This window comes from Xiphophorus maculatus, chromosome 5, assembly GCF_002775205.1.
Source record: "Xiphophorus maculatus strain JP 163 A chromosome 5, X_maculatus-5.0-male, whole genome shotgun sequence".
Taxonomy (NCBI): Eukaryota; Metazoa; Chordata; class Actinopteri; order Cyprinodontiformes; family Poeciliidae; genus Xiphophorus; species Xiphophorus maculatus.
Genome location: NC_036447.1, coordinates 20,879,093 through 20,985,755, shown reverse-complemented (window position 1 = coordinate 20,985,755; position 106,663 = coordinate 20,879,093). Strand labels below are relative to the sequence as shown.

The following is a 106,663-nucleotide window of genomic DNA, read 5'->3' as shown; positions in this document are numbered from 1 at the left end:
CCAATAGTCACTGATGTTTGATTGCATTGGAAACACAGTCACTGTCGAGGCTTATAGATGGATCCTAATGTGGTTTGCCCTCTGGACGCCCCCGGACCCCTGAAGTGAACGTGACCCTGGGATCGTTCACACAGGGGTCACGGGGATCGTTTGCTGTGTTTGAGTGGTGTGAAAGTGGTGATTTCCTAAACATCCACAGTGCTACTTAGCCGTGCAGCAAGACTGCAAATGTGTGCCAAATACAATGCTGCATAATGATTACGACAAGCTTGGTTATCGTGATTGAGACATGGTTGTATACAGTACATTCTTGTGTGTGTATGTCTGTACGCGTGTGGACGTTCTACACTTCTGATGTCTTTATTGCTGTTGAATTATTGATGCAGGCTGACATGGTAAATCCCTTAAAACTGGCCTTTCAGTCTGCCAGCCCAAGGCCTCATTTCAGCCACAGGGGGATGCTACAGCACAAAATCTGCTGACTTCTGCAAATGATTGTGCAAAGAGGACTTGGGAACACAGGCCCATCAGCATGCTGTGCATGAGTGATTTTCCAACTGATGCAATGAAACTGCATTGACGCCTACTTATGAATGATCGTCATTTGTTTTGCTCGACACTGCAGGAGACCTGCAGTACTAATAGATTACAACGAGGCTTGCATTTTTGCATGTCTTTTGAACTGTGCAGAGATATAAACACTTGCTCTATGAGTGCGTTTAGGATTTTTACTCAGAGTGCCTGAAAGATGATTGCGTTATCGAAAAAAATCACCAATAAGTGACCTATTGTTGGATGAGTGTGTTTGTCATGACTCATCTTAATCTCCTCACTTACATAAGGATAGTAATGATGTTGAAACCCCAAACCAGAGGAAAAAAAATGGAAGTGGATGCATATGGGAACTACAAAATAATGTACCTACACTTTGTTCGCTCGTCTTAATCCGTAGGCTTCATACCATTCATACATGGACGTAGCTTGTTCTAATGAATGCTGTAATAACCCTTACAAAATTATTTTAATTGGCAATTGTAATGGAATATAATATTTATCCCTAATTGAGAAATTCCCAAAAGCTAAGTTTATGTAAGCAGCAAAAAAAGTAATAGAAATATATCAGATTTTTTTTTGTTTATCAAATACTTTAAAAGGACACTGGAAAAAGCTGAAAAAAAAAGATTAAATGGAGCAATGAATTGGATAAGTTGAACCCAAAATACTCAAGTGAAATAAGTTGTACCTGTTTGAACAAATTTTCAAACTGTATACTGTATGCCGGTGTATTTTGTTGTGCTACCTTCTTGTGCTGTTCTGACACCTTGTCTGTGAAAACGTGCTAAATAAACAAACTGTACTTGATGCACATTTTAGAGTAGAATTGTTGGCACACACTAACTTTTATATATTCAAATTTTTTTGATACGCTCCTGTTTTAATGATACTCTTCTGCAAGTAGCTTGTGAAAATAATTTGTTTTTTAATTTCTAACTGAATTATAGTTTTGCTTTACCTTAAGTACACTTACAGAAACTTTATTATTATTTTTGTTTTTGCTAGAAACAGTCTGATGCTGACCCATGTGGCTTATCTTTTTATTAAATCAGCCAGGAGTCGTGCCCTCGAGTGCAGGGTGCATAAAGAAGCCTGCTTTGACTTCTCTCTGCCTCCAAAGATGAGCTGCACTTGTTCCGGAATCTGATTCGCCAAGAAGGCTGCGGACGCCCCGCCCCCCGGCTCGGCCGCCGCCCCCGATTGGTCCTTCCCGTCGCCCGTCTTGAGGACACAGTGAGAGGCACGAGTTGGCCTGTAAGCCTGCGCTGGCTGCTTCTCAGTGTCGGACACGTAGTGGGAAAGAGCAGGTCCCGATGCACAAGTCACGGCAGCCCTGGGCGGAGATGAAGGCGGACTCCGACTGGCTCTGATTTTTCAAAGCCCTTTTCATTCAGGAGCTTGCTTGCCCAGACGGTCATCGATATGGCAGATCCATTATCCCCGGGACCCAACATTGCAAAAATGGCGTCACTTAGCCGGGTCCGAGCTTTGGCGATGATTTTCTTAACTGTCACTGGCTGCTGTGTCACCCCGACAAGTGGCAAGGAGGGCTCCGAGGAGACCGTCATCATCGGGCTCCGGCTGGAGGACACGGACGACATTTCCTTCATGGATAAAGGCTACCTGCGGGTGAGCGAGCGGTCTCGGGTGAAACTGAGGGTCTACGGGCAGAACATCAACAACGAGACCTGGTCCAAGATTGCCTTCACGGAACACGAGCGGAGCCGGGCGGTGGGGGGCTTTGACAGCTCCTCGGGGGATAACCAGAGCCGGGAGGACTCGTCCGGCTCGCATCCCTGCGGAATTAGGACTTCGGATATAATTATATTACCCAACATCATATTGAGTCGGAAAACATCCGGAGTAGTCGAGATTGAGGTCAAACCCCTGCGGAAGACCGAGAGGAGTAAAGCGTACTACCTTTGCATCGCCACCTCCACGCCGGCGGTGGCCGGGTTGCACGACCCGTGGACGGAGAACACCTGGATCTACCACGACGGGGACGACACCAAAGTGATAGTGGTGGAGGAGAAAAAGTTCCTGCTGCCTTTCTGGCTCCAGGTCATCTTCATCTCCATGCTGCTGTGCCTGTCCGGCATGTTCAGCGGCTTGAACCTGGGGCTCATGGCTCTGGATCCCATGGAGCTCCAGATCGTCCAGAACTGCGGCACGGAGAGGGAGAAGACCTACGCCAAGAAGATCGAGCCGGTCCGGAGCCAGGGCAACTACCTGCTCTGCTCGCTCCTGCTCGGGAACGTGTTGGTGAACACCACGCTGACCATCCTCCTGGACGACATCGCCGGCTCCGGGCTCATCGCGGTGGTCATGTCCACCATCGGGATCGTTATCTTTGGTGAAATCGTGCCGCAGGCCATCTGCTCCAGACACGGCCTGGCCGTGGGGGCAAACACCATCTTCCTCACCAAGTTCTTCATGCTGCTCACCTTCCCCGCGTCCTACCCGGTGAGCAAGCTGCTGGATTACCTGCTCGGACAGGAGATCGGCACCGTGTACAACAGGGAGAAGCTGCTGGAGATGCTGCGCGTCACGGACCCCTACAACGACCTGGTGAAGGAGGAGCTGAACATCATCCAGGGCGCGCTGGAGCTCCGGACTAAAACCGTGGAGGACGTCATGACGCCGCTGAGAGATTGCTTCATGATGCCGGGGGACACGATCCTGGACTTCAACACCATGGCCGAGATCATGAGGAGCGGCTACACGCGCATCCCGGTGTTCGAGGGCGAGAGGTCCAATATAGTGGATCTGCTGTTTGTCAAGGACCTGGCCTTCGTTGACCCGGATGATTGCACGCCGCTCAAAACCATCACAAAGTTTTACAGCCACTCGCTGCATTTTGTGTTTAATGACACCAAGCTGGATGCGATGCTGGAGGAGTTTAAAAAAGGTGAGAAAAGCACGATTTTTTTGTTGTCTCTGTATGGAAAGCCAAAAGTGACACAATCCAATACATTATTATTTTTTTTTTTAGTTAAGTTATCTTTTATGTATGACTTACAATAATTAATTGGGAAATAGTTTTAAATATTAATTGTGTCAAAGTCAGGGTAGTTACAAAGCTATTAATCCACTGCTTTTCATCCACAATGTATGTCTGATCACATTTCTGTAATATATATTTTCAACCATTTTGATCATCTTCACTCATGTTTATTCACTTTCAGAATAAACATTAATACTAATTCTTAGTATTCATTTCTTCATTCTTATATTTTTATTCATATTTCTGATCGCTTCATTTTGTAATATACTTGCTTTTCACTTTTCTTTTTGTGTTTGCCTCTGGAACTCTTCTTTAGCGAAACAATACTTGTCAGAAATAGTTAGTTGTATGCTCTGTAGAAATGTAGAATACACAGCTGTCTAACATTCAAGATGTCTAATTGTAACAAGGTACGCAATGTTTGAGATGTTATAGCCTAAGCATGAATCATTCAAATTGGTGCTATCAGAAGATATTCCACAGTTGTTTATTGTCATTGTAATTTTGATTCCTAGACTTAAGGAAAAAATGTAGAATAAACATGCTAAGTTCTGCAGTACTTACTGTAGTTTTTGTCTGAAAAATTATACCTGCCAAAGGTTTTTCTCTGTAAAGGCTGACTCGAGTCTAACAAATAGATGTGAACTGGTTAGTTAGTTAGTTAGGCTATCTGCTCAGGTAGCCTGTAGTCAGCAGTTTTAACAGATGAACGGATGGTAGCCAATCCTATGGCACTACTTTTGCTTTCAAACCATAACTGTCCCTGTTTTCTGAAACGCTAAACTGTAATTGAGGGAAAAATATAGGAACTTTATTTTAATGGTGCCCCCAAGACGGGGTAGTTAAGCTAGCCCTTTATACGATTCGGTTATGCTTTTCAAGTGTGTTCTTGTCTTTACGCAATTAAATAGTTAGCATAAGACTGAATTCAGTGGATCCAACATACATCACGGTATTGAAATCAAACCTGCAAAGCAATAAAAAGAAGAACACGTGCTCTGCTGAAACACTTGTTTGCAAATCTGCATAAAATTAAGCGTGAACTGTCTGGAGATTTGCTGGCAGATTAAAAAAATAATTACATGATTTATTTTTTTATTAAATAAATATTTGCATTTAAAATGTAAATATAACATAAATTGAATAAAGAGATTAAAAAATTATAAATACGTAGTTGCAGGTAAGTAGCTTTTTCATTGATTGAATTGTGGCACTTTTGGTTCTCCGTAGAGCCCGTATTGTCTGCACATGTGAAATGTTTCAGGACTCTCACATCTTCACTCATTTTTAAACTGGTGTTTCACCTGTCTGCCCTTCCTCTTGAGTCAGGTAAGGTATTGAGATGAGTTGTGTCATAATTTATGAACCAACGCTGACCTTTCATTCTGTTCTGGATGCCTTTGTTGCAGCTGCAGGCCAGGTTGTTTCAAATGACCTCAAATAGTCTAAACCTGACTTTCAGGAGCAGAGTGAGGAGAACGTATTGCTGCCCTCCTTTTGACAAGATATTCCTTGCAGTGAAAGCAAAGGAAACAAAACAAAACAAAAAAAAATCACAGGAGCACCACGTTGGGTTTGTTTCAGCCTCATCAGCCACATTTTTAGCCGCTAGCTTCCTGTAAACGGGGAAGCAGGAGGTGCCCTTATCACTCTCCATCACTTCCACTCAGCGTTAATGTTCACACTCTCCCACTCTCCTCCAGCTTTCCACAGCTTCTTACCTTGCCTCTGAAGCTTCCCCTGCCTGCCTCCCCCCTCTCTCTCTCTCTGATTTCTAAAGCAGTGGGACATGTGGGAATGGTGCAACGTCGGTGCCGGGGTTATCAGGCGAGGGCATCTCGTTCGAGAACCTGCTTAAATCCATCTCTGCCTCTCTCGTGCTCGCATCCGAGCGATGGTGGCGATAACAGCTTTTGTCCAGCGCTGGAATGCGGTTGAGTGGATAATGAATAACAGCCTCTAACACCTCTGAGCCCCCGAGTGTTTGTCCGCGCATGTCGTTTGACAAAGATGCTTACCTCACCTGTGGTTTATTTGGCGGAGGGGGCGGTTTGATTTCCACCCTCGCTCCGTGGGTTGTGTCTGACTAAAACAAGTGCTGCTGGATTTAATGCAAGTTCCTCCTAAAAATACAGAGCTGCCGGAGGGACAGCGAGGCGCGGCCGTCCGCGGCTCATTTACCAATACTCTAAATGTTGGAAAAAGCATGATTGGTAGCCTCGCATGCTCATTAGAATAATCACTTTACTTTTAAGAGGATTAATTAGGAGGTAAAACAGAACAAATCATTCAGCTCCATTACCAGAAATTAGGTGAAGTTCTCCATGCCAAATTAGCATTACATAACGTACTATTTGTTTTCATCACAGTTGACTGGTTGCAGACAGGCAATGTTATTGAGAGGAAAGAAACGTCCGTCTTTCGGGGTTATTTTATTAGTATTGTTGCCGCCATGTAAAGTGGAAAAGTATTGATACCTTTTAAGCTTTATCGCACTTTGTCACGTTTTCTGTTTTTGAAGCTTTCATTTTTGGGAATAGAACAATTTTATTTCCATCGTTCAGAGTGATGTCAGCCCACCAGAGAACTGTCGTCGTTTTTGACATCTTTTATTTATATCAACTTTGAATACTGGTCAACTCACAGAAGGACTGATTGGAATGAAAGCCAGTTTTTAAAGATGTTTTATGGATTTTTTAAAGGAAACAAAAGACTAATTTTGTATTAAAAAATTTATTTTTAAGCTATATTACCCAGACCTACTGCCAGCTTTGCACATCTATGACGGGTGTTTTTTTCCCCATTTGTTATTTTTGGATATTTAAAATGTCTGCAACCTGTGGATCCAGAGCCACATTCGGCTCGTTACACCCCTCCACGGTGGCTCTTACCAAACCAAAAATTAAATGTTTTTGATTGGACGCTATCGGAAGTGGTCGTTTTAGGAGTTTTTCCATAAGTTCTTATGCAAAACCTGCATAGTGCATCTACAACACTTTTAGAAGCTTCAAACTAGGCTCACCTCACTCTACAATTTTTTTCTTTCTTCTCTTGTAACAGAGGATTCATGTTGTTCTAAAATCTGAAAATAGAAAGACATTTTAGTTTAATTTTATTGAACTAATCATAATATGTTCTCATAATACGACATCTTATGTTGTATTTAGATAATCTACTGACGATAGTTGTCTTGTCATCAGATGAGAGCTGCTTCTCCTCCAGAGTCACTATGGATCTCTCTGGTTGATGCTCTCCTTGCCCAGTCTGTCTGTTTAGATGGACAGCCATGTCCTGGTACGTTTACAGCTGTACCGTACTGTTTCCATTGTCAGATGATAGATTGAACATCATCCAGTGATGGGGATGTTGCTTGGGATGTTGTTTTGTTGCGTAACCTTTTCTTGGCTGTGGTTCTTGGCCTTTACGGTGTTGGGTCTTCACTAATAGTCACTAAATAACTTTCAAAGCTGCTTTCTGGACTGTAGCTCTAAGATCAACACCTAGGGAGGCAGAACGACTTTACAATCTTTTGGGAAGGAATGGGTCACTCTGAGGCGCTCAGTGAATGCCAGTGTGGTTCCAGGATAGATGCAATCATGCCTTCTAAATCAACTAGTAGTGATATTGGAAGTGAAAGGGCATGTAAAATCACCAAACGGGGTTAGTTGACGGTGAGGCACATAATAGCTATTTTCAGTAGCTACAGACCTGATTAGCAAGAAAAGAGAGCATGAAATGAAATGTGCTTTTAGTGGTCAGCAGCTGTGCCCAAGCCCTGCACCACCAAGTGCAGTGTAAAAAGCATGAGTTGGAAGCATGCTGCCACTTGTCTTTGTGGTGGCTTGTGGAGCTGCGTTCTCTGACATGTTCTTCTCCTTTTTGCAATCCAGTGGACGACTGTGTGTTTGCCAGGAACCAGGAGAACAACACCGGGCTGACTGTATTCTTCAAGAACAGCCTTTGGTGCAGAGTGGATTATGGAGCAGAGGCTGTTGTTCAATGGTTGGGTTCAGCCCATACGAATTCATTGGACGGAACACTTAATGCTTCCACAAAAGACAATTTTTGGGCAATTTTCTGCTCCCAGTCTTTAGGAACTGTTTAGAGATGGCTTCTTCTTTTTCCAACATGACTATTTTACCAGTGCATAAATCAGGGCCCTTATAAACATCAAGGACTCGGACATAAGAACATGACTATCCTGCACCAAGTCCAGATCACAGCCCTGACGCAGGAGCACCGCTTGAAAGTCAGTGGCTGACCTCACAAATGAGAATTTGAAGAAAAAATGGTCAAAAATTCCCACAAACACAGTCTCAAATTTTGTTTAAAGCCTTCCTAGAGGAGTTCAAGTTCTTGGTGTGATGCAATGTGGGCCAACACCATAATTAATCATTTGTTTTAACAAATGATTAGCATTAAATTTCATTTTTTACACACATCAGTGTGTAAAAAGCAAGTGGTTCAAAACTTTTATAGCGATTTTCCAGTCTTTGTATACACAACTGTGGCATGGAGACTATAACACCAATCATCAGGTAACCCTGATTTAAACACAGTTGCCGAGCAACAATCAGTTTATGTGTATCTACCCGAACAGATGGTTAACTAGCTGACATCGGCTTGTTATATTCGTGTTACAGTACGAAGAACAGATACACTAATCTGTGTAATAAGATCTAAAACTAAAATTTGAATCTAAAACTTTAAACATTTGAATCCAGGTTAAGGTTTAGTGTTCTTCAGATTTATTTCCTTGTTAGAGGTCAGAGTGGGGACTATAAGAACAGAGGAAAAGTGCTTCATCTTCCTTTTTTTCCTGACAAGGATAGGAGAGAAAATCAATTAAATACTAAATTTAATTGATTTTCTTTCCGTAGATTAAGTAAAAATCATCGTCATTTTGTTTTTACACTTGCTGGAATATTGTTCTGCTATTAATTAAAGCAGTTATGTAATAGTGTCTGTTTTCTAGAGAGAAAATTTGTCTTACCACAATAATCTCATGTCCAGTTTTATGTGTGGTAAACTTTTTAGAAAAGGAGCAGCTTTAAATCAGATCTGTTTCTTACCAGCAACCTTCCCTTTTCTGTTGATGAATTTAGGGCAAATTTTAAAAATAACACAAATTTGACCGCTAAAAAAATCTTTAAATAAAAAATGAAACAAGATGATGATAAACTACAGGGTGATCCGTCTTTCGTGTGTTTTGTCAGATCTTTTGTATCCAGTTTCTGAAAGATGGTACATTCAGGTTAATACTCATCTTTAGATTAGATTAGATAAACTTTATTGTCCCCAGGGGGACATTTGCGTTGCTCTCCTCTGTTCACCTTGCTTATCTTTGAAGCTTACGAAAATCTTATGCTATCTGTTTACAAGAACTGGATAGATAGTGATTGCAGTCCACATTCCTTTTTGATGTGGAATCTTGCATTTTTATTGACGTACGTTTAAAAAAAACTAACATTTTGGTGAAGTTACAGTCGACCACGAAATAATCCTGGACCAGTCTCCAGGGACTACTCATTGTTTATGCTAATCCTAAAACGAGGAAAGCTGTGCTTTGAAGCCAGTTACTGACCTGTCCAACTTGACTGATGCTAAATGTTAATTGTACAATTCACAGCAAGACTATTGAGTTTTATAAAATGGTTTTTTATGCTTTTAGTTTTTGGATACAGAAACTTCCAGGAATACAGAGGCTCAAAAATTAATATAAAAAACTCTCCCTGGTCATGTTCTTAATTAGAAACTCTTCTCTCTGAGTTTTTGCTTTTGACCGAGACAAAGATTTCCTTTACCTTAAAGTTTTTCACATTTTGCCATTTTAGAACTGCAAATGTTTATGCTCTGTTAGAATTGTAAACCCAGCATAAAGTACTGCATGAGTGGGAAGGGGAAGCAACAAGAGATGGCTTTTCAAAGTTTTTTTTTTCCCAAAATAAAATCAGAAAAGTGTCCAGCTTCAGTATTTTTTACAACTATGCTGTGTTGTAATTATAGCTGCTCGTCGTTTGGGGTTTGTCTCTACCAGCTTTCCATGTTTTGGAGATTGTAGTTGTTTTTTTTCTTAGTTCTTCTTAGCAAAACAGCTTCTACTCAGTCAGATTGAATGGAGAGTGTCTGTGAACATCAGTTTTCAAATCTTGCCAAAAATTCACAGTTGGATTTAGATCTGGACTTTTACTGGGCCATTTTATCCCACAAATATCCTAAAATCTAAACCACTTATACGTTAAGGTGAACGTAGACCCAAGTCTGAAGCATCTTGGAGTGTGAAAAAGTTCACTTTACCACAGCACCTTCGAACACATTGTCCGCTACTTGGCAAACTGTAATGCAGACCTCTACTGGTCTTCTGTTAAGGATGGTTTTCTTCTCGTCACTCCTTCGTACAGACCAGATTTGGAAAGTGCATGATGGGTAATTGTCCTGCCAACAGAATCTCTCACCTGAGCAGAGCAGGATGTCTGCAGGTTTTTCAGCAAGTCAAATTTAAGACCGAAGAACTATAAACATTGGGGACTGTTGAGGGATGTTGAGGGATTCTTCTGTGTTACATTCATAGCAAAAACTGTGAAATTTCCTGGGGTCTGTTTGAGGCTTTTGGCAGCAGCTTTGTGCTTCTCACACGGCATAAGGCTCTCTACAGCCTTTACCCCCATTGTACCAAGATCTTTTTTTCTTTCACAGAATGTGTCAAGCATCAGAGGTGCAAAGAAGTGAAGCAGTGATGAAAATGAACACGGTACTGCAGACTGCCTATAAATTTTCCCTTACACATGATTGACACAAAAAAAACTTTCTAGCTAGTTAGCAAGTGCCTATTAGCAGAGATCCAGTAAGAAAAAAAAAGCTGACATTTATGACTAAGTGCTGCTAGGAAAAAATGTAAGGCCTAATATATTTAAGGCTAGCTTACAAGTTTTAAAATGAATTGAGAACATTAAAAGGCATTCATTTTAGATACAAGAATTTAATACATTAAAGACTATTTAAAGATGCGCAGACACTCTGGCTGAGGATCACAACGCGTCTCTTGACTGCTTCTCTAAAAAATGCTCTCTCTGACCGGCCTGTCAGATTAATTGACAGGCCGGTCAATTAATGTAATGTCTACACCTATTTATTAGGTGTAGACATTACTCTACATGCAGTTGGACTCTACTTACTAATTAGGTCAATATGAAGCTTATTGGTTGCGTTGTTTTCATTTGGTATTGTCAGAGAAAAAGGGTCTGGATGCTAATTGACCCTTTCAGAGTTTGACGTGTTAAAATTTTGAGGACTTTTTTGACATCTTGACATTTCTGCATCACTTTGTGTTCAACCATCACGATCCTAATACAATACACTCGGGTTTCTAGTTGTAATGTGGGAAACAAATAAACAAACAAAACAAAAAAACTGGTGTAAATATTTTTTTCCTCCACACTAGTTTTTGTCAACCTGCTGTGCATCGCATCAGTGTCCACGTCATATTTGCAACACACGTACAGTAAACCAGTCGGTTTAGCTTTAGTGGCTGAATCAGTGTGTTCCTGCGGCTGGCGGCACACCAGAGGGAATTTGCCTTCGCTTCACCTCCCTCTGGGGAAGTCATAAGCAACTGTTGAAGGGAGGGCGGCAGGGTCAGAGTTTCCAGTCAATCTGGCTCTGTTCACAGTGCACTCTTACTTCAAAGTGCTTTGTGTTATAAGTCACTGTTAATTAATTTGTTGCCTCTCGCAGAGCTGCATGCGTGTCTGAAGACTGTTACAGAAAGAATAAAAGGCCACGTATATCAAACACGCAGTACGTCCAGGATGCTGTCCCATGTTTTTTTGCGATTGTTGTGGCCTAAAATTTGAAAGACTTTTTTTCAAAAAGTTGTGGTTGCAATTTATTTAAATCTTCATTTTTTCCATAGAATGGTCTTACAAAAAACGTTGAAATTGCTGCCCTTCTCTTTTCTCATCAAGTTATAATCTTTCTCCCCCCTGACCTGCATCATTGTCCTGCAGGAAAATTTGTGTTCGATGAGTGAATTTGCATTAATGGCTACGGCCGCAACTTCCTGGAGAGACTGAATATTGTGCTGACGCAGACGGTGTTTCTTAGAGATGATTTTTATACGCTTCCATAATTCACTGTAATACTTTCATTGAGGTTTCTGGTCTCAGAAACAACACAAAAGTTCATTTTCTCTGTAAAAGAAAGAGAGGTCTAACACCGTGATTCGATACAGAATATTTGGCCACATCTTAGCGACACACTGTACTGTCACAGGTCTCCACAACGCAGGTCCAACGGGTCAGGGGTCGCAGCGAGCTTCACGCAGGAGCCTTTTAATGCAGTCAGACACCCTTGTGGAAACTTCTGGCCCCTTCATTAATTGCTGTGTCTCCGACTACAACAATTACCGTCATGCAGGGGTTGTTTGGTCCGGCTGCAGGGTCACTGGTTAATGAGTGGGTCAGTGCATGCCATTTGGGACTAAACCGAGTGGCAGAGGCAAAAACAGGAATTCGGCTTTAGAGGGAGGTGTGCTATTCCTGAAAGTCAAAGTTACTCAATGTGAGTCAGCGGACGGGGCGTTGCTCACGTCACAGCACGTATTACCGTAACTGTAAACTCAGTCGGCTCTAGCTCTTGTAAACTGTTGTTTTAGTTTGTCAGCTCCCTGCTTGTTGTGAATATCCATATTACCTTGTATTCAGCTGTGATTTTTTTTCTTTCAGTTTCAGAGTAAGGCATCCTGGGTAAAAACACTGAACTACTTCCCCTGATTCCTGTAATATAGGCCAATCTATGCTTAATTCAGACTCGGCAACCTAAACGACCTCTGTGTGCAGCGCTTTGTCTTAAAGGGGGGGGGGATTGTTTTTCCTGTTCCAGCGTTGACAAAACTGTTGTGCTTGGTTTTCTGTTCTCTGGGTGTTGTTGTGGAGGATATGACAGCAAGTGCCTGGTAAACCGGGGGATTAAAAGGCATCATGTTGGTAAGAACACTTAATGTTTCCTGATGAGGGACTCTCCTTTGAACTCAGTAAGAATTAATCAGCCAGCTGCTCACGTTATTAGAAGTGAAGAGGTTTTTTCTGCTTCTCAGTTTACTTGTTCTTACAGGGCGCAAGTGTTATTCGGAGATGTTCTCCTGTGTGGGAGGGGATTTCTTTTAGAAAGGTGCAGTCGTTTGTATTTGGAAGGCATGTAGCCAGAATCACAGTAGAGCAACCTGTGCTTCGTTATTACCACTATACCACTATTACCACTATATTACTCTATTTTGTTGTTTATTGCGATAACTTCTGGGATAATTGTAGTCCAGCAGAATTGGTTATAGCGACAGGCTTACCCGGAAAGCTATTTTTTGATGCTACAAATGATCACATGTACACATGTACACATTGTTTTGTTCGTGTTCATTCAAACTCTGCAGCTTTGGACGTCAATGAGGAAATAAATGACTGACTTCTGGCGTGTAAGGTGTTGACTGGACCGAACTCTGGTGTGTGTTGTGTTACAGGACTCGCTTTAGAATTGGCCTACATTCTTCAGATTCTGGTGCAACATGGAGTAGGCTTTTAAGACCCGATTAGTACAGCAGTCGAGTGTGAATCTAGACATGGTGCATTCCCAGAGCATGTCTGATGGGGAATTATAACTTTGCTTTACATTTGTTAGTTTTTTTTTTAATAGATCTCATAATACTACGTCACTCACCTCAGAACCATCTTCATTATACAGCGGAATAGCCAACTTTGCAACAAACTTAAATGTAGATTACAACTTGCTTGCATTAAGCTAAGTTTGAAATCATGCAATGCAAGCCTGGACTGGGCTGTTCAACAAAGAACTGTTAAGTTATTACCTTACTATAGTTGGAGTTAAAGGGCCACGTTTTCCAAGTTTGCTCCACTTGGCAAACGTCTCCAAAAGGGCAGTCAGAAACACAGTAAGCTGCCGTGAAAGAAGTAATCACGTATTTCTGAAAAGCTAACCCCTTGTTGATGACCTGTTGTGTATGAAAGATGCTTGATTTATCCCCTCTGTATCTGACCTGGTCCCTGCTGATGTCATCTTTATCCATTTGCAGTCCTGTGGAATCAAGAGGCTGCTAATAGCAGAACGTTTAGTTTGCTTTAATCAAACTGTTTGTCTAGAAAGTCTGGTTCATTTGGGGAGGCGGGAATGCGTAATTGGTCCATGATGCGGACCAAAGAGCGAACTCTGGTCCTCCTAAATACCTAATCCCCAGCTCATTGAAGTGAACTCTGGTTTGGTCTAAATGAATATGTGGATGCAAGCTGACTGGAGACCGCTCCAAATGCAGGAAGCGAACTATAGCGCAGGGCATTCTGGATAAATATAACCAAAACAAACAGGTAAGTCGAGCGCTAGCGAGAGAAATGGCTCATTGTCCTTTGCTAAAGACAAAAGAGAAATCCTACAAACGCTAAAATCTGACACCCCTTCATTTTTGTCCAACTTTTGTGAAGAAGGAAGTTGGGTTCAGTGTCTTCTTCAGACGTTTTCGAGTTGTTTCCTTAAGAGGTTCTTGTTGCAGCGCCACCACAGGGAAGTGGTTGAAAAGGTAACAGATGTTGCAATTTTGCTCCCCAATCAAACTGAGTCACTCTACGATTTAGGGATAGTTCATTGTAGCAGATATTGTGGTATTAGGGTGTTTCCTTTGGTCAAAACAGAGATCAAAACAGTTACAAATTTTCTGAAGTGGTAAAATATGTAGATTTAGCTTCAATCAAAGACCAAATGGTGGGGTTTTTTTGTCATTAACATGACCCTGTTACATCTTTCTGCATCAACCCGGCTGCAGACTCATTAGTGACTCCTGTCACGTCCAGTAGCCTCTTATGATGCGCTGCTCCTGAAGAACTGCTTTTGTAGTTCTGTGTTGTGCGTGTGGTTAAGGGGCTGAGCCTGCCTTCGGCGCATGTTGCCTAGGTTTTGTCGCCATGCACCACGGTGGAAAAATTATTATGCAATTCAGAATGCAACCACCCCCACGCTGCTTTTATGAATCTGTTTCCCACAACAGCGATCGCACCAGACCTCTATGTGTCTTTGATTTTTTTCTCTTAACAGATTATTTAGACTTTATGATTTATGTCGTCACAGAACTATAAGACTCAGAAGCTCTTACTGAACCTTAGAGCAGATCCAAAGGAGCGAGAGCTACATTTACCAAAAACAAATTACAGTTCTTATAAAAGAATTCACTCCCCTTGGGCTTATTTTTGTCACATTACAACCAAAAACTCCAATGTACTTTAGTGGGATTTAACACAATGTAGTCGTTTAGTGGCTACATTAATTTTATTATTGTTTTTTTATGATAAAAATCTGACAAGTGTGACATGCATTTGTGTTTGTCCCCCTTTACTCTATTAGCACTAACAAGGATCCATTACAACCAGCTGCCACAGTTTCAGTAAAAGATTTGTTAGCAAACATTATCTAGCAAACAACATCATGAGGAGCGAGAAGCTGAGCCGAAAGGTCATGGAGAAAATGATGGAGGAGTTTAAACCTTAAAACATCACGAAAATTAAGTTGATATTCTGCTGTTGTTGACGAAACACAATTTTCCAATTGCGGTGTTTCCATTAAATCGAAAATGCAGTTAAAATCACACATGAATAAGTTCGTTCGACTCAGTGTCAATTAAAAATACATTCTAAGTTTTTAAAATAGCTTTTCACAGACACTCTTCATCTAGTCTGATTAAGACAACAATGTTTCTTTTTAAAGAAGGGAACTATAACTCTTTAGATATGTACCCATAACACCATGAAGCCTTTTAATTTCACTTTAATATTAAGAACTACTTTGTGTTGGTCGATCACATGGATTTCCAATAAAATGAATTAAAATTGATGGTTGTAAAGTTTAGAGGTTATGACTACCTTTGCAAGGCCCAGTATAAGTATGAATCTCCAATGCAAAACATTTTCTCATGTTTATTTGGATAGCTGCTCTCAACTCAAATACCTTACAACCACTGCAAGTTCACAAAGGCACTGAATTTCCCAGAGCCATCGTAAATATAGTTCGCAAATAAAACAGACCTGTTTTATTTAACAGATATAATTTTTTTTAAGAAAAATCCTCAATTAGTTTTTTTTTTTTCCTTCTCATAAAAAAAACAATTCATTACATCTTTGAAAAGGAGGAAATGCTTGTTTTGTCTGTGGTTATGTCTTTAAGATTTTATCTGAGTCATTTGGGTGTTGAACATTACGTCACTCGTGTAAAATGAACGGAAATTACTGCCATTACTGTCGCTGCACTGTATGATGATTAGGAGAGGGATTATGCTCAGATCAGTGCGTCTTAATAGCAGATTGGAGTTCTCAGAAGTCGGTACCGTTTTCCTGTTAGCATCAAATATGCTGTGAAACTGACTGAACATGTCAGAATTCAGCTAGTCTTACTGTTTGTCTCAGCAAGACTGTTTTACATTTAAGTTATACAGAACACAGAAATGTGAATGTTTGCTAAATGTTCTTGTGACAACAGGTGTACGTTTTGTTTTCATGTCCATTGAGGATAATACCATTCTTAGCTTATTAAATTTGAGAGCATCACTGTATTAAAAGCTATAAGTGCATATCACTTGATATCTTTTTGATTCATTCTGCTAAAATTCTAAAACTACCCACGTCTTGCCATTTAAATAATTAAAATACAGTTTTTCTATCTTTCTTGAAGCAAATACCTCCCTTCCTTCCTTCACATAGGTGTGATGTCGACATCTAATATTGGCATGGTTCTTATGTGATCTTGATCTAAAGAGTAGAGAGCCTTAACTCAGAGAGCTCAAAAAAGAAAAGCTGCTAACTTTTCCAAATCCATTTACAGACAGAGGTTGAAACCTCAAAAGGTTAAAAATCTGACACAGTTCCTTCAGCCTTCCTGTTACCTGCTGAAACCTTGCTCTCTCTCCTTCAGTCAGAATCGATATATCACAAAATCCAGTTTACTTTCTGTGCTTCCTCCAACATTAGAATCAAACACCTCACTGAAAATAGGATACAGAATATTTAACGCCGTCCACTCTGACATCAGGATGATCTGGTTACACTTAGAGCAGTGTGGTTCACTGATTGCGAAAGTTGGGATTTTTAAGTTTTTGTCTGGACCAATAAATCTGAACTTCCACAGATTTCTCTGTGCATCTCCAGTCCAGAGTTGCTGACAGTGAGTTGGTGTGTGCTAGAAGCTCCATAAGAAAGCCTGCGGCTCGTAGGTTCACTCATAAACAAGAATCCTGTTTGACATTAATTGTTAAAGACAGAAGTGCTGAGCCTCAGCTGCGCTTCAACATTTGATTTGAGGCAAATAAGCCGAAGTTGCTGGATGACAAATGGAAGATCGTCTGGTGAGACAGCAGTAGTTTGAAGGGTGTTGACTGGGTTGTATATGATATATTGATATTCTTCTAACCATATTTATACCTCCCACAATTTAGCCACATGGAAATGGATTCTGTCAGTCCTAAAGCTGCGTTGTATAACTGAAAACGCTGCGAGCAGCAACAGCCGTGGAGGAAAGGTTGTCTTTGTGAATGAAACACATGGCTGTTGTGATACAGCAGTTCGGCAACGCAACAGCAGCTGTGAAGGAGAAGGCAGGATAATGTAAACAAGCAAAGCAAAGCTGTTGTTGATTCAGCAACTGTAACGTGGCATTACACCATGTTCCAAATTATTATGCAAATTGGATTAAAGTGTCATAAGGATAACTTTTTTTGTTGTGCTATTAAATTTATAGATGGTATTGTGTGCCAGGGCTCTTTGAATCACTATAATTAATTTCAGAGAGCTGGTTGATTAGTTTGTCTGGTGAGCTCAATTAAAGGAAATCTACTTATGAAGGATGTTCCACATTATTAAGCAGGCCACAGGTTTCAAGCAATATGGGAAAGAGAAAGGATCTCTCTGACGAAAATCATCAGCTAGCATAGTGCCGTATGACAAGATATGAAAACATTAATATTTAACGAAAACTGAAGCGTTATCATCGTACTGTGAAGAGATTTGTGGCTGATTCAGAACAAAGATGGGTTTGTACTGATAAAGGCATAATGAGGAAGGTTTCTGTTAGACAAATTCATTGGATTCAGAGAGCAGCTGTTAAAATGCCCTTACAAAGCAGCAAACAGTTATTTGAAGCTGCTGGAGCCTCTGGAACCTCAAGGTGGAGGATCCAGAGGCTTGTGGTGCATGAACCTACTATTGGGCCCCTAACCAGAGCTCACAAGCAGAAACGGTCACAGTGGGCCCAGCCGTACATGAAGATTAGTTTTCAAACAGACTTGTTCACTGATGACTGCTGTGCAACCCTGGATGATCCAGATGGATGCAGCAGTGGATTGGTGGTGGATGACCACCACATCCCAACACGGCTGTGACGTCAGCAAGGAGGTGGTGGAGTCATGCTTTGGGCCGAAATCATATGGAGAGAATCATTGGTCGGCCCCTTCAGAGTCCCTGAAGGTGTGAAAATGACCTCAGCAAAGTATATGGACTTTCTGACTGATCACTTTATTTCATGGTTCAAAAAGAAGAGCCGTACCTTCAGTAGCAAAATCATCTTCATGCATGACAATGCATCATCTCATGCTGTAAGGAATACCACTGTGTCACTGGCTGCAATGGGCATAAAATGGGAGAAACTCATGGTGTGGTCACCATCCTCCTCTGACCTCAACCCTATTGAGAACCTTTGGAGTTTCCTCAAGCAGAAGATCTGAATGCAGTTCATATCAAAACAGCTCTGGGAAGGTTTTCTGACATCCTGCAAAGAAATTCAAGCAGAAACTTTCCACAAACTCAAGTTCAATGGATCAAGAATTGTGCTGTGATATCAAAGAAGGTCCTATGTTAACATGGAACTCAGTCTGTTAAAATGTTTTTGATTGAAATAGCTTTGATTTTAGTACATGTGATGCTGCACATTCAAAGAATGACCGTTTGCAGTTCTTTATGATCCATAAAGTGTTTAGAAAGTCTACTGTGCATAATAATTTAGAACAGTGCATGTTGAGTTTTTTATTTTTGAAAAAAATACTGTTCTCATGGGGAGCTTTGTTCAGTAAAATTTGATTTATACTGTAATAGTTCATGACTTAAAAATTATACTGATCATGATTTGCATTGACCATTTAAGAAAATCAGAAATAATATGACTTGCATAATAATTTGGAACACGGTGTAAAAGCAAATATTGATGCCGCATTAAAATATCCGCTTTTGGTCAGAGAGAGAAAAACAGTGACATTTTTTCATACAAAACTGTCAATTTAACAAAAACTGCACATTTTCTAAATACTAAATATAAAAAAGTAGTCATTAGCACACGGCTGTGCTGGTTAGTGATGGTGTTAGTGTGAAAATGGACCTTGAATGCCAAAACATAAACGTACCGTAAGCATATCTATGTGATTTCTAGGCAAAGTAGTTTAATTACAACTAAATTAAATCTCACCCCGTATTGTGTTTTTTTTATTTTCTTATAGTTTTGACTTTATTTTAAACCAGAAAATTCCTGGTCATATTTTGTAATTGTCGAAAGGAATTCCGATGTAGATGTGTTGATTTGTGCAGTTACTCAGTGTTAAGTCTGTCATGTGGATGGGTCAACATTGAGTGGTGGAAGAGGGCTGTCGATTTAAAATACATTTATCTAAAACTGGGCCCCATTCAGCTTTTCTGTCTCCCAGAAAACCCTCCAGCCCGATCAGACTGGTATCCAGGCTCGGTGCAACACACTTTAGGGAAGCACCACTTGCTTGTGCTGCGAAGTCCCTTCCCCCCTCTCCCAAATTCCCTCTCTCCCGCCTCTCTCCATATTGTCCTCTTACCCATTTCCCTCAGTGTTATAAATTACAAACGACACAAACCTCCAGGCCTAATGCCCTGCTATGGACGCCTTCCAAGCTGCACTTTCTGGAGAACCGAGAGGCCGGCTTCATTGATAACACTGGGCACACTGTCCGTCCCTTTATTTACTGGCAGGGGGAAAAGGCCCGAGACGGGCCCTCCAACAGACCCGAAAGACACCAGCGCTTTTTGCAATCAGCTGATGAAACCTACTTTTCAGAGACTTCGGCAGTGGCAGGCCTTAATTTTATCTGGACATGTGAAACACCTCAACTATGAGTGAAGACTCCTAATGCTAACCTTAAGGTTTAGTGCCGAAGCAAAGGAATACATTACAAAATCCTTCAGGAGAGAAGTCAGTCATTTTGGGGGGAACATTTGGAAAATTCTCACACTATTGTTTCTGTTTCTTAGAAATTGGCACCAGCCTGCCATTAGCATTTAGTAGCAGGAGCCAATGAGGCATTAAGTGTCAATCTCCAAAGGGCATGTGACTGTTTCAAGCCCTCCTGAAGGGATATCAGGAAGAAAATTGACCTATGAAGAAGTATGCAGATATTGTAGTGGGTTTTAAATGCCAGAGTTAGATTCCACTATTTTTTTGTAGGCATTTCTGTTCATTTTCCTTCGTTTTCACTGTGGAAGAGTCATGCAAATCAAACTTTCACAGTTTGTTATGTTAGTTCCCTCTAAGCACACATGTCAAGGTGCATAAATACAGTTGGCTCCAGAGAGTGGTAATGTCATTTCAACCCCCCCCCTTTAGACTCTTTTTCACACATCTTGGTCAGATTTAACAGATGATGGGGAAGTGTGAAGAAGTTTTCTAATGCCACACGTCCTTATGAGGCAACACAGCACTGCAGTCTCTCTTGAAGCAACTTTGTTATGAAGGCGCAGATGCATTTTTAGGTCATTCAGTTCTCTTGGTATGCCTCTGCACTCTCTGGAGTCTCCTGGCGAACAGCGAGGGAGGGAACTGCTAGTAGAGCCCCACTATGGGTTGCAGGCCCCAGCCACTGCTCCAGCTGACCCTCCAGATCCAGATTCAATATCGAAGCTTTAACCCCATCTGCAACCTGATCCGCCAGCTTTGAATTATTGTTCCTGTTGGTTCTGGTTTGTTTTTGCCCGGGTTTTTGTTTTTGTGCGAAGATATTTGGTTCTGACAGACTGCTGGTTGGTTTCTGATGTCATCTCTGCATGTTTAAGATCTGTTTCAGCCTGTTCTTTTGGAGTTAAAGTCAATCTTTGTTGTAGTTCAGAGTTTTATAACTATTTGAGCATCGAAGCGTCAGCACCTTCATTCTCTGAGACGAATTTTATTATGTAACGTCCAGAAAATAGATTCTGGTGTTTATAGTTCTTTCCACAACTAGTGGCTTCCTTGTGTAGGTGTGTAAAAAGCATACCAAATATTATTTTATTCCAGTAGCATAATCTCACATTAAGCATTTTTAGAAATTTTAACCTTTAACTTGAAGAAAGAAAAAAAACACATGAAAGGTTAAGAAATATATATATATATTTTTTAATTAAATCTCCAGTGGCACAATCCTTAGGTTGTGGCACAATCCTTAGGTTTACCACCATAAACCTGGAGGTGCAGGTCCAGGTTTATGACCTGGACCTGCACAATCCGTCCAGGTCATAAACTCTGTCAACGCTCTGACAATACTTCTTAGTTTTGTCCTAAAGGTGGTGGAGCATACAGACATGTGAATTCATCTGATACAATGCAGAGTCGTCTTATTTTGTGCATTCCTCTCTTCAGCTAATTACACAGGTTTTCTGGAGGATTTAGGTCTGGGGATTGAAACACCTGTGGAAGACTGATGATTTTGCTTCTAGTGAACCATATATATTGTACTAAATTATGTACTAATTAATGTAAACGTTGAAAGATGTCACAAACCATCTAATTGCAAGCCATTATGAACTCACCTGGGGACAAGCGATGCACTTAAAACAACGCGATAGGTCAGAACGTCACTTTTCTGCTGCATTCTCCAAGCTTGTTGCATAAAACACAGAAGCTTTTTTTTTTATGAAGTACTTAGCTCATTCTAGCTTTAAGGATTTTGCTCAGCTAATTGTTTTTACAGACGTTTGTCAAAGCTCCAAGCAGACCGTGCCAGAAATGAGTGTTTCCCTGTGTTTAATTGTTGAAGCGTGTGTAAAAGACTCCACTACGTACTGCAGAGCTGAGTGCCTTTGATGGTTGTCAGATCTTTTACTGAAGGAGTTATTTCCTTGAGGACAGTCCATTGGGCAATTATAATTCCTCTAAATATTTAGCTGTCTAAATTAAAGAAGCCAGGCCAAGAACTGAGACTCAGGAACTACACGAGGTTTATAACATGCTGATATTATCATCTGTAGGACTATAATCTATGCATAACTTCTCGAGAACATGATTGCCTATGTAGAAAATAATTCATAGAACAACTTTTAAATTTTATTGTGTTTAATTTTGAGACTTGCATATTTTATCCCATCTCAAAAAGCTCCATATCGTCAATGTGTATGACCAACTTCAGCACATGATGCTGAATGATTCACATGATACGTCCCCTGATATTATTGGAAATAATAGTGTGTTACCTGTGATTTTGCTAAAAGACAATATTTTTCTTACCAAATGTTTTATTCCTCCTACAAAGGTGAGGTTTATCTTTGCCATCTCTGTGGAGGTAATTCTTATCAGAATTATTATAATGCAGACTCATTCTTTAGTTTTCGAACAAGAACAGCCTGTTTGGTCATCCCAAAGCATCTCATTGAGATTTAAATCCAGACTAACTAGGTTACTCAAAACCTGTTGTTTTGTAAGTACATTTTAGGTGAGCTTGCTGGTTTGTTTTGGATTGTTTTTTTGCTGCATGACCTCAAGTGGACTTGAGCCTAAGGTCATAAACTGATAACTGGACTTTCTCCTTTCTGGCTTTTCTGGAAGGAAGCAGGATTTGTTGTTCCATCATTAACAGTATTTCGTCCAGACCAGCACACTACCACAACCATGTTTGAATGTAGGTATGATGGATGAATTGGTGCCCAGTCTATTTCCTGTTGTTGAATTAAAAACATTGGCCTGAGGCAGGTGAGGCCTGTTTTTCACTGATATTCAAATTTCTTTGATGATCTGAAACATTTAGGTGTCGGGGGGAAAAAAAGCAAAAAACGAAAGGAATCTGTAAGGCTGGAAATACTTCTTCATAGAAATGTATGCTTTTAGCATATCCATTGTGGCTGTATCTGTGGAAACATCCATTGCAGATTTTTGTGTGTATTGCTTGTGTTGGTTATAGTCATGCAGATTTCAGAAGATGGGCTGAGATGTTTACTTTGAGCCTCCAGGAACAGAACCAAAAAGTGAACATTTCAGCCTGTTAACAATCTTAACAAAGAGGCTTGAGACTGCTATTTCAATACATATAAATACAGAGTATGTCGCTTGACTGGAATCCATTGGAACTGCTTTTACCAATTTCAGAGCAGCTTTACCCCTCAGGGGGTAAAGCTGCCTGCAGCAACCTTACGCTGCCTTTTATGTCCAGTACATGTCCAAATGCTCTGTTTTAGAGCGTTGCTGCTTGGTTCAGATCACCTGCCGGATCTGTTTTTAGTATGTCCACATGTTGGACGCACTAATGTTGGATTTAAAAGCATGTTTTGACTCAAAGGCTCTGGCATTTCTGTGTGCCTTACTTTGAGATCAGAATTTTTTTAAGATACTCCTGTGTCCTTAGTCCATCAACCCAATGAGATTATGGCAAACAAAATTATTTAAAATGTTGGCCAATAATGTTTGTTTGTGTTCTTTGATTTTTTATTATTTTTATTTATGGGCCTGATTCATTTGTTTATGTTTTTTCATGAATGTTTCATGATTGAAGATAGCTTTTCTTAAAAGGTTCTCATTTTTTGTTGAAAATGCTTTTTTTTTTTTCATTTTAAAACTTCCTCATAATGTAAAAGAAGCCAGTATATTTATCAAAGATCAATTTTGAATTGCTAATAACAAAAATAGTAATAGTTTAAATTAATGCACGTCAACATGGTCAGACAAATAACGCTTTCGTTCCAGGGCATTGATCGGATCTGTGAATTGGAAGATTTTTGGGGAATAAAACGCCTGTACATTGAGAAATGCTGCTGCAAAAGTGCATCATTGTTGAAAAAAATTTATGTTGTTCCAGAAACACTCCAAAACATGTTGCTTTACATTGAATTAGTTGAATGAGTTTTAATTTGAAAGTATAAATCACCCCTAAATTATTTATAGCTCTGGCAGATTTAGACCTAAAGATATCTATTTGCTTTTTACCAACATGTTTCTTCTGACTAAAAGTAATATTAATGATTTTGGAGTGGCCCAGGTGGAGTACCAGTTTGAATCTTATATATATACCTTATATACTGTGGAGGGAGCTAAAGATTAGGGTGATGACAAGGAGGCCTCCCAACCTTAAAGACTTTGAGTACCAGAGATAAATCATCTAAATACAAGTGGAACCAATGCTGTTGATAATTTTTTCTATTATATTATGCATTAAAACGCTGCTTGTCCACCATATGCTTTGGTCATTTGGATGGAGAATGGAAATTCATTGTTTATCTACATTTGGCATTGCTTACGTAGCTTGATGTTTATACTTTCCAAACCTGATGGGTATTTTTTGTGGCTTAATCCCTATTGTCCTATTTGCTTTGCGAATCAGATGCTGAAAGTGGTGCCGACAGCAGTGGCATGTGATGCAGAGTATTTTGAGCTATAAACTAGCGCACTTCGTTACTTCACACCCCAGGTCACAGTTTCACTTTTACTTGGTTATTGTAATTTGGTAAAGCCTCGTTCTTCTCATTGTTCCGTGATGTGATCACCATTCAGCAGTTGCAACACTCACACAACAGAGCCGCACCTGACCGCAGGGCCATTCATTTATCCCCACTGGTTTCCCATTGATGCCTTGCCTTATGACTGAGGCCCAAAGGAATCTCCACCCAGGGGACCTTTCAACAACAAACGCAGCCAGCTACAACAGCAAGCTGCTTCTCTGAATGAACAACAATGATTTTCCAGCAGTGTGTGTGTGAGAGACTGTATGTGTGTGTGAGTTTAGTCAAACCCCACTGGCTAGTAGCAGCAGAGTGACCAAAGCCCTTTAATGACAGTTAGGGGCTGGAAGAAGACATTTTTAGATATGTCTTCAAGGACTGAGATGTCCATGTGTAAAGTGCCTTGAGCTGCGTTCACACCACTTCAACTTTTCCATATTCATTCAACTACAACCTAGATAATGATTGAAATTTTATGGGTTACACAAAGAAAACGTAGTTTATAATTATGAGTGAAGGGAAGAAATACATTGTTTTTGTAAGATTTTACAAATAAACCGCCTTCCTTTGCCTGTACCTGTAGGTTTTCTGCGCTGTAGCTCTACCAGCTTTGCATATTTAAACTGAAATTACGGCCATCCTTTGAAAAACTGCTTAAGTTCAAGTCTAAGTGGGTGGAAAACCACTGTGGATGTTGGTTTTCAAGTCTTTCCACATATTCGCAATTGGATTTAGGTTCGATTTGATCTAAGCCGGTCCATCGTAGCTGTGGATGTTTAAGATTGCTGTGAGGTGAATCTCGACTCTACTATCACCGTGTTTTGCAGACTCTAACAACCGGCTCTCTTCCTGGTTTGCCCTGTATTTTATTTGTGTGCATTTCATTCATTTACAGTTTGAAATGAGCATGTTACATGTTGAGATGAACAAAGGTTTTGAATGGAAAGCAGTAGCTAAATGAACAAAAATCTTATATAGTCTATCCCATCTCACAAAAGTCAATTCACTATACACTAAGCAACAATCAGTCAGTTATCCGTATAGATACATTTTTAAACACAAAACAGGCAATGTTTAGAAAATAATAATAAAGAAAAAAAAGATATATGTTTAATGATACATAAACATACATAAACTTAGAGCAGTAAACATAACGATGAGACCTTGATAGAATATATTTTTCTTAAAAGTAAAAATGCATCTACTCTTTGATTTCTTTAGAGAGCTTGTCCCACAGATTTGTTCCATCAACAGAAATACAATGTTTCATTTGTTTAGTTGAACAAGCTACTTCGCCACCTTGAAGTAGCTTGTGCTGCACTCTTCCCTTTATCAGATGACGGATTGAACTGTGTCTTAGTGAGATGTCAAAGCTCGGGATGTTGTTTTATAACCTGACTGCTTTAAACAGCTTCACATCGTCCTCCCTGACCTGTCCGCTGTGTTTCTGGGTCTTAACACCTGTATTCCACGTTGGAGTTATGCTATGGAGTTATAGTGTGCAGCATTTGTTCTGTGCCACACATAGCATTCAGTTAAAAAGTTCATTGATGTCTGACGAGACCATTTTGTACATGATTGCTGTGTCTCACATAACTTGTAAAATAAATTCAACTTCTCTTGGTTTTCGCCTTGCCACTCTTCCATACAAGTCGGATTTGCAAAGTCCATGACTAAGAGTTGGCCTGTTGACAGACTCGTCCAACTGAGCTGTGGCTCTCTGCAGCTCTTGTAGCATTCCCACGTGGCTCTTTGCTGCTTCTCTGAAGAATGCTCTCCCTGTCCAACTCAGTTAGTCGGTGAATTGAACAGCACTCTGTGAGATGCTAAAAGCTTTAAATACTGCTTTATGACTTAACCTTCCTTAAACATGCACTTACACTTTAAGAATTGCCTTCACTGAATAACTGTTTTTATAAGAAGATGAAATACCTGAATTTTTCTGTCGCATTAGACAAAAATGTGCCATCAAGAAGAAAAACACATGTGAGACTCACAGGAGTATAAGTTATATTTAATTTGGAATTGTTTAGCATAAGAGGAACTTTGTGTTAATGATATGATGTGGTGACACGTTGTGTTCGCTGCTTTTCTACAAATTCGCTGAAACTATCAACCTTGATTTGGACGTCTGCTGGCAGATTTTGATGCACTGATATCCGTGTTTTACATCAGGTGATCAGAAACAGCTGTGCTCTGCTGGCAAAGTGCGCAGCAGGGCAGAGCAGAGACGCATGTAGTAAAATCCAGGGTGATCGAGAGGCAGTTGCATTGCATGAAGCGGTAACACCGTCTGCAAAGTCATTAATGCTCATCTTCTTGGTAACTACCAAGGTGTGGAAACGTAGCTGCTCTGTTCACAAACCTCAACAGGTGTCTAGCAGTTTCAAAAGGAAGCACCATCAGATAGACACAGCTGTCTAGATTCGCTAGAATAGGGAAATCTGACAAGTTAGCACAGATCACCAGAACATTGGAAACATATACTTAAAGTATCCATCTGTACAGTCAATCCTCCACCTCTGGCCTGCTGTTCAGCCCGCGATTAGCTTTCCTCACCACTGCAGACAATAATGTTTAATCTTTGGTTCAAGTCCATAAAGCATGAGTCAAAAAGCGCATCATAAAGAAAAAAAAAAACATACAAGTCGCAGGACCTGAAACTATAAAAAAAAAAAGTGAGATGTTGCAACTGGTTGCAACGTCTTTTACTTAGGCGTGTCACAGTAAAGGGTGCTGAGTGCAAAGTCATGCTACACTTTTCAGGTTTTTAATTAGAAATAAAATGTTGAAAACTTTCATTTACTTTCCTCCTTTCACCGCAGAAATGTGAAATCCCCACGAGATACATTAAAGTTTGTTGTAGTAATGTGGCAAAGTGTGACAACATTCAAAGGGCTTCAATACTTTTGCAGTCACACTTAAGATTAAGCCATGCAAGTCTAAGTACACACGGCCGGTACAGTGAAACTGCGAATGGCTCATTAAATCACTTATGATTTGATGTTGCAGTGCAGTAATCCAGGATTTATAACTTGTCAACTAGTGAAAGGAGATGGTACAGGATTTATTCAGCGTATTTTAATGGTCTGCAGTAAAAATCATTGTAAAATGCGTCAAGAAGACTTTTCTTCCTAGATGCTGTCCACAGAGGTTGGCTGTTATGCAACATCCTTCACACCGTCTAAGCTTTCAAAAGAAGTCCATTTTCTATTGATAATGGCAGAGCCAAGTTAAAGGCACTCGCTTGTCTGTCCCTTAGAACAAGATTGCGCAAGTGCCACAATGGTGTCCCATTTAAAGAGGGACGCCACTGGGCTTTCTATTAATGGCACTAAAGCTTGCTCTGCTCTGGAAGGAAAAATGTGACAAGATCTGCACCACAATCAATGTTGAAAGGATGAAAAAACTAGCTAGAAAAGAGTGTTTTTGAGAATCGTGTACAATTCTAAGCAAGCTGAGGGATAAGGTATTTAATTTACTGTCTGATCAACTAGACCACATTTAATCCATTTCTCACAATGACGTTTTACTTTAGGTTTTACTTACAGCCTGAAGTACTTCTCCTTCGGTTATTTAACGAGATCATTTTCAGACTCCATTTAACAGACTGCTGTTCTAGGTAAAGGATTTTTGAAGCAGGACAGATGCAACATGTTGAACCTGGGATCAATTCTCATGTCTTTTCTGGTTCTGCATTTATAATTTTCTGTGATTTTCACATAGTCAAAGCAGTTTTTTAGTCTACAAAACGTCTCTGCGGCGTTATTTGTACCACCAACATTAGCGCACAGTGTGCAGTCTGGCATTGATCTGAGAGCATTTATCTGTGTGAACGAACGATAAGTTGAGGTGTGTGTGTGTGTGTGTGTCTAGATCTCACACACGCTCGCTCAGCAGCATTCTGGCACATGCTCTCTGACAACTCCTGCCCTGCCAGATGCCTGTCAAACTTGAGATGTCTTCTCCGCTGTTTGAGTGCGCAGAAAAAAACGCCCCTGCCCTGAGCGCTCTCAATCAGCGCTCAGGGCAAGAAGTTAGGTCCTGGACAAATTTGAGATTGAGGGACAGTCGAATACACCTTGTATGTGTTAAAAATATTCCACTTAGATGCAATAATCAAAGATCTGCCCTTTAAAAAGCATCCTCTTATTACTCCCTTTTAGAGCAGATTCCAAGCGCTTTCCTGATGTCTGCAATACGTGGTTTTATTTGTGTTGTTTGCCTTTTGCTTCTAGTTTCCATGTGTGAAGATTTTAGCACAACAGTGAAGTGTTTTTGGAGGTTAGCAAAGCATCTCCAGCAGAGCAACTGCATTAGCCCCACTGTACGTCTAATAATGGATGGCTTATTTCCTTATTCATCTAAATGTTGTATAATAACCCTCTCAGGAGTTACTTTATCTGTATGATCTCTAATACTAGAGTATAAAACTGTACACAAACACACACAGACAGACACAGATTCCTGTCCACGTCTCCAGATAATACATCTCAAATCTCAGAATTATGTCACCGTGGGGTGAACTCAGATTTTGTTTATGAAAGCGGGGGCAATAAATCCTCGGTATGTTACCAGCATCAGGGTAAAGTTTTTATCCATGTCAGTGGAAAAATGGGTCAGAAACTCTGATCCTTTTTTTCCACTAGAGGTAGATTTATGAGAGACGGATCATCTTGTTGGTTCCCATCACCCTAACATTGCACTATATTTGTCGTTGCTCAAATAGTAGGAAAAATAGGGGGAGAGTTAAAGCTGGGAAGGGGAGGGGTGTTGCAGTGATGAATGTCTACAACAGATATTGACCTCTCATACTCCCACCCCGATTTTCTAAGTCTTACTTGACTATTTATAGAAGGCAAAACTGCGCTATGGAAAAACATGACAAAGCTGCATTCCATAAATAAATCTGGGAATGGTGGAAAAGAGCGCATGGGTTTGTCTCTGAAGGCCTGAATGGAGGTTCTCAGGCTTTCCTTCAGCATATGATGGATAGATTGATGGATTATTCTTGAACAAAATATGTTTGCAATGAGGATGCATTACATAAAATTGACTTTTTTTTTAGTTTTACATCATGTTATAATGTTAATTTCTCATCAAAATCATACCTGGAGTGTTACTTTGATTCTTTCATGCATGTTTCAGAAATGAATTTCCCAAGGCAGCGAATTCAGGGATGCCTCAATGCTCTCTTTGACAAACCGTTGTCTATTTACACAAAGCTCCTCCCCGGAGCTGCAGTCTCCAAGCTGACCTTTCGCCTCACAGAGCATTCCTCCCCCACGCCTAAGCTCCTTCAGACTAGCAGCAGCAGGAATTAGCAAACGCATAGTTTAACTGGAAGTCTGTTCAGCTCACCATGCAAACGATTTCCCAGTTCAATGTTCCTAAGAATGATTGTTAATGGCATGATGGAGGAGTGTTGCTGTGATGACTTGCCGAAGGCAGACTGTCGGAAGGAGCAGGAGCTTTTTAAAGAGACAGAGGTCCAATTTCAAGGTGTCAAATTGCCAAGTCAAATTTCTTTTGAGTCATTTTTGATATATACAGGGTTTTTTTTTAATAACCTGTATATAAGGTAATGTAGTTACTTGATTTTGCTATAAAATGGCTTTATGTGCCTGGAAAATAAATAATTTATTAAGATGTCTTCCAAATCTCGTGCTGGCAGCTAAACTTTCCCAGAGGAGGAAGTTTACGGATTGGAGCATTCTGTTGACAACCAGTGGGATTACTTTTTACTCTTTCTGGCATGTTTGGGTCAACCATTTGGTTAAATACCTAAATGTTTTCACTGCAGCAAGCTCTTCCTCTGGCCCTGATAAACTGGTTGTGTCTCAGCACCATTGCTGAGCCGGGCCAGCTGATTAAATGCATCATCAGCGCACCACTTCCTGCCATAGAGAACATCTACAGGAAGCGGTGTCTAAAAAGGGCTGGGAAAATCATCAAAGACTCCAGTCACCCAGCACACAGACTCTTCACCTTACTGCCCTCTGGGCGCTACAGGAGCATACGGACTGGGACCACCAGGTGCTGTACCGGTTTCTTCCCCACAGCTGTTACACACCTGAACTCCAACAACGATGGTTGTATTCTCATATACACAACAACACATGGACTGATATACCACTTATTTACCTGAACTTTTAGCTATTTTTCATTATTGTATGTACTGTATAGATAATCTACTCCTGCTTGTAGTCTGATCTTCCTGCTGTTTATTTTAATATCAGCGTTAGGCAGGGTTGTGTCGAGCTGATATCTTTTCTACCAACCCAGAAACACCATTTCAGACTCGGCACTCAAACACAGTCAATGATGACGTCACTGGGTGGTGGAAATAAACGGGCGTCCAACTCCCATTTTCCAACACTGCTGGTGCTTTGGTGGACAAGTCCCAAACTTGGTTCTAGAGCCAGTTCGTCAGTATTTCAGAAAGAAAGTAGTTTGGTTTTCACAACCAGAGAAACATTTTGGTGCATTTTTATTAGCACTAAAAATGCCTTTTCCAGCTACTGTTTGGTCGTCCCTCTGTTGTGTTCAGAGTTGTTGCACAAGGTCACAGCTCATGGAGACAGTGTCTGTTCCCAGCAGTCAGAGGAAGGCAACACTCTTGATAGGTCAGCAGTCAGTCACAGATAGAACATATTAATTTTCTCATATTTTTTGGTTTATTTTTTTTTTACAATCTTCCTGCAGGGAAATTTTTATTGTAAATCACTGAGTCCTAGAGATTTGTATTTTACAAAAATAGATGTATTTGCATAATAATAACGTTGACATTTCAGCTACAAAAATTAAATTGGATCTTGTCACTTATAGAGTCAGCATTGCTCCTATTCGTAATTTCACTACGCAGTTCAGTGACCATTTGCATTAGCTGATTAAATGCAAACGCAAAGTTTCTGTGCATCACTTCTAGTTGTAAACACTAGAATAAAAAAGAAAATTCAAAAACAAGATGGATTTGTTAGGTTTAGCAGACAGCTGCTTACATTCTCAGAACCAACTGGACAAGACGACCCGGTTGACTTAGGAAAATATCTACACATCTACATCAATTCAACCAGGTCTTCTTTTGTAAAACATACGTACATATTTTTTATTAGGTTTTTTTTTCTTTAAAAGAATCCTTTGTATTTTGCACCAAATGCATTTTAAAGGTTTGTACATTGAGAGCTGAAACTGAAACTGCAGTCACATTCCTTGTTAGTATGCAGGACGCTGGCCAATGAAGCTGCTTCTGACACTGACTGTGTTTCTAAATCTCTTCCTCTGACTCAGCATGAAGAGCTTGGCTCTGAGATTACTCAGCGTTTACCACATCTCATTTACATTTGTAAAACTATTACATAACAATATCACTGACAGGACGCAGCATACGGTCTGGCTTGCATTGAAACACAGCATTGCAAAACAATTTAACGCTCTAAAAGTTAGAACTGATCATTATTTAATCACAAGTTGTTATTGTCTTTTTTTAAATCATTCACTTTAAAGAGCTTTTGTGACCCATATGAACGTGCATCTAAATAAACACCAGCGAAGGATGTGCATACGAGTAGTTTGACCTCTCCAACGTTGCCTCTGGCTAAGCCTACAGGCAACCTGCTGTGCACTGCAAATAGCGGGACTGCAAGAAAAAAAGGTTTGATTCCTATGAGAAAGTATCATTTTGAGGACAGATGACATTATAACAGAAAACAGTTGAGAAAGTTTTGAATGCTCAACAAATCCGCAAAACGTCCATTCATGTGACACACCTGCCTAACCTTTGCAGATCTAATATTCTAATATTAGATTTTTTTTTTTTTTTTACTGTAAGTGGAAAAAAAATCTTAATTACCAGAATTAAAGGATGGAAAACAAATAATTTATATAATGTGATCTAATTTATTGAATATGACTGTGAAACTTGTAGAACTTGTTACAGGTGTAATGATTTAACATTTTCAGAGTTAAAACTTTTCACAGAGTAACAAAAGTATAGAAAGCTAATATTAGCTGGTTGTTAGTCAGGCTGTCTGCTCAGGTAAAGCTTGCAGTCAGTTACTCAACAGACATGCAGCCAGTTACCTTAACAAGGGTGCGATTACTGGAACTCCCTCGGTTTCCTGTGTGCATTTTTGGTAATAGAAACATTTAAGATACAGCTGAATTTGTCTTGAATTTGTTTTTGTAGGCAGCTGAGAAATAGCACACAGCAACAGGTGTGGGAGGGGCAGGGCTGTGGTACCGTGCTCCACAGAGGCATTGATGACTTTAAAACAGAATGTTATTGGGGAAGATCTTGATGGTTTTTGAAAATGTAGCTCCCTTTTAAGCTTGTTACGTCTTCATAACGGTAACCAGCCCAAGCCTTGTTGCATTCTGGTGTTGTTTCAATGGGGTCACATATGATACTCAGAGTAGAACTTCACATCATTTTGAGGCTGTAAATATTATTTTGTTGACATTTCCTCGATACATAAATGTTAGCATTCTTTGGTTAGTGGTTATCTCCTTTGTGAGTCACATACACATGCTACTGTGTATGTGTACTGTGCAACTGTGACTTTGTCGATTGATTGATTAATTGATTGATTTTAATATTTTTCTGTAAGTTGGACTGCAGACCTTTAGTTTATTTTACGAGGTTTGATTTTCTAGTCAGAGTTTAAAAGAAGTAACTCAATTTAGTCTTTAGAGAATTAAACCCCTTTCTGTTGTTAGGCCTTTACATCACACTGAAAAAAACCCATTCTCTACATGTGACTAGAACACTGGTGATATAACTATTACTTACAGAGCTGCTCTACAAATAAGCCATTTATTGACCTAAATGTTGTATTTTATCTTGATTCCTTAATGTATGAAACTGAAAGCGGGCTGACCCTTGGCCCTGTTGTGCTCTGGACGACCCAGCATGCATTCAGCCTCAGCCCAGCTAGACAGCCCAGATGTCAGTGGTAGGTTATAGGACCCTAGACGACTGGTCTTCACATGGACACACTTCGCCTGAGGCCACTGGCAAGTTCCAAGCTCCAGACGCTCAGCCTCCACTGTGTATCTCCGGCCCTTCACAAAAACCCACTGCCTCTGCAGCAGCTGGGAAGCTAGGAGGGAAAAAAACAGCATGTTTTTATATTTTAAGATTTTCATCATGGTAGGGAAGCTGCGTTTTACATTTTTCTTGTTGGCACCATGTTGTTTAGTCTTTGTAGAAAACTGGAAAATATGTGCCCCTCGTGGTGAAAAATATAAAAGTAGTGCTACTGGGCTAAAATGTTTGAATGTTTTACTTGAGCTAGAGGGTACTTGAGGTTATTATTGGTACCTTTGCAGGTTTTTAACTACATTTTTAAAATTCAGTTTAGATCTGAGATATTTTTTTAAAACATATGCAGTTAAATCTCAATAAAGGATGTGATAGAAATCTTGATTTATTTATCCAATTGAGAAGTACTTTAACTTCTTTAAAAGTTAGACTTTTTCCAGTAATGAAAAGTATATCCATGTATATAAAAGTATATGCACAGTAACTTGGTCTGGGCTCCTTTTACATGACTTATTTGATCAATGTATCATGAAGGAAATCAGCCTGTAGGAACGGAAACTCAGATTGCTTTAATCGTTTCCTTCAACTCATCTGCATTGTTGGGTCTGGTGTCAGTCATCTTTCTCTTGACAATACTCTATAGATTACCCATGGGGTTCAAGTCAGGCTACTCTGATGGTCAGTCTAGTATGGTTTTCTTTTTTGTAAGTTAATTTTCATGACCCGTAAAAATGCACAGAAATAAGAATTAGAAATAGTTGAAACCAGATTAAACTAGCTGAAAGAACATCCGAAAGAAACATAAAACTCCAATTTAAGTTTGAAAATGCACTCAGGGACAAAGACTCGAACTCTTGGAGAAATGTCCTGTGGTCTGAAGTGTTAACAACTCCTTTCCAACTGTGATGTATGGCGGTGACAGGATGCTGCAGGAGTGACCGGTGCACTCCACATGAGGAAAGGACATTAAATGGTAATGTTAAATCAACATTTAAAGACAAGAAATGTGTCTTCCAAATGGACAATGATAGTATGCATGCTTCTTAATTTTTTACAAAAGTGGCTCGAGGACAATAAAGTCAATATTTTGATGTGGCTAGCGCAGAATGACTTTGGATTTTCTCTCTGTTGACCCTGGCTTGCTTGCAGTCCAAATCCCCAGCTATCAGGTTAAGTGGTCTGTAGGGTACGTGTGTGCGTATTTGGACTTTGTATTGCCAAAGGAAAATCCTCTGGACCAATGGAGAAAAACCTCCATTGGTCCAGGTAACCCTGAAAGGATAGGCGGATATAGAGAATGAATGGGTGCATGTTTTTTCAATCAAAAATTATATGGCATTATTGAATCATGATAATAAATCAAACACATTTAACATAATTTAACTGATTCTATTCAATAACTGCTACTATTGTTAGTGCCGCTTAAATAATGCATGGCCATAATAAGAATAATTTAGGCTATTTAACAATCATATAGTTGGCTTTCTGTTATATTGTCCTGTTAGATAAGACATAGGTAGGTCATCCACAGAACCTCAAATATTTGCTTTGTTGGTTTCCTTTCATTAAAATAGGTCAAGTAATTTTTAATTGTAATAATGTTTTTTGGAACTTTTATGCGCTGAGATAAATTTTCCTTTGCACCATCACCACCACCAGCAGCAGCCTGAACCACTGATACAGCACAGGATAGATCTGTGTTTTGATGTTGTTTGCTCTAAATTACAACTCTACCATCTGAATGTTGCAGTTTAAATTGACCGGCGAATATTTTTCTAGTCTGCCATCGTTAAACTTTGATGAGTTTGTAGCCTCGGTTCACTGCTCTTAGATGACAGGAGGAGCGGTACCTGAGTGTGGCATTCTGCCACTTTCAGGCTCAGTGTGCTCATACGGATCATTCTGCATATGTTGTGTGTAACATGCAATTCAGTGAGTTAACAAGGTGTTACGACCCGGCTCGTGAGCCGCAACAAAAAGCCAGAGAGGCACGGCCCTCAATAAAAGAATACAGTCTTTATTGTACAATCCAAGCAAATAAACAGGACCAGCATCGACAAGCGGGTGCCCCTCCCCCCCGTGTGGTCGGTGTCATTGCTCCACGGATAAGCCCTGCGAAAAGAAAAGAAAGGTCAAACAAACCATCCCAAACCAGGACCGGGTGGGCAGGCAGCTGGGGGAAGAGCCACCTCTGTAGAATCAAGCTGGGTGGAGAAGCCGGCTCAGCTCCAAGCCAGATTCAGCTCCTGTCCTCTCTCTCTCACGCGCTGAAGCAGGCTGCTTATATCCCGAGGACGCGCTGGGCCTGGCGAATCCTGGTCCCGCCCCTTCTGCTCCGCCTCAGGACAAAACACAATAACTGACGGACGTCACACAAGGTCTTTTTGTTTCCATATCCTCCTCACACTTGATATTTTCTCCTTTTTGAAATATTTTATGAGATGGTTGGGTGTAATCAATCAATCAATCAATCAATCAAATTTTATTTGTATAGCACATTTCAGCAGCAAGGCATTTCAAAGTGCTTTACATCCTAACAAACACAAAAACACAAAGTCATGCAACATGGACTCAACAATATAAACATTACATTAAGTCAAATGCCATCATGAAATTTGTAATTGATTACGTTTCAAATACGACTCTAAACAGGTGGGTTTTTAGTCGAGATTTTTAAGGAAGTCAGTGTTTCAGCTGTTTTACAGTTTTCTGGAAGTTTGTTCCAGATTTGTGGTGCATAGAAGCTGAATGCTGCTTCTCCTCGTTTGGTTCTGGTTCTGGGGATGAGGAGCAGACCAGAACCAGAAGACCCGAGAGGTCCGGAAGGTTGATACAACAACAACAACAGATCTTGAATGTATTGTGGTGCTAAGCCGTTCAGTGATATACAGTACAGACCAAAAGTTTGGACACACAGGTGTGTCCAAACACAACACCTGTGTGTCCAAACTTTTGGTCTGTACTCAATACAGACCAAAAGTTTGGACACACTCTCTCATTGAATTCAATGAGAGAGTGTGTCCAAACTTTTGGTCTGTACTGTATAAACTAACAGTATTTTAAAGTCTATTCTTTGAGCTACAGGGAGCCAGAGTAGAGACTTTAAAACTGGTGTTATGTGCTCTATCTTCCGGTTTTGGTGAGATGGTTTTGGTGAGAACACGAGCAGCTGGATCAGCTGCAGCTGTTTGATTGATTTGTTGGACAAACTTGTGAAGACGCAGTTGCAGTAATCAATGCGACTAAAGATAAACGCATGGATGAGTTTCTCTAGATCTTGTTGAGATATAAGTCCTCTAATCCTGGAGATGTGCATCCCAGAAGATCATCAGTTTCTGAAACAGTCAAACCAGCCCGTCTGGCAGCAACAACTGCGTCACATTGAAAGTCTATTAAATCCCCTCTGATAGCATTGACTTACTGTCATGTAATGTGCTATTTACTACAGGTACCTCATAAAGGGGCTAGTAGTAGTGAGCATATGTGCCCATAAATACAAATTCTGAATATACCGGATCTGCAGAGATCTGTGGGCAAGAACCAAGCCACACTGCCTTTCATGGAGGCTTGGTATGCTGCAAGCTATTCACTCCGACATATCCCTGGATAAATATGGAGTCCTGTGACTTCCAGCATGTAGACTAGTATTGGGAAAATATTCTGTGTATAATTTTTCCTTTGCCCTCTGTTCCATGGAGAAATTTCTTTCCCTTTACATCGCAGCTCGTGGGACAGACTCTAAAATAAACAGTTAAACTTTGCATAAACATGCTTTTTTGTGGTATTTTCACAGACTGTCTTTCTTTTCATTTTGATGCTGTCTGTGTTATTCTTATTTTAAAGTGATGACCTTTGGTGCTTCCAATTAAGCTCTTTAAAGTTGGTAGGGAAAGAAAGAGGAAAGAGACAGGTCAGCTGTGTGTGTGCGGGTGTGTGAGAACGTGTGTTGTCGCGATTGCTTGAAGAGCAAAGGTTTTCTTGGGTATTCTATGTTTTATCAGCTGGCTTATCTAAAGGTCAGAGGTCAGCTCTTATGTTCCAGGTGAGGCTAAGGTTTTCAACTTCTGATAAAGCCAGATGAAAACATCATGTTCTCCCACTGGTACTCAACAGGTTGCCAGGTTTTGTTGATGATGCCTGGATTGAAAGGATTTATTGATCATAGATAAAGTAAGAGATTCATAGAGAAATAGGTCTCTGAGTTTACACTTCAGCTTTGCAATATTTAACTCTTGAGTATTTGTCTATTCTACATGACGTTCATTTTAGTTGTCTGTAAAAACCCATGTTATATATTCAAACAAGTCAAACCACTTATTACATACACCGAATAGATTAATTTAGATTATCCAAGTTTCTAGAATCTTCTTCTTGTCAACTCTGATCTAAATTTTGTCCAGAGATTTCCAATTACCGGTAAATTCAAAATAACTGGGTCATTCTAACAACTTTTTTTTTCAGCAACCTGATAGGCAACAAACTCACATTTTAGCCGTTTTTTTATTTTATTGGCTTTTCCTGCTTCATTTCATCTTCCTTTCTTTATTTGTTCGCTACGCCAAAGTCATTTTAAGTTATTAAGCAAAACTTACTACATGCATTATCTGTTTTGATTTAATTTAGGGATGCACCGATATGAAAATGTGAGCCGATATAAATATTGCTGATATGGCCGATAACCTATATTTACCAATATTGTATATGTTACATATATTTCACTACCATTTCGACACAATGAAAGACATGACCACACAGTCAACTTCACTGTTACTTTTCCGGTTTAGTGAAACTTCCCACAATCCTGTGCTGCATCACTATCACTGGCACACAACCAAATACCGAGTAACCAGTCTCCTTCCCTATCCCTCCAAAAACTAATATCAACAAGATGGAAGTAAATATTTGTTATATTGGAAGTAAAAGCTGGGCTGATGTTAACATTAGTCCAGTTTTATTTATTGGACTGATACTGACAGGTTAAAAAATGACCAATATCGGCCGATGCTGATATTAGTGCCGATAACATTTTTAAGAGTGGATTACTTCACTTGTTATGGAGATTTGGTGTAAGCTTTATTTTATGTCGGTAAGTTCGCTATACTTATCAACTTTTCCAAACCCTCTAGTGACTTTTCAAAAAGAGTCAAATCTAATGTGCTCACAACTTAAAGTGTATGCAAATAAACCACATCAACAGTCACAGTTGCAATTACTCCATTCGCTGGGATATGAACCAGTGAATCAAAATGCTCCACCAAGCAGCAAAAATGACTGAATAAGCTGGTAGGGTTTTAAGGGAAATACAAGAGGACATAATAAAACAAAAATATTTCCCAACAGATGAATTCTTGTCTCTTGCAGGAGCAGGAAAAGCGTAGCAGACCTCTTTCAACTAGCTGGCCAGCAGTGTGCAGCAGCAGGTGGGGAAGGGGTATTTTGTTCCATTTTCATTTATTAGTATATATGACTTCTGTCCCCCGTTGAACACTGTGCAGAATTTAAAATGCAGATACGAAACAGCACTACAGCCGCCGGAGCGCCAGGCTTAAAATTGCGCCAATTAACTGATTTAAAAAACGTTTTAAAATTTCCCGATCTGTTGTTGTGCAAACTCAGCAGAAAAGACACAAAGTCACTTGTGGGAAGCTCGTGTTTCTCTTTAATACTGACAAATGTTCTCTTTTATCAAGGGAACAGTTTGGCATATTTTTTGTTCAGAGAACTGAACTCAGACTCAACCTGGAACATATGAGGTTGTCCATTTTGTTTCAGCATAGCTTAGCACAGCCAAAGAAAAATAATTATCACAAAAAAATATCAAACATTTTTTTAGATATAAATGGTCTGGAGATGTTAATTATGTAGATATTTAGTTTAAAAAGTGAAGATTTTCGGACATTTAGATGCTTAGTAGAAGTCTTAATGCCAGCCTGTTTTAGCCGATGTTGAGTACTGCAACATCAGCCTCAAAGTCACCGACTTTTGATCCCTGAAATGGTCATTTTCTAACTCAGTTGTTCATGAGGGGACAGGCTGCAGTGAACATGATATGTGAACTGAGGACCTTTCAACATTTTTTTACTTTTTTATTGTTGTGATGACATAGTTAGAAAAAACAAATTACTCCATTCATTATCCGCGTGTCATCGCTGCGTCCTCCAACTGCTTCATCGCTGTGATGTTCTGTTATGGTTCTGGTTGGAAATTACAGTTCTTGCTGCACAACAGATATTTTTCTTATGGAGCAAATTAAACTTCACCTGAAACATTTTTACGTTTAACGCTTTCAATTAAAGTACATGTTTCCATCTGTCAGTAAACTGTTAACATGTCAACATATTTACCAGTATTCTCCTGATTCTTGGTATTTTTACTGCAATATCACGAGTGTAAAATGGATAAAATTACGCAACAATACTAGATCAAATGAATTGAGAATTAGTTTTTTCCTCCTTTTGCAGCAGTGATGTCCAAATTTTTTGCCCTGGCAGCCAAAAATGACAAATTTAAACTATCGGCTGGCCACAAAATTTATTAAAGTAAAAACGCAAAAAAGTCGTTTTCTGTGATCTTCTGCTCAACAATAAAAAAAATTTATAAAATATGTATATCAATAAAGCTATGCCAGACTGGTGCATAGTCTGGCATTTTTATTATTAAAATAAAAATAATTTCCAATTTTTCAGGGTCATCAATTGCTTTCTATGTTGTTGGCCAGGTTTTTACCAATTTGACTTGTAGCCAGGAGGGCTAAACAAAATCCTTCCAAGGACAACAAATGGCCCCCAGGCCACACTTTGGACACCCCTGCTGCTTCTTTGTGGAGCTTCAAAATGTATAATTTTCAGCCTAAGCTTAGAACATTTTAATTGAGACGGAGGTTCTCGATCTAAACCCAGAAGAAACAAAAAGGTTTAAATGACAAATAGACATATAAATAACTAAATGTCATCAGGTCTATTGTTCATTCCAGACAATCATCTTTCTGCAGCATGACTTGTGAACTTTTTATGCATTTTTTTGTGATTTACCTGACCTTTGAACTAAAACCTGCAGCATTACCCTCTCAAATGTAGTTTCTATGATAAACTACGCTAATATACGTTGCATGTAGTGTGCCTTACTTCTATAATCAAATGTTGTTCTACAGCTTTTCTACAAAAAAGTCTAGAGTATATTTCTAAGTAAATAAAAATATATATATAAAGCAATAGCGTCAGAATATTTATGTTCAATCTCAAGTTTCTTATCTTCACGTTTAAATTTTGAGTTCATTTAAACTCAAAATAAAGACCGCTAAGCTGGACAGTGTTGTCTTGAGTATTAACTTTTATATTCAGTCATAATAAATTAGAATATTCATTTCAATGAGACTCATTTGTCAGGTTAAAAGTACTTTTCGTTTTCAGTTATTGAACATATATTTTGTTAAGCCCTTTGTGTTAAACCATATACAGGACAGAAACTGACATAATTAAAAATAAATGCTGAACTACATAAATGGCCAAATAATTAACAGCATGATTTACATTTATTTTTTCTGTTCACTTCCAAAAATTATATATTAAGTGCGTATTACAAATTTTTACTGTTTTACAAAAAAATCACTTTGCTCACAGATACATTTATGTTTTCAATTTAATTTATTCCCACAAATCTTTTTACATTTTAATTTTTTCTGCTTTTATTTTTAATTATGCCAGTTTTGGTCTTCCATATAAAACATGTTTAATATAAAAATATGACACTCCTGAACACTGGCTGTGGTTGATTAGCCAACTTAAACACCTGCACTCCTGATTATCTGTCAGAAAATGTGTGTAGTTTACCGTATTTTCTGTTAATTGAACCGAAATACTCCGAACTGCACAGCAAGGGTACATGTTGATAAAAGTTAAGCTAGCATAGCTAACCTACTCTCCACTTTCTTATATATATTTTTAATTAAAGCTTTTTACTGACCTGTGAAGCGATTCCCTTGGACTTTATCTTGCCGTCGCAACGTTTTCAATTAATATAAAACCTTTGTGTCCCTATTTCATATTCTTTGCTTGATTGTGTCATTTTCCCGACCACCGATATTTCTGTCTCAACGCAAAGCAACAGCGCAGTGGGTCACGTGATGTCCAATCCACTACCGCGGACCGGTCAAGACTTAGCAATTTTGCTGCCACATCGGGCATATTCAACATTGTCTTGGCCTTGTGGGGTTTCCCTGACTGGGAGCGAGAACGCAGCCAGTTGAATGTGACAGGTAGCCAATCAGAAAGCGGGGTGACGTAAGCACGGAGGGGAATCCCAAACAGCTGACATGGCAACCGAGAGTCCCGTGGACATCGGAGGTGATATATGGAAATGTTTATTACTATATGTAAAGCTCATTTTTATATATGTTTATTATATGTGGTTATGTTTATTCAGTTAAAAATGTAAAAACATAACTCACTTCCAAATCATAGTGCAGCAAATAGAGCGGCTGCTCCCGCCGTCTTTTATCAAACGCCTTTTCTTTTTGTTAAGTCTTTTATCGCTTAAAATGAGACCACAAACTGTCACTGCTGATTCTACATCTGTGTTTGATTATTCTAAATTCACCTATGGTATGTTGGGGGTTTTACTGGATTTTCTTCTGGAATCGGGATGTTCTTGAGTGGACTCGGTTCGTGTGTGGTGTGTTGCTCCTGCCGTGTGGGCTGGACACACGGACCGACCGAACCTGTTGGACTTTTATCGGCTCTCTGTGTGGTCACAGAGGTTTTGGGAAATCGGCCGACAATCCTTAAATCGTGCCGGTGTGAACCAGACTTAAGACTCACAAGCTCCACTCCTCTCATCTCGTCTCGACCGCTGCCCTAACGCTGTCTGACCCTGGTCGCTATGGTAACTACATAACCCTTCAAAATAAGATACAGATGCGCCACAAAAACGAACATTTTACTTTTGTGAAAATTTTAAATCACTACTAATGGGAGCCTTGAGTTTGTTTCTCTGCAACGAGACGGTCCATCTGGGGGTGATGAGAGACAATGACACCGGAAGTGTTGCTTAAGCACAGGGTGCCTGGTCTCTACTGGTGAAGCAGTTTGAATGCTTTATTGCCCCCTGTCTCTTATCTGGGCCTTTTCCCCTCACAAAGAAACTTTCCAAAGACATCTGGTCTGTTTCTTACTCATTTTGCTGCTTGTGGGCTCAATGTTATGTTGGCGCGCAAGACGGAACCGAGAGGATCCGGTTAAAGGATTTTCAAAATAAAAAAAATCCCCCAGACTCAAATAATACATAAAACGGAAATATTTAATTATTTCTTGCGCGGCCCGGTACCAATTGGTCCCCGGACCGGTACCGGTCGCGGCCCGGGGGTTGGGGACCACTGCACTAGATCAATGAGCGGACTTACCATTTACGTTTTACAAAGGAATTTTAAAAATCATTAACTAACTGTTAATGCTTTGAATGCAGCTGCTGCCGGGTTACTGTCCGGACATGGATGCAGGCACATAAAGAAAAGGAAAGGAGCAGGAAATATTGGTGGGGACTGTCCCCGTCAGGCCAAAGATGGTGGGGACATGTCCACACCAGTCCTTCAGGAAGTTACGCCTGTGCTTTAACCCATAAAGCTCTACGTGTGTTTTTCACGGACGAGCTCACCACTCTTAACGAGGACGATTTATAAGGAGGCTGTGCTTCCTCTCTTTGTAGTTACATTAATCAATGTCTTCAGGAATCAATCTGAAAATATGTCTTCCATCTATTCATCACTTCCAGCATTCTCCCATTCAGGCCCGGTGGGCTCCACTGGGACGCCTCGCTGTCGTGTTGTGGGGAAGCGGAGGGCTGCAGTGCGATGAAACTCTCAGTAATCAGCATTAGGGTCTCTCCATCCTGCGCCTTCCTGCACCACTGCGGTCAGAGCGCCCGGCCAGCTGAAGCAGCATCGACGTAGCTGTATTTCTCTACGCACAACCAGGTGCATGTGAACCGGCCATTCCTTGACAGTCTGCTCACACGGAGGATCCCCCCCCTACCCCACACACACCACACGCCACCACTCCCTCGCCCGGTCTGTTCCTGGAGCTCAGTGAGAATATCACCGGGGTGGAATGGAAACTTCATTTTGCCGGGGCTAATATTAGCCCGGGCCTCTGGAAAATTCCTTTTAAATGATCGCAAGCTGAGAAAAAGCAAGGAATTTGTTTAGTGTTTTTGCCTGACAGCTATTCTCCGCGTACGCTGCTGTTTGTGTTTCAGATGGTAGCGGAAGGCGGGAGGGTCCTGGGAACACAGATGTGATATGACGAGATGTCGGATCTGTCTCTTTCTGTGCCTGAAGTTTTTTTTATATTTAAATATGTTTTATATTTTTGATACCTAACAGAACTGGCCATGCAACTTGATTGTCATAAGATTGTTTTTATTTGGTAATAAAAACCCATAAGTTATTCTTCGAGAGAAGTGGTTTGTGTCAACCAGTTTGTATCCCAGTAACCTGATGCTTGAACTACATCTGCTTTGTTTTATTACTATATAACCCTAACTTTACAACCTGTGTGTGTATATTTTGCTAGGAACATCCCACCTGGCCATAGTTCAGAGGGTGAACAATGAAGGCGAGGGAGACCCCTTCTATGAGGTTCTGGGAATTGTCACCTTGGAGGACGTTATTGAAGAAATAATCAAGTCAGAGATCCTGGATGAGACTGACTTATACAGTAGGTCTCCTTCTCTAAGCTCATAAATAGTTCAGTGTTTGAATGTAGAGATGTGTCAAATGAGATGGTGTCGTTTTACCAAAAGGTTTTTCATGTGGAACCATTTTGCTAGGTTCCACAGAAAAATGAGCCAAAAGTTTAACCTCCTGTGTGAAAAGCTGAGAAAGACTCGCGGCTGATTGCAGCGAAAGATTGTTCTACAAAGTATGGACACAAAGGAGCCGATTACAAATCCTCAGATTATAATTTGAAAGAGATTTTTTTTTTAAATTCATCATTTTCAGTCTTCTCTGTTTTATGTTGATTAATCATTTTCACTCCAAAGCGTTTGCCAAGGTAATCGCCACCAGAAGTGTTTTGGGTTGAGGTCTTTCATGGAACATATTTACTTTCAATGTTTCTTTGAAAATAATCTTACCGTAGTCCATGGATTTAAAAAACAAAACAACAAAAAAAAAACTATTGCAGCGAAAGATTGTTCTACAAATCTGCCGAAATATCAACACTTTTCTAATGCGCCACACCAAATCCTAACACATATGGCTTTCTGTAACGTCAGGAATGTGGTAAGAATGTAGTAAGAATGTGGTAACGATGTCGCCCGCTAAAGGTCTCCTTTTCTGAGAAAGTGGCCACAGCTGCTGTTCCAGAAAAGCCAAAGAGCTTTGGGTAACTCCAGTTTAGGCACCCTGTGACCTGGGACAACCAGCTCACTGTCCGTGCCTCAAAGTGATGTTTTCCTTGATGGAGGAACGGCTTCAGGTTGTGTTTTCATCTTTTCTCCTCAGCCGACAACAAGACGAAGAAGAAAATCACCCATCGGGACAGGAAGCAGGACTTCTCGGCCTTCAAGCCCACTGACAATGAAATGAAGGTTAAAATATCACCTCAGCTTCTGCTGGCTGCCCTGCGTTTCCTAGCTACAGGCAAGTAGGGCTGCGTTGCTGCTTGACTTCCCCTAGTGTGCCTTCAGCTCCTAAATGTGGGGAAGGTTTGTGTGTGTGCGTGCGGGGGTGGGTGCGTGCATGCGTGTGTGTGCGGGCTTTGAGTTTTGGCTGTAAGGGAAGGAGGACTGCGTATGTGTGTAGAATGAGTATCTGGGTGTACATTAGTGGGTGTGAGGGAATGAGCTGTGTAAAGACTCACAACAAGCGTGTTGGTATGCATGTGTGGGTGAAGAGGTGGTAGGCTCCTTGAGCGTGCTGTACGGGATGTCCACAGGCTGTGTGGAGAGATCCTGGAAAAAGAAAAGAAAAAAACGCAGGCGTTTATTTGCTTGCATGTCATGCACCGAAGGTTACACGTTGCAGTCTTTGCTCGCAGCTTCAAAAACACCACCCTGTTTGCTTACACTTCCTCCTCAATGACATCACGTCCAGCGTTTTTGGCCTATGATCGCGGTTCTCACACAAGTCGACATACTTGGGTGCTTGCTGGTGTAAAATGTGAGGCATTTCAGCAGCTTTCCCCGGGGAAGCGGAGCAGGCGGCAGCAGAACGGTGGAGTTGTAGTACGACGGCAGCGGCTGACGGTGCCTCATTGCATTTGGATTTGCTTGCGAACTTTGACCTCGCGGCTAAGCGTTGATTAAGTTTCCCTTAAGGCTATTAGGGAGTTTAGTTCCTCACGCCCGCAGCCAGCTGACACACATCACCGCCGCTGAGTTGAAGGAGCTGATTGGCCCAACAGGTGGCTGAGGCTGACCAGTTGCTGTTGGGATACACACTTCCTCATTTCTGCTCCAGTTTGTCCCAAAATGCAGGGTGTGTGTGTAGTTTTATTAAGTGGTGGCGATAAGTATTTCTTTAGGCTTCTGAACACATTAGCTTTGTTTTCCCCTCATTTTTCTGTCCATTTTCAATCGCTTGGTCAGAACATTTATGGATAACATTCTGAAATTTAGACTGAGCCACAGTGGTTGAGAGAAAACCCCACATGGAAAATACATAAAGTAAAAAATATGATCTTATTTTGGAAAGAAAAGACAACATTTACCTGGAAGGCGACCACTGGAGTGTGGATGGCACCTTATCTTATGCTAAACAGAGTTAGGACCGTGCATAACGGATGGATGGAGTGTAATGTCTATTTGTTGTTTCTAGGGGCGGCCGATAAGGACTTAGAATTTTATTGCAATATTTTTTGGTACTATTGTGATAATGATAAATATTATGAATAAAAAATACCAATTTATTCTTTTTTTTAGGTAACTGTAGCTGCATGGCACAGCATTCTTAGCACCACAAACACAAATATTGTTCTTGGAAAACATGTCCATTTGAAATATGATTCTTCAGGATGCCACTGACTTACATAAATAAATATGTTTGTCACTAAGCTGCACACAGTAACTGTATTCAATCATATTTTTGAATCTGCTCATATTTATTGATATTTTCGTGCAATATGTGGAGAAAAAAGCAAAAGCAACATTTGCAATCAGAGCGCCAATTTAGTTTTTCTGTACATGACTGAGATTCATCATGACAACAATAAAGCAAAGCTCTCATCACAATAAGAATATTTCAAGATAAAATATAAACAATAGGGTAACTGTTTCCAGTAGTCATATGTAGGTGTGTTGGATGCCAATAAGATGTTGAATTACAGTACGTAAAATAAGCTCATTGAAACATACTGTATGTTAAATACCTGCTTAAAGGTTATTTTCAAAAGTAGCTTTTTATCTGAAAAATGAGCCTCATCAGACCTCATTTTAATTTGTTGAGTTTGACTGTATAGTGTTTAAGGCCAGGCCATGGCACCTCAATTAGATCTAACATCAGACTTTGACTAGGCCAATGCTTTTCTTACATTTTTAGAGCTATTCAGGGGTTGTCTTGATGGTGTAATTTGGATCACTGTCCTGCTGAACAAGCCAGGTGTGCTTAAGCTTCAGATTATAAATTGATGGATGGGAATTCTTCAGGATTTTCTGGTATTTTGCACAATTCATTGTTCATCTCACACACACTGTAGTGTGTTCAACACACACTACCACTTTTGTGTGTGTCTGTTGGCACAATATTTATATTCTGTAATGTATAAGTTTGACTGTTTTTTACTTTTAGATCTATATTTGTCAACTTGATGTTGCCAGAAGGGATGTCTTGATTCTGAAGGTCTGATATTAGTTAGATCTAAAATCCACTGGATGATTTAAAACATTTCAATTACATTTAAATGCAACTGAAAAACAGAAGAAATCTTTAAGTTTTACTGGAAGCACTGTATGTGATAAACTAATGGATGATGCAGCTCTGTGGTATTTTGTGAGACTTTCATATTTTTCTCTGTTACGAATATCCAATAATATCTATCTGCTCTAGTTCCTTAGGCCTGATAATTCTCTTATTTGTTTGCCACTTGTTTTGTCTTGTCTTGTTGAAGAAAACCTTAAAAAGAAAAACCTTGACAGGGTCGAGTGCTCTTAATGAGTGCCATTTATTTTATAGGTTACAAGCACGTTTAGCATGAAAATGGACATTGTAAAACAATGCTTTTTCAGAGATTGGGTTTGAAGAAGGGTTGGACTTAGGGTCGGAAGTAGGATGGGAAATACGGTTGGAATTTGGTTCAGAAGGAGAGTTGGAATCAGGGTTTGAAATAGGGTTCTCTACCCTCTACCTATATAAAGGTAAATTGGAATCAGGGTTGGAATTTCACACTAAACAGAGGTAAATTGAAATAAATAACACAACTCAATAGTAGCTATTTCTGTGAAATGAACAACGTTCTACTGTCTCAGAACACAGGAAGATGCACTTGAAGTGACGTCACTGTCTTGTTTGTTGTGTCTCCATATTTAATGATGGCCGACCATCTGGGGATTAAAGTTTAAGGCTTTTTACGCAGTTCATTAGTGCCCTCACCTGGTCAAATGATTATTAGCTGAATTAACTAAAAAGTGGGGGGTGTCTGTCTCTGTCCGTCACAGGGCAACAGAGACACACACAGGACAAATAACCGCACACACACTCACCCAAGGACAATTTATAGAAACCAATTAACCTAACAGTCATATGTTTGGACTGTGGGGGGAAGCTCGAGTACCCAGAGAGAACCCACACATGCACAGGGAGAAGATTCAGAAAGATCCCAGGTTGGGATTTGAACCCAGGACTTGTTCCACTGTGCAGCCATGCCTCTTACCCTTTAAGAGGCCTGTGTTATTTAGCTGTGCTTTTTTCAAGAAGGCACTTGCTTTGCTGCTATGGAGCTTCAAACATCGTGTTTTCCTCTAGACAGATGCTCAGGACCCAGCATGAGGGTGTCTGGCCAATGGATTCAGAAAATGTAGAAAATAGCCACTCATTGTTTTTCAGTTCTGAATGAATAAGTGCATATACTCGTTTGTTTTTCAGTTATGTTTTGAATAAAAATGTTGTCCTATTTGACCCATAAAATGTGAGGTCATTTCAAAAACCACTTCACAGTCACCTGATGGTCTCTTTTTGTCCAAAACTTGGTTTTTCAGAGCTGGAGCCGTTCTTTCCGGCGCAGATGTCAGAAAAGATCCTGCTGCGATTACTGAAACTCCCCAACGTCATCCAGGAGCTGAAATATGATGTGAATAACAAGCGGGCAACAGAGCACTACCTCTACCACAGGAACAAGCCTGTGGATTATTTCATCCTGGTCCTGCAGGTGCGCATACAATTGGGCACAGTGGAGGGGAAAAAAGCATGATTTTAGTTCAAAAGATTTTAATCCAGCATGTTTGCCATTACCAGAAATACTATTTACATTTAAAAGAGTGAATGTCAGCGCTTCAGCTCTTTAAAATCAGACAATAAAAGTGGAGAAGATGTAGCTTCTCCCAAGCTTTTCACATCACATTGATGAATTTTCATCAATCATGAATTTGTCAGTTCAATAAACTATTGTTTTCCTCGGCCATAATGTTTTTCCACTGTGCAGACTGCAGGGGTTCATTCCCACAGAGGCCATGTATCCTTAAATGACATGCATGCTATGGTTTAAATGCAGGCTGGCTTAGATTACAACAGCAGCAATGGCAAAGATAAACAACTCATGAGTAGTAAAAGATGTTTGACCTCATCATTTTTCACATGCCAGCCTGTTTACAGCCTTAAAATGTACAGTCCTTCTATTAGGATTGAAACGATTAATTAGATTAGTCGTGGCTAATTGATTATTGAACTAAATCTGTTCTACCCAGAATTTTTTAAGTGGCATTTTTGGCTTCACTTGGAACATAGTTTATTTAGCTGCAGATCCATTGCTACAATTGATCAAGCTTCCACTAAAGGAATGCTATGTTGTTACATTTTAGGCAGTATTTTCTTGTTTAAAAAGGGGATTAAATGATTTATTTGCAACTTTTCAATGTATTTTTAATATTATGTAAAAATGCTGTTTGTAGTTATAAACAATCTGCAGCACATGCCAATTTTTTAAAAATCTGATTAATCCGCAGAATAATTGATAAAATAATCAATTACTAAAATAAACGTTATTCAAAAGCCCTACTTTCTGTATGTTTAAAACGAGCTGTAAATAGAAAAGATAACACTCACAATAACTTTGTGGACGCTCAGTTACAGCATCCACACCAAAGAGTGTTGCTGTCACTGATAGGCTTCTGATTGATGAAGGTCAATTCAAATGAAAATCTGATGATTCCATTCACCTGTATGTGATCATACCATGTCAGAAATTGTTCACAAACATCAAATCAACTTTCTTTTGTGGCCACTGCAGTCCCCACACCGAAACCCAAGAGAAACTCTGGATGATCTAGTTGGACTAGTTAGCAGCTAGGATTTGGTTAAAGATCCTTGTTTGTACGCTCCGGGATTATGAAAAGTTAAAAGACTAGACTAATCCTGTCTGCAAATTTAGTTGTACAAACTATTAATAGCAGGAGTGTAAACAGGTATGGAGGATCACAAGGGTTTATGTTGTTCTTTTTTTATTTTTCAATCTTACATCGCTCAATACTTTGTCAGTTTTGTTATGACTGACTCAGTCCTTAGCATGTAAAGAAAATCTGGGTTGCAGATTTCTAGAGGGACATTTTGTCTTTCTGAGAATTCAGTTGTGGCTCTTTGCTGGAGGCGTAGCAATGTCCTGCCGCTGTTCAAAACAGCTCACGCATAAAACACATATTAGTCCAGGTTTTCTTTTCCTACGCTCATCTCTCACACTTCATGATGATGAAGACAGCATCGGCTGGTTCTGTCCAGGTCCAGATCAAACAAGCTGGCTCACCTCTCGGCCCAATAAATTTACTGTGAAGGCGCTTTTCCTTCCTGAAAGTTTTTTCAAGATGTTGAGGCAGAGATGGTGTAAATGTACACATTCATTTACACCAGTGGTCCCCAACCCCCGGGCCGCGGACCGGTACCGGTCCGTGGACCAATTGGTACCGGACCGCGCAAGAAATAATTAAATATTTCCGTGTTATGTATTGAGTCTGGAGGATCTTTTACTTTGAAAATCCTTTAACCGGACTCTGTCGGTTGCGTCTTGCGCTGCAACATTGAGCCCACAAACAGCATAGGTTTCAGTTTCCTCCCTGCACCCGCCCCCCCGCCCTCCTGGTTTTCGTTTACAGATGCGCGCAACCCTTCCCCCCCCCCCCCCCCCCCCCCCTGGTCCGCAGCAAATTTGTGAAGTCTTAACCGGTCCGCGGTCCTAAAAAGTTTGGGGACCACTGATTTACACCATCCCATCGTTTCCAAACCATGTTTTTCTGCACAGTTCGTGATCCAATTGTACATTTATCACCTTCACAGATCTCTTCGGTTCCTGCTTTTTATTATCAGACAAAGTAAATAAAAATGTAGATTTCAAATTATGATTTTGTTTACTGCTATCAAAGCTACCAAAATCAGCCTGGACCCAGGTGAAAAAGTAGTTGCCCCTTTATCCTAGTACTGGTTATGCCACTGCTGGGACCAACATCTGGCTTTGAGGTCATGGTGATAATTGGTCTTTTCTAATACTGTAGAGGAAAGTTGGCCTACTCTTCTTTGTAGAACTGATTTAATTCAGTTCTGATTTAATTCAGTTAAATCAGAATGATTTAATGAGTAGAAGTTAGTTCCAGAATTTGACTAGACCACTCTAAAACCTTTATTTTATTTGCTTTCAGCTGCTCAGAGCTAATAAGTCTTTTGGATCCCATAACCTAATTTATCCTATGAGGATAAATTGGTTTAAGATCCTTAATGTGATGGTCAGACATTAAGGTTTTCAAGTACAGAGCAGAATTTGTGATTCCTTCAATTGCAGCAACCCATGCAGACCATTAAAGCAGCAATGCAGCCCCAGACCATCACACTACCACCACCTTGTTTTGTACTGGGACGCATGCCGTCAACAAAGTTCTAGTTTTGCCTCATCTGTAAACTGAATGTTTCCCAGAACAAGATTTGTTTTGGCAGATTTGAGATGGGCTTTTGTGTTTTTTTTTAACGCTCCCCTGGATGGCCTTTTCAATCAGTTTCGATCACGAATGACTTTAATTGATGCGAGAGAGGCCGACCACCACTCCTTCGAAGGTTCTTGACTTTGTCACCCTTCCTGACTGATTAATATCAATGACGTTGCTCCTCATCTATTTTTGAATTTATTTAGATCAGGAGATCATGTGTTGCCCTCTCACATCTTTTAGGCTAGGTGGCCAGTGAAATTAAATTAAACTTCCCAAATAAATGGGGTTAAGTCGAGTTAATACATGGTTTAACAAGCGAGATCATTACTTTTGGGTGTCTTTCTGTCCTCAAAAAATGAAGTCGTCATTTAAAAAGTGCTCTAACTAAATAACCTTTGTTTTTTATGGCTATAGGGGAAAGTGGAAGTGGAGGCAGGAAAAGAGGAGATGAAGTTTGAAGCAGGACCGTTCTCCTTCTACGGGATGATGGCTCTAACAGCGCCACCTGGTAAGAGCGCTAGGTCTTTGTCGTCAGGGTGAGGGACCATACCACTAAAAAATCAGCCATCACTTTCTCCATAATGGATGTTTTTTGATTGTCATTAATGTTAATTAATTGTAAGTCGTCCAAAGATTATAATATATGATTTATGTTTAACCTCAAATTCGAGATTATACTTTTGCAAATATCTTTTGTAGCACTTTTCTGTTCATGTTGTGTATTCTGAGGACCTAAAAAGCTTCTTGTTTCTAAGCAAAGACCCAGTGATTGAGCTGAAAGTGGCTGTTTTAAAGAGGCAGCATGACGTCATGGACAAACGTCACCAGAGAACATCAGCTGGTGATTGACTCAGTCCTCCCAGTTCATTCATAAACTTCACAGACGGCCATGTTCGGATTCTCTCTGTGGTTTGATTTAGGGAGACACCTAGTGGTGAAATGGTGGAACATACATACCATCTAGTTCTAAGTGAAATCAAACCAAACCCAGGGATGTTTCAGACCTCCTTATCTGAAAACTAATTGCTTCTGATTGAAACTCCTCTCACGGACTGAATAACTTTTAAAGCTATTGATTATTTCTACACTATTGACACTCTTGTTTTTTCTTCTTCCTTTCTTTCGGTCTTTTCTCCTCACGATGTCCTTTCCCTCTTCTTCCCAAGTGCCGCTGTCTCTGTCTCGTACATTCACCGTCAGTAGGGCAGAATCATTAGCGGGATCTCCAGGTATGGTGACTTTTTCTGTCCTTTTTAATGCCCATTTTACTAATTATATCTCCAGCCAGGAACTAACAGGGTACCCACACAATCTGGAAAAATCTGACATTGAGTTCATTGATTTACAGATCCAGATAAGTTTGGAAAAAGAAAGTAAGATTTCAGAAAAATATTTGTATTTCCGGATTAGGTCCTGTATTTAAAAAATCAAAATATGCCCTTCCTTAATTTCTTTCCTACTTTAATACTTTCCTACCTAATGTCTTTACTTCTTTCAATCCTTGTTCTCTTTCCAGTCTGTCTTTGTCTTCCATCCTTCTTTCTTCTGTTTTATTCCTTACGTTCTTGTTCTGTTTCCTTCTGTCCTTCGTTCCTTCCTGTCTTTTCTTTCTCTGTTACTAAATGTTATCTATGTTACGACATTCCTTGTTTTGCCTTCGTATCTTCTTTTCCTCCTTCACTGATTCCTATGTTCCTCTCTTCCTCCCTCCCTTAAATTCTACCTCGTTTCCTTTCTCCTAGTCTCTTGTTTTCACAGGTTTCATCTTTACAGCCTCAATCTCCTAAACTGATGGAGAACACCAGTATTTTTATACCAGGAATTCTGTAATCTTAAGTATACAGTATATACATATACGTCTGAAAGAGTGTTGCCATTGATCCTTGTTGTGGTGTTTGTTGCTCACTATGAAACCTGCTGTTCAAGCCTGTTTGGGCTGAAAAAGAACGCAGCACAGACTCAAGGGCCTCGTCCCCTGAGCCATTAGTCAAGTGTCTGAATGGAGTCTTGGGTCCGGAGGCCCCAGAGTGGAACCAGGCTCCGCCCCCACAAGCCCCTGACCTTTAACCCTCCCACTGTATAAACAAGACCTGCAGCTACAGCCCCCTGCTGGACAGCGCACATACAGTACATCCACATACGTATGTCCACATGTGCAGACCCATGTCCACCTGTACCCACACAAACACACCCTCATGTTTCTGCCTGCACAAAAACAGCCACATTGAGCCTCTTTGCGTCTTTTTCCACCTGTTACGATGTGGCGATTGGCTCAGCGACAAACGCACACCGCCTCTTTGTGTGTTGACCCGGTACCTAGAAAGTGGAGTACTAATCCACTACAGTTCACATGCCAGGTCTTTGGCCCACACACACACACACACACACACACACGCACACACATCCACACACACGTCCTGACGTGGGATTACATACATTCCAGTCCATGTAGCAGCATTAGAGCTGGCCAAGCCGTTTTTACTTTTCACTGTTGTGTGTGATTTCCACGTCTTTAAGGAGTGGAAAACATAATCTGGCTTTAATTAAAAATTAGAGGGAAGAAAACAATAACAGAGCAAATCTTCTGGGTGGTGGCACATGAAAAGTCAGCAGCAGCAGCATCCCCGGACACGCAGGGTTTACCGACAAATGAGATTTCCATACATCACAGCAAACCTCTGTGCTAATATGTAACAACTATAAAAACTTTAATTCTTCTGTAGCTTTTGATTTGTGTTTGAACTAGAATCTCTCTCCCTCCTCAACTTTCTTGCTGAAACCTGAACATTTTGGATAATAACAGATATTAAGAACTATAAATAATATAAACCATCTTGGAAAAAAACCCCAAAACAAACCTGTTGTTCTATCTGAACAACAGCATGACGCAGTCACCACCATGCTTTACTGTGAGTGCACTGGATACATATTATACATTTAAGGTGGCATTCATTCTAAAAGAAGTGTGAACAGTTTTGATATCCACACTGTGTGTATGATGTCATAGAGACACAGTTTCCCTCTTTTCACATGTCAAAAACATTCCAGCTAGCCTTGTTCAGTCATTTTGTAATGAAACTGGCCTTCTGTGAGTGAAATAAGTGTCTAATTAGTCCATTGATAGAAACTAGTAAGATGAAAAATAATTACAACAATCATTTGTGTCCTTGGACTGTGTTTAATACCTGACTTTAATTTCAGTGCTTCTCTTTTATCTTTGAGAAGCAGCGCTCTGTGATGCCCCGTTGGCCTTTGCCCAGTCAGATCTGTGCCTTTTGACCTTCTCGTCCTCTTATGTCCTCGCAGAGAACAAGTCTCCTCCGCGCTCGTTTGGCCTGAACCACTCAGACTCTCTGAACAGGAGTGATCGCATAGAGGCCATCACACCGACGCTGGGCAACAGCAACAACCAGCTCAACTCCTTGCTTCATATGTACGTCCCCGATTATTCTGTCAGAGCGAGGTCGGACCTGCGGTACATCAAGGTGAGAAACAGCTGCAAGGATCCGGCCAGAGAACACGGAGGCTCAAAAGCCTGAGATGTACACCTGAAGCTCGTGTAGTTTGTATTAATGCACTGTAAAACATTTCAGCTGCATTTAGTTGTGTCTGCTAACGTTTGCTCCTTACGTCAATGAAATCTTGTGAGTTTTAGGGTGCATTCACACCAGCCCTGTTTAATCGAACTCCAGTCCATTTGATAGAAAGTCTGGATCGTTTGAACGGATAATCAAACTCTGATGCAGACCAAAAAAAGTGAACTCTGGTCTGCCTATACCTAGGCCTCGATTCGACTAAAATGACGTCTGGCACTTTTTGAATGCCAAACGGACTAGACACAGCTCCAAAAGCAGGAAGTGGACTATAGTGCAGGGCATTCTGGGTAAATACAAATGATAGAGGGAGAAATGTTTCATAGTCTTTTACCACAGACAAGTGAGAAATCCTAAAACTTCTATCGATATTCTAAATATTTTTGATCAATCTACCCACCTAGTGCGGAATGTGTAAGAATTATTAAACGACAGTATTAAGATATAACAATTCCCAATTGAAGAGTAACATCAAAAGTTAAAAAACTTAGTTAAAACCTAAACAAGTTTCTGGTTGACCTTACTGGTACTTGCATTTTCAAGGCAACAGATGAATCTCCATTTCTGAACAAGCTAAACCTCCTTCAAGTGTTTCACAGTGTGGCATAAATTGATACGTTAACAACAAAGAAGTTATTTTCTTGTTTTGTATTATGTTGCATTTATACACTGTTCCGCAGATGGTGTTTACCATTAATGCTTTAGGAACATGTCCGGTATCTGTTTCGGGAAGTGACCCCAGCAGCGACTCCTCTGTTGTCCAGGTAACGCGCCAGCAGTACCACAATGCCGTAATGGCGTCACGGATGGACAAGACCCCCCAGTCCACAGACAGCGAGCTCACCAAGATCGAGCTCACGCTGACGGAGTTCCACGACGGCGTGGAGATCCCGGCCATCGTCACCACCACGGCCAGCACCACGAGCACCTCCCCCGCCGTGGCCGTCGCCACGGCCAACGAGACGTCCCACCTGCTGAACCAGCAGCAGAACTGTGTGGGCCTGAGCCGGAGCAACCACAGCGCCCACAACGAGGGACACATGTAGCCCTCAACCTCCCGCTGCGGCCGGTGGAGACCCTCCACCTTGTCCCCTGGACACGCATGGAGCAGTGGCGTTAGGTGAAGAGGGAAAGTGGGCGGGAATCAGGGTTCTGCTCCAACCTGAAGCCCCAGTTCAGTCGGTGAGACCTTTCCACTGTAGGTGTCGATGGCAGCAGCGGGGACGATGGGTCACCAGAACCCCCCCGCTGCACTGACAGGACCAGTGAAACAAGTTTTTCAACGGACTGGAGGACGACGGAGTGCAGGTCCGCTCGCAACATAATGCAAAGCTCGCTGGACTTTCTCCTCAGGCCAAAGACTTTGGTCCCGCCCCCATCCCGCCATCCTCCTCCGTCCCGTCACACTGAAACAAACCCTCCGCTCCGGTGCTTCCTGCAGGGAGGCTCAGGCGACTGCTGGTCCAATCAGACTCACACACAGAGCAACGGTTCGTCACAGACTGCACCAAAACAAACCGCTAAACCGAGAACCAAGAATGTTTTTTTTCTTGTATTTATTTATTTTATAATATTGTTTGTATATATGTACACGTGGACAAGTGAAAAATAAACTAAGAGCATGCATCCACAGAACATGCTACATATATGAACACCCACTCATGTACTTGAGGAGGTGAGAGTCTTTTACTATTAGATCTTATTATTTTTACTATTATCCTAAATCAGGCTTATAGTATATTTTTCACCTTTTAAAGGAAAAAAAAAATCACACTATTGCCTTGGAGAGAAATTCTATAATTAGTTACTTTAACAAAGTGCAATGAACAATGATTTATTTAAGAGATGATTATAAAAGAAGATAATTCAGTGTATTCTAAGTTGGCAGATGTATTTGTATGTTTGTGCTGTGTGCACATTTGTTTTTGAGACGTGCTCAGCTGCGTCTCTTCCTCTTTGTCTCCGTCGCGTTTTTGACCTCAAGCACGTCCGGCTCAAGTGACGCCTTCACCAGTTACTGCAGCGTAGTTTGGGTGGGGAGGGGGTGACAGTGCCAACCAACAAAGGTATCTATGCATGTGAGGTTAAAGTGTTTTTATGCCTTTAGTTCAATCAAATGTGAGAACTGCACAGTATTAATGACCTCGTTCTAACACGTCAGAAAGAGCAACCTCGACTTTAAATGATGCACAGCTAATGCTTCTCCACTGTTTTGCTTATAAATATGTCTGTTTTTTTATTCCTTTTTTTTGTTTGTTTTTTAGCTGATTTGGACACCAGGCTGTCTCATTGTTTTGGCTTCCCTGCAGATTGTAGTTAATAACCCGAGCTTAATAGTTATTGAGTCGATCCCATTTTAAGATGTTCTTCAACAATGCTGGCTGCTATTAAAGAGACATATTTATACATCGTTCTGATTTTTACTGATTGTGTTTAACTTGCATGATTAAAACATATTTTAAAGGATGTTCCAGGGATGGGCAATTTGATTAGAGGATTATTTTGTAAATATTGGCTCCCAACTTCTTGTACACCTTACGTAAATAATAACACAAGTCAAAAAGTGTCAGGACAACAACAAACCCGTTCCTGAAGATGTCTAAAATAATTCAGATCATTTAGATTTTCTAAGAAAATCTAAAACCTTTCTAGTAAGGGTGAAGCTGTCCTGTAATCAACAATTTTGCATGTTTGAGCCTTTTAACATTGACTGGTGTGAACATGGGAAGTGACAGAAAAGCAACAAAATAACTAAAACTGAATCTCCTCTTGTTCCTCTCTAGCATTAAGCACACAGCACAACTATTACTGATCATGTTGCTTTAATTCTTATCAATAACCCTCATGATGAAGACTTTTTCAGCCATGAAATTAGCTTGTTGAAAGCTAATGAATTCATAATAGCTATCCGTAGCTAGCTGTGCTACGGTCCCTTTCTTCCAGTGTCTGTGAACTACACAGTTTTATTTATGAAGTAACTGTAACTGTTGCAAACTTCCTCTTTAAAGTGATCCTAAAGCAGCTTCACAGTGTAAATGCCAGCTTTCTGGCTACAACACCAGATGTTAATACCTGCAGCAAACATCTTCAAATCTCATATGAAAAATCTGTCAAGCGTTTGTTAGAATTACATCTTTCCGTATGGCTTGTAGCGACTATATGAGCATTAAAACGTAGATGCTATAAATGCATCAGTCATAGTTTTATTGATGAAAATCTTTCAAGCTTTTAATTCTCTACATCAGTCGACACGAGAGACATCAGCATCTGCTAACATACTGGAAACAAACACACACACACACAAGGTGGATGAAAGCTAGAATAAAAGCACCATTTCGGGTTTAATATGTTTGAAATCCACCTTTGGACAGATACTTAAGTATTAAAAAGTCTTTGCCTATCCCTGGGATGTTCAGAGAATTTGTTTTATTGGAAAAATATTTACTGGGCTACTTGTTGAGACAGATGAAAGATGTCTGCCTTATACAGAACAGTAGTTCCTCTTGGAGGAGAGGCAGGACAAGAATGAACCAAGATTAAATATTTATATTATACAAAATGTTGCATTGTTTATTTGTTTCAGACAAAAAAAAACCCAACATCTTCCCATCTATCTTAACAAGCAGTTCTGTTCATGTTTTCCAAAATCTTCTTTAAGAGTATATTTGTTTTTGTAGTCTCTTGCCATTATTTTATACTTTACCTCACAGGACAGAGTTTTAATGCACTGTGTGCTGGAAAGTAAAGTAACTCTGTGCAGATGTTAATGAAAATAGGAGTTTCCACGCCTGTCCATTCACGTGTTTTTTTGTGTGTGTTTTTCTTATTTTATGGCAAGATGAAAATGTCTCTTAAGGCAGAATTAGTCTCTTTAAAATGTAATTCTCTATAGTAACCACTGGTGGTCGCTGTTTCGTCGTGTTTTTCTATGTGTGAGTGTTTTGAGTGTGTGAGAAAGCCTGGGAAATGAGACAAAATAGTCCACCCATCGGTTCCGCCACGAAAGGGCGTCCCCTCCAGTTTCTTAACCAGATACAGATCGCGTCTGCTAAGTTTGCAGCTGTGTTCGCTGTTTTTTTTTACTATTATTATTGTTGTTTACTTGAAAGTGCTCCCACGAAACAATCCCACCCTGCTCTGCTGGAACAGTCGCTCCCCTGACATAAAACAATGTTTGACTGCAACATTTAAACACGGCTGTGGGTCCCAGTGCCTAACAAAAGAAGAAGTAGCGCAGCAGTTCAAAAAGACAAATATATATTTTTTATGAATATACAACAGGAAACAGTGTTGGGGCATCAGCTGTGACGGGGTTTATATTAATACTCCATAAAATAGAAAACATGCATTCTCCTGTGTTTTAAGCTCGACAACTCCATCCTTTGTGTGAATGCTGTGAAGGTGTGTTTTTACCTGCTCTGATGCTTCTACCTGAACACAACATTCCTGTTGCCTCTTTCAGCTGGTGGTTTAATAAAAAAGTGAATGATTAACAGATAAAACAGGAGTTTTCTTTTGTAGTTTTTGTTGCGCATTCACACAAACCCGGCGTCTTGGGAGACCAGAAACGATGATTCTTGAAAGTTCAAGTGTCACTGTGGTCCTGAGCCGCATATCTATTTTTTTGAAACAATCATTTTAAAGCTCCATCTGACTCTATCCCGCACCTCACTCTCAAATAATAACAAACATGGCGCCATTCGGTGTTTTTTTTTTTTTGTTGTTTGTGTCGCTTTCTGTCGGTGTTACAGCGCCACCGACTGGCTCGACAGAGCTACTACATCATTTTCTGTGGACGCCATTTTTTCTTAATCCGTTAGCCAAAATACACTGATCTCGTCTCCGTGTGTGCAAGGCCTGAAGAGATTGTTTTTGATTTCTTTTTTTTTGTCATAAATCTACTTGTATAAGATCAGAATGTACCAAGGCGTTGATTTTAGAGCTCTAAAATAGTGTGACTGTTTGTCAATCTCATTTGGTTGTCTTTGAGACTTCAGGTTCTGCTGACTCGGCAGAAATAAAATGCTGAGTCAGTGGATGCTGGTGCACTGCACAAAAGTGTCTGTGAGACTGAACAGAACAGCCAACACTTCAGCAGTCTAAATGTAAAGCCGAGGTTTGGAGGGTGTCACGTAATCACCTTTACATTATGAAGAAGCCACCACTGTCGTTCAGTCAGCCGCCTTGCATCCTTTGAGCATGAAGAGCAATATTTCATCATTTCCCCCTCAATATCCAACAAAACCAGAACCACAAATTATGAAAAACTATCTTTATTCTAGATTTTCATGTAATGATTTCAATATACAGTCTGAAGGAACATTTCAGGAAACAAATACTGTTCAGAGGAACATAATCTGATATGCATACAAACAAAAGGACAGTTTAGAAAATGTGAGGAGGCTGTTAATGTTTCTAAGCAACACAAGGATGGAAAAAAAATAACCTCCTATAGCCTAATGCTCTTCACAAGGCTTTATTAGTAAGGTCTGAACGTTACACGTATGTGGTAGGGTTAAAAAAAAGAAAATAAAATGTTATTTTGAATAAAATAAAAAAGGTCTATCTACAGTTCTGTAAACCAAGACCATTTAAAAATACTTATTTAGAAAAATAAAAACCTCAGCTAATATAGTAATTGTACTTTTCATGCTAACCCCACTTCCTTAAGATTTTCTGTACAGGTTTGCTCTCTTTTATGAGTGTTAACTACACTGACACACTGGGGAAACTTTCAATGTTTACTTTTTAGAGAAGAAATATCCATCGAGTCAGAATGGATACCAACTGCATGTATATGTATGCAGTTTATGCAACTTTCATCATTAGCTGTACAGCTGCCTTCTGCAACATGCCCACTTCTGCAAAGATGGAAACATGAAAATATAAAAGATTTCTTTGTAAGAAAAAAAAAGAAGACAAACAGCTGTGATCTTTCTTAACATCAAATAAAGAAGTGACACTTTAAGCTAAAAAAAAAAACTAACAAAAAACATTCACAACATCCCTCCAACCCACGCCAAACCAAAACAAATATGAAAAGAAAACCAAAAGAATAGATGGCATGTACCTTTCCTTTCCTGGCCAAACTGATCAGAGCCGTACAATGTCAATAAAACTGGAAAACGTAGCATATTAGGAAAGGAAAAATGAAGTTCAGGCAGTCCGTTTCAACACAAACATGAACCATTTTAAACCCAGTTAAACCTAAGTTTAAAACCCTGAAAACTTATTTTTCCCAGCAACACATTCCCCGTGCGTGCAAAACTTGAATCAAATCTGATCACCGCTGAAGATTTTTTTTTTTTTTTTTTCGGTCTGTCTGTGGAGTGAAAATGAGCAAAATCCCTGGAGAAAAATGTCAGTGGAGATTTAGCATTTAGTAAGCAATGTCATATGATAAAAAAAAAAAAAAATCTCCAGAAGCTGCGATACAGTTACCCACCGTCTCACAAAAAAACTCATCTTTTTTAGACCGTTTCAATTCAGCTCAGTTGATCACAGGTGTTTTGAAACTTTGATCAAAATATCAAAGTTTCATATTATTGTCATGTTTGGACAAACACTTAAACGGGATCTTATTGCTTAAATCAACACATTTTCCCACTGAAGCTAAAATAATTTAATACTATTAAAATACCAAAAAATCTGGTATATTCCACCAAGCAGTGACTCCTCGGCTCTCCTCCAGGTAAAATGGTAACATTGTGTTATTTCAAAATGAACCCGTTTAATCGGAAGAATTCAAGGTCCAAATCAAACTTATCCATCTCATTTTCCGCAAGTAAATGTTGGAAATGACAATTTTTCCTTATTTGCAGTTTGGGAGAAATTTCTCCACCTTATTCTGGGGGGAAACGGTGGCGACGGCGGAAGGAGTTCGCCCTGCGATCGGGCGATAATCACATCGTGAAGACAAAATATTCCTGCGATCAGAGACTTATTTGCCATCACTTGCCAGCCAACGAGAAATCAAGATTAAAGCAGCTGAAGAATCAGAATTTAAAAAGGCATCACAGGATGGAGGAATAAGGTGGTTAAAAGAACCCAAGTGTGTTCATTTTACTGAAATGTGTAAAACTAGGGAAACTGAACATTTAGTTTTATGTTGGGGAATGTTGGGGGAATCTGGTGCTTGAAGCTCACTGCATAGACGGGCTTCAAGATGCTGACGCTGCAGAGTCACACAGCCAAGTATGTCGTTTTTAAGGGAACAAAACCATAAATCTTTGCGTAAAACTGCATTTGAATCATAACTGAAACCTAGTTTTTTTAAAGTATATTTTTCCCAACATTAAAATAGCAATGCTAGAATGGGGTAATAATTTTTAAGAGTCTGGTCTCTTTTTTTTTTAAAATTAAAATCAAGTACCACAGCTTTAACTATAATGACCCGATTACTGATGCCGAGGACTCTGCATATGTGACAATAAAAACATCCTAAAAACACCTTCATACACTGAAGAACTTCACATATTGGCACCTTAAAAAAAAATTTAAAATCCCTTCACTCCCAGCAAGTCTGTTCTACTTTTCTCATCAACATCCCCGATAGTGTAATACAATGTTCAAACTTCATCTTCCAAACACCAAACTAAAATGAAATGGTGCAGGTCAGCCTGCTTGTTGTGACGCAGCTATAACAAGTCGTTTGCCATGTGGCGAGTTACATGACCACTACAGTATGTCAGGGCTCCTACAGAGACTACAGTACCATGTCCTCGACTCCCCACTGAACCTGATGCACACTCAGGTCCTGAGGTTTAGGAAAACCCATCCCTGCTGCCCGTGGGGAAGATACAGTTCTTCATGCATGAGTTAGAAAACAAGCTAAACGGATTAAAAAGCAGAACGTTGTTCCCAAACAGCAGAAAAATGTCTGTTTTCAACACTCGGACGATTTTCCCGCGCATTCCCTGTTAGCTTGTCTCGTGGTTAGAGGTATAGTATAACAACCGTATTTGCAGGATTACAGCGTAAACATTATTTGGTTATAAAAATACGTTAAAAACTAGCGTTTCATGAGATGATTGCTCAGGGTGCCTTTTTTTTTCTTCTTCTTTCCGTGTCGTGAGTCGAGCATGCGTGCTATTTTTCTGACAGACATGAGTGATCTCTTCCTCCTAATGGTTCTTTGAATTTATATATATATATTTTTTTAGAAATCTCCCGAGTATGTGTGTGTGTGTGTGTGAGTGTTTGCGTGTTCGTGTGCATCGATTTACATCGACAGTAAATGTAAGTACACACAAACGCACACAGGAGGCGTTTCTCTTTCCCGTCTCGAGATCACCATTCGACTCTATAAAGAAACGCAAGGCGACGGGGAACGGGAACATGGCTCAACTCTGCAGGGTGTTTTATTACTCCTCCTCCTCGTCGTCATCCTCGTCGTGGCAGTGAGTGATCTCCTGGGGCGTCTGGGGGAACAGGTTGGGAGGCTTGATCTCGCTGAAGGAGCGGGTCAGGTGGTTGCGTTTGCACTCCAGGTCCTTGCAGTCGTTGCACTGGGTGCGGTTACGCGTGGCCAGCGGCGACTCCACGTCGATGTCCACGTGGGCGTGCTCAACCGTTGACTCGTGAGGCATCTGAGGGACGTCGAGGAAATATTTAGAGGAGAAACAAGCCAATTACGTTTAGCCGATGTTTAAAGTCCAGCGTTCAATCGCGGTTTAAATACAAATATTTATTTATTGATTGATTCCAAAACATCCCAGTTGTTCTGTAGTACTTCAAGAGCTGCTATTTTTCTTATTCTTCTTATAGTATTAAAAATACATTTTATGTCTTGAAAAATTTCTCACATACACTTTATACACCTGACCGGCCTAAGAAAAAAAACACAAATTTAACAAAAAAGAAAAACAAAATCCCCCAATTTCAATGACTAACATTTAAAATATAAACCCACTCTTATTTAAATTTTACAGATCAATAATAACAATAATAATAATTAGAACAAAACTATTCATCACATTGATCAAATCTGTTTGTTTCAAGGTAATTGACCTTCTTTCTCAAATTAAGCACTTAAATTCTATACAGAGATCAAAACAAAAATCCTTATACGAGTAGAAACACAAACTTCAGCTTCTATTGGAGCTTAAACTCCACAAGCTGAGTTGAAGGTTTTGCATCAGCACCAGTGAAGTGAAGTGTTGACCTGGAGTGTGGCCTTAAAGTTCTGTCTCCCTCCGGTTGGAGTCAAACACTCACCAGCACGTGCGCGGCTCTGAACAGGTAGCTGAAGGGGTAGTACAGCAGGTTGATGAAGGAGGCGGCATACAGGTCGGCGTAACGCATCACCTGGGAGGCAAACAGAGTCTGTCTGGAGCCGCTGCGGAAAAGGCTCCCCATCATGCCGTAGCACATGTCCATGTCGTGCGTGACTTTCTGAAAGGAGAAAAAGGGTGAGAAGAAACGCCGCTTTTATTCTGAATCGGCGAAAACGGCCAAACTGAAACAGTCTGAGGAGCCGTTGGGAGGCGGCGGATGCTGTAAAAACTCTCCAGCTGGTGTTAAAAGCTTGGGAACAAAGGTGGTGCAGTGATTAAAAACAGCAACACAGGCTGTACCTTGACTCTTCTCTGAATAGTGCTGATGTCAGGCCTCTCGTTGCTGCTGCTGTCCAGATGTCTGAGGAAAGACGAGGAGAAAGACGATGAGTTCAGGGCGAGGGGCCGGGGGTGTGGGGCGGAAACGCATATCAGTTCACTGAAATGTAGGAAGTCAAAGAGGCGGTGTAACAGCAGGCTATAAATACCCATGGCGGGCTATAAATACGGCCAGTAAATGTGGTTATCAGGTGGCCTGCGTGGGCCGACCCCTCAACACTTCACCCTTTTGACCCCGTTGTTCTCTCAGCGTGCATGCCTGCCTTCACACGGCCTGCAGAGAGCAAAGTGCAGCAGAGCCGGTGGTGGGGGCGGCCGGGGGCGGGAGGGCAGGGGGTATGTTCGAGACAGGAAGTTTGAGACAGGAAGTGGACGAAAAGAGGGCCAAAGGGGAACAGCTCTTACTTGTAAAGCTCTGCCAAGAAAACGTCCAGGCTTTGAAGTTCCTCGAATAGCGCTGCGAAACACAAAAGGAAAAGCAAAGTGTCAGTGATGAGGATGTGGACCTGTAGATTTAACCCTTCGATGCGTCTCTAATAACGTCACATGAAACATCCCCTGCAAACAAAAATGTGTTCTTAAAAAAAACATAAATAAAAAATAAAATCCTTTTTTAAAAAAAAAAACTAGAATCAGAGCTAAACATGGAGACAAAAATATTAATGATATCCAAGTAAAAACATTTACCAAAACAATATCAAGTGTTTAGAACATTTTAAGCAAAATACAGTGACAAAAATTACTATACTGTAAATATTTGTAAATAGTTTTCATTTTTTAATGTACAAAGACCAGTCCCAATCAAATGAATCAAATAATAAACCGTTTTAACCTGTAACCTGCTAAGTAAACTCTAGTTTACTATCTGAAACAACATGTATGATTTATGGTCAACACACTTACTGGTAAAACATTATTAAAACCAGCATCAATTCGATCAGCAACTATCAAAGTATTTTAAAACTTTGACCCTTAAACAGACTGCATTTTAGTCTACATAAAACTGTTAAAAAACTGTTAAAATACATTTCAAACATTATGTATGTTTAAATGTTGCAACCTGGTAAATGTAATGCAAACATAGAGCTGGTGAAGGTCTGTGACCAAAACGTTTCATTATTAAAGGCTTTTAAGTTTAATAGTGTGTGACAGTTTCTCCCTTATTTTTTATTTTTTTTATTGCCCCGCAAGGAGTCTTTCTGTGGGCTCTAGTGTCCCTTTTTTTTTTCTTCAAAGTAGGCTGACAGGAAAGGGGGAAGGAGAGGGAAAGACATGCGGTAAACGTCGTCGGGTCCGGGAGTCGAACCCGCGACAGCCGCGTCGAGGCCACGTTGCCTCTGAATGTGGGTCGCGCTAACCCCTCCGCCACCACGGCACGCCCAGTTTCTCCCTTATTTTTATACAGATTTATATTAAAAAATAGTTTGGTATTATTTGGTCATTTTCTACGGAGCCCTCTAGGGGACATGGGGAATTTTTTTTCTTTTGCGTTACCTCGCAAAACTTTTGCGTTACCTCGCAAAACCTTTTGCGTTCCCTCGCAATACTTTTGCGTTACCTCGCAAAACTTTTGCGTTACCTCGCAAAACTTTTGCGTTCCCTCGCAATACTTTTGCGTTCCCTCGCAATACTTTTGCGTTCCCTCGCAAAACCTTTTGCGTTCCCTCGCAATACTTTTGCGTTCCCTCGCAAAAGTTTTGCGTTACCTCGCAATACTGTACTGGTCAGTTATGCAGCATAATTGAATACTGTAAGCCTTTCCTACGGTGGGCGCCGTACTTTATGCTTTAATATAAGGTTATGTGAGGTATTTCCATGAATTTTAATATCTTTTTGTGAAATATCTGAAGTTTTATATCTTTCTTTAGGATAGAAAGGCACCACAAACCTACGATATAAACAGAAACCTTCCGTAAGTAGGAAAGAAATAAAAATACATTATAATTTGGACTATTTCTGAGTTATTATCGCGAGTAATAAATCATCTTACAGTTTTGATTGTGTCTCTGTTGTGTTCGTAGTCTGAATTGTTTAAAGAGCTGCTTTCAGTGCCGCTCCATCTTAGCCTTAACAGACATAAACATGCAGTAAAAAATAAATCGATTTTCAATCAGTGTTTTGCACCAAACAGTTAATAATAATAAACAAGTTTTCACTGAGGCTCTGTAGGAGCCTTATGAATGAAATAAGTAATTATTGATATGACAGGAGCAGCGGCTTTGACACTTAGGTGTGTCGACGTGGGAGTGACGTCACCAGGTATGAATGGGAAGGATACTGGCTTTGTGTGTATTAGGAAGCGGTGAGCGGGGTGGTCAGTCCTGGCAAAGTTTGGAGCATAATCATCAAAATGGAATAAATCGATAATTGTGACAGAACAAAGAAAAGGTTTGGAGTTGATTGATACACAGACAGATGAGATTCCCCGAGTTAACCCAGTGCGGCCCTTTACCATCATTAGTTTGTCGTGTTTTTAATAATAAAAACTTGTTAACAGTAAAAACTGCTTGGTGCAAAACACTGATTGAAAATCGATTTATTACTGCATGTTTATGTCTGTTAAGGCTAAGATGGAGCGGCACTGAAAGCAGCTCTTTAAACCATTCAGACTACGAACACAACAGAAACACAATCAAAACTGTCAGATGATTTATTAACCGCGATAATAACTCAGAAATAGTCCAAATTATAATGTGTTTTTATTTCTTTCCTACTTACGGAAAGTTTCTGTTTATATCGTAGGTTTGTGGTGCCTTTCTATCCTAAGGAAAGATATAAAACTTCAGATATTTCACAAAAAGATACTAAAATTCATGGAAATACCTCACATAACCTTATATTAAAGCATAAAGTACGGCGCCCACCGTAGGAAAGGCTTACAGTATTCAATTATGCTGCATAACTGACCAGTACAGTATTGCGAGGTAACGCAAAACTTTTGCGTTCCCTCGCAAAAGTTTTGCGAGGTAACGCAAAAGGTTTTGCGAGGTAACGCAAAAGTATTGCGAGGTAACGCAAAAGTTTTGCGAGAGAACGCAAAAGAAAAAAAAATCCCCATGTCCCCTAGAGGGCTCCGTAATTTTCAGTCTTGGTTGAATTAAATTTAAAAAATGATGCAAAACTTTCCAGCTTCACATAATCAACTTTTACTTAGCTTTATTGGTTTTATAGTTTTTTGGATTAAAGTATATTCAGATTGAATCACTAATTTGTTTTTTTTGTAGAAAAAGAAGAAATTGTAGCGGACACCTTCTGGCCCTTTGAGGTTGTCTAGGAATTTTGATTCTGTCTTATTTTGAAGTTCTCGTGGCACCAAAAGATGAAATTCAAACAGTGTTTCTTTCTTACAACTCTTGTCGGTCCAAACGTGCAGCTCCTGGGCCAGCTCAGGAATCACCAGGAACGTTCTCCAGCCCTGACGCTTCTTAGACTTGAGGATGTCTCCGAAGATATGGTCCCCGATGTACAAAATGTCCTTCCCTTTGGCCCCCAGCAGGTCACACACGATGTCCGAGGAACCTTAGGGTAATAACATGTTAATTAATTACACCTCCGGCCCTTTAATGCTAAAAATAAGACGTAATAAGCAGTAACACTGAAAAATTGAAGACGTGCTCGTCTCACCTCCTGAGTACACTATGCCGTGCTGCAGAGGTCCGGTGTAGGTTCCAATCTTTAGACGTCCTGTGGTCTGGATTGAAGACGCAAATTAAAATGGCCCAAGTAAAGATCTTCATCAGACTAAACACGTCTGTATTTTTTAAAGTTAACGATTGCATCAATTTCTTTCGCATTCGGACGCAAATTGCATTAACTGTTATCGCTTTGCATTTATTTAGAGGAAACCTGCTTCCAAAAATGACAAGTTGTCCAAACGCTGAGGACGATGTGACGTGGTCACAGAGTCGGAGTCTGCGTCCTGCTTCGTGTCCGCTCACCGTGTCGACCTGTCGGAGAACGGTTCCCTCCCCGAAGAAGACGGGCTTCCTAGCGTCCACCAGGATCAGGTCGAAGTAGGACTGCCAAGGCTTGTGAGCGGTGCCGGGCTGTGGAGGGTGGAAACCCAAACAAACCGCATGAGTTACCAAAAAACTCACAGTAAAGTGACACGTTTTTCACTTTCTACCTGCAATTTCAGCAAAATTGATCTTACCTTGGGGCCGTGTGGAAAGTCAAACAGGTAAGTCATAATTTTCTGTGAGTAAAAAGTGTTTGGATGTAAATCAGCTGTATCAAAAATTGAATAACAACTAACTAGACAACAAAAAAGTCCCTAAAAGCATTTCTGTTGTTTTCGTCTAAACAGTTAGCCGTCTGCACTCACGTCCGTGTATTTGTAGTCGCTGTTGGTAGCCAGGAAAATCTTGGCCACTTCATTCATCCGGCTCAGGAGAAGTGGGAGCTTCCCCTGATGGGAACAGAGAGGAGAGGAAAAAGGAAAAAAAAAGCTTTAAGCATCTTCACAAAGAATGTGACACAATGTGTGTGGCTCTCATAGCAGAGCAGAGGACACCTGCTGCATGCAAAGTACTCACATCTCTCACTACGTACTTCTCCAGGTTTTCCACAGTTTTCTCCTTCAGGGTTCCCTGAAAAAACAAAGAAAGACGTATAACACAACATGTTCTGGCTTGCTGAAAGTTTTCTGGGGGCGGAGGGGGTTCCACACCATAATGTTACTTAAATCAATGGTTGCATGAACTTTACCTTGAAGTGAACCCAGTCCACCGCGTCCCGAACGTCCTGGAACATGCTCTTGTAGGACATGAAGAGGTCGCCGTCCTTGAAGCCCGTTTCACAGCTAGGGGAGGAGGGGGAAAGAGAGACACGCGCACAGCCGTCGGACAGGCCATATCTTTACAGAGGGTCTTTAAAAACATGACATTTGTTTCTTTTTGTTTGCTTTTAAATGGGATAGCCTTCCCTTGTTGGAGGGTCCCCAGCCAAACAGGAAAGCATTCTCCCCCTAAAAGACCAACAACCAGGTTTCAGAGGACAAAGGACATGCAGCCATTCCAGATTACATTCTCAAAAGAAATTAAAAATCAATTACAGGCCACTAATCCTCCTTTACAGAAGTGCTAAAAAGATTATGGAAGATTATTTCATTTTATGTGGATAGTTAGTGAGATTTCCTTTTACTGCTATTAATCTGACAAGGATCCATGCGCCTACTACCTGGTATTAATTCTGTAATTCTATTAAAAATAAACAGGTCTGACTGAAGTCCCATGAGGAAACCATTTAATAAGAATTAGCTGACATTAGCCTTTAGGACACCAGGACGCTCCCATGCTTTGGGCCATTTGCTCTCGCCCCTGTGTGGCTTGCAAATGTCTTTGTGTCAACATGCAGAACTCAGAAACTTGTTGTTGCACGACATGTAACCTGGCAGAGATGTTCTTACCTTGTGTATCGGTCACAGTTGGAGAAGAAATCCACAAGACAAGCAAAAAGGTAGGTTTCTTTGAAAAGAATAAAATAAAATAAAATAAAATAAAGTCAGTCAGAGTTTTACTTGGGTGTAAATTTTCTGGCGCAGTCGCCACCAACTTTACCTGGGAGGTTGAAGAGTGTGTTAAGGATATAAAAGCGCTCTGTGTCGTCCCTCTGGATAAACTTGTTGGGGTATCGTTCACGGATATCAGGACTGAGAGAGAAAAAACAAAGAGAGAGACAGAGAGAGAGAGAAAAGAAAAATATATTTACTTATTTTTATATATATATATATATATTTTATTTCTGAGATGCAGAAAGGAAACCAGCTTACCCTCGGAGGAAGTTAAACCCGTGGACACAAACCAGGATGTTGCCATAAGCATCAACCTTCAGTAGGTTTCCATACATGGTATCAAACACAAGGCCTCTGAAGAGGAAGGGGAAACAAAAGCCAAAAACTTTACTTTATTGGGACTTTTTGTGATAGACAATCAGCAAGTAAATTAATAATTGTGATGAGGCAGGGAAATGAAGTGAATGGAAATAAAATGCTACAACAGAAAATATGAAAAATGCAGCGAGCACTTATAGTCAGCCCCCTTTGGTCAGACACCCACACACATTGATACAGTTGTGGCGGAGTTCAGAGCAGAGTTAAACTGCAAAAGAAGATCACAAGCTTTGGAAATTTCACAGAGTTCTGCTGCAAAATGAAGAGAGAAAATTATTCTGACTACAAATAGAGCTTCTCTGGGAGGAGGTTCACCTTCCTGCAGGACAAACACGCAGCCAGAGCTATAATTTACATCAAAGCATATTCATCTATTAGAGCGGCCCAGTCAAAGTCCAGACCTAACTCCAACTGAGAATATGTAGTGGGACTTGAGCAATGCTTTACTTAACATCTCATTTTACAGTTTAACAGGAACCGTTCAGTATTTAAGAAAAAAGGGGATGAATGGGTTGGCCATCAGTGTCAGAACAGCTCTTGGTGTGTCCAGTTTGGTCTGACCTGGTGGGAAACGAAGGATCGTAGACGAAGCTGAGCAGCTCCTGGGGATAACCAATGGACACCAGCCTCTCCACCGTCAGTTCAAAGCCCAACGACTCGTACTCAGGTGACTTGTAGACTAAATATCAAAACACACAAATATTTACTTTAACACGTTTTAATAGATTTACAGTACTGTAAATCTATTAACTATTAAATCTATTAATGGATTTAACAGAAGCAGAGCAGGTTTGTGTTTAATTTTCTATCGGCAAATTTTTTTTATTTCGTTGATGTTTGACATTTAGTGTTCAAATTCTGAAGCTATGAACTGAAACTTTGATACTAATAGTCTTTTTAATGTCTCATCGTGTTTCCCTAAGTGATTAATTCAACAAAAGTTATTTAGCTTTCTGGCTAAAAAAAAAACTAAACAATTTGTCTGATTGAGATTTGGACTGAAAACATATGATCTATGCCAGGTGTGTCAAACTCCGGTCCTCAAGGGTCGCTGTCCTGCAGTGTTTAGATGTGCCACAGGTACAAAACACTGGAATGAAATGACTTAATTACCTCCTCCTTGTGTAGATCAGTTCTCCAGAGCCTTGCTAATGACCTAATTATCTAAAAGTTGTAGGACAGTGGCCCTCCAAGCCTGGAGTTTGACACCTGTGATCTATGCTAGTTAAACCAAGAATGCTGTAGTACCAATGCTACACCAGTAGGTGGTGAGAGAATACTGTCAAGATAAGCTTGAAAATTAGAAGAAGATACTGAGCATGGCTAAGGCTGTGCTAGGCTAAAGAAGCTCCCAAAACAATTGTAGCTTGTTTAGCTTGCAGGAGGCCTCTGCTTCTCATACTTATTGTTTTAACTGATTAATAATTGGATGGCAAAACGTGCCTCATACAATATATATATATATATATACACTGCTCAAAAAAATAAAGGGAACACTCAAATAACACATCCTAGATCTGAATGAAAGAAATATTCTCATTGAATACTTTGTTCTGTACAAAGTTCCATTTGCACAACAGCAGGTGAAATTGATTGTCAATCAGTGTTGCTTCCTAAGTGGACAGTTTGATTTCACAGAAGTTTAATTTACTTGGAGTTATATTGTGTTGTTTAAGTTTTCCCTTTATTTTTTTGAGCAGTGTATATATATACATATATATATATATTTTTTTTATTATTATTATTATTTTTACAGATTTTGAGTCAAGTGAAGCTAACACTATGTCAACTAAGGAGTTCTGGGTTGGTTTTTATTTAATCCTAAATGCAAACTGTATATATTTTTGTACAGTTTGGGCCTAATGACTGCTCTGAGTATGTTGTTCTTTCAGCATATTGACTTTTTTTTTTGCCTACTCTAGTTAACAATTAATCGATTAGTAAACTAGTAAACTAGTTGACAATTCCGTCAATAATTGATTCATCACGATTAATCATTTCAGTCCTGATACAATGTTTCCAATTTTAACTTATGCCCAAAAGACAGAGTCTAATATCATTATTCTGTTGACATGTTTTCACTCTCTAGCGGATCCTCCCCCTCTAGACGGCCACTCTCCGTTTTCCGCCAGCTCGAACATACAGCGCACAGCTCCGTAAAGAAAGCTGATCAAGTGTGAAAATAATAAGGCCTTAACATTTCATCCGCAGTTCATAAGAGCTCTGTGGAGACTGATGAGGCTCTTCCTCGTCATCGCCTGTACTCGGTATTTACACCATACTCTGGAAATATAAACATAGGCTGATGCTAAGAAAAGGCTGGCACAAGATTAAAATGCTTTCTTAGGCTGGGGGGAAAAAATAGGAATTTGTCAGATGTTATAAATACGCAAGAAAGAATGTTCTCTGTGTTGTCGGCCTCCCAGTGGGGCGCAGGGAGGACCCAGGGGAGCTGAACTGGTTGATGATTCTTAAGGGGACAGTAAACAACGGAGCAAACAGGAAAACATCTGCAGTGTTCTGTAAAAAGCACACAGCCGCAAGCTAAAAAATGATTTGGGCTGAAGAAAACTAGCTAATTTTTGGATTAAGTAAAACTCTCCGTAAGAACAAGCCTGCTCCTGCATTATAATCATGCACTGTGCTGCAGCTCAGCTCCCCCTCCTCTCTGTTTTTCTCACAGTAAACTCAGGGTTTGGGCTCACTGCCCAGAGCTGCTGCTAACATCCCAATCCACTCCTTTTTGCTCACTTGTCGTAATCCTCTTGAAAGTCTGAGGTACAAAGCAAAACACGAAACAACTAAAAAAAAAAGAAAAAAAAAACTAAAAAGAAAACAAAAAAACATCCATTTTGAGAGTTGCTTCCCCTCGATCACCTTTGCCATCATCACTCTCTGTATTTAGTTCAGTGGTTTCACTGAGTGTGCTCGTTCCCTCACATAAGTACAATCAGTACTGGCTGAATGAAAGGCCAATCAGGCTGGCCATCTATCATAACTATGTTTTGTTTTTTTTAAATTGCAAACTTGAAATATAATTACACACCTCCATAAGTCAAATGAAACACATACTCCCAACAGGCTAGGTTCAAACTCAAATAACTTCAAAAGGCATTTAAATCCCTTTGCATTATTATCAATGCAATGCAGTCAATGCAGACTATTGAGTAAATGTTTTCTGCAATGTTTTGAAGAAATACGAGGGGTTTTTTTTAGCCTGCTCTGCGGCGTCAGAAAGGAAACTGGTTAAGTGATTCTCCAAAGAAAAGTAGGACCAAAATTCCTCAACAGTGACGTAGAAAGACTTGCTGGCATTAATCGCAATCCGTTTATTAGGATCAGGAGAAAACTACTTTTCTTACATTGAGACAGGTTGTTTTGGATTGCTTTCCCCTTTAATAAAAATTATTTTTATTGAGTCATTTTTTTAATTTAGAAAACACCACAATATAAAGTCATTTAAAAAAAGGAAATCTATAAAAGGACACATTTCCATGGCACTGTTGGTTTGGTCACTTGGCAGCTGTGGAGGACGCTGGAGGGCTGACTGAATAAAAGATGCGTTAGCTCCAGCTTTGCGCGTTAATATTCAGGCTATCATTAGTGCAAATAACTTTTTTTCTTAGTAACTAATAAAAAACATGCCTTTCTTTAAAACTTATCACAGCAACAGAGCATCTTTTCACAAGTAACTAAAGTCACTTGATGCCATTTCAGACAGTCAGCGGTTAGCGTGATGGGAGAGAATTATTGAGCCGCTTTTCTTACAGCCTCATTCAAATCTATGTCGACAGAAAGTTTCTGATTTTTCTACAACGAAGGATCCACCAAAAAACAACAAAATAATCATATTGGAAGTTCCTGGTTGCATAATTTGGGCGCCGCCTGTTATTATATTACTGTTTCTTGTTGAGTGCTTGACAGTGTAGCATTTCTGCTCTCCTGAGGTCCTTGCTAACCAGATGTAGCTCACATTTCGTCTGCTGTCATTTGATACACACAAACAGAACCTGCTCAGAGCCACAGAGAGACATGACTTCATCTTCACAAATATGTCCGATCACATCCTTGATCAGATTATTGCCAGATAATTATAGTCCCACTGCTCCCATTGCTGAGCGGTGTGTCGTCTCCCCGGGGTTTCGTAGGCCAAGCTCAGGCCCGAATGTAACGCACACCCCTTCACCCAGAAGGTAAACAACCCGCATCGCTCTTCAAACACACCATCTAATCCAAGCCTCCCAAACGGGGACACAGTGACTGAACCATGTCACATAACCGTCTATATTAAGGAGCTAACAATGTGCGTCTTAATTTATCTGTTTCCATCAGTGTGCAAATGAAAGCCTTGGTTTTAGAATCAGGACACGGTGAGGCCCACTGTGGAAAAATACGAAGACTCCGGCACCGCCTCGGGGGCCGAGATTAAGCCCAAAGTCTGCTGAAAAACTAGGACAAAACTGATAGCATCTCAATGCAATCTCAGTCTAAACAGGGTGGTGCAACTGGTGCAGGGACGTGCTCCCGTTAGTAGCAGCAGCACAGATAAAGCAAGGTTGACCTGTCTAATATTGATTTACCTTAGAAAATGTTACCAAATATGTGATGTTTGACGGGTGTTCCCTTAAGAGTTCGCCGAGGTTCCAATTTTTCATAAGGTTAAGCAAATTTGTCAGAAAAAAAAAAAGTTTTATGTAAGATATACAAAAAATGCTCTGATAATGTTTATATAAAACATATAGGATGTTACAAAAAAAATCTTTTTTTGAAAATAATTAGTAAATAAATACATAAATAATAATAATAAAAAAAATACAGATTTCAATAGTTGAACCTGGAATGTTTAGTTTTGGTTCATTTAAATATTAAACATTTGCATAAAAACTGGAAAATCTATATAGGCAATTATCAAAGTGATCTTAATAATAGATAAGCACACTTTAAAAAGCACAAAAATCTAATTAGTTCAATCTTTCACATAATGAGGTCAAATATCCACATTCACACTGGTCACTAAACCCAGTGACAAATTGAATATTTGGAATATTTATCTTTAAACTGAAATGTTAAATTAAGAAAATCTCCATAAGAAGTTATATTTCTTAGTTTAGATATAAGATAAGCGACAATTAGGAGGATCCTAATCCAATCCAGCAATTTATATCTGATGATGAGGACCTGGTTCTTCTACATTTTTTACAGTTTTACACTTATGCAGACTGCATTTCTATTTTAATGTAATTTTCCATATTTGACTCAAAAAGCATTTACTTTGTAAATCTTTATGCAGTAGCAATGTGTGATCTCCATGTTCCACAAATCTTTAAATAATACTGAACTTGGCTTCTGATTGCTCAGTTTGGTAAAGGACCGTCTCACTGGTCCTTCTGCAGCTGATCCAACTTTAATGAGTTTTCACTTCATAAGCTGTTAGTTAGGAGTTAGATCACAACATTGTTCTGCTTGTAAAACCAAAATAAAAATACTTTTAGCTGCTTCAAATTTTTGTGTGGCCCTGGGAATCCAGAACGATGGTTTTGATGTCTTTCCCCTCTATTACAGGGTTTTTGCAAGTTTGCAAGTCAAACTACATTCAATAAACGCCAAAAAAGAAGCCATTACATCAGAACTGTTTGGAGTGCAAATCATTTACATCTTTCTGTCTCTTTAAACAACATTGTTTATGCGCGTCACAAATGTGAACAGTTCCTAAAAAAAGCCAGTTGCCGTCATCCGGTGGCGATGTTAGGCAGCAGCTATTCAGTGAAACTGATGAGGCACTTAAGTGATGAAAACTGTCCAAAGATACACGATAGCCGCACTTCTAGCAAACATTAACACTTGGTAACAAGCCCCCATAAACTGAGTCATGTCAACAGCTGAGCATCTGGAAAATATCCTGCTATCCAAACGTGGCGAGGGCCTCCAGAGCCTCACAGGAACCGCGAGTGAATCCCTACCTCAGGGGAGCCACCACTGCTGAGCCCCACAAACAAATGTGACCCGCTTTTCAAAGGCGGTGAGCATTTATTTTTAGACGTGTGGAGTCCAAAAAACTGGAGCGAAGTCAGAGAACGACAAGGTAGGGCACACAGAGAAACGCTTGGCCCATAAGATATTCACACGACTTACTTTAACTAACCTGTTCTGATCCTCGGCATATTGGAAATTTAATACGTCACCAGGATCTGGAGCTGAGGGGACGTTCATTAAGTCAACCATTATTTGCAGTGAAACTGTCTAGAGTCTATCTTATCTTTTTATTTATTTTCAAAGGACAAGCTTAAAAATAAATCCAAAAATATAAAGTTAAACAAGACTAAAAAGTAAAACTTGATACAGAGGAGGTTTTTACTTCTAAGTATTAAGTGCAATTTCTTCATAGTTGATCAGATAGTTTTTTTATCTCTGCTTTTGCAAACGGAAATGAGTCGCGTCAATGAATATTTAACTTACCTGCTAAAGTGTAATCCATATCAAAACCAAAGCACTTGATTTTCTCCATTGCCAAGCTTCTATTGACGAAGATTCTGAAGAAATAAATGAACAAAATGGTGGAAACATGTAAGTTGCATTGCTACGATTAACAAATGGACGGTTAGAAAATATAAAAACTCTACAAGAAAGCTGCATTTTCTTACATCAGTTTTCCAATGTCACAAGCGTAAATGAAGCAGTGAAACAAAATCTGAGCGTCTTTAACGATACAAGTTAAAATATTTACCCTGTCTGCATATTTTGATAAATGATGGATAAATAACCACATCTGTCATATGATTTTATTTTATCAATTTCTTCTGCTACCAATATAAAATTAAATTCTATTTCCATTGATTGTTTATATTACATTTAAAATCACTATAACAGACCTCTTAATGTTAGACTGCACAGTTATTTATTGGCATTTTACTGTAATGTAGGTGTACTTTATAGAAACTACTATAAGCCATTAAAAGTCAAAAAGGATTTTGCTCCTGAAAATAAAAAAGTGACTGCAAAAGTATGAAAAACGTATCAGAATAGCTGTTCTTGGAACGCTGTAATCCTCTCTAGCACATGGAGCAGAGAGCATCTTGGCAACAGTTGGTCTATAAATTTAACATCATCATCAACTTTTAAACTACAGAAACTCAAGAAAGTCATAAATCATGTGAAATCCAGGAAAAATGGATGAAATTGCATTTCCTTATAAATATAAATAATAAAGAGTAATTGAAAAAAATTGCTGAAATCATCTTTCAAATGTGGGAACACAATGTTTACGTAGCCATGTTTACGTAACCATGCCGACACAGAGGAACCACACCGCCAACCTAAGGGCAACAGACCCCCTCTCTCTTCAACAGCTCTGATTTAGCTGAATATACAACAGAAAACCAAACAAATCAAAAGTTCAATCTGCCAGAAATGAGACTTAATCCAGTTATAGAGACAAACAGAAATCAGCCGCTGATGTAAAGATTTTTTTATAACCACAAAGCTGACTCGGTGCTTATGTGATTCCCAGTCAGAATCACATAATCCTGTTGAATACCCAAGAATCCGTTGTGAAATACCTGGCAGCAGATCCGTAGTGAATAAGCTCCCATTTAGAGTTTAGTCCAAGACACGACTGGCAGTGCATTCTGAGTGAAATAAACATTAGTTTGCCTCTGCGTTGGTCTGATCTGCTCCAGCTGCACGGTGAAGCTCTGGCACCCTGAAACAATAAACACCCGCTAGGCCCCCTCCCTCACTCTTTGCTTTCTTGTCATTCAGAAATTTTCTGACTTGTTGCAAAACTGATTGTGGCCCTTCCGCGTCATTCTCTGTTGTTGTCAGTCGGGGGAGGTGGGGTTGTTGTTGAGCAGTGCGATGATGTTTGTTTGCCCCTCAAAGACATCTAGAATAATCCCAAGTCAGGTAGGATCATGAGAGCCGGCGCCCCGAGCGACAGCTGCTCATTTTCCTCAGGTGAGGCTCAGAACACACACAGATAAGCTTCAGATCAATCATCTTCTGGACTCATTTATTATCCACACTCCAAACTGTCGGAAGACTTTGACAAACATCCAGCAAAATGTTTCCCAGGCGATAACGTCACCTGTAGCTCAAACAGATGCACTCCAGTTTGCATGTGAGAGTAAACGCAGCATTTATTCTTTATTCCCTGACATTTCTGCTTTTTGCAGACTTAATTTTTGGAAAATCTGGATTTTAAAGTAATAATAATAAAGAACCCTATCACAAGATTAACTTGTAGCTATTACATAGAGACAAACCAATCAGGCCTTTTCTGCCCAATACCAATTTCTGGCTTTTATTTTTGTACTTCTGACCTGTCCTTCCATTTCTGACCGATATTATTTTTTGTTCTTTTAATGAAAGGCTACAAACATCCATCCATCCATCCATTTTCTAACACCCTTGACCCTTAGTGGGGTCGGGAGGTGCTGGTGCCTATGTCCAGCTAACGTTCCGGGCGAGAGGCGGGGGTCACCCTGGACAGGTCACCAGTCTGTCGCAGGGCTACAAACAGAAAACAGAAAAAACAAAGTGCCACAAGCTCTTTGTCAGATGTACTAGTTTTGAATCTAACAGAAGATAAAGGGATTTTAAGATTGTTCCCATTTTTTGATCTGGAAAGAGCTGAACCAGCAGTCGACCTGTTTATCACGCTGAATGGAATAAAAAAGTCACGACCAGAGATTTTTTCATAACAAAGAATTTTGCCAAAGACTGTTTAACCCTGCTTAAAACTTCTAGTCAAAACATAAACAAGAGGGGAAAAAAACACTGAATACAATGTTTGCTTAAATTTTAAGTTTAAGATAAAAAGTTGAAACCTGATATATTTAACAATGGATTTCACCGTCCATTTAAGTAACAACGTATACAAATGTTATCACGAGGTAAAATCTTTAGCATTTACTTCACTACTTTAGTATTTACTGCTCAACAATCAGAGAGTAGCGTGCTACTTTATTTTTAACATTTCTGAGTGCTGTGGGGGTTATAAGTCACTTTGAGCCAAGGATTTCAATCTAAATCTTTCCTATTTTTATGCGGATGACATCTAATATGCAACCTTTAGCTGGAGGGCGGTGGGAGGCAATGAACGGCCATAAAGGATAATCTGTGCTCCTCCTGAGCTCGTCTATATTGAAAATGGGTGTGGGCGACTTGATTACTGTAGTCAGCCTCGACTTTAGTCTTGCTGACAACAGCGTGCAAACATCTCCGACGGGCCGTGAATACAAGAGAAGCCCTTAATTACTTTAGCTGTAGATGGAAGCAGCTGCGGGACTCCCTGCCAGATTCTTTCCACTCCTCTCTAATCTCACGCAGTCGGCGATTGGACTCTGGGAGTTTTATCTGTGCGGGTCAAAGTCATCCGTCCGTTGTGATGTGATCTCCGGGGGCGCTCTGTGTGACAAACAATCCCATTTATATAAACGTTTCAACTGATCAGGAACTTCTTATGCAAATGCATCGTATAAATCAGCAGGTAATTGTTGTCCCGCACAACACCTGTGGCTCTTTTGCATGCACGGGCATCTGATGGGAGGGGAGGGGTCGTGGACTGAGCGACCTTTGCCCCGACAGGACACACAGACCCAACAGATAAGTGACAGTTTTATAAACCCTCTGAGCACTGGATATGATATGATGGCAGGGAGGAACAATGGCGCCCATTGTCCCCCAACCCTCCGAGTTAAACATTGAACAGCCACTCACAGTAAAATACTGTAACCATGAATGGATGTTTCCTCACAACAGGCCGAGTTCCCTCCACCCTATCATCAGCAGACAGACACAGAGCGAAGACCATCAGAGGCAACAGCGATTGGACAAAATAAAGGACAGAGCAATGCATTTGAATTCACTGCCAGTCGCATCAAGACATATTTGCTGACCGACAGCAAAGTTTTGATTCATGCATTAATTTCCTGGAGCCCAATAGTCTGATGACATTTGCCACCAGGCAACAAGAAAAGCTGCACAGAGCCAAACAACCGCCCTTAAGAAATACGTGATTGAATATGCGATCAAAGCTGGCAATAACCCAGTTTGTTTGACAGAAACTCTGCACAGTGGCTGAGTTCTCAGACCACAAGAGCACGTTTCTATATATATATTTTTTTTTTTAGCTTGAGAGCATGTATTTGAGTGTCTTGAGTCAGAACCAACTTAAAAACTCTGAAAGCACACTTCTATGAGGGGCCGTTTAGGACAAAATTTACGTTTTGTCTCTCACACACTACCAAAAAGTCTCGCATACTCCAAAAAAGTAGCCACGCACACTCCAAAAAATTACGTTTTGTCTCTCACACACTACCAAAAAGTCTCGCATACTCCAAAAAAGTAGCCACGCACACTCCAAAAAATTACGTTTTGTCTCTCACACACTACCAAAAAGTCTCGCATACTCCAAAAAAGTAGCCACGCACACTCAAAAATTACTCACGCACATTCAAAAAATACTCAAATTGCGTATACACACACTACTAAAATGTCACACACACACACAAACGTTAACTTTCTCGCTCACATACACTACTACCAGCTCGCGCACATACACTACTACCAGCTCGCGCACATACACACAAACGTTAACTTTCTCGCTCACATACAGACGTTTATCTCTCACATACACAAGACTAAAGTTGAACACACACACAGTACTAAGACTCGTTTTATGAATGTGTGAGAGCGACACTTTTTATGAATGTGTGAGAGCCAGACTCTTTGAATGTGTGAGAGCGAAACTCTTTTTGAATGTGTGAGAGTTGTCACGGAAGAGGCGGGGCATAATTTTTGGATCAAACTGCGCATGCGTAGATCCTAAACTATAAGTTTCGATTGTTGACTCACTGTATGTTCTATTACTTAGTATATTTGTGCTTTTAAATATATATAGAACGTTTAACTTTCTTGTAGATTAAATGTGCTATAGAAATAAATGAATCTGATTGATTGATTAAAAATAGCAAAATTGCTGTAGTACAATCTGTCCACTGGGTGCCAGTATTACAGGAATTATTAACCGGCGCCAACTAGTGCCGAAGAAGAAAGAGTTTGCTATACCGAACATGGCTAACTCTAATTCGAAACGAGAGAGAATTGGTCAGGCAGCTGCCATTCTATAGCACATTTAATCTACAAGAAAGTTAAACGTTCTATATATATTTAAAAGCACAAATATACTAAGTAATAGAACATACAGTGAGTCAACAATCGAAACTTATAGTTTAGGATCTACGCATGCGCAGTTTGATCCAAAAATTATGCCCCGCCTCTTCCGTGACAACTCTAACACATTCAAAAAAAGTCTGGCTCTCACACATTCAAAAAAAGTCTGGCTCTCACACATTCAAAAAGAGTCTGACTCTCACACATTCATAAAAAGTGTCGCTCTCACACATACATAAAACGAGTCTTAGTACTGTGTGTGTGTTCAACTTTAGTCTTGTGTATGTGAGAGATAAACGTCTGTATGTGAGCGAGAAAGTTAACGTTTGTGTGTATGTGCGCGAGCTGGTAGTAGTGTATGTGAGCGAGCTGGTAGTAGTGTATGTGAGCGAGAAAGTTAACGTTTGTGTGTATGTGCGCGAGCTGTTAGCAGTGTATGTGAGCGAGAAAGTTAACGTTTGTGTGTATGTGCGCGAGCTGGTAGTAGTGTATGTGCGTGAGCTGGTAGTAGTGTATGTGAGCGAGAAAGTTAACGTTTGTGAATGTGCGAGCTGTTAGTACAATGTATGTGAGCGAGAAAGTTAACGTTTGTGTGTGTGTGTGTGACATTTTAGTAGTGTGTGTATACGCAATTTGAGTATTTTTTGAATGTGCGTGAGTAATTTTTTGAGTGTGCGTGGCTATTTTTTTGAGTATGCGTGAGTTTTTGGTAGTGTGTGAGAGACAAAACGTAATTTTTTGAGTATGCGAGGCTATTTTTTTGAGTATGCGTGAGTTTTTGGTAGTGTGTGAGGGACAAAACGTAATTTTTTGGAGTGTGCGTGGCTACTTTTTTGGAGTATGCGAGACTTTTTGGTAGTGTGTGAGAGACAAAACGTAATTTTTTGGAGTGTGCGTGGCTATTTTTTTGGAGTATGCGAGACTTTTTGGTAGTGTGTGAGAGACAAAACGTAATTTTTTGGAGTGTGCGTGGCTACTTTTTTGGAGTATGCGAGACTTTTTGGTAGTGTGTGAGAGACAAAACGTAATTTTTTGGAGTGTGCGTGGCTACTTTTTTGGAGTATGCGAGACTTTTTGGTAGTGTGTGAGAGACAAAACGTAAATTTTGTCCTAAACGGCCCCTCATACACTTCGGTTTGGGCTCGTAGCATTTAAAAACACTTCATCCAGTGAGCAGCGCAGACTTGTTACTTCTCCATGTCAGGAATTATATCAAGCCGACAATCCTCCACCAGCCTTTTAAGTCAGACTTCTAGTTTTGCTGCCTCAACTGCATGACGGAAGAAACTGCATGTGGTTTTCTATATGCTAATGAATGCGCTAGAAACAAAAAAAACATGGTGCCATTTCAAAATGGGCAATCGATGAGCAAACGTTGTGAAGGTTAGCTTCTAAAAATGAAAAGAAACCATTCAGAAATTAATTTTCTAACCAGCCAGAGTCAAATTGCAGAATGCAAACACAAACTCCTCATATTTGACCATTAAGATGTTGTGGTCAACCAATCTGAACCAGGCTTTATCGACCCGATCCAATTAGGCAGGTAACAGGTCTTGTGCACCATCAGCATTGTATTTTTTGGTCCAATGTTTCCATGTGAACTCCGGTAAAAAAAAATTAATTTATTGTTTCCTGCACAAATATGCAGGGGAGACTTTTCACTTTCACCGTTTTATTTTAGTGTGATCCAGAGTTTTATTTTAGTGTGATCCAGTGTGATCCAGAGAGAGGAGCCATAAAGACATCCAAAGACCCCGTCAGCGCCACGGCCCACCAGTCTGGGGAGCCTTTCCCAGAATAAACAGCAGGTTGTGTGAGATTCCCCATTTCTGAACTGAGAAACCGGCTGGGCAGTGATCCAAATGAGGTTCTGTGAGTAAACCATTTCAACCAGAAGAAGAAAATCCATGTTCTGCTCTGGTTCAGGTTCTGGTCTGAAAAGGACTCAGATTTTCCTTCTCTGTTCACTTCCAGTTCTTTTCTTCTCCCAGGTGTTTTTTTTTATTTATTCAAAAATACTGTTGGATATCGTACTCAAAATTAGGCCACCAGTTCTTTCTGTAAACATCAGACACCAAAAACCTAAAAAGGTTAAGTCTTTAAACTATTTCATAAAGTGTTTGAAAGGATTGGTGTTATTACTAATAAGTTAATTCTGTATCTTATTACTGACATGCTGCAATAATAATTCACTGATAATTTAAGCATTAACATTGTTAATTCTTAGATAAAAATATAACACAAACGTTCCAATTATCCCTTGTTTAAAACGTGCGCCAACACATCCGCTCAGTAAAGAGGGATTCAATCTTCAAGACATTTATTCCACATATATTAAGACTGGTTAGTTTTATTCATGAGACAAAACAATAAAATTGTTTAATGTAGCCCAAAAATTGGCTTTTCTAACAGTTTTGTGAAACATGATCATAGATAGAGAGGAATCTCCATCTCAGGATTACATGATATAAATGTGCAAAGTCAGTCTTATCCATCACAAGCTGACAGCGCCAGAGTTCTTATCATGCTTGTCATTCTACCTGGCTGTGCTCCAGGTCATTCATAGATGAGCTCCTTACCTGTGGTAGGGCTCCCTCCTGTACTTCTTCATGGTAACGCCGTCCATATTGGCTGGCAGGTCTGCATAGTTTTGCAATCTGTCACTCCATGAAGTCATCATCTTTTAAATGTGTCAGTGTCTGGAAAAAACAAGAAAGTAGGTGGGGAAAAGTTATGAAAGAACTGAATGCATGTCTGACTCATAATCACTGTTTTCTAACTGAAGTAAAGTATTAATTTAATGTTTTCAAACTGCTAGCATCTGTCTCTACGGTATCTACATGCACACTTATGATTGCGGTCCATCTGTTCTACATTTTGTTCTGTCTGATAGACTTTATTTACGTCATTTAGCATTTTCTGGCCCAATTGTTCTGTCCATATTTTTCCTGTGAAACATTCCGTATGACGTCTAACTAAATGAAAAGTGCTCCATGAAAATAAGCAAGTACTGCTTAAGTACTGCTACTGCAGCTAGAACAGTATAACATGCTGCTAATTACTTCTGAGGTAATCAATAAAATGTATTTATTGCTATTTAGACACAAACAAAAATATTGGATGAAAAAATAACAGTAATGCACTGATTACGGTTTTCCTGACCAATACTGATGTTTTTTTTAAGTTCAATCTGCCAAGTCTAATTTATTATTTGAAGGACTGTTAAAATGCCTGAGAAATTGCAAAAAAAAATACATTTTTTTATTAAAGATTTTAGTTTTGAATCTAACAAAACTAATATGATTTCAAGATTATCCATATGTATGCATCAAAGCATATCTCTCTAACCGTTCTCTGATTTTCATTAAATGTTTTAATAATTTTAAAGGGATTCTTAGTTTTGACGCATTTCATCAACAGAAAAAAGGAAATCAGATTTTTCACTATGTGACCTGCAGATCGGAGACAATCGACAGAAAACTACTAATGCTAACCTTTTTCCGATGAAATGGTGCATCCTAATAAACAATTTAAAAAAAACAAAAAAACAAATTTGGTCATATCAAAGCTGTACTATGTAACTTTTTTTTAAAGTGTTTTTTAGATATCAGTTAAAACTATTACCATGTAGTGACAGTATAACATGAGATAGATAATCTGTGAAAATATCAAGCTCCTATTGCCATCTGAAGAAATGCATTGCTCCCGCTCAAAAACAGCCAATAAGAGCCAGGAAGAGCGTCTTAGTGCTGTCAATCAAACGCGTGAACACGCTGCTAAATGTAATGACAGAGAAACAGACCAGCAAGTGTGTTACATCTCTCAGAAACAGAAAATACTAATAATTCTGAACAGCAAAATTTGTCTTTCATCATGTAAGAAAGGGAAAACTCGAGCAGGCTTCGTGTAGCCAGCTGATTAGCAGTGTGCAGATACAAGCTGCTTCACTCCATCAATGAAAACTCCGGCAGCTTGTCTGACTGCATGACGAAAGAGTGAAGAATGAGGAAAAGGGCAGAACATGGGAGATAAACCTGTTCATCTCAAACATCCTTCGTCATTACATTTCAAACTAAATATTGATTTTAGAAAATTGTTCAGGCTGAATAGATTAAAAAAAAAAAAAACAAAAAACAGTCTGGTGAATTTGCTGACTTTGTTAGCTGTAATTACCAGTACTGTGTTTGTGCTCCCCTTGCTGACACTGTTTCTCCCTCAGCTGAATACTGCAGGAAAGGAGGAGCAGAGGTATCTTCTTCTTCTTTCTTTTTTTTTTTTTTTTTACTTTAAATGGAAGCAAGAATAGAAGCGAGTTTTAAGACCTGTCAACGACCCCTGTTGATTAAAACTCTCACTGCAAAGCTTGTACCACAGTCCAATGTCTGCACCTATTCCTCTATGTGGTGGAGATAACAGACAGAGACCTTCCTCGGTTACTTTTTATGCTCGTGTTGTTTAGCTAATGTCTATGTGACAGCTTGATTTGACTGACTTTGCCAGATAAGTCAGCTCTTCTCAGTGATTTTCCCCCTCTATGTTCGAGTTGTTTCGTCGTCTCCGTGGCTGGATGCGCTTCGGTCGAAAACTATCTGCTCAAAACTACAGCCGCAAAGAACACCTTGTTCGCAGCGCTTCCAAACATCTCATTACATTGGCTAACAACCGTCGGCTGTTTTTCTTTTTCTTTTTCCCCCTCTTTTGGCTGACAACGACTGAAAGGACAACAGGAAGCAGAGGTTCAAATAACCACACCGCACTATCTCCCCTTGATGAAACACAAAGAAGACGGTCTAAGCAGATTTCTCCTACAACTGACGTGGTTCAGCACTCACCTCCGAGTTCCTGGATAAAAATCGATGGGCCGTCCGTTGGTCTGAGCATGCGCGGTGCGCTGTGTCAAAGTAGAGGTGTTTTCTTTCGGAGCTGCTAAGACTCTGACAGTGGGGAGCGGGAGGCGCAGCGGCGGTGGAAACTCAGCTAGAAAGCCAGGCAGATCAGTGTCCGAGCTCGGCTAGCTCTCAGCGGTCTCCGGGAGATGCCAGCTGTTGTTATGAGGCGGTCAGAGGGAGGCGCTTGTTTCTGCCTGTCACAAAGAGGCGGACCCATCTGCCGTCGTGGCGGAGACACGTGACTGCGTCACAAGAGGCTTTCAGCAAGAAGGGTATAAACGTTTTCTTTATTAAAAAAAATAAATAAATAAGGAAAACTATGGAACACATTTCATTCTGGGTTGTAGTTTATACTAAATTGTAGAAGTCAGAAAACGTCATGTAAGATAGTAAGCCACCATTATTTACTAGTATATCTAAAAAATATTGGGTAAAAGTGAAATATTTCCTGTCTGTCGTCTGAGAAAATGAAATGAGTCTATTATCTAGAATCCTCCCACAAAAAGCGATATAATACCAACATTTGTTTCTTGTAATTTTTATGATCACAAGAAACAGATAATCATAATAAGAAAAGCAAAATTTGTGTCTCAGAAAATTCAAATACTTTAAAAAAGTTCATTAAAACCAAGGAAACAGAGCACATCATCCTAGTTCTGAAGTCCTTACACTGGCTCGCTGTCGCTCATAAAATAGACTTGAAAACACTGTTTTTTTATAAATCATTGACACTAAAATACATTAAAGATCTGCTGTTGTTGTATCAACCTATCAGATCACTCAGGTCTTCTGGTTCTGATCTGCTCTGCATCCCCAGAACCAGAACCAATCGTGGATGAGCAGTAGTCAGGTTCTATGCACCACAAATCTGGACCAAACTTCCAGAAAACTGCAAAACAGCTGAAACACTGAGTCACTTTAACTCTACAGACTAAAAACCCACCTGATTAGAGTTGGTTTTTAAACCATAATAAATGAATCACTGACCTACATTTTGATGTGTAACGATGGCACAGAGCAAAAAGCAGTGTTAACCGGTTTACTGTGTGGTGTATTTTATGACTTTGAATTTCTGTGTTTTTTTGATGTAAAACTTTTCTTGTTGCTGAAATGCGCTACGCAAATAAGCTTGACTGATTGAATGAATAATGGAAACTTGCTGTGTCACACCCTAGTCAACCTATAAAAGTTTCTTAAGCCTTTAAACGGTCTGTCCAGTCTGTCCAGAAGACAGTCATCAGTTGAAACTCAAACAGTTTCATTAAAATCACAGATGTATTTGAAGCTTCTGACTCTGTTTGTTTAGCTGTGTCACCGACACCCTTCACAAGGAGGTGGAGACACAAAGCTTACTCCTGAAGAACAGAGTTCTGTATCCAAGCATGTTAACAGAAAATTCAGTGGAAGGAGGAAGTCTGGTTAGAAAAGATGTGCTGGGAACACAGAAAACTGCAGCTTTGAGAAGATTGCTAAGTGACATTCATTCTAGACAGTAACCCCATACTAGACATGAAAGTATTGTGCCTCAAGCAGATTGCTCCAATCCAACTATTAACTGATCAATATGCGTAAGACAGACTGGTGTTTGGTATTTGAGCTACTCCCATTTCAAGCTTGTTAGTTGTTTTTTTTATTTCGGACACAGGTCATACTCTAGAAAAATTCTTCATACTTATAAGCTTCACGCTTATAAAGCAATACATTCAGAGATAAGATACATTTTCTATGGGTCTTTCCAACAAGTACAGCTCAGAAAATTAGAATATGTTCAAAGACTTTTGATTTAAATCAAAAATTCAGTTGAAACTCATTAAATTCCCAAATGTATTTTGAGCCTCTGACTCTGTTTGTTTAGTTGATTACTGCTTAAAGCCTAAAATTCAGCTTCCCAGAATCAGACCTTACACCACACCAATAAAAGAGTGACCTTCAGCTCTGCATTGTTGGTTCTGGTGGTTCTCATGTTCCTCTGTGGAGTTTATACTGGGAAGAGTTTTCAGCCAATCAGCCACAGTGATACCACTGGCATTAAAGCAGCTACTAGTACTTTTGGCAGCGTGGGCAGGGTTGGTGGAAAATGAAATAAGCATCTATATACAGTCTGTCATAAAGTGCTCTAAAATGTTTTTCTAGACATAAGTGCTAACTTTAGCCCTGATGAAGCAACTTGGATCCTGTTCATTTCCTCTATTCCACCAGACTCTGTGAGTCTGATTTCAAAATTATTAGCTACATGTTCTTGAATCTAAGAAGAGAACATTTCACTACTGAGCCACAGTTCAGTCTTTTTACTCAATAAGACGTTTCTGACGTTGTCTCTGGTTCAGGAACAGCTTAACACATGAAGTCCAACAGGTGCAGTCTACATCCCATGTTTGGGTGGCTCATCTCGAAGAAGAAGCTGCAGCAGTCCACTCCAAATATGACTTTCATGTGTAAAAAGGATGGAAAAAAACTCTTGCAACCTCCTTTTAGCCAGCTGATAAGCAATGTGTTGACACAAGTGGAGGAAGAAGAGCTGAAAACTCCAGCATCTTGTCTGACTGCATGATGACAAAGTGAAGAATGAGGAACAAAGTAGTAGGTGAGAGATCAGCCTGTTTATCTTAATCATCCTTCATTACATTTCAAATTAAATATTATTGTGCAAACTGAATTTGTTCAGGTTCTTGCCTCTGATGCAAAAATTCTTGATTTCAGAGGGATATACTGTAAATTGGGTTTGTTTTAGATATGACAAACCCATAAAGGTAAAGTATCACTGGCAAGACTGCACTGTTTATTTGAGCTTTATAAATGTAAGACTTCCAGATTCAAAGTCTCTTATAGTATCTTAAATTTGAACACACTGCTATATACAGTTGAAAAGCTATTTTTGATAGGACCACACAAGCTCGTCTGTCTAAACTTTGACAGTAACAGGCCATAAAAACTACAAAGACATGGTAAGCAAATGTTTATGCAAGTGATGCTTTCTATAAGTTTTGAGGACTTTTAATTCTGTATTTTTCAATATGTTTTCACTGTTTCATACTTTTTATGAAATAAAAACCTGCCTCCAACCATCTGTTGGGCAGTTCATGCAACATCACATCACCCAGCAAGCTTTTCACTCTTTAAACTGCATTCACTCCCGACACTTTAACATTTTGTTTTATTAATGAGCTGTTCTGTTGCGTTATGCCATTGTCAGGCACCAGATGGCAGCAACAGCTCGTTTTAAAACTAGGTTTTTTTTTTCCTAGACCACAAATTGCAAGCCAACAACGGTATAGATTTAAGTAAATTACATTTTATGACTTTACTGGTGCAACTTGTGTTATTTATTACGACAGTTTGTTTTGCACAAAATGTGATAGCATTGGAAATTCCATATGATGATGATAATGATAAAGGCAAAAATAATATTAATCTCAGTGGGTTGTGCTAATGGGTTTAGGTCACTCTGGAATATGGTCATTAGCCTTCTTGCTCCTCTGTAGGTGACACAAGTGGGTGCTAATCATGTTCAGTACCTCCGCTTAAAAAAAATACAAAAAACCTGGTCATGAAGTAAGTGAAAGCCGCACGGTTGCTTGGAGTTTCGTCATGAAGTCATTATAGACATTCTAAGCTTTTTTGTAAATTCACTCTATCACCCGTTCCAAAGTGATAATGTCACAGATTTCGTTAATCTGTTTTGAATTTTTGATCTGAAGTGAAACTGAACTGAATTTCTCTGACGCGTTGCGTTTTGATATGCTTTTTAAGCCAATTTTATGTTGTCAGACAGGTTCTATTGCAGTGAATCCCAGCACACAGCTGTTTTACGCATATAGAAAACAACTTCATTACAGAGGGGAAATGAATATGGATATAGCAATGATGCATTGTTTGGAGAATGTGTGCCCAGAATCAGGGCCGTGCAGAGACCTCTGGAGGGACAGGGGCTCAAAGTTAAAAAAGGGGCACATTGAACAAGACCTTAAAACACTGTACAACAACAGCCCATATTAATCAAGAATCTAATTGGATCCTACTATATCATTGCTATCATGTGGGGACAATGTAAACAAACATAGTCTATATTTTCCCCAACAGATATAAAGTTGCTGTTTCTGCTGCTGACAGTCCTGGAGGGCTGAGCTGATCTGAGACTGTAGCTGTTAAACAGACCAGAGGAGAGAAGGTCAAAGGTTATGAAGTTATGAAATAAGCAAAATTGCTGCCATTTTACTAATTAAGCCCTAATAATATCTATTCAACCTCTAGAACAACCTGGCTGCAGACTGATTTATAGATAAAAAAAACTCAAAGGAGTTAACTCTATATAATGTTTTGATATTTGCACCTCTAGATCTAGAATTATAAGACTGAGATATCAAGGCAAAGAAAACTCAGTAGCTGCTGGTAGGGGCCATTCAGGGGCCTCCAGACATTCAGGGGCCTCCAGACACTCGGGGGCCCCTAGAAATGGTTTAATTGTAACACAGACCATAGATCTAAACCTGTAGCATCATTTATAGAGAATGACAATGTTATAAAATTTTATTTAATGCATTCAGCTGAGAAAAACAAATAGTACATTTAGGATTTAATTAGGACGTTTACTTTGTAAAAGTTTAAAGAATCATCTTGATAGTTTGATTGTTGTGTTACCATGGCTACAATATGGTGTAAGCTTTATGTTTGAATTGGGTTTGTTCACAAATACATCACAGCAAATAACCAATAATCAGTGATTGATTTTAAACTCGGCCAATAAACCTGGTCTCCCTCTCACAGATTCACCTTATCAATATTTAAACATGTTAGTGATGCTGAGGTTCTTAGTAGGACGGGTTCTGGAGGGAAGGGGGTTCTGTCTAAGGCCCCATATTACCTTGGGCCGGCCCTGGAGGAACAGCTGCTGCGATGCGGATCTCTGTAATCTACCTGTAATCTACCTGGAATCTAACTGGAATCTACCTGGAATCTACCTGGAATCCCCCGGTGGCCCCTATCAGTCCCCCGATGCTTTGGAGACATTTTGATTCATTTCATTGTGGCATGTTTGGCTTTTTTCTGCGTCTCTAATTATTGCTACAATATTTTCTCTGATGTTTATTTTGTGAACTCTAAATGGGCCAAATCTTTCTTTAAGACTTGAGGTTCTGCAATAAGTTCTATTTACAGCAGCAAACCTCCAGCCCAGATCCCGTCAGCAGCGGCTTTAACCCGCCTGGTAGAAACGTTAAGGAGAAGCAGGGCAAATAATCAGCAGGTGGTACCAGGTGGTATTGGGGCTTCGAGCTGCATGGCGACTTGCGGTGACATCACAGTACCGTGTCTTATATCAGGATGTCTGATATAAAGACAGATATTCTTTCTATCTGTCGGTGGACCGACTCAAGCTGCTTGTAGCGAACCGGGCCTTTAGCAGAATGAAGTTAGTCAGAAGTTTCTCTGCAGCTGAAACATTTCTGAGTTTAGGGGTGAGGCGGGTTTTGTCCCGCTATTGCGAGGACGATTATAAAAATATAAATAGAAACAGTTTTTCTAACGTCAACACCAGACCTACGTTTTTATTCACAACCCAGTGTATGAAAAAATATTCTTGCCCATAATTTGATAGTTAGAGGACACAGATCCTCCTCCTCCTCCTCACCAAGGACCCGGAGTCTGAACAACATGGAGGCAGAGAAACTTATTAGACTGAGGACAGCCAGGCTAGTTTATTTTGCTAAATTATTATATTTAGCTAAATGTTATTGCTGAGGGGCACAAACAGGCCTTCTGACATACAGATAAAAAAAATAGGGGAAAAAAACCCTCAAACAGGGCACTAGGGCATCAAGGATAAAAGGGGCAGGGGCTCAAGCTCCCTTCTCCCCCCTCCTCACGTCCCTGCCCAGAATGTCACTTTAATTTTTGATTTACCGATTTGCTGGTTATCGCTGCTCTCTAAACACCATCCCGAAGTTTTCCTGAACCGTGTGACGCATGAACACCGGATGTTTCCAGCTGGCATTAATTAGTGAGTGGGTCCACCCCGCCTTTATAAAGGAGACGCGCCCACTGCCGCGCTCTGTGTCCACGCAGGCGAAGATGAGCTACGGATCTGATGTGTTCTCCTCCTCCTCCTACAGGAGGATCTTCGGGGATTCTCCCCGTTTCGCCTCCTCTCCGTCGCGCGTGTCCTCCCGCGGAGGAGGCTACCGCTCCTCCTCCCTGTCCCGCACCAGCATCTCCTCCGTGGGCTCCTACAGCAGAAAGTCGGCTCGCTCCTTCTCCGCTCCGCTGGAGGCCTTCGACCTGACCCAGAGCAGCATCCTCAACAATGAGTACAAGATCATCCGCACCAACGAGAAGGAGCAAATGCAGGGTCTCAATGACCGCTTTGCCATGTTCATCGAGAAGGTGCGCAACTTGGAGCAGCACAACAAAGTGCTGGAGACCGAGCTGGTGGCGCTGCGCCAGCGGCAGGCCGAGCCGTCCCGCCTGGCGGAGGTCTACCAGCAGGAGATCCGAGAGCTGCGCTCCCAGCTGGAGGAGCTGAACGGGGAGAAGTCCCAGCTGGTGATAGAGAGGGACAGCATCGACGACGACCTGCAGAAACTCAGGGAGAAGTACGAGGAGGAGTTCCGCGCCCGGGAGGAGGCGGAGGCCACCCTCAAGGCTTTCAAGAAGGACGTGGACGACGCCACCATGGTGCGCCTGGACCTGGAGAAGAAAGTCGAGTCCCTCCTGGACGAGATCAACTTCCTGCGGAAGGTGCACGAAGAGGAGGTGGCCGAGCTGACGGAGATGATCCAGGCCGCGCAGGTGTCCGTGGAGATGGAGGTGGCCAAGCCGGACCTCACCTCCGCCCTCAAGGAGATCCGCAGCCAGTACGAGTCCATGGCGTCCAAGAACCTGCAGTCCGCCGAGGAGTGGTACAAGAGCAAGTTCGCCGACCTGACGGAGCAGGCCAGCCGGAGCAACGACGCCATCCGAGCCAGCAGGGAGGAGGCGAACGAGTTCCGGAGGCAGCTTCAGTCCAAGACCATCGAGATAGAGAGCCTGAGGGGGACCACCGAGTCTCTGGAGAAGCAGTTGAGGGAGATGGAGGACAGGCACAGCATGGAGATCAACACCTACCAGGTAACTCCCGCTTATTTATAATAGAATAGAATAGAAGTACTTTATTCATCCCAGCAGGGAAATTACTTCGCAGTTACAGCATAGAGACAAGACACAATAACAACTACCACTGAGTAGTAGTTGTAGATATGTATGTGTTTATTTATTTATTGTGATGGATGTAACGTTAACGCAAGAGTCTGGATGAAAATCGATGAACTGAGTTCATCTGAGTGATCAATTATATATTTATGGAATAGAATAGGAATATTCTGCATTGTCCCACAACGGGGACATTTCTGTGCAGCAGAGTGACAGGCAATAACAGCAAATAGACTCGCAAGAAGATCAAATAAACGAAAAAAACAAACAAAAATAAAAAAACTCAGAAAAAACTGAATTAAGAATATAAATAAACTAAAACAAATAGAAGAAAACCCGATTTAAAAAAGCCACAATGATTAAAATTACTTTAAAAAGAATACATATTTTCAGTATTTTTTTTATCTCTGCTAATCTGTTAGATTTATTATTATTATTGTAGTTGTATTTATTTATTGAGCATTTTTGTTGTTTTTCCTGTGTAGAACCATAAAACTCGCGGTGCGGATGAGCTGCAGTTGCTCTGTCCTTGGTGCTGAAACACTCCCCGGAGAGAAACACACTCCCCTGCATCAGACAACGCCCACTGAATACACACGATCTACCCGAATTTACAGTCATTTCAATCCCTTCCATCAGTTTTCATCAGAAAAATTAACTAAAAAACAAGAGAAAAGAATCCAAAATTGTTTCAAAATATGTCAAAAATATAAAACATTTATTTATTTAACCATATGAAACAACACAATTGGCATACAAAGGCATGCTCCTTTGTATGCCAATACTTTAGAGTCAAAGTATTGCGGTTGCAAAATATTATTAACCCAGAGCTCTGATCTATTAATCCTGCTTAGGAAAGCATGGCAGAGCTGGAAAATGACCTGAGGACCACCAAGAGTGAGATGGCTCGACATCTGAGGGAATACCAGGACCTGCTGAATGTCAAGATGGCTCTGGATATAGAAATCGCTGCATACAGGTCTGATCGCTCACGCTGGCACCTCACAGAAACGAAACACTCAATTCTTCTATACGGCTTAGTGCTTTATTGCATTTATGGTTTGTGTTTCATTGTGCGTTCTCTCTAAACCCTCCCATCTGTGTGTCTCCCTCTCTGCAGGAAACTCCTGGAAGGGGAGGAGACCCGCATCGGAACAGGCATCGCCTATTCCAACCCCTCTATAAGCGTCGGCGTTGGGCAGGGCTACAGCTACCAGACCCGCATCTACTCTGGCTCCGGCAAGACCTCCAAGAAGGAGGGCAAGGAGGAGGAGCAGCCGCAGAGCAAGCCCACCGGGAAGGTGTCGCAGCGCGAAGTTTACGAGGAGACCGTCGTGACAACCAAGAAGATGGAAAAGCAGCAAGAAGACATCCCTACCAATCAGAAAAACTAGAAACCTCCTCTAAGCCTGGGTCTGAAACCACTAAACCTTCGCTCTATCCCGCAAACACACGCCTCTTTTCGTCTCCCGTCTGCTTATTCTTATTCAAATCCGTCATAACGCCACAGAAGCAATCACTTTAATGCAACAAATTTCATTCACAAAGTCATGGCTGAACAAGAGCAGGCACTTTGGTAGCAGTCTTCATCACAAATGTTGCGTCATCATGTAGGAGAGACACAGTGAGCAAATTTTTTACCTCAAGCTGTGATGTAATCTCAACACATATTGAGGGACATGCGTTTGACTGTTAGGATGCACAATAACACACACACACAATAGAAAGATAGTTGGAAACACATCAGCTGGTGTTGTACTTTATCACTGACAGTTTCAGGAAGAAACAGTCTGCCTTACATAGCAAAACAGTCCAACATCATATAAACGTATGGCTTTCAGTTGAGCTATTCTGTTTTCTTCTAAAAACAGTAGGTGGCCAGAGAAAGGGGTGATGTTTTCGTTTTAATTCATTAACAATGTTCCTGTGTCTTAGCGTTGCTATTTTAATGAAGCTAAGACTCAAAGCGAGGAGTTTCTGAAATGTATTACTTGAGCTTTATTTGCATGTATGTGCCATGCTTGACTGATTCTTCATCTCAGTGCTCATTCGGCTTGAGGTCGTTTGAACATGAAAGGTTAGCACTGCTTTTACCATTCTTAAGATGCAACTTTAGGCTGATAATGTGAATATACTGAAAAGGATCATCTTTAAAGCACTTAAGTAGAAATGAATCACCTAAGCTGGGAAAGAGTAACTATTTGCACAATGTTTTACCAAGGATGCAAGGGAGAAAACATTTTTACAAACGTGAATCCAATTTGTAATTGATATAAACGAATGAATGGTGTTTTTCAGTCTGGTTGAGTATGTACATGGGATCATTATACTTCAGCACAAACGCATGAGATTCTGTTTGTTTCATGTCTCTGGATGTGATTTATCGTACACATAGATCGTCTCCATGAACCCCACAATCACATCACTGAAGCCGTGCTGACCGCGACGAAAACCCCTAAATGAGCTAAATGAAAACCTGCTGGATCACAGAAACAACTCGACCTCGCTTCTTAATAACTGTGGCCATGACTGGATCAAATGTCTGTTGTAGTAACTACTTCACTCTTAGAGTAACTATGAGACTTGTAGCTTATTTATTTTTTATTAATTCCTGCTTGTGCACTGCCTCACCCCAGGTCACGGCGGTCAATGCCGTGACGAACTGCACTCACGTCTTCACAAGTAGAAGCAAAGAAACTGCTGATTGTACAGCTAGCTGCTCTGGTTTTTGGTCGTGTTCACCTGAAGCTTGTGACAAGTATCTTAGTACTGTATACATGTGCTTCTGCACAGTGGCCTAACATGACCGGAACGACGTCGGGGCATTTTGGTTTTATGGAATGCTGTCGCCGTTTATGTAATACTCGCTTTGACAATGGATGAACGGCTCATGGTTGCAAAGCCTTACACTAAAAACCAAAAAAAACAAACAAAAAAAGCAAACCAACAACAACAAACAAATGTCACCACAACTGCGGCACTGCCAAACTTTTCTAAATGCACATTTTTCTCAATAGGGAAAAAAACCCCAAAACAAGTACAATATGTCACCAATCCATAGTCAACCGTCAATACTGAAATATATCGTAGAAGAAATACTGTAGGATGTAAAACGCCTTAAACACCAGCAGCTTCTGGTTACATGTTCAATGTGTATATTTCAGTCCAGTGGGGTGTTTCATCTTCCATCATATCTTCAGTAGTGTTTACTAGAGTTACCATTACTACTAAAGCATAGGGATTGAATGTAGTTGACATGCTGTTCTCTTTACCGTGACTGCTATATATGTATTGCCGTATGACACCATATCAATAAAGACTTGACCTGACCGAGGCTGCATGTGGTTTCATTGTGTCTCACTGTCTGTGTGCTGGATAATCTAAACATTTTGAGCATATTCTTCTACCACGTAAAAGCTTCAAATAACAGTTTTGCATCTTTATATTCCTTAATCATTGATATCCTCAAAGTAATGAACAATTATATTAAAAAAAACAACAGCTGAGCTGATTTAAATTATCTTTTTAAGACATCCTATTATATTACGACAACGTCAGACAAACGTATTCATCCCCTAAAACCTTTTCTCATTTTGCCATATTATAATCTCAGATTTCAGTGAAGTGAAGTATGGCAGGTTTTTTTGGTTCTGCCCTCAGTTTTGGTTCTGCCCTCATCCACCTTTCATTACAGTTACAGCCGCAGTATTTTTAGGGTCGGTCTCTGCCTGTTTTAAATATTTGCAGGCAAAAGGTTCAGTACACCGGATGGACAACATCCTTGAACATTCATTTTCACGTTTTTTCTTTTGTAAAAATTTTCTCAATTGGACTTAGGTTTGGACTTTGACTGTGCCACTCCATTTTAGTCCTGGCTACATCTTTGCTATATTTTTAATCTTCCTATTAATCCTGACCTGATTCCTTATCCACACAAGATGAACAATGCAATCTTCAAGACATTTCTTGTATTTTTTTTTTTTTTTTGTCTCTTGGGCCCTTTGTACAGATGGATTTTTATTAATGTGTTGGATAACTTGCTCCAATTTGCCACGTTGACCTGTACACTAAAATCTTTTCTCTCCCAAACCTCAACATCTCCATCTTCACAGATCAGGCCCCCTTTCCTCTTTCAGCTGGGTGGGACAGATTTGCGTGTTTGCCCATGACGCAGATTGCAGTTCTTCAAAGATTTATACCCCTGCAGTGCTGCTGAGTGGAGGGTGGGGCAAGAGGACCCATAACAGGGCTGTTATTTAACAAAATCCTTCAGTATCTCGTCAAACTTGAAAGAAGCTGCTCTCAGCTGCACTTCAGGCCGTTTGACCTGACTTCATAAGCACAAAAAGCCCTTGTGAGCTGTCAAAGGGCACATCCTCCTCCATGCTGATTAAAACCTCCAATTAAAACCCTCTTCAGTTCAATTCATGTAAATTCTACTGCAACTCTGGATGTTCCCCAGTTTATTCCACAAAAACTAAAATCAAACTTGCACCAAATTCTGGACTCAACGTTTGATTCAGGGGTGTTCAACTCAAGTCCTCTAGTCCAGCATACCAGGAACAAATGTAAAGATCATTATCAGGCTGATTCTTAACACAATGTACTATAATTATCTATCTGAAAACCATGCAGAAAACCAGCTATTTAGGATCTGAGCTGGACACCCTGAGACTTTTTGGACAAGCCAAAGTTTTTCCATGTTCTTATTGCATCATTTTGGTGAATCTGCGTTAAATGCAGCTTCTTCTTTCTGTCCTTAGATAACACTACTGGCACTTTTGTGTGGTACTCTCCTTCTGTAGCCAATCTGTCTCAAGGTTCAGCATGTTTGTGATGACAGGACACAAACAAAAAGTGTAAGTATATGCTTCCTCATGGACATCTAGAATATTTTTGACCTTTCAGTCTGCAGACATCCATGAACCTTCCACCACAGTAAATGTCCATCTTTTTTATGTCCTTCCAGCTACAACCTTGAAGAAATAACTGCAAGCGAGGAGAATGCTTTATGTTGTGTGGGATGATAATTTTGTCCGCACCTGAATTTGATGTTAGTAGAGATCAGCTTCAGTGAGGAACAGATTGATTTTGAATTAGCTTCTTTTTTTTTGTCCACATAATTGGACTGACAGTTGAAATCTTCCTTGAAATCAAACCAGTTGGTGAGTTGTCCTTCCATGTAAAAAAAGAATCCCAACAATTTCTATCATTACATTGAGTTGGAATATATTAAAGACGCATCTCAGCTTTATTTCTACCAGGTAGCAAAGAGTTAATTGGTGGGTAACGTTGTCATAGATTCTGTTGCTGAGCAGCAGGCACCTCGGGGAGTGATTTCTCCCAGAAACACACAGTGTCAAGACAGATCTGTGTGAAAACTGAGCTGTGTACACTGATACAGAACCTGGATCAAACATAAAAGCAAAAAACCTTATTTTGGCTAATGGATCTCTGACTAACGTGGCTAAACACCAGAGTCATGAAGGGCTTAAAATAATTTGAGGAAAAACTGAAAGAGAAGGTTTAAAAAAAGAATCTTGAACCTAATTTATAAAATTGCCTGGGTCAAGCTGTTTTCTGGATGAGGGAAAAGGTGCTGAATCATTTCGAGGTAGGGTCACTGTGTGTTAACCATGACATCAGCGCCATCTTTTCCTTTATATATATATATATATATATATATATATATATATATATATATATATATATATATATATATATATATATATATATATATATATAAAACTTGAAGCTAATAATAGAGTAACTGCCAGCTGAGCCACCCAGACAGACAGAAAGACAGAGGAAAGGAAGGTACAAAGGGGAAGGGCACATCCTTCAGTCTTGACCTCCTTCTGTGGCACTGAGGGTGTTCAACCTCAGAAACATAATTACATTTCTGCCACGTCCTGCTTATCAGAAAATGGAGCGGGTGGCCTGGTGATTGTTCCTGAAAGGTTTTCAGTGAATTTTATAAGGGGCAAATATTTGACAAAGGGGGAAATGTTAATTTCTTTAGAGAAATTATGATTATTTTCTTCTGCTTTAAACTTAGTTGGAGATGAAATAGTCAAACAACCTGAAATAGAAATATGTTGCACATTTACATTTGGTGATATTTCCGAAGGCGTCTCTAAATTAAACAGAAGACCCTTGTTTTTGTGTGTTGACCAACATTTAGCACTTCACAGGTAGCAGGCTATAAAAGGATGAATATAATAAAAGTCAAACACATTACTCATTGCTGAATGAGAACCAGTTTCTGAGGTGAGACAGAATGTGATTAATAACATCCTCCTTAAAATAAATAATGATAAAACACAAATTAGAGCACAGACACTAAATGTTAGAGGCGTGGTGTGTTTCTAGGTTTAGCTGTCTGGATCAAACCCTGGAGAAAAAGCAAGGCACCCTGACGTGTGAAGCTGCAGCACTGACAGCGTACGGATCAGATGAACTGTGATCCTTGGAGAAAAATCCGTTTCTCATTCAGATATTTCAATCCTCTTCAGGATACTTTCTAAAATACACCCTCCAACGTGCTAATAGGCCGCTCTTGTAATAATCACCTTTAGATGTAGCTTAATCATTGTGATCCATAGAAAAATGCTTTTCTTTCTCTCTGTTATGCAGTAAAGTTCAGCTAAAGTAGGATATAGTGAATTAGCTTTTGACATTAAACCATCTTGACATCACTTTCTGAGTTGGAGCAGTCCATGACATGCCGAAGTGTCGCAGGCTCCGTATTCAGCTGAGACTTGTTATTCTGGAGACCTGGGAGGACGCAGCAGTGCTGCAAAACAAGCTTCACCCACAGGGGCTGCGTCTGTACAGCAGCTTTATGCTGAAGTTTGCATCTAAAAGGATGAATATAAACGACCCGAAATTAAACCTGGACTAATCGTCACATTTTACTGACACTTTACTTTCTGAATCTGCCTAATTTCAAGTGGTGGTATAAGAACTAGGCACGCCACGACAAGCAAGGAAACTTAGAATTAATTCAACTTTGAATTATTTAAATCTACTTTGTCTTAATATAGAAGCTGAAATGATAAACTAGCGTTGCCAAATCTAATGGATGTCTTCATAGACCCACAGTGTACCCGTATGGCCTGAAATATAGTTCTTAAGTGAGAGGGTTGTGCTGCTGCTGCTGCTGCTTCATGTATAATGGAAGAGCTGAAACCTTTCTGGGAGTTATTCAACATCCAGTTTGCACATGACACAGCAGTTTGAGGCAGGAAGCTTAACACAACTTTAAAAATACACCACAGATGATCCAGAAAAGAGCTTGGAAACATGCTTCTGAATATTTAAGTGATTAGTAAGAGCAGTGATAATAGCAGCAAGTAAAAAAGGAGCGACTACTGATCAGAAGACCAAAGTTTCAGTCACAATGATGCGTCACACCGGCTTTAGATGTTTCTGCTTCAGACAAATAAATAAAATATTAATCATAGCATTGTTATCAGAGTAAAAGAGAAAAACTCATTGGCATCTTCCAACTCAAACTTATTGTGAAATTTTGCAAAGCAGTCACAGACCCCGTAACAAAGCACAACGTTATGGCCGATTGGTAAATGTCACAGTTTTGAAACAAATAGTTTGGCACTTTATTCATTTGTCATAAAATTCTGTTACCTTCAGAAATTCTCCGTAATCCAATCCCAAAATATCACAGCATGTTCCAAGTCACAAATGAGGATGGCTCATTCATCACTGTATGCTGTGCTGCATGGAAAGGTTCTGTGTTGCATATCTGGATCAGATCTGTGAAAGTTAATATCCGTTGAAGCGGATCAGGTAAGAAAACTAACAGGTCAGAAGAGCTTCAATCATTAATCTTCGATCCCAGACGATGTGAATGTTGGCTACATTATTAAAGCCATTAATAACTGTGAAACATTAATTTTTCTTGTGAAGTCACAGCTTTATGCTCATGTAGCTAAATATTTTTACAGCCCATCTGCAATTTTGTTATGAGTTTTGCACTTCAATCTTCAATTACTTACACCAGATTGCCTTAGTTCATCCATAGTATACAAAATAAGAACATTACCATCTGCTATCAAATATTTCACTGATTCTTTATAAGATGTCAGTTTTAAAATCATGTTTTTGCTTTTACGTACCAGGTTCTAAACCCTCTTTTACTTGCAAAACACAAAATAGACAGACATTTATGACACATGCTTTGAAACGACAGGTCTATTCAAAGTAGTCAGTGAATTTCACAAAAACAGAGAAACTAAACAAACTCCTGTCTGTCACTCTTTTTGTTTTTACGTGTTTTTTTTTTTCAACTCCAAAATTATTGTTGGAGCACCACAGAGTTTTTTTTTTATGCCTGCCATGATGGTAAATGGATTGAACTTATATAGCGCCTTTTCAGTCATTTTGACCACTAAAAGTGCTTCATTTTCAAAAGTTACATTTGCACTCATACACAGATTGGTAGGCAACTTGGGGTTAAGTGCCTTGCCAAGAGGCACATCAACATGTGGCAGAAGGAAGCTGGAATCAAACACCTCCTGATCACAAGACAACTGCTCTACCCACTGAGCCACAGTTACAAACACTTTCCAGCTTTGTGTCATTTCAAAGAGAGTGCACCATGTGCAAAAGTTTACATGCTCTCATCCTCAGCACGACTGGTACTATTTTGGGTAGCGGTGTGATTGCACAACAAGCAACTTAAATTCGGAAACATTTTTTTGTAGATTCTGACTTATTTATAATTGGCATGTATTTAATAATTCCCAACTCCTTTTGGCAAAATTAAACACCTTTAAGTATTCTTCATCAAATTCCAGGAGAATGAATTTCAGTTCTTTCCAGAAGCTTAATGTCAATTCTCTTTATCAATCCAAAATCTGTTTTACTGCCAGCACCAGTGGCAGCAAAAATCCCAATCTTTATTTAAATTTATGCCACTAATATCACTGTGTTCAGGTATTTACAGCACAGAGCAGTCAGTTATGTACAGTACAGACCAAAAGTTTGGACACAACTGTGTGTCCAAACTTTTGGTCTGTACTGTACGTCATAGAGCGGTTCACTAAGAAATCTGTTTCCATTTCTTGAGCTGCTCTATATCCGCAACTCTTTGTGGATGCAGGATGGGCTTAAGCCCATCCCAGCTGTTGCTTGGCAAGAGGGCAGGGTACACAACAGATTGATCCTCAGTCTGTCACACAGCCAACACAAATACAAGCAACATCCACCAATGTACTCCATCATAAGATCAATTTGGAGTCCTCAATAAACCTGGTATGCATGTGTCTCAGCTGTGGGAGTAAACTGGGAAAATCAATGCGCGTTGTACACGAGAACATTGATAACAAAATGATAATAAACAGAATAGATGGCTGTTGTTTATTGTGAGCTGAAAAATGTAAATTGGTGGCATCATCCCACAAAATCTGTCTAGTCTCACCTTGTTTTCCCCCCTAATATACGTAAACACTCATCTGCCCACTACATCAATGTTTCTTTATTAATGTGCGGTAGCAGAGGCTGTTTAAACTGAAAAAGGACACAGAAGGACACTTTCCTCCCCCAACGGAGCTCTGTAGGTTGAAGGAGTAAAGATGAACTGCCCCCAGAGACCACCTTATTGACAGATGATCCTGTGTGCCACAGAGTCTTTAAACATCCAGACGTGCACAAGACAGCTGTGTGGGGGAAACTGGGGCAAGGGCCAGTGAGGAGGGGAGTGCAGTCCACCCTCCTGCACCACCAGCAGCAGCGAGAGAATGTTTCTTTTATCCTGAAAGCTAACCTTTAACTGATCATCCCACTCATCTGTCATGCTTAAGCACCTGGGACAAAGTAGAGATGAACGGAAATTAGAACTGAGGTTTCTAGAAATTTTTTATTTATTTAAATATGAAATGAACATGGATGAGATAAGGATAGACAAGAGGAGGGAGGATAAAGAGAACAGTAGAGAACACATGCATGTCTGCTTCTCAACTACAGAAAGAGAAGAAAAACAAAACAAAAAAAAACAACATCAGAGAATGAAGAAACCACAGCGGTGGCTGCATTGTATTCTTTACAAGAATGAAAAAAGGGCAGAGTACACAACAGATTGATCCTCAGTTCGTCACAAGCCAATAAAGTTTCTTCTGCTTTGAACGAGCTTCGGGATTCCTGTTGTGTCTTTACAGCCAGGTCTGTTGCAATGTTTTGCCTGCTCTATTAGCATCTCGTCAAAATGCAAAGTGTATTCAGTGTTCAAGGCGTGAAGGTCGGCCATGTTTGAACATGTCCATTTGACAAATAGGAAGAATAAAAAGCAATTTCCTGTCCAGCAGGCTGAAAGTTTTTACAGTAAAGATGTGACAAATCATTGTTTGTCTCAAAAGGATTTGCAGAGATAAATTCTAGGCTTTTCAATAGCTTAAATTCAAATGTAAGCAAAAAGGTCACCTCTAGTGTTCATCTTATCATTTGCATTCTATGTATTAAAACTATATGTCTCTGTTATTATAAAGTTATTTTTGACTAAAAGCAGCATTAACATAAATCTGACAGTTGAGTTTATTGTTTGTTGAAACTGTATTTTTTACTGTAGCAGCATTTTCTTACTCAAAGATTTTTTGAAAATCAGCACACGTCTGCATTAGCTGGACAACATGTTCTCTTGTCTTCCCCATCTTGAAGAAGAGCTAAGGGATCCCAGGATTTCTATTTAATGTAAATTTATAAAGTATGCCTTAAACAAGAGAGTGTTTCATACAGATGATTCAAAACAAACATTTTCTTACCATTGTTTTATTTTTCTCACCACCAAACAGATTTAAATTTTTGTAAAATGTAAGATTATGCAACCAAATCCCCATTTTTGTTATTTTATTTCATCTTGCGGTATATATTTTTTTGTTTGGCTAGCAGTCTATGAATTTCCAGTAAAACCAGTTATCATTCACTTATGTTCCTATTAGGGCATAAGCAATTTTTAGGATAATTTTCTCTTAGATATGTCCAAGAAGCAGCTTGAATGTTGCTGCCGTTTCGCTTTCTTTCTGTGTGTTTGCTGTCTGTCCTGCCTCATCCCAGTCTGAAGTCTCATCTGGCAGGAAGTGCTAAAGTAACAGCGCCATCACCACCTTGCTCCCACGAGCCCACATGAGCAGAAAATTTCAGCTTGAACCTTGAAACCTGCATAAAATAACATTAATATTAGTGACAGACTGCTGCTGAAAGACTCCCTGGAAATGAGTTATGATTTCAGTCCTAAAGCCTCGAGATAATTACAAGAAAATCTGATCATTCGCAAATGTTGGCTATTAGCAGAATTTGCTGTGTCAGAGACAATAATTACATGTGTCATTGGACAAATTTTTTGATCATAGCATATTTGTTCTTTGATTCCAATGCATTACTCACAATGGGCAGAGTGTCTAGAAATTTTACTCAAATAATAGTACCGATACTTTACAAAAGTAATGCTCAAGACTGATTAAAAAGTACAGTGTAGTAAAATTACTCCTAAAAACACATTTTATTCACATTTTAACAAATTATTCAGGTACACATAACTGACCCAGCTCTGCAAGAACCTCGAGTCATGCTTAAAGTGAGCACATCTCATTTCTTCTTCTTCTTCTGTCATGGGACGCTGACGATGCCAAAACAGCTCAGACCACCAGTCACTCAGGAGGAGTGGATGCCTTCGTCTGCTGCCAGTCTGTAAAGACACAACAGGAATCTCGAAGCTCGTTCAAAGCAGAAGAAACTTTATTGGCTTTCCAGAACACATCGCTGCATTCCTCTTCTCCTAGTCTGTCTGAGCTGTGAAGTGCCGCAGTTTGCAGATCTGAGATAGTTTCAATCCATAAACCACTGAACACCTCCGCGTTTGCTCCAGCTCATTTTCTGCCCTTCATCAGCACCGCAAACACTCAATGCAGCTCCCACAGCATGAATTGTGTGTGTGTGTGTGGGGGGGGTGTTTGCCCTGCTCACCCATCTCCCGAAGTGCTGACTACAGTCATTCCATACCTCCTGGCAGTCTGCCTGCAGGCTGATATAGTGTGTCACCATTCGCACATAAACAGCTATTGATCGGCTGGAAAACACCAAAAGCTTTCCATTAGCTTGACATGAGTGTATTTCAGATTGCCTGTGGGACTTGAGGCTGAAGACTCAATCAGACATTGTGCCTGACTGCTGAACTGTTAAAATATTTACCCACCACGGCGATGTAGATACGGACAAACATCCTGCCGCCTGATGTGATGGTATGTTTCTTCCAGTGTGCGGTTGTAGCTGTGGAAAACCTCGTGTGTGTGTGTGTCAGTGAGGCTGCAGATCTATACGCTCACACATCGTAATTAAAGAGCCAATCGATGAAGCTGCTTTTAATTGGAAAACCGTTTATAATACATTGTACGGAAAGACAAAGAGGACATGAATCATCTGTATCTGGCTATAGATTAACATTTTACCTGGAGCAAAGTTTAAGATTTTCTGAGCAGTGAAGTTAGAGTGTCATGCATTAAATATTCACTCCCTGACTGTCCAGTATATTAGGATTATCTGTGGCAGACCAACACAAAGCAGCACATAACTGTGAAGAGGAGAAAAAAAAGTGATGCATGGTTTACAATTTAGAAAGTCAATTAAATTCTCTTCATTTTGTCCTCAAAGGTCAATTCATTTGTAACAGGTAGTGGTGATGGTCAGCACATTCACACAAGCTTTTTACACAAAGATTAATAAATATCCATCTGAAATAAAAGTCTAAAAATAAAATTTGATAAGTAATACGTGAGCTAAAAATGAAGTTGGATGACAGAAGTTCGATAGCAACCTTAACTCAGGACATTAAATCTAGTTTGTCTCAAAACCCAATGACTGTAAGGATA

The 106,663-nt window shown here is 40.1% G+C and overlaps 3 protein-coding genes across 6 annotated transcripts; 2 read left to right on the top strand and 1 right to left on the bottom strand.

Moving 5' to 3' along the window:
- Window positions 1-1,505: 1,505 nt before the first annotated feature.
- Window positions 1,506-59,527, top strand: cnnm2 (cyclin and CBS domain divalent metal cation transport mediator 2). Of its 2 annotated transcripts, XM_005810350.2 has the most exons (8): window positions 1,506-3,463; window positions 43,897-44,040; window positions 44,829-44,966; window positions 48,518-48,687; window positions 51,857-51,950; window positions 52,609-52,671; window positions 54,749-54,927; window positions 55,800-59,527. In XM_005810350.2, exons 1-8 carry the CDS (start codon window positions 1,978-1,980, stop codon window positions 56,079-56,081), a joined length of 2,556 nt encoding a protein of 851 aa, XP_005810407.1. In that variant the 5' UTR covers window positions 1,506-1,977; the 3' UTR covers window positions 56,082-59,527. The 2 variants fall into 2 exon arrangements, with proteins under 2 accessions (XP_005810407.1, XP_023189768.1); XM_023334000.1 differs by lacking the exon at window positions 52,609-52,671.
- A 765-nt stretch (window positions 59,528-60,292) lies between these two features.
- On the bottom strand, window positions 60,293-86,779 carry nt5c2 (5'-nucleotidase, cytosolic II). 3 transcript variants are annotated; one of them, XM_023334001.1, is made up of 18 exons: window positions 86,544-86,779; window positions 84,291-84,410; window positions 76,996-77,069; window positions 71,101-71,218; window positions 70,420-70,515; window positions 70,208-70,299; window positions 70,057-70,114; window positions 69,357-69,450; window positions 69,185-69,238; window positions 68,974-69,057; window positions 68,803-68,844; window positions 68,588-68,695; window positions 68,274-68,340; window positions 67,998-68,168; window positions 65,055-65,106; window positions 64,611-64,671; window positions 64,252-64,428; window positions 60,293-63,623 (listed from the first exon to the last, which is right to left on the bottom strand). In XM_023334001.1, the coding sequence occupies exons 2-18, from the start codon at window positions 84,389-84,391 to the stop codon at window positions 63,399-63,401; spliced, it is 1,674 nt and encodes a 557-aa protein (XP_023189769.1). In that variant the 5' UTR covers window positions 84,392-84,410; window positions 86,544-86,779; the 3' UTR covers window positions 60,293-63,398. The 3 variants fall into 3 exon arrangements, with proteins under 3 accessions (XP_023189769.1, XP_023189772.1, XP_023189771.1); XM_023334004.1 differs by lacking the exon at window positions 86,544-86,779 and adding an exon at window positions 86,204-86,532; XM_023334003.1 differs by lacking the exon at window positions 86,544-86,779 and adding an exon at window positions 85,885-86,183.
- A 5,691-nt stretch (window positions 86,780-92,470) lies between these two features.
- On the top strand, window positions 92,471-97,111 carry LOC102223339 (alpha-internexin). The gene is made up of 3 exons (XM_005815579.3): window positions 92,471-93,701; window positions 94,637-94,761; window positions 94,903-97,111. The coding sequence occupies exons 1-3, from the start codon at window positions 92,562-92,564 to the stop codon at window positions 95,174-95,176; spliced, it is 1,539 nt and encodes a 512-aa protein (XP_005815636.2). The 5' UTR covers window positions 92,471-92,561; the 3' UTR covers window positions 95,177-97,111.
- Window positions 97,112-106,663: the final 9,552 nt, after the last annotated feature.

Coding starts and splice junctions, on each gene's coding strand:
- cnnm2 (XM_005810350.2), top strand. CDS start 1,978: ATGGCAGATCCATTATCCCCGGGACCCAACATTGCAAAAATGGCGTCA. Junction 44,967..48,517: donor CCTGCGTTTCCTAGCTACAG/GCAAGTAGGGCT, acceptor TTGGTTTTTCAG/AGCTGGAGCCGTTCTTTCCG. Junction 51,951..52,608: donor GGCTCTAACAGCGCCACCTG/GTAAGAGCGCTA, acceptor CTTCTTCCCAAG/TGCCGCTGTCTCTGTCTCGT.
- nt5c2 (XM_023334001.1), bottom strand. CDS start 84,391: ATGATGACTTCATGGAGTGACAGATTGCAAAACTATGCAGACCTGCCA. Junction 69,058..69,184: donor AGAAGTACGTAGTGAGAGAT/GTGAGTACTTTG, acceptor TGTTCCCATCAG/GGGAAGCTCCCACTTCTCCT. Junction 68,169..68,273: donor CGGCATAGTGTACTCAGGAG/GTGAGACGAGCA, acceptor TATTACCCTAAG/GTTCCTCGGACATCGTGTGT.
- LOC102223339 (XM_005815579.3), top strand. CDS start 92,562: ATGAACACCGGATGTTTCCAGCTGGCATTAATTAGTGAGTGGGTCCAC. Junction 93,702..94,636: donor TGGAGATCAACACCTACCAG/GTAACTCCCGCT, acceptor AATCCTGCTTAG/GAAAGCATGGCAGAGCTGGA. Junction 94,762..94,902: donor ATAGAAATCGCTGCATACAG/GTCTGATCGCTC, acceptor CCCTCTCTGCAG/GAAACTCCTGGAAGGGGAGG.